Source organism: Ischnura elegans, chromosome 2 (genome assembly GCF_921293095.1).
Source record: "Ischnura elegans chromosome 2, ioIscEleg1.1, whole genome shotgun sequence".
Lineage (NCBI taxonomy): Eukaryota > Metazoa > Arthropoda > Insecta > Odonata > Coenagrionidae > Ischnura > Ischnura elegans.
Window position 1 is genome coordinate 13293602 of NC_060247.1, and position 144179 is coordinate 13437780.

Sequence of the window (144179 nt, forward strand, 5' to 3'; positions counted from 1 at the left end):
ACAATGAACACAGTAAAAGAAAAAGCTTTAACAAGACCTCAGAAAAAAATCACAACCATAATACACAGGCCCTCAGAAAAAGTTGAGCTTAAGATTAGAAACACTGGTTGGCCATCATTTCACCAGGTACATCATATTTTTCCACCCATTGCAGAGCATGCAACATGAAATATCCATTACCATATATTTATTTCATCATACTGCAAAATTTATCACACTGACAACAAATTGAAATAACTCCCTTGTTCTTTATCACTTGTGGCGTAAAACAGACACGTGAGACATGATAAAAGATTTTACATCTTTTTCTTATTTTAGATTCAGTTCACTGAAGTAAAATGTTTTTAAAACCTAGGTTTTCTTCAGCTCAGATAGTACTTTCATAGAAAACAAATATGCTCAAACAAATCTCCAGAATCATAGAGAATACAGCTCAAGTAAAATGATATAGGTGGCAAACACTTCACCAATTGATTAATGTGAAAATTAAGAAATTAGGAAATTCAGGAAAACAGTGGTGACGACCACATGCATATCCAAAAAGAATTCGAGAAAAATATGAAAGCACTCCAAATATTGTTTAAAAAGGAAATAATTAGCACCTTAAGAGTCAACAGCCATATTCCTTATCATAAGAAATTAAAAGAACATTGGCTCCTGAAGCTCTTATGCAAGAAAAACAAGACTGTAATAATATGAAATCATGATGAAAATAACCAAGTGGCATGTTAAGAGATGTGGTTAGGAAAGAGCAATAACAAAGAAAACATTGAAGGAAGGTAGGACCTCCTCATGTACCAACAAAAGAATCCTCAGGAACCTTGAACATATGCTCTGATAAAGCTGTGGAACCCTGAAAGCAGGCTTCTTCACCAAGCGCTCTAACAATGACTTGCACAATTCACACGGTAATAGATCACAAAAAATGAATGCATAACTGTGCTGAGATTAACAAAAAAATTCATATAATTTTCGAATTCTTTCCTTGACACTAATTCATATAACACTTAAAATAGGTAGTTGTTGTCTTAACGGTTCCACCAACCATAAAAAAAGTATTACAAAAACTAGTTTCATTCGCTATTCCTCATTTTTCTTTTGTACACCAAAACTGAACAGTTTTAAAAGTCACAATGCACATTCCTCACTAAGATTCCTCAACAATTTTCCTGATACTCTCAAGAAATGTTTGTTATGAGAAAGGCATCACAAAGTTTGCATTGGATATTATGACCATATGATCACAAACATAAAAAAAATATTCCGGCTACATCAAAATGCTCGAGAAATTTTTCATTTATAGGGTCTAAAACACTCGCTCTAAGGAAGGTGGTAGCTGAGTGGGTAGATCACTTGGCTGCTGACCTAAAGGTCCCTCATGAAATCCTGGGGCAGGCCTATGCACACACCCCAAAAAAAGTTTTCAAAGTGCGAGGTGGCCCAGGGATAGGAATTAGCCCCTCCTACCCTGAATGTGATAATCACATGTCTGTGGCTTAGTGTGGTGTGAGCTCTATCCTCAGATATCCAAACCAACCTTCGAGTTGAATCACTGAGAGAGAAGGAGAATGTAAGTGAAGAAATAGCAAAGGGCACACAAGTTACCTTCATAACTGTGCCCTAGCAATAATAGTAAATGGTGAGTTTCTATGATGCAGAGCCATGGCCATAATAAGCACACCATCAGATGTCCCTACTATGATGTCATGGGTGCATTCACGGACGGAACTAGTCACGTGGGATCATCGACCATGAGTTCAAGGTGAGGACAGGAAATTTCTCCTTCAATTGAAATCAAGTGCAGTCTATATTTTTATAGTTAAAAAATACTTCACTCAGGGAATTTAAAATGTGTACCAAATCTTACTGTTCCCACCTCTTCTGTATCTATGAGTTTAGCATCAGAAGATCATAAAAATTGCTAAGCTCTACAGCCAACCAAAATTCAACTTTCCTTACACTTAACGATTTTTCAGTACCTAGTTATCTGACACTTTCGCTTCATATTTTCTCTTGTGAGGAGTAAAAAAGTGTAAAATATGTGTAATACTTGATGCAATAAGTATACATTTCCAATAGTACTACTCAATATTCACATATATAACTGACCAAACATTTTTATAAAAATTTATCATGATCGCTGAAGATAGCATGCAGGCACAAAACTTTGTGAGAGCAAGATTATATGTACATAGTATGTAATCCTTTCCATGGGCATTCATTGTATTATTTTATACTTGTAAAAATACTAGTTGCCACAAAAATTCATTTCATTAACAATCAATAAAGCCATATGCTATGCAATTTAAATGCACTGTAGGCAATACCTTGATTCTGAAGATTAAAAATTTAACTTCAAACAAGATGTCTCTAAAATAACTGCAGTCTCATTAACCTTGAAAGTCCAAATAACAATTTTAATATTTTATACACGTTAAGTATCAACAGCTAAATCCAATAACCAATTCAACAGAGACATTCTTTGAACAAGTGGGTCAAAGATTTGTAAAAGTTAAATATTGAATCAGACCATTTTACATAAGGCTGCATAAAATGCACTAACAACAGTAACAACACATTAAATATACACAGAGAGCAATTCACAAACACAGTAGACTCTCGTTAATACGAACAACCTTAACAAAGTTCTCGTTATTATAAAGTGAATCGTTGGTCCTGGCGAAAAGGCCCATCCATTCGATTTACAAACTTTCAGAGATACGAGCATTTACAAAATTAAATTTCAAATTTGGGATCTTTCGAGTTGGCCGATGCAATGCGGTGTGACATAGAGGAACTTGCACTTTGGACATAATCTGAACTAATAATCAATTAATCCGGTGTGAAGTCAGGAATTGTTCAGCGTTTGCCCGTTTTTGCCTTCCCACAGACAGCGATTTTTATTGGTTCCAGCTCTTCGCACGCCCAGCTACAGTCAAGCCGCTGAGAGTTTTCCGATGACAGTTACGAGGGTCTAGTTTGGGGTAGGGTTGCCATGTAAGAAAGGGAAACGCCCACATCTTATGTAAACGAAAGACTTCCGTGAAGAAAGGAGCCAGACGGGACAACAAGCATTACGGACCCAAAGGAAGAACTATTTATTTTGGTGATTCGAAGAGAGGGCTTGTTTTGGTGGTTCAGGCTTATTTCAGTGCTTCATTTGCATGTGACAACATTGTATTACGAGGCGAGGGTGTGAGGTGCATTTGGGAGACAGCGATTGGTTGCATGCAAACTGTGCTGGCATCCGCCCCTCCTTTTGAACTGTCATTGGACAACTCTCGCTGGCCGGACTGTAGATCAGTTCATCACAATCGTGAGTTAACACAACATTGTAATACAGTGTTGCATCGTGCAGGATAACTACACTTTTCAATGTCTTGCATAGGTTTATCATCTTACATACAAGGTCTCAAAGAAAGCATCTAGTTCATATATCAAGGACTAATTGCATTCAGGAAGATATCAAACCTAGAGTGCATCATGCCACATTCTACTTTTGAGAAAATGAAATGAATGTGGTTGTCTTTATATATACTTGCACGTAATGTAATGGCATATATGATACACTTGATTCTGAAGCTATTTTGCAGTGTGGCTAAAAGTACAGGAGATTGAAGAGACAAGAAATTTTGACAAAACATGTTTTTTCCTTTTCGACGATTCCTAAAAGAAACGTTAATACGAACTTCGGTATTACGAGCCTCCAGTTTTTGGGTCCCGTGAACTTCATAATAACGAGAGTCAAATGTAGCACTTAAAATGTACCAGTCTTGCATATGTGACATGTCATGAGGAGACAGAATTTATTTACAGAAGGTGTGCAATACACTGATACCTAATGCATTAAGTAAGTTAACCTCATTGCTTATGCATATCGAGTAATTACCATGGCAATTAATCACCCTATTTTCTAGGACATCCATCCACCGTTGCATTTTAATTAACCTTTTCATAATTTACAGAAGGTTTTTCACAGAAAATCAGTCTTAACGTTACACCAATCCACATGACATCCAAAAAGATTTCAAAAGGGTCACCTAACTGGAACCTGGAACTATACCTCTTAGCACTTCGTCGAGAAGCGGTACAAAACATTGTGAGAGTAAGTTGCCCCTGGAGTCAGGACACTGTTTGGAAAATTTGGCTGAAAAACAGATACAACATGCCTGATTCAGCCAGCAGACTACTTACCCCAGTAGCAGACATTGATTCCAATGTAAAAAATACCATTAAACATAATACATAAGAGGCACATCTAACTTAAAATACCTTTTAACTTATTTTGACAAATTTAGTAGACATAATGTGCATGGATAACAGAGCAAGAATGAAGTTGTTTCCAAAATAAACTAAAAATTTCTTGCTCTTGGAAGTTACTATCAACATTCATACCACATCCACCTTACTGAATGATTTTACCTATCACAGAATTCTGTAACGACAAGGAAAACATACTCACCTAAAATATTTTTCCTTTCGCGCAAGGAGTAAGTGTGTACATTTTTATAAAGGAAAGATTATTCAAGTCACCCAGTTTATCACAGCCATAACTCATAACACAGAAGAAAGACATTTATGCAGATTTAAAATTTAAAAATTTCGATTGCATAGTTGGCAGCATGAGCACAGAGGAAAAGAGAAATGTGGGAGAAGAGAGGTCTTCTGAAAATCTTGAGAGTACAAATTAATTGGTCACATCATGAGACATGACAGTTTGATAAAGAGAATTATTAAATGACAAGGGGACAGGACGAACAGCAAATGAAAACCTAAAAATTTGTAGTAACAAGTTGTTATGCATGTAAAAGAGACAATATGCATTAATAGAAGAGGTTATCTGATCAAAAGATTGAGGGGGAAGCTATACAATGCTGACCGTTGACTATGATTGTTTTCTCACGACAAATAAATAAATGGAATGATTGAAATGTGATGCCATAAATACAAAAAGCAATGTCATGTAGACTTAGATTCTTTCAACTGAGCTGAAAATTTTTAATGGATATCCATTATGTAAAAATGATTTGGAACATGTTTCCATTACCGAAGCTGATAAATCCAATCTAACTCTAGGCTGTTAATATCAAAGAGTAATTCTTCTCCAACATTATATGAATCTTGGGATCTTCCACTCTAAATTACACATTTAGGCTGTTTGAATTATTCCTTTAAACTCCTCTAGACATAGTTTTTCAGCATTTGTTCCAGTTGGAAACACGATGTGATTTCTTTCGACAGATAGATAGCTTCACTGATGGAGACATGCTTTTGCACATGGTTTTTAAAACAAACTTACAGAATTGAAAAAAATAAAACCACCAAAAATCAAATCCTATTACCATGATAAGGAAAACTTGGCAGTGATGAAGAAAAAATACATAAATATTTCATGATGCATTTCAGAGTGGTCCGGGAAGTTTCACTCAATTCTTATTTAACCCACTACCGGCCGAGTAAAGAAATACTTGAAAATATGTTATTTTTTCTCTCCATTTTACCTAATAACATGCTAAATACGGTAAATCGAAAATGTGGGGCTTCAACAAAATTTGCTTATGGTAAAAAATAAATGTTGCGTTTTCGCAACTTTGGCTGAATCCTGGATCTATAGGCCGTTATGCAACCCGCATTACAATATATTGCCGTCTAATAGGAATATGCAGTTTTTACTGTCAGATATAAACCTATGCCTTTTTATGGCACGTACATATAAGACAAATATCATCATATTGGATGAATAAAATCCTTATATATTATGTTTCCAATGAGATGTTGCATTATTTGACCCAAATCCACTATAAAATAGACATGCTTTACGGTTTAAAAGAAATAAGTCAAAGTGAAAATTTTCCCAGAAGAGCATGTATTTCACATTTTTTCATTTACTATAATTTTATCATTACGGATTGAATTGCAACAATTGATGACTATTTATGAAATACTCAAGCATTTTGGGAGCAATGGAACACAAAATTTTGTACATTCATATATGGTTTAGCTTTTACACTGTCGTTTCAGCAACTATTTCTGGTCTGAATTTTTTTAACTCTATGGCCAAATTCGTCCTTTCATGCATCGCGAATCCGCAACGAATGACATGGCCTACCTTTTTCTATGTTTATGGATGTGAATTGCATAGGGGTACGTCATCTACCGACTGATTCACTTCACTTTTTAGATGCGTCCCTGCTAGATACGATTTGAAGTCTACCAGTGACATTTACTTCCTTTGCATAACCTGTACAATTTCCTGACATTAGTGCAAACGCTGTCCAGTAAGTTGATAAACTAGAAACTTTTTTCCTCTGAATTCTAGTGCGGTAATTTGCATTTGCATTATCAAGTAGGTCCACACCTCCCAAGTATTTATTATACTCCCCAATAACACGATGCTGTGGAATAATATTTTCTTTTTTCTGCTGAAACTTTTCCCTGCGCCCAATCGAAGTGCAGAACTTGTATTGCTGTCTACAGTGACAATCTCGTTATCATTCCATCGAACAATAATAAGACCTTCAGCTTCATCAAATGTATGTTTTCATGTCCCTCTCGGTTTTACGCCGATGGTTTTACCATATTCTATCAGGCACTCTTCCGTTATATTTTCACGGATGCCTTCACTGACAAAAAATACTTTTTCTTTCAAAACAATAAATAGTCTTCAAGATGAAAAGAAGTTATCGAAAAACATACGATAATTCGAGGTTTCAGGGATAACCTTGAGAAATTTTTGAATAACACTTGCTTCCAAGCCTAACTTTCGATCGAAGTACTTTCCTATCGCCTGGTTGAACCCTAAAACCGTCTGAATAACGTAAGCGCCACAGTTGAAAGCGAAATCTAAAAGGCCTTTTTTTAAAGAGCATTTGTGCACTGTAGTGACCAAAGTAAGGTACCATTTGCTCATCATTTGAAAAATGTTGCGCAAATATTTCGAATTGTAATAATAATGAATAAAATGAATAATTTTTAATTCAAGTCGTCAACTGGAGGTCATAATTTACAAATCTGTCAATTTTGTCCAGACAGGAATTGTCTGAAAAGTGTAGATTATTTTTTAATAATCTAAACATGTTTTGGTTCAATGATTTCCGAACCAAATCCACGCCTTATCGTCTTTTTTCGACCAATATCTTGTTGTGGAAGTCGGTGATATCACTGAATCGAGAAGTAAGGAAGGACTAATTCGGAATGAATGTACAAAGTTTTGTGTTCCATCGCACCTGAAATTATTTCATGTAATTCATATATAGTCATTACTTGTTGTAATTCAATCTGTTGTGATAAAAACTTCAATTAAAAACTGGAAAATACGTTGTCTTCTGTAAAAATATTCACTTTGACTCATTTCTTTCAAGCCGTATTGCATCTCTATCTTATATTGGAATTAGGTTAAATAATGCAGCATCTCATTGGAAACATAACATCTATGAATTTTAATTTTCGAATATGACAATATCTGTCAAATAAGCGGCATAAAAAGGCGTAGGATTATATTTTACAGTAACAACCGCATATTCCTACGAGACGGCAATATATGGTAATGCGGGTTGCATAACTGCCTATACATAGATACCGGATTCGGCCGAAGTTGCGAAAATGCAACATTATTTTCCTGATCCAATTTTCGCTCAATGTTGACTTCCTGACGAAATATAAGATTTAATATCTTTTAATTGAAATTTTGACGTCCATATGGACCAATAAAATAGGTACTTAATAAAGGGAATAGTTACTCTTAAGAACAATTATTTATCTTGCTTAACAGGTGACATGAAAATAGACACATTTTGAGTATTTTTATAAATATCGAAATACTTATGAAATGTAATTATAATCTCACTAAAAATCAGTTTAAACTTACTTTTATAGAAAAAATCGAATTTCATATGAATAAAATTCAATTGAAACATTTTTTTTTGCATTTCTCAATAATGTTGCGTATTCGCAACTTTGGCCGTAAATGGGTTAAACCGGACTAGTGTGTATCATGCTACACTACAAGGGCCTCAACATGATATAAACAAGGTAGTGTTGATTTCATATTGGAATACAAGCAAGTTATAAGCCTGGAGGTTCTCAATATAATTGATTCAACAACTTTTTTTTTTAATCAATCACACTGACTTTTCATACTTCTTCTTATTAAAAGTGGACCAAAAGACATAATGATGCACCTATGTCAGGGGAGGGTAAAAGAGTGGACATAAAAATCAGAGCACAGAAATCAATTTAATGTATAGCAAGTTTGACCCGTTTAAGAGTGATCACTCAATATACCTGAAAGGAAAACTATGTATCAACTACAAACCAAAATATGAAGGTACTACGTTTAAAAAAAGACAGGAGATCTCCACTAATGGGTCCACTTTGCCTTGCGACAGCTTTAGGATTTGATCTTAATACATTCTAGAAATTACTGATCTCTGTCATTAGTAACAATTTCACAGCAATGGTAAGCAACAAGTATTATGCAAGCATGAAAAGAATAATAAACTACTCAGTCACTAGAACCAAGAGAAGCTAGAAAAAATTAACCTGTCTCGGGGATTATGCCATGGAAGATGAAAAAATTCCTACTGGTAATTTTCCACATTATGTGTATGTACCTTTTTTCCCATTTCATGGCATTCCCACCGATGCTTCAAAGCACACATGGGTGCCTTTCACTCTCAGTCAATAACAGCAAAAAGCATGGGTGGGGAGATTCAATCTGCTTTAGAATTCTGTGGTATTTTAAATGCTCTATGGCGATACTGGTTGCATAAGTCATGTAGTGCATGCATGTAGAGGCCTGCAAGCAGTCATTAAAGCTGAGCCCACCTTCCTGAGAGAGATGATTGACAGAAAAATCTTAAATCTGATAAACAACTGCAATTCAGTAATGTTTCTGAAATGTTCTGACAGGCGTGACTTTCATGTGCTTAGTGCCAGCTAATCGATCACATGCCACCAAGCACACCCTTTAGATAAGACCTACAAAGGGGAACTTATACTCATAAGGCCCTCCACCCACTGTCACTGCCATGCACCACCTTCTTTTGGAAGTGGTTGGTCGAGGCAGAGAGCTGATCACTCCAGTATCTACTATGGGAACAGTCACAGGTGGACCCTGGATCAGGCACAGGTTGTCCTGTGTAAGGAGTAATCAGGTTTTGCATCTGCTTGCAGGCCCCCTTAATTCAAGCCTCCACATGTCCATTCATTCCTTATGTCAGGCAACACTGACTGGCTTCAAGGAGGGAGACAAAGGAGAAACCAAAGAGGGATGGTATGCAAAACTAAGAAAACTTCCAACATTTTGACTTATCTCAGTGCGCCATGGATGGCATGGCACAAAGACTTACAATAACCATTGGCCTATGAGGGTGCTTTCAGACACAATGAGTCAGCCATGATTCTCATGGCACACTCATTCCCATCTAGAACAGCACAGCACCATTCACCACATTAATGTATAGGTACTCCAAGCCATGCCAGCAATTGCTCACAGTGCACTGCTGAGCACACCACTCATCCCACATGTGCAGATGAGTGCACCATGCCCTTTAATGGCAAAAAGGCATATTGCCAGACTGAAATTAACCAAGCACCTAAGTTTCCAAGAATCACATATCCATGGCCGAGTTATGCACAGTGGCATGATTATGTACCAGTTGCCTTTACGAAAGCTCTAACAAGGGGAATACACGACCTTCGCATCGCCGATCGAGCTCAAATTTTGCGAATCGGTAGTTTATGGGTACAAATGTAATATGCCGAAGCGAGACGACGCACTTCTTGTAAAATTCCGAGAAAAAAGCAATTAAAAATCGTTAAAAATGTAAGTACGCTATATAAGCTGTTTTGAACGCCCATGTTAAACAATAGGGCGGCAGCCCAGTGGATACGGCGTCCGACTGTGGAGGTGAAGGTAGCGAGATCGATGCTCGCTCAGGGAACTTTTTTTTGTGTTAATTTTTAAGAATTTTATTGTTAAAATTTTTAAAGTACGTTTTCTTATCTTCGTTACTACTATGGAATATATTTTTAAAAGAGTTTTTTAACATATTTAAATCAGGAATGGATCAGCTTGGGATTAGGAACTGAGGATGAAGGGTGGATAGAAACCCGGCGTCGGCATTAGCCTGCTCTTAACGAAAGGCGCCAAGGGGACCACGGCCTAACGTCCCATCCGACGGACGGAGTACTGCACAACTAGTGTAATCCACATTACACGCAGGGATTGAATTTAGGAATGCCCCTTAATTCTTTACCGAGATTTGGATGTGGAAGGCCAGTACACTGCCTCACCACTCCAGTTAATCCTTTATTTGCAATTTTCAGGATGGAACTCATCATAAAGACTTGATCAGATTGAAGATGGCTTGAGGGCCCAATCACATCTGACAGAGTCGTTTCCGATATCAGTGTTTTTATGTGCAATTGCAAACCTCATCCCCAAGTCCACAATCACATCGCCATGCCGGGCAAGTCATTCAGTCACTGATGTGTGATTCTTAGATATCAGTACATACTTGAGGTCGAGAGAGGAACTAAACTCACTGGCTATTCGATCTTCTCTGTCATGCTGCCATGAGTAGGGAATCGAGGCATAATAATAGGAGAGAATAGCGAACAATCTATCAAAAGGAATTTTCATCAATGACAATCAATTTACACGGGGTAAGTCATGCATCACACGCTGAGACGAATGATAATAAGTACCTGGTTCACAGCATTTGGATAATTCTGTGTTTCCAGACAAAAAGCACCGTGCTTCCAGTACTTTGCCCCCCCCTTTCCAATGAGAGGTGGCTGAGCAGCAGTCGCATCCGGTAAACCATTGCTGGTGTAAAATTGGACTCCTGGAGCATCTGAAAATACTTCTAATATTCTCCCACTGCCAGGATGCTCCACCCTTTAGGAAATGGAACACAATCCATTGGATTTGATTAAAACTCTCAAAACCACAGGCATACATGGTCAATTCAATTCTATAAAATAGTACTTTTGATAAGATAATTCTGAAATCAATTCCATTTTTGCTGAAGCTGAGTACATGTATGAATACTGTTATTACCAACGTTACAGTTTTCGAATATGTACCACTGAATTGCAATTGAGAGTGTAATGACTGCCAACCACAATACAGATGTCTTATTACTTGGTTATTACAACATTCCTGATTTGCACGGTGATTCCCGTAACTCTAATCATGTTTGTCAATCGAAGTATCCCCAAGATACATTATTATTATTACAGTTAATTATATACATACATATACCGTATTTCTCCGAATATAGTCCCCCTCTGAATATTGCGTTTGAATATAGTCCCCCCCTCTACTTTTACCACAGGCATTTTTGGAAAAGAAAGGGGGGACTATATTCAGACATATACGGTATTCCAAGTCAATAATTCATACAATCCCATGCATAGGAGACTCGGCCTCAGTGATAAATCAGTTTTTTTTTTGTTTTCCACTTGTACCTGCAGATTTTTATCACCCAGCCCTACAGTCCGACCGCCGAGAGTTGTCCATTGAAAGCTAGAGGGGGTAGGGGGCAAGGTTGCCAGGTAAGAAAGGGAAATTCCCACATCACATGTAAACAAAAGGGTTCCGTGAAGAAAGCAACCAGAAGGGACGACAAGCGTGAAGGATCCTAAGAAAGAATCCTTTGTGTTGGCGATTTGCAGAAAGGCCTTGTTTCAGTGGTTCATATGCATGTGACGTTGCATGACTAGGCAAGGGGGTGAGGTGCATTTGGGGGACAGCGATTGGTTGCCAACCATGTTGGTGCAGGGTTCTCCGCCCCTCCTTTTAAAGTGCCATCGGACAACTCTCGCCGGCTGGACTGTAATTTTTTTCATTTCCCATAAAAATAAGTTTTCTCTCGCACTCAGTGATCACAGATCCACGTCCTGCAGCAGTTGCATTCTGGGCAACTTGTACAAGAGGAGACTACATGGCATGATGCCTGACAGTGTAGTTTCTGACGTCGCACGTTGGTTTTGAAGCATTCATGCAAACCACTTTTCAGAATCCGTGATCTCACAGCCGTAGGTGCGGAGTTTCTAGTAACTAGGTATTACTTGGAGCAATAGGAATGCAAGAACAATCACATTATCGCCGCTAAAAAGATTGAGGTGGAGAAAAGAGAGCTTGTAATATCCCGTAAAGCAATCAAATATGGAATACAAAGGGCATAAATAAAAATAGATTGTTTGATTTAGTAAATTATAAAAATTACAAGAAATTTAAGGGAAAGTTTGGATTTTCAGTGTTTTTCCATTTATTCGTGCTGCATCTCCCCATCATTAGCCCAGACAAACGGGAGTTTGCTGTATTACTGCCACCATCAATTCAGAGAAATAATTCAATATCCCATCCATAACAAGCCCCTAACGAACTTTTAGTTCATTTACATTGCGAGTTCAGAGAATACAACATTTCTAAGGCCATTTAGCGAGCCTAAGAAGTAGCTTGCAGATTACCATGCTTAAAAAATAAACATTAAACTCTCCTAAAAATAAGTATGTTTCAGTAGCAAACAAAAGTAAAAAATCAAAGGGATTGTTCTAAACTCACCGAGCGACAAATGCTTTGCTATCATCACTACTGGGATTCACACAGAAGTTGATATCATAGCCGCCTTCTTTCCTCAGACAGTGAAGCATGGGCCCCAATTTCTGTCCAGGACATTTCAATAAGTCATACGCAGTGCTCCTCACAGGAACAATAGCCCCTGGGAAAGCATAACAAATAGTGAGAAATATCACATACACATTCTACATGAAATATCTCATACACAGGCTACAACTAAACCTTAATATATTAGTTTGCATCTAAGTACATGGTATAGTAAACCAAAGTAAAACTAAAGACACAAATAATAGCCAATAATTGCCTAAGTTAAAAATATCATTGTATTCCACCTAGTGGTTTCCATGACATAGCACCTAAGGGGAATGCGTAGTACCCTGTCGCTGCACCCTCTCACACAAGCCAGCCCTCTAGGTCCCAAAGCACACATCTCTTTTGTCACATGTGATATTTATGATTCTTCTCCAAGAACAATTTTTAATTTAGGCTACTTTATTATAAATATCAGCTTGAAATTTCTTTATGCTTCATACAGCTGATGTTCAGAAGCAATTGATACCTTTAGAGAACGAACCAATAGATTGCATTCAAGGTCAGTGCCGCACAAGGTTGATGGCTAGCTACATGAAGACGACCACTGTTAGTGTTTTTCAAAGTTTTGGTGATCTTCCCCTCACTGATCTGGGTTCAGGTATTAAACTTGTCCAACAACTTTACATAAAAGGCTAATGATAATCAGAAGTGAGTAGCAACTTCATTATTTTAAATAACAAAGGTCAATTACAAAATGTACAAAAGTGCTTGAAATAAACTTTGCGAGGGTAGTTAGCCTGAAACATGGTGTAATGAAAGTTGTCACTTTGAGCCTAGCAGATGCCAAAAATGATAAGAAAATAGTCCTTAACCTGCTTATGTGATAAAACATAGGAACATGTAAGAGACTATTTAAGAAGCACAAAATAATAAGACACACTGGGACAGTTGTCTAAATTTAAAAACAAGAAGTGGGAAAAGAAATGACAATAGTCCAGTGGCATTCAGTAGATACAGGGTGGAGGATTTTAAAATGAAAGTTACTTTAAATCAACTGAAAAGAATAGTTTGAATTTTCAGGAGGTCCACCCTGCCAAAAACAAACAAAAAAATCAAAATATACATCCATTTCAAGAATGAGATAATAGTTCCACAGTCATACTCACCAGTAGGAATAAGACTTTTATCCACTGGAGTGTAATTGTCAGCATTAATTGTCACCAAATGTTCATAAATGCCATCACTACCAGCATCCTAGAATGTAAATTTAACAATTCTACCAATAACCACACTTCACATCACTTTAAGAAAATTGTAATGATATGCATGCTAATCTTCTCTCGGATATATAGAGCCAGCCACCTTTCCCTTGAAACTGTTCTCACCATTACTTTCACCAAATCTTTCCCCAGTACAGAGCTGTCACCCAGCTAGCAATGGTACTCAACCCCATAAGAGTGGCAAGCAACTAGAGGCATCACAGGTAGGGAGTGTGAGCAGGTCAATTATGTACGTGTCAAATGTGACAAATCTATAGCCGTAACAATGTGGTCATCAAATAAATTGTCAATTGCCTGTAGATAACGGACACCCCCTTAATGACGATTGAAACCCATGAAATCTACATAATTAACCCACAGTCCACATTCCCTTACAGGAATGAAAAAAGTTGTCTGAGGAAAAAAAAACCTAGGCTATGTATTGAACGGTAAAAGAACACCTGCATGAGTTCTTATTACATAAAAATCAAAAGATTTATTTCCCTTGAACTAAAAAATAAGGAAAACTTCCACTCCCATGCCTGCAAAAAGTTTATGACCATCGATGTTTCACTTAAAATATAATAAGTTATATCGATTCAAGGACATGGTTAGGCATATATGACAAGTCAGAAAACATATACAAGATTTAAATAAACACATTATATTAAGATAGTAAAAAATCATTCACAAAATAAAAGGTGAATGAATTTTTATTCAAAAAAATTATTATGAAACTTTCATCCCACATATGATCCCACATATGATGGTCCTTCGGCATACAAGGAAAGATATGACCCACAATTCTGAAGTAACCATGTACAAATTACTTCCAGTGTCTGGCTGTGCACATTATTCTTCATAGTCGGACCCAAGGATAAGTGCATACATAAATACATGGCAAATATAAACAAAGGGAAAAGTTAAAATTCCAAGATCTTTGTAAAACCATCTACAACAAGTAAATGTATATACACCAGAGAGTCAAAAGCATAGTCTTCATTAATCTAGTATCCTGAAAGACAGGAATTCCAACAGTGGGAGATCAATACAAACAAAATTTGGTTATTAAAACATCATTGAGATTAATGACTGTACTACAACAGAAGATATAATAGTACTGTTAGGTCATTTATACTCACATGACCAGCCAAATTGAAGTATGAATGGTTAGTGAGATTGATGGGCGTTGGCTTTGTCACAGTTGCTTGCAGCTGCAAGAGGAGTTCATTGTTTTCAGTAAGGCTGTAAGTGGCGTGAGTTAGAACCTCACCAGGATAACCTTCATCACCATCGCCACTCAAGAGGCTCAGGACCAATTTTCCTCCACCAACCACATGTGATTCCCAATTCATCTGCAAAAGAATTGCATTTAAATCGATTTACGAGGTTATAATTGAATACGTAAGATGATCACAAAAACAATATTTTTGTCATTAGGACAGGACAAGGGCACAAAAATATATTTCAATTCAGCTATCTTTGCCATGACTTCCATGCCTTGCCATGAGAAGAAGAAATTCTGTTTTCAGTTGACAAGAATTTCTTACAAACCAGTTACAAATCAAAAATCAAAAACATGTAATTCTATTCCAAATCTAAGTGAATAATGGATGATTTTTAGTGCATATATACCATATGAATATTTAAATGTTATGTAACATCACAACAACAATGATTGGACTCAAACTTAGTTATACTCAAACCTTAACAGTAGTTCAGCCTAATTTCAGACTTGTGGTTCCTTTCCAATATCTGTAAAGGTGTTTCACTTGCTAACTTTTCTGTTTTGACTGAATCTTGATGGCTATAAACTTCTTTCATTCTCTCTTCAATAATGCCTAGATCACTGGTGAAATTTTGCACTAGCTGTTTATGCTAATTCTTCAGATGGCATCCCTATTTTCTAAGAACACTTTGCAATCCCCTTGAGTTTTCTTTATTTCTTAATACTTCTTGCATATTTGAAAGAACTTCCTATTCTCATTCTTCGTGCATCATTCATTCACCTCTTGAACTTCTGAGGCCCACCTTCCATTCCAGCTGGTACATTTTTCCCACCATCAATTTCTATGAATGCTCTTTCAGCTTCATCAGCATGCCACAATTCCACTCTGGAACATTTTGCTACAACTATTTTCCCTTCCTGCTTTGCTTTCAAAAGTGCCTTCTCACCATTTAACAAGTACATAGTAATCACACTTTGGTTCACAGTTTTACACCCAATGACAAATCTTGCTTTTATCTTATCTTAAAAATTAGCCTTTGATACCTTTAATGTCTTGTTTAGATTAAAAAATAATACAAAGTATTTTTCCATGAGTTCACCATCTTACATAATAGAAATCAGTCCCTGAAGCAATAATGCTTGATTAATAGGTCCTCCAGCTTTAGCATAAAATTTTTCAAGTTTGTTCCAAATAAACTGAGCAACACTTACATCGCCAACAAAATCTATAGATTTCGAATTTTAAGTCAACAATATGAGGGGCACTACCCGATCATTTCACCTCTTCCCATGAGAATGTATCCATCTCATCCAGAGGTGCAGCAAGGAATAAAGGCTGGGGGAGCTTCAGGTGCAACTAATACTGGGGTGTGTGGGGGTACGGAATACCCAACAGGATAACAGGTAGGTGCTAGATTAATAAATTGCGGAATTTTAAGACAAATGGTTCAAAATGGTGAGTTTTATGGCTTTCTGAGGGATATTTTATTAATCCTTACACTATTCTATTAATAATATCAATCAAATTAAGTAATATGGATTAAACTCAAAAATTTCTCTGAGCCTTGGGGGGGGGGAGGGGGGGGGGTTGGTGTTTATCCCCCAAAACCCCCCCTCGCTGCGCCGATGATCTCATCAGCATTGCTTTCTTGTAGATAGCCCAGGGAGAAAGCTTCCCAACATCCTCTTTGACGTAGAATAGCTTTTACCATGAACAATAATTGGTATTGCCTAGCTTCACGCACTTTCTCACAGCTTCGTCTTCTGCCATCTAGATTTATCTACAAGGACGTCACTCATTTCACCTCATTAATATTTTACCATGGCACCATAACACCCAGCTTTATTTATTTTTCTTTCTTTACTTATCCTTCTGAGATTGTAATTCTCATAATCTGTTAGCTTTCCCTTTCTAACACAACACTCTCGACTCCAGTCAGAACAATTGAAAAATCAACAACAAAAGAAAAATACATACCGCCTGAATGTGAAACAACATTACTTGTGTGACCAATACATTAAATCAACAGGATTAAACTAACTCTTACTATATTTATTCTGATACCAGACTGACACCTGCACCCCAAACTTTAGCTACAGTCTCACAGAGAAAAAAATTCTGCTCATATCATATTGTTGATAGATAAATCACTATTTAAATTGTAATACATGCTTTATAAAAAGTCATTTTTGAAAAATGTTAATCCTTTGAGTTTTTCCTTTTAACTTACAAGTCAAAGTTGCTCTGTACATAAAGACTACCATACAACCTCGGCTAACCAGTTGGAAAATCATATTTGTACGTTTGATTCTAATTATTCATTATACATAGTCAGCCAAATGTTCCATACTTAAGAAAATATTATTTTTAAACACACAATGTCTTTTCATTCACTAATACATATAGTTTTAAAGCCTTAAAAACATATTTTATTTTCCTATGTTTAATAATAATAATTTTTTTTGTCTAACCATCATGTTTTTTAAATGTAACACTGATATAGGGCATGTCAGAATACAAAAATACAAGAATAAAAACAATGGACTCAAGAAATATGTTAGGAATCGTTAAAATACACAGCAATTGAGAAAATATTTTCAATTTCAAATATCTGAGTAGATTACTCTTAGATGAAGCCATATTTACGTAACTTCTAAGCTCAGGTGGGAGCTGGTTTCTAATCTGACGGCCCATAACAAGTGGTCCTGTTCCTGCACTCCTTGCTCGCACATAAGAAGCATGCAGCAGATCATTCTGCCTTGTTGAGTGTTTAGGAACATCATTGTTTTAAATGTATTCAGATAAGTTTCTTTTTGCATACATACAAGATCATGAAAAATGTATACAGATGGCACAGGCAATGTGTCCAATTTTTTAACAAGGGGACGACACGAGGAATTACAATTGGCAAAAGACATGAGGTAGATGGCTCTTTAATTTACACATGGCAAATAAAAGCATGTTATAATATTTACTTATTTCAGCCCAAGTGTAACATCGTACTGATGAGCTCGCCTAAATTTTAATTCCATAACTCCTTTACCAATTATGTACGTATTTATATAATGTCACTGGCCAAAGAGCAATTAAAACACATTCAGGATTAACTGAAACAATAACTCATACTTCATAATTGAATATCTTTCACCAAATCAACATTCACTTTCTAATGCCTTTCCCTGTCCTGGAAAAAAGTAAATCTTCCTAGTAGCCCACCCTAACCATAACTTTCCATTAAACTGTCACTATTAGTGGCTAAACTCTTATGTGGTGTTCATCCTTAAAAATAATGAATATTAATCGGGAGAGAGATCAGACTTTTCTCATGACATCATCACAAGAAGGGAAAAAAATACATACCTTATCAAAACCCTTAAAACCTCCATGTATATGGTTATTTCCTTCATTTCGGGAAAGATGGTATTCTTTTTCACCTATTTTAAAGGATGCATTGGCTATTCTATTTGCAACCCTGCCAACTATGGCTCCAAAGTAGGGATTGTCTTTACTAAGATATTCTGAAAAAAATGTTACGACAATGAAAAATATTTGCCATAAATATCTTCATCCAGATTATAAGAACTATAACTATCTGTCATGATTCCATCTCCATTCATTCATTCATTCATTTTATTTGCCAAGAGATCAATTACATCAATGAGCATTGATATAAGGCACGCCAAGAAAATTGCACATGTCCAATAATTACATAATATAAAAATACCTTAATTATATACATATGTATACAATGGGATAATACACTCATTTGACTCCCAAGTACTCATTTACGGAATAAAATAGGTTTTTAATTAAAAAATCCCTTACTTTTCTTCTAAAAACACCGATAGTTTGAATTTCCTTAATGAAAACACCAATAGTTTGAATTATATTTATTTCAAAATATTTCAGGCTGAAACAAACACTAGTGATAATCCACAGTGTGGAGCATTACAAGGGTCATTTCAGCATTACCTTCCAAAAAGTTACAAGAGAAACAACTTCCTATTTTCATAAATGTTTACAATAAAACTCCAATAGATTAAGCAGCAGTGCTACAGGTAAGCCTCTAGAGAAAGAGGGAGATCCATTGCCGAGACTCGAGGCTGGGAGGCTAAAGATAAAACTCATATCAGGGCAAGCATGGACACAAGGTTCCTCAACTCCACATTCCTTCCACTGAGGCCAAAGCCATTGCTGCTTCAATTCGGGTATTCTAGACCTATTGGGAGTCATCCTTATTGGCTGCCAACAATTTATTTATTTATTAAATTATTCAAACACAGCCAAAATGGCCTTTACATTGAATACAAAACATAAAATCTGCAGCTTTAGCAAATATAAAAAAAACTATATATAAAAAGGATATTAAAAAAAAGGGATTCAGTAGATGGCTTTTCGAAGCTGCCCCTTGAAAGTTTCTTCCAGCAAGAGATTGGATTCTTTTTCATAGTGACATAGAGGTTGATTAATTTGGAGTAATAATCAATGAGAAATCACTGAAGGAGGTTATAGAATTTCGGAAGCGTAGCAGCCTAAGTCCTGAAGAAAAGCAATGATCTGAAGTAGAAAAGGGCAAGCAAAGATAGCTTTCAACAAAAAAAACTACTTGTTTACCACCAATAATATCAGGTTGTGTACCAGGAAGAGACAGTTAATACTTGTAATAATTGTATGCATAAGGCTACAATATAAACAATGAAGATGAAGAAAAGGAAGCTTCCATGTGAACAATGGTACCTGGAGGATACTAAATATAGGTTGAATTTAGAAAAAATGGATAGGAACATCAGAAAATCAAACAAGTCATGATACTGAGATAAGTAATTAGAATGAATTGGGAGGACAGTAGCACTTGCTGGAGCAGGAGAATCTGACAAAGATTATGTTAGCAGGAATGGAAGAAAGAAAAAGATGAAGAGAAAGATTTTGACTTAATTATTCATAGCAGTTAATGGAATAAACAGGTAATTCTCATGTGAGAATTCGAATTTGAGCTGCAAAAAATATCAATAGTTGAAAAGAAAGAGCAGAAAAGAGAGCTGACAGAGAAACTGCTGCATATCAATCCAAGGATTTAGTACTTTAAGAAGAAGTTTACTCAACTGTGCACTGCAAACATTGGCTAAAATGTGTCAGCTAAGTCTCCCAAGCAAACTTCTTTATGTTTAGAATGCTTAGAATGTACCATGTTGGAAAAAATTAATGCAATCCCGACTGAATGCAGCCATCTCAGGAACTTCTTGAACTCTTCCAAAATTCCACCTTTATAATATTCTCAAATAACCAGGGATTTACACATTAAATACACCTTCTACCAGGGAAATTCACTCTTATGCATCACACTACAAAAATGCTTATAAGGCCCAACTACGAATTCTTCCTCCAATTTTCCAAATTATGCTTCGCCCATGTCTCACCTCAAATGGACATCTGTGAACACAGATATTTTGGGCAATGAAACTGATTCAGATCACAAACATTCTTGAGTGTAGTGGGTGAAGTATTACCCTACAGACCAGAGGTTCTACACACAAAACCTAATTGATGGATGATTGGGTGATGTTGGTGCAGTGCGGACATTTTTCTGATCTTATAAACTATGCAGAAACTAGTGTCATCCTCCGGCTGTACGAGACGGTCCGGAAGGTGCTGCCCCTCGGGGGGACGCCGAGGAACTCGGACGGACGAGCCAGTTGGGATAGTAACGCGCAGCCAGTCGCGCAGAATGTGTGTGGGTGACGGGAGTGTAGAGAGACGGTGCAGGTTTTGCTAGGGAAGAACCACACGAGTTGCTGTATCTAGCCGATATTAAAGTTCTAGTTGCATCTAAGTGAAAGTGTTTCCGTGTGTGCTTTGAAAATCCATGCTACCTCTCCTAATAACCCCTCGACCTCACAGTTCAGAAGTGGGATTGACCAGCGAGCTGCGGTGGAGTTGTTCGTGCACATCCAGCCATCAATAGATAGAACATCAAAAACCCCAGTGCGGACCGAGTAAGGTGAGAGCGTGCGGTTCTAGTTGTAGCAATGACCAGTCCGACGAATGCGTCGTGGGACGGCGAGTGTCGCGTAGGTAGCTTCAACGGGGTCCATTCTGCGGAAGGAAGGGACGCGACCGAATTGGCGGGAACATGTCGAGAGCAGGAGAGCGAGGCCGTCGTGGCCAGGGAGCGTAGTGAGATGCACCGAGAGGCTACCGCTAAGTGGGTTCTGCCTGCGTCAACGCCGTATGCCGCGAGAGACAAGGCTAAGGAGGATATACAGGCAAGAGGACCCGGTGAGCAACCACGCGAGGCTACTGTCGTGTGGCCTACGAAGGGCAGAGAACCGTCGTTGGGAAATTGGCGGAATCCTGTCGGAGAGAGTGGCGTCCTTAGAAGCGCAATGGAGAGGGAACAAGCGCTCTTGCAACACGAGAGAGAATTGTTAGAGAGAGAAAGGAAACTTCTAGAACGTGAACGAGAACTTTTAAATGGGCAATCGTTAGTTCTTGAGAAAAGTATGGTGGGTTATCGAGAAATAGCAGAGCAATTATTGCCGGAGTTCGAACCTTCGCTAACCCTGGGGTTCACGGCGGTACAGTGGGTCAGGCGAGTAGAGAGCATTGCATCAGCCTACGGATGGGACGAGTCGATGTTGTTAGCCCAATCCGTTAGTAAGTTACGCGGAGCGGCGAAACTATGGCTGAATAGCGTAGCCGAGGAAGTACACTCTTGGGAGGCGTTCAAAAAAGGACTATTATATTGTTTCCCATCAGTGGAGGACCAAGCCGACGTGCACTTGAGTCTTACAAAGAGAAGAATGCAGCGTGGCGAGACGCATGAGTCATATGTTTACGCGATGAAGACTATCGCTAGGCGTGGTGAAGTAAATGAAGCCTCCCTTATCAAGTACATTCTAAATGGCATGTGGGATAAGGAACTAGTGAAGCTGCTGACTATGTGTGACTTTGAAGATGTAGAAGGACTATTACGCAAGATAAGACGATACGAGAGTGTCACTGATAGGGCCAAATTGGGAGATAGGGCAAACTTTCACAATCGACCTCCTGTGACCATTGACAAGAGGGCTGAAGTCAAGGAAGTGAGGGGCGAAAGGACGCATACCCAGGGTGTTTGTTTCAATTGTGGAAAAGAGGGGCACCTCGCTAGGGAGTGCCGAGTAGCTGCCCGTGAGAGAATTTGTTACCGGTGCAAGGAGACGGGACATATGCAAAAAGATTGTTTGCAGGCAACACCAAGAACGACCCAGAATGAGAAAAAGTGGAACGTTAGGAAAATCACACGACCCAATTGCATCATAAAGGACGAGTACCACAAGTGGATAGAGATAAACGACGACAGTGTGGTTGGCTTCGTTGATTTAGGAAGCGATGTTGTCACCCTGAGAAGAGACGTTGCACAAGAACTAGGAGTCGAATATGAGGCGAGCCAAAAGCGTTTGGTTGGGTTTGGATCAGGGAGTTGTGAAGCTATTGGCACGAAACGAATGATCTTGAAAGTAGACGATGTGAATGTGGAAGTAGAGGTTTTAATTGTCCCAGAAAATTCTCAGGAGGATGCTATCATTGTAGGGCGGAGTGCCTTAGACCAACCAGGGATTCGGGTCGAAAAGGAGTTTGGGAGACTCACCATTTCCAGAGAAAACGCTGACCTGAGTAAAAGAAAGAATTCTCAAGTGCGGAAGGTGGAAGAGGAGTCACGGATCCAGAAAGACGAGATAGACATGAACGAGAACCTGACGACGCAAGACGAAGGGGCACTATGCGACCTCGTAAATAAATTCAGGGGATGTTTTGCTAAAAACTTAAGCGAGTTAGGCAAGGCGAACTTCACCAGCTTCAGCATTGACTTGAATGACGAAAAACCCGTGACGTCACGTCCGTATCGTCTGCCTTACGCAAAAAGAGAGAGCATGCAAAAAGCGGTGGAGGAGCTGATGAGGATTGGAATAGTCCAAGCTTCTACATCAGAATATGCTAGCCCGGCTCTGTTGGTGAAAAAGGCAAATGGAGAGGACAGATTATGCATCGACTACAGAGGGCTGAACCAGAAGACCCGGAAGGAGAAGTTTCCCATGCCGGCGATTGATGAGCAGTTGGATAGCCTCGCGGGAAACCGTTATTTTTCCACTTTAGACTTCGCGTCGGGTTACCATCAGATACCAGTGGCGCCTCAGTCAAGGCATCTTACAGCGTTTGTGACGCCCGGAGGGTTGTTCGAGTTCAACAGTATGCCCTTTGGTCTGGTAAACGCACCAGCCGTGTTTAATCGGGCGATGAGACAAGTTATCAGGAACACAAAACCAGGGGATGTGTTGATATATATGGATGATGTTCTGATACCGAGCAGAACCGTGAAGGAAGGACTTGAGAAGCTTGAAAGATTTCTAGAAGCACTCAAAGAGACAGGACTAACATTGAAGTTGGCGAAATGCGAATTCTTCAAGGAGCGCGTAGACTATTTGGGGTTCGAGATAAACGCAGATGGAATAAAACCAGGCGAACGAAAGATTCGAGCCGTGAGAGAGTTCAAGCGACCGGAAAATGTCCACGAAATCAGGCAATTCATTGGATTGGCCGGGTTCTTTAGAAGGTTTGTGCCAAGATTTGCTGCGATTAGCCAACCGTTGACAAAATTGACGAAGAATGGAGTGGAGTTCAAGTGGAATGAGGAACAAGAGGTGGCATTCCAAGAACTCAAGGCAAGACTGGTCGAAAGACCTATGCTGACGCTTTTTGATGTGAGTGCAAAGCATGAGGTTCACACAGACGCCAGCAAACATGGATTAGCAGGCATTCTTATGCAATCGCAAAATGAGGGACCATTGAGACCTGTGGCGTACTACAGCCGACAAACAACGGATGCAGAGAAATCCTATCACAGCTACGAACTCGAAGCCTTAGCGGTAGTAGAGTCAGTTGACAAATTCAGGATGTACTTGTTGGATCGAATGTTCAAGGTAGTAACGGATTGTAATGCATTAAAGACGGCGATGACGAAGAGGGAGCTGTTGCCAAGAATCGCCAGGTGGTGGTTGAGACTACAGGAGTACGACTTCGAAATCGAATACCGACCAGGCAGGAGCATGAGTCACGTAGACGCCCTCAGCAGAAACCCGGTGGGGAAGGCGGTAGAACCTGAGATGGTTGACTCAAAAATATTCACCACCAGAATTCAGCAGGAGGATTGGCTGTTGACCATGCAGCTGCAAGATCCGAGTCTCCAGAAAATACATGCGACATTGAAAAAGCCAGCACAGACAAACGAGGATAAGCAAGTGCACACTGATTATGTAGTAAGAGACCATCGAATATGTCGAAGAGTGGAGGGGGGAAGTCGTTGGGTGGTCCCAAGAGATGCGATTTGGAGAATAATAAAGGGGAGCCATGATGACATGGGACATTACGGAGAAGAAAAGACTCTGGAACACCTGAGAAGATATTTCTGGTTCCCGAGGATGAGACAAAGGATAAAGAGATATATCGCAGCCTGTATCGAATGCGCGTACCACAAGAGACCAGGCGGAAAAAGGGAAGGAATACTGTACCCAACTGAGCGCGAGGGTATGCCTTTTCATACCGTTAATATAGATCACCTAGGACCGTTCCCTCGTAGCAAAAGAGGCAGTGAATACGTCCTCGCGTACCAAGACAATTTTACGAAGTTCATAGTACTACGAGCTGTGAAAAACACGAGGTCAAAACCAGTCTGTGAGGCCTTGAGTGAGATAGTTAGCTTGTTTGGTTGTCCGGACCGTATCATCTCGGATAGAGGAACGGCATATACGTCGAGAGAATTTGAGGAATTTTGCGAGGGGCATCAGATAAAACACATCAAGAACGCCACTGCGACGCCTAGGGCAAATGGACAAGTAGAGAGATCAAACGCCATAATTACTCGAGCTATCACTACGATGAATTCAACGGAGGATGGAAGTGATTGGGATGGGCGCTTGAAAGACATTCAATTTGCCATGAACTCGATGAAGAACAAGACGGTGGGAGCCAGTCCACATGAACTGTTGTTCGCGTACCGCCCGCGGAATGCGTTAAGGAACCGAGTTGTAGTGACATTGCAGGAAGATGAACATGAAGTGAGCAAAGAAGTGATAGAGGAGGTTAGGAAGGAAGCTTTAGGCAGGATGGTAACATGTCAGGAGAGGCAGAAGAAAAGGTTTGACGAAGCTCACAAGGAGCCAAGAAAATACGTGCGGGGAGAGTTAGTGTTAGTCGAGCGAGAAGCCCAGGCGACGGGAACGTCTCGAAAGCTAGCACCCAAATTTAAGGGACCATACAGGGTGGAGAAGGTATTCCCCAGGGATAGATATTTGCTGACAGACATCCCAGGAGCAGCCAGAACCCAGAGGAGGTTTCATTCGGTCTTTTGTGCAGATCGAATGAAACCATGGTGCCAACCCCCACAAGACTACGACCCCGATGCTGTAGAAGAAGATGACAACCCACCCCCATGCAGCCTCGGAGACCAGGGAGCCCACGAGCAGATTCAAGAGGACCCCGATGCTGTAGAAGAAGATGACAACCCACCCCCATGCAGCCTCGGAGACCAGGGAGCCCACGAGCAGATTCAAGAGGACCCCGATGCTGTAGAAGAAGATGACAACCCACCCCCATGCAGCCTCGGAGACCAGGGAGCCAACGAGCAGATTCAAGAGGAATCCGATGCTGTAGAAGAAGAGGTCAGCCAACCGCAAGATCGGGCCGAGGACGGCCCTGAAATCAGGAAAGGCCGACTGTCATCCTCCGGCTGTACGAGACGGTCCGGAAGGTGCTGCCCCTCGGGGGGACGCCGAGGAACTCGGACGGACGAGCCAGTTGGGATAGTAACGCGCAGCCAGTCGCGCAGAATGTGTGTGGGTGACGGGAGTGTAGAGAGACGGTGCAGGTTTTGCTAGGGAAGAACCACACGAGTTGCTGTATCTAGCCGATATTAAAGTTCTAGTTGCATCTAAGTGAAAGTGTTTCCGTGTGTGCTTTGAAAATCCATGCTACCTCTCCTAATAACCCCTCGACCTCACACTAGTATGAGGTTATTTGGTTATTTGTCAAAATTCAACTCCTACTTTGCATTGGGCAATAACTACCAGCCACTTGGGCAGTCAACCGTACAATGAAATTTGACTACCTTTTCCGCATTGTTCAGCCCTGCTTCTGTGCCTTTAACCTTCAGCTGTACATTCGATATTTCAAAACATGTGCTTACTCCCCACTTAAAAGCCAAAATTCTCAAAGTTTGTCAAAGCAGAGTATATAGAAGTGAGTTTGAAAATTACTAGTTGTACGAGAACATTATGAGGAAAAAATTTTGCAAGACAAACAACTCCCTGTAGTTCCTGATCTGACCAAAATCAGACGCCAATGAAATAAGCGATAATTTTTTTTCATAATGAACTGTGACAAAATGTTTTGAAGGTAGGCTCCTTAAGAATAATTGCAGCAGAGGTGACTTGTGCAAAAAAGGAGAAATTTGTGCAATTATGAAAGAATAAATCTCAAATAAGATATGCCCCCTTGGGTGTGCAAATTTCCCTTTATTGTGAAGGAGGGAAGGAACTTTTTTGCTTGAGGGAGTGGGGCAACCCTCTGTCACCCCCACTTTTGGGGCCTTATATCCTATAAATGGAAAATAAATTTTTTTCCAGGATTCTGTACATCTTCTACATAAAATTTTGTGCAGCATTCAAAAGTGGAGTCGAGCGAGGGATGAAGAGGAAAATATTTTGCAAATTAGGAAGTGTCCATTGAAAAGTGAGCCACGATCTCAGATTTCCCCCACCCCCAATATGTGCTTGAAGGAGGTAATAATCTCCCTCCCAGTTGTTGCACCCCTGTGCACGATGGCCCCACTTTATAAGATTTTGGCAGAAACCAGATAGCATAAACTATCAACCCCAATTCTTAATCTGTACCCTCACCTCAACCCAAAATTCAGCTTCTATAGTCCATTCACTTTATGTCTGCGGGTGAGCTTTCGTGAAAGCCCGGACACTCTCGGATGGCTTCGCTGATAGGGGAGGGGTAGTGCCGAGGGAGAGAGAGAGGAGGAGTAAACATAACGTTGCCAAATTTACATAGTCGCCCAACTTTGTCACTGAAAACGTGTGAGTCATAGGTGGCCACAGGTATTTTGGCCCCGATGCCAAGACAATATACCTACTCATTTGGAAGGCAATGGGGATAATCCTTTCACAGAAGCCCATGACATTGTCAGCTACCGCATTGAATGAGGCATCGTTGGTGGAAGGCATACTTAGTCACATACTAGGAGAACCTGTGGTTTGGCAACACTGCTCTGTGAGCAGATTCACGATGTTCACTCAGCGGATGTCTGAGAGCGACCCACTGAGTCCACGCCTACTGTTTGCTGATTGGCAAAGGCAAAGTCACATGTTGAGAAACTTTCCCTCCCCTCATCTCCACTTGCTTTGGCCACACCAGCTCACCCGCAGAGATAAAATGAACTGAGTTTAGTCAGGTTTAATGTATGTATGTTCAAGAAATGGAAAACATACAGAGTAACCAACTTCATATTTCTTTTGCTTTTAAGAACCCTCTGTACCCTCTGATTCACAGGGGCTACTCCATATGTTATAAGCAAGGCCACAGCCAGAAAATATTTACTGCCTCTTTTTGGAGAAGCAGTACATTTCTGAGGGGTTCATTTGGAGGGGGCACACTTGAGACCAAATCTTCCACACCATTAGGGGGTGAGGGGGATTTTGAACACATAGACCTCCACACCCCACCCCTGTGACCTTTGATGATTGAAGATAATTGAAAGCAAGTACTAATAAAATGCAGGCGATCTCATAACATGAAACTCTTGTTTAACGAAGAAAATTGATATTAATAAAATTCATGAATACTATTACCGAATGACCTTAAATTTCCCGTTTAATATGCTCAATTTAGAATCAAACGGACAAGATTGCCATGGCTTGAGGCAGTGGCGTAGTCACAAGGGGGTTTCCCGGGTTACAAACCCCCCCCCCCCCCTATGAGCTTTTTAAAGAGGTGCTTTACACTTTATTTGAACAAATTTATAATGCTCGTACAAAATCACTGTTTTCAGCCCTAAAAATCACGTTTTCAACATCAAAAATCCCAAAATGTTCCCCAGACTCCTTTACCCGAGGGTGTTTTCCCTACATCCCGGAAAGGCTCCGAAATCTCCGGTAAATCCTCCCCCCATTTCAAAATTCTGGCAACGCTACTGGTTTGAGGAGCATGACTAGCGATACATCGCAAACATTTAGAGTGGTAGGCGTAACTTACGATTTGACCTTGAATCGGACAGCTGGGTAGGCGGTAAAATACACACCCACTTAGTGATGCTCGAGGAAATGCCCCCCTAAGACATCATCCTGAACCTAGGTTTCCACCAGTATCTCTTGACTAAACGTACAGGGAGGGACATTATTTCATTATGACAGGTTTGATGACAGCTAACGTAATTGAAGCCGTTTACAGCTTTCGCCTCGCATCGAGCGTACAGAAATGGGTGTCTATTGGAGCAGTAAGACAGTGCTTTCATTCCTTAGGCAGTGCCGTACCAACATTATCAACTTGGTTTTCAATGTACAATAGGACAAAATAATTGAATATGAACGAGTATATATCGCTTCTCAGGCAAGAAAGAGCTTTGGGCTAGAAACACTTCAGTTTTCGAAAGAAGCGGAAATTTTGCAATCCCTCGAGTACTGATGGACAGCGAGGGACAGATTGAAAAGTTAAATTGGCATTAGGCTTTAAGTCAAATCATTAGCCAAAAATACAATTAATTAACTTTATTTATCAGCCATGATACTCACCATCAAGTCGGTCAAAACCCAAAGCGACGTCGTCAACGTTTCCTCTTGCATCCGGCACTTTGATAGAAGTAATGATTCCACCGTAAGTTATTATCTGTACTGACATTCCCTTTTTATTAGACATAGTGAACCGGCGAACGATTTCAGATACACCAGTCGTTTCATTTCTAAGAAAACCAAAACCATCTTCTTCTAGTTCAACGTCACAATTTATGCCCTCCATGACAACTCGCAAAGGACACTTCGGTCAACTGCTTGCAGCGAACGACCACGAAAACAACTCCGCCGCTAGCGGGAAAAAAATCATGGACGACCCATGTGATTACCGTTGCACGAGATTCCGTTGTGGGACTCTCACTTTCACTTGTTTGGAGCGGGAAAAATTAAAGTACATCACCATGGGTACCGTGAATACAAACAAATATTTTGAAACGCTTTTCCGTCGCATATTTCATTAAATTTGGTCCTTCATGTAATAAATACATTTTTTCGTATTTCTCTCATATCCATCTGTATCAACTTACTCAACGATTGGTAAGGTATTAAAATTATTCATAAAATCCCCGAATAATCATTAACAAATGATAAGGATTGCATTTAATGCGTAAGATAGATGGGATCATAGTAAATACTCACTTCTCTGGCATCGACAGAGGTAATAACTAATCGGTTAAAAATATTTTATTTCGACAAAACTACAGAATAAAATAGGCAATGAAATGCACATAACTAAACTAATAATTAATGCGTACAATGCATGTAGACGTAATTAAAATGGACGATATGAATTGACCATGAATAGCAGCATAAGGAAATATTTCCATTTATCATCAGTGATTTTTAACTACTGATTCAAAAAACCATAAATTTTGGCTGGGAGATTAAAACTATTAACATGAATAAATGACAATTTTTTGTCAAATAGTTTCATCATTTACGAACCAATTGTACCTCATTGGTTTCCGTAAAAAAACATGAAGATTCCTTATACTGTTCCAAAATGTGCAATAAAAGCATATAAACCTTCAAAAGCGTGTCTGGCCCATGGATCTGAGCCTAATCGAATTCTCAAAGCAGAGCAAGGGGCATGGGATGAGTTACTCCCAAAAAGTCTATCAGAGCTGGCCATTGATGCCTTGATAAAAAATTATGCAGGTAAGAATGGGAAGCATGATAAGTAAGTAAAAAAACAATTTAAAATTTTACAATATGAAGAAGAACAAATTGATTGATATTTTGATTTAGAATGACATTGCAATCATGCATGCCATACATCCTCATTTTTCGCAATATCCTCATTTTATTCAACTGACTGCCCACAAACTATGGGCTATTGCAGTTACAAATAATGCCTAGATACCTCTTTCTAAGGTAATATACCATTATTACACTGCAATTTGGTATTATCATGTGATTCAAAAGAACCAAGTCCTAATTTTGAAGGAAGATGGTATGGTAATCCTACTTTCACTGAAAACATCATAATTATGAAGCCCCAAGGTCTACAACACACACTTTGCTTTGCTTCAAGAAAAACCTATATACAATGAAATCCTGCTGGAAGAAGACAAAAATGCTCTACTGGAAAACCTACCTTTGGATTTACCACTTAAGATTGTAATTCCCATAATACCAGATGGAATTTATTGGCAGAGAAGGGCTTTGGAAAGGTGGCCAACGCCAGTTGAAGGGGTAAGCTTTTCAATTCATAAATAATTGGTCTCAAATAAGACTTAAACTTCCAATTAGAGAACTATACAATTTTCTTCCAGAATTTCACACATCATTTTCCATTAAATTTCCTCACACCAAGCATAAATTAGAACATTCAGCCCAAATGGTTATTTAATGGTTGAATTGCCTCTCTCCAATTACATATTCTCATTAAGTCTAGTCATTATGACAAGATTCTCAATTTATTCTTGCATTTTAAAGTCATTGCAATTTTTAATCGTACTATTGCCTTCCCATTATTCTTCACAACTATCTCTGTAAATGACTAACGGAAGCAATATATAGCTCAGTCTTTTTCCCCAATTAGATTAAACACAATTATCATGGCTATTCCACTGCTTAGGGCATACATGGAGCAACCTCTAAACATCCAAACCTGTCCCCATTACCAAGTTCAACTTCTAGGTTCCCTTCGTCTACACTAAGTCCTCTTCCCTATTCTCTTCCTCCCCATCCCCTGAATGCATTGAAATTACTTTTTGAATATTTCAAATTAGTTTCCCTTTTTTAATTCAATATCCAGCATATTCATGCATCTAATTAGAAAATCACCCACCTGTGTTACCATGTAAATATGTATGTATGTAATAGGTGGCAATATTTGTTAGCCTCTCCCTAAGAGAGCCAGCAATGCCATAAGCCAATGACTAACTCTTTTGCTGAAACTTATCTCTTACCCACACAGACTTGCGACATTTTAAAGCACAATAATTCCTGGCGAGAACTTTACCTCGAGAGGGATATTCAGGAATGGATTGAGAACCTGGTGCCTGGAGATGAAATTGAGCTGGGTGTTATGGGTGCAGAGGGCTGGAGTGCATGGCAAAGGAACAAGTGGGTTGATGAGACTTACGTTGCAGACACTGAAATTGAAAGTGAGACCAGTGAAGATGCTGGCACTCATGTCGAAGAGGCACCAGTAGACAAGAACGACATGTTTGGCCCTGAGATGGATATAGAGGGGCAGAAGAGACCTTTTGAAAATGGTGCGCTCTACAAGGATATGTTTCCAGAGCCAGGGGAGGAGGACGACGATGACGAAGGCGAGGAGGAAGGAGAGGAGGAGGAAGAAGATTTTGATGAGGACAGCGATGCCACATCTTTGAAGAAAATTGCGTATGTACCTATTTTTATTATTGTTTATTTGTCCAAAGACCATGTGCAACAAAATACAGGATATAGGACATGTCAAGGTATATATAAAATACATGAATAAAGCCATAGAGTGATTTAGAAAGAAAGCCTCACTGTTCTCTGGAGTGCAAGAGTATTTTAGTTCATCATTATATTGGGCCAGTGGCGCAGCGAGGGGGGGGGGTTTGGGGGATAAAACCCCCCCCAGAGCTCAGAGAAATTTTTAAGTTTAATCCAGTTTACTTAATTGGATTGATATTACTAATACAATAGTGTAAGGATTAATAAAATATCCCTCAGAAAGCTGTAAAATTCACCATTTTGGACCATTTATCTTAAAATTCCGCAATTTATTAACCTCACACATACTGCTTATCCTGGAGGGTATTCCATACCCCCACACACCCCGGTATTAGTTGCATCTAACCCCCCCCCCCCCCCCCAACCTTAATTCCTAGCTGCGCCCCTGTATTGGGCAACCATAATTATGTGCCACCATGCCCAGGCAAATCCCTCACAGTCCTGCACATACCAGACTAAAGGGGAAAAAAATCATATTTTAATAATAAATAGATGCAAAGAATACAAAGGTCTCACAGCCAAAAAAGATTACAAAAAGGTGTAACCATAAAGTATCTGTAGACAAACAAGCTTTTCATCCTCCATTTGGAAATCACACTCACATTCACTAAAATTTCCATTTTCTGTACAGTAAGCTTTTAATTTGATCATGGCTACTTTGAAGTTCCACCTTTTCGTAATCATATTTTCAAAGGTTATTTCTTCACTTGAACCAACTGGAAAAATAATTTTTTAAGTGTGTACCTATTTCACAGCCTAAGTTGAAGTTCCTGAAAATTCTGAGCTCAAATAAATGATAAGCTCACTCATGCATAAAGAAGTCTAATAAACTAGTACAAACATACAAACTTATTTCTCCAAAGAGGTCAGGCGATTGGAAATCAGCAAGATATATCTAAGCCTCTGTACCCATTTCTCAGGCATTTCAAAGGAAAATAGTGGGCATGACATGAGTATATATGTACAGTAATTTTTGACAATTATTATTGCATACATCCACTCAGTATGCGCAATCAAAATAATGATTACCAAGGGATCAATCATGAGATGAGATGATACATGACACCAGTGGCAGATTCAAGACAGGGACAAGGGGGCAGGGGAGTAACCTTCCAGCATTAATGAGGGTCCGAAAAAAATTAGATACCCAAGAGGGGCTATAGCTCCCCTAGCCCTTCTCTAAAACCACCACTCCTTGACACTATACTTGCCACTAGTTCATTAATTCATTTGTGTAAATCCAGGGATGCCGACTTATAAAAAATATTGGGGGGGCCCAAACCGGAGATCTTGCCCCAGGAAATTTTATAAGTAGCGAGTTTTAAGTTTTTTTAAGCATTTTATAAGAGTCATATGATCAACATTAGAACCCTGATAACTCGAATCTTGATATCTGGACACTCCGGGGAAAATCGACAAGCCTGACAAATTTTTTCCTCACACCCATAACGAATTTTTGAGGGGGCTCCAGCACCCTCAAGCCCCATGGAGTCGGAGCCACTGAGTAAATCTATAATTACATATATGCCAAGATATTGCTTATTCTGAACAGTCTTTAGAGTGATTCATAAACTTTTGTTAACGCATAGACAAATACTGCTATCTGATTATTATTATTCCTTCAACTATTGTGATAACCTCTCCTTGGACATAAGGAACAATGAAAAGTATCCATATTTTAAGTTTCACTGACAGAAATAATATAAAATTATGTTTACTGAACTCATTATCTTCAACTTAGAAGTGTTGGGACACACTGGACTAACACTTTGTATGTACTACCCAGGGTGACTGTCTACCAGCATCTTTCCCATGATCTCATCCCTACCTGCCTGTAAATTCTTTTGCTAGCTTTGCCAAAACACATTTTCCCCACATGGCCTATAATTCAGGGAGAGCAAATACTTCCAACAATGATTCTCAATTTAGTAAACAAATCTGTATTCCCTATAATTGAAGTTATTCGATAAGTTTTGAACAAAAACAAAGTCACAAAAAAGATATTTTGAAAATATACCAGCCCACAATTTTTATAATTAACTGTAGTTAATTATGAAAAATTTAGGGCTTAAATGATTTCAAATCAACAAACTGAAGTAGCTTTTGTCTAATGTGTGCTATAATGAATGAAGTAGTGTATCGGCCATATTGGCTTATTTCACTTGGGCTCAGCGTGCCCCGAAACGCATGTTCCTGTCTCTTTCCTGCTATCGTGTGAGTGTGTATCTTTCCTTTCATCCTTGTGTCCTCGTCCATTCCTTCTGCTGGTGAGTGGTGAGCTGCCCCAGTGCCATCTATTGGTTACTCTTGTGGGCCAAAGCAAAGGAAGTTTTCTGTGTATAAACCCCCGCCGAAATCATGGTAAATCTAAGCGTCCTGGTAGCGCAACTGGTACAGCACCTGGCCGGCAACCAGGAGGTTCTGGGTTCGAGTCCCAGTCAGGCCGCATTTTTACCCTCTGATTTCTGGCTTTTTCCATCTACCACAGCACCGTTGTCCTTTTTCTATTCCATGTTCCTATCCCTTTCTTTCCTTACCTGTGAATTTATGTGCATATTTGCATACAAATAAATTCACAGGTAAGGAAAGAAAGGGATAGGAACATGGAATAGAAAAAGGACAAGGACAACGATATATATATAACTACATATACATAAATACTATATATATATACCACATATACAATTTGGTGTGAGATTTCTGACAAAGGTCTATTGTTGCAGAGTAATGCGCAGAGGGTGTGACCATGGAAATTCGTCACTGTAGGAGCAGAAGAAATTGCAACATATTTCCACATGAACTTATATTGTCACTGAGCATGGTTTTGTTACAGAGTAGCATTATCCATTTAATTATTCCAGAAAAATGAACAGTTTATAAACATACATAGTCAATTCAAGAGGTGGGGAGAGGAAGGGGGTTCAGAGGAAGGAGATAATAGGGTGGTTTTTCTATTATTTTTTTATAGCCTAAATGGAAAGATTATTACTCCTGGAGTACACATTTCACGCTCTTAGGTTTTTGAACTACAATATCTATTATTCACGATTAAACAAAAAGTGAAAATTTTCAAGTGCACGAAAATGCGACGGCTAAGTAGGATTGCTGGGAAAAGTCTGTGTGACGTATTTCTGGTTCCAGCTGTCGCTATGTGAGGTGACCTTGGGGCGAGGCTTTGAGCGCTGATACGACACAGGCTGGTAAGGTAACACGATACAGGCGACTTAGGTAATTTTAATGGGTGATTATTAAGAGATGTTTCCCTGAACTCTGTGCCTCGTACATGCATTGGTAATCTCAGACGATGTAAAACTCCTATCTACTCGTATAGAAACTAGGTCCCTGTGAGGTCACGTGGAGTGGAATCGCATGGGCGCCAATCTGGCCTTTTTCAAATGAGGTTAAAATTGACCATTCGTCTAAACTGGGATTTCTAAAACCAAATAATTTGTATTTTATGAATGCACTAATGCATTTCGTTTTCTTTAATGAAGGAAACTACCCTATTTTCAGGTGCTGAGGGGATGATTGAGCAGAGTGAGGGTTTAGGAAGCATAGTGCTTCAGTGCACGTCCCTCCGTGTGGATGGTCAGGGGCTAGGGTTGGATGGATAGGCACAGTAGATAATGAATAGAGGAGGAGGTGGGAGCAAGGGAGGCAGACATAATAGTTGGTTATTGATGAAATTTCTATCAGCATGGCTTAAGATTTCAAACTCTGTTACAAAACCATTGTCCTTGGCAATAAAACGTCACGTGGAAATAGCCAAGTTTCAATTTATTCAGCTCCTTCAATGAAAATAAGACCTGCATTCAGCACTTTCAAGCACACTAATGTCATCTGTATCACAATAGGGATAAAATAGAGGACCAACCAAAAACATTGGAAAAACTTTTGTGGGCAGCTGAGTACATCCACCATCTGAGACTAAGGCAATTACAAGTTGCACCGCCAGATACAGCGCCTCCAGACGATTCCCTGCATAACTGTACCACGGAACTACCATCCAATGATCACATTGACTTGGGACCCATTCTCTGCAAAACAGAAAATCTTTGGGTGGGTGAATCTTTTTGTGTTACATGTTTGTCCACATTTACAACGGTTCATTATTATTTACCTTGGTTTTTTTCAGGAGCTGAGTATTGTGTATGAAATGAGAAATCTAGGAATTGATTTTGCCTGGCACTACTTCTCTCTTTCAATGGCAGACACAATCAACTTAGCCAGAGGCCTAGGCTATTGCAGTCATCTCAAAATCTTAAGGTGACTCACTTTATCAATATATGTAGTATATTATCAGTTCATGTCTTGATTACATAATCGACTGCTGAAAGCTAAAATCCTTATTATGACACCTACATGAACGTATACACATACATATGTAATATGAATGGACCACAATTGGATATTATCTTAATTAGTAATTTATCCACACTAGGCTGCAACGGAGTGGCATAGATGATGCCAGATTAATAATCTTACTCCAAAGTATAATCAATGGAGTTAAGCAACTAGAAATATTAGATGTTGCACATAATCGCATATCTAATGATGGAGCACATGGTTTGGCAAATCTAATGACATGCCATCCAAACCTGAAGGAACTGTGGCTATGCAATAATTTGATAGGTCAGTATTGTACGTGAATTAGATGTACATATTCAAGTAATTTAAATGTAGATACAATGTACCTCAGTGAAACCCTTACATGAAAGAACCAGCTTCTTCTCAATAATAAAAGTTAAGTATGTATGTATATGAACAATATGACATATCAGTGAATGCTGAATAGGTTTTCTACAGGGAGAATAGCTCCATTGGTGAAAATTATGATGGCTAAGTCATATGTGGCCTTAGATGCTGAGAGGTATTGCATTCCTAAAAGATGCTGCATAAAGTAGTGAACCAACTACCAAAATAATGACCTTAATTTACCCATGTCTACTGCACACCTTTTTTGTATGCTATTTCAAACAAAAGTGCTTCCCATTGGCAAAGCTTAAGGGTAATCTGGGATATTTATGCTTATACTAGGCATCTTTTAATGCTTCTGAGAAATCAGGGCAAAAATAAATTTTACCTAAATTCTAACTCAGTGTTAAGTGTCCATTGAAGTATTTTAAAATACTTTGCTGCAACGCACTGTGAAGGAATTCAGGTAACATTTCTTGTTGCCCCGATTTCTCAGAAGCATAAAAGGATAACTATAAGCATATATATCCCGCATTACCCTAAAGCTTCACCACTGGTAAGCACTTTGAAATGATGTACTTTAAATAAAAAACCAATCAATAATCTCTACTTTCATTCTATCCAACCAGGACCATCAGGGATTCAGGGAATAAGCTTTGCATTGGCTAAATCCCCTCCTCTTGTTCACTTGGACCTTCGCCTCAACTCAAACATTGGAAATGAAGGAGGAATGTTTCTTTGTTCAGCACTCTCTCAGAATGATAAACTAGAGAAATTGATCCTGGCTGCATGTGGACTTGGAAGTGATGCAGGAAAACTTATGGGGGAAACGCTGAAAGTCAATCCTGCTCTATGTGAATTAGATTTGAGCAGTAATGACATAGGAGAGGTAATTATTAAATCAACTTTATCATTGTTATTCATACAGCTTAATTCATAGTCCATTTGGCCAGGGTTGGTTTGTGAGACACAGCCCACTGTCCCCACAAAATCACAAATATTTGACTAACTTAGGCACCCGTTCTCACAAACCCAGGCTAAACCTTTTGAGACCGACAAGTGGCATGGTTCATTGCACATACAACGGAGGTGGAGCACAGGGGCAGGAGATGATCCCTCCTTTTTCGGAGGGAACTAATGCTGCCATTTTGAATTTGTGGCATTTCTGTTAGATACCCACTCATTTTTTAAATTAGTCATTAAATTTTGAGAAGTACCCATCTCCAAATATTATCCCCTCAGATTGGGTTAAGGTGGTCAATAGAATGTGAACTGTCCTCATTCTTTACAAATTAGGGTGTGCTCACTCACACCTTCCCCATAAACTAAAAGTTAACTGCAATACCTTGGACAACAGAAAGGGATTACAGATTCTGCTGCCAGAGCTTACACATACAGAGAATTAATAAATATTAAGTTCATAAATCATAAGAAAAAAATTGCATCAAATATCTTTTCCAAATAGAAAGTCTACATCAATCAAAGCTGACCTATTAAAGATCCATAAAATGAACATATCGGTCTCAATATGACTCATCCATAAACATGTAGTTTTGAATCTTTCTGACACCAAATCTACCGAAAAGAAGTTCCAAAAAATACTCTCAAAAAGTCAGGAATTTAGATGCACAGAATCTTTAGTTGTTACAATAATTAAGTGATAAAATTGGTATTACCTGACATCATAGATTAACCTCAGGATAAGAAATTTTAGAATTTCTCACAAAACCTGCTGATATTTATTTAGCCAGTTAACCCGGGAAAAATATAAGTCCTGTAATACATGAATACATATAAAAATAATGGGCTCTCCATCAGAACCATGACCTGGGCAATGTACCAAAAAATTATGTTTTAATGTAATGGTAAACTATTATGTGGCTGTGAACATGGTGATACATTGGTGTCAGATAAATTTCCTGATATTTCATTCAATAGCATAAATACAATGTTATAGACAATAAAAATATCATGATAGGTCACCCAAAATATTATGATATATTAATGGGCGACAAGTTTTAATTGAGTGTTAATTAATGATATTTTAATTGGGCCCAGTAGGACAATATTTCTTACCATGTAAATCACCGCGAATACAAGGGGTTCTGATGAAGAGTTTCAAACAAAAGAAAAATTAAATATAAATTAAACAACATTTTAAGGATAGAATCATCCCAAACAACAGAATGTCGGCAGATATGATAAGAATAGTAACCTGCATGCTAGCAATTTCACTTTGAAAAAATGCATGTAAAATTATCCCTGTGAAAGTATTAGTTTTCATTGATGAAACTCATTCTTCCAGGATGCTGGGGAATCTCTAACGGAAGGATTAGCACAAAATATTAAAGTACAAAAACTAGACCTACGAATGACAAATGTGTCACAACAATGCGAGTTTACCATAAACGAACTAATAGTGAGAAACATAGAAAATAGCTGTAAAAACCAACCTACTGAAGCTGTAATAACTAACACTGAACCAGACACTGAATCTGAAGAAGAGAGTTCAGGATTTAAGTGTAAACATTCCATTGATTCCCAGATGTCTGTAACCTAAATGAAATTGTGATTTTTGGAGGCAAAATGTGTTGTGCTGGTGTTGTTACAATCAGGTTATAAAATCACTAATATTGATACAACTGCCATGGATAAAGTATGTTTTTTGGCAAACTTAGGATAAAAGAAAACGTTTGAGTCAAGAATCCCCAACTAAAAGGTAAAATCATAACAAGGTATGCTAGAATGTCCAAATTATTATTTTCAGATCAACCAAATGTTATACATACAACGCTGGACAAACAGCATCGTAACACATGGACAGTGGCACCGACTCCATGGGGCCCGAGCCCCCTCAAAAATTCATTATGGGTGTGAGGAAAAAATGTGTCAGGCTAGTCAATTTTCCTTGGGGTGTCCAGATATTGAGATTCGAGTTATCAGGGATCTAATGCTGATCATATGACTCTTCTAAAATGCTTAAAATACTTAAAACTCAATACCTTAACAATTTCCCGGGGTAAGATCTCCGGTTTGGGCCCCCCCAACATTTTTTGTAAGTCGGCATTCCTGCACATGGAATTAAAACCTTAAAACTTTCAAACACACAAAGAATAAAACATGATAAGGAAAGAAAGGTAAACACAGGATGGACCTTCTAGCAAGCCCAGCTGGCAGGCACTCAAAGAAAACTGGCAATCCAGTATGGACGGGTGCAGGGGCGCCGACTTATAAAAAATATTGGGGGGGCCCATATCCGAGGTCTTGCCCCGGGAAGAGGTTAAATTCAAAGTGTGTCGCAGCACCGAAACACTATCATGATTCACACCACCTGATTCAGTTAACCTGCTTAACCTTATAATTATTTGTTTTAACACATTGTTGAATTTATTTTAAAAGGTAACTATTTTCAAACATGGGAAATGAAAATTACCAATATATTTTTGTGATTTCACAAAGCATAATATAACTTAATTATTTTATTGAAACATTGAGGGGGCTCCGCCCCCCCAAACGAATCTTTGAGGGGGCTCGGGCCCCCTCAGGCCCATGGAGTCGGCGCCACTGGACGGGTGTGTTTTCAGCCAGCAATAACGGAACAAGGCATTTCTTACCCTTGACCTGAATTTAATTGCTCATTGCTACAGGCCTTCCGGATGTAATTTCAGCACTTCAATGAAGTTAATTCATTTTGGAGAAGGATGTTTGAAGAAACCAAACTTTAAGTGCAAAAACATAAATATTCCATTACAGAAACACCAGAAAAAATCCTTGAATTTTCTTCAGCGAATATTATGCCTAAAGAATTTTTAAAAAACATTTCAAGCTGTTGTGCCTAATTGGATGCTAGGCACAGACAATTACCCGTCCCCTTGCCCATTTTAACACTCCCAGTCTGATTAAGTCAAATGCAATAACTTACCCCAAGCACAATGAAAACATATGGTTGCATTATAAAATAAATTTATTTATATTTATTTTCAACTTCCCCATAAACAGCAAATAGAGGCCTTTACAATGGAGGCATTAACAAATCACAACACAAACATCCATGCCCTGGATAGTGACCACCTACCCAGGTGGGATTCGAACCCGCGACCTATAGTTTGGCAGGCGAGGACTTTACCCCGCCGGCACTGTAAATGATATAAATTGAGAGATATAGTATCATGACAATCTTCAGTGGCAGATGTGAAGGATTTAGGAGGCTATATCTCCACCCATTGGGTCGATACTTGCAATAGATATATCAACATTTTTGGAGTGTACCACCTTGCATGAGGAGGTAATCTGCCCCATTGGTTGAAACCAATATCCAAGCATTATTTTGTTAGAAATTAGACACATGACACTTAAATATGAATCATGGTATAATGTGCAGACCATACCCAAAAATGCCTTCCATATATTTCACTTGTTTACAGCAGCACAATGCCCATGCTGGTCAACATCTAAGATGCAGGTTCAAATCCCCCTTGAGTAATTCAACCACCACCCATGCCATAGATGGGTAAGCTTAATAGTTTGTGGCATGAATGTGTAAAATTGTTTAATTTAAGCAAGGATAGGTCTTTGAAATCCATCACTTTGGTGTTCCACTAGACCAACTGGGACTAAATATGTATGTATGCTTGAAATAAAAACCTTTTATGACAATAAAAGTGTGAGTGTAAATGACAATAAAAAATGAACCATCCACCTTACACTCAGTATTTCTCTGTGCAAATTCACACACAAAATATAAAATGGCAATTGAGAGTTCTAACATGCTTCCTCTGCGGCTCATTTTCTTATCAAGGTTTTCAATAACAACATGATGGATTTATTCCATGATATCAAGTACACTAGCTCCTATCAAGGGTAGGGTATGCTTCATCACTGGTAATTAGACTTTGAAATTCATTAAATCAGCCATTAACTAATCAGGGTTCCCACTCAATCTAAACTATAAAATTCACGTTTTTTTCCAGGTTTTCACGGTCTAAATTTCTTCAAATTTACGGTTTGTAGATAAACCATTTTAGGGAGAAATATTGATCACGTAACAATCATAGGCTCACGTTAACTAAAAATTTAACAAACGCGACAGACACCGTGACTGCAAACGTAGCAATCAAAGTGAATCTATCTCTTATGACGTCACCTATTGTTAGCAAAATTCAGGGGTGGCCAAGGGTTGCGAGTGGGAAAATGGAGGGAGCAGGGAAGTGAAGAAGTGTCTGAATTTTCGCCAGAGTTATGAACTCTTTGGTTTCCGGTCTTCCGGCTTCGGTACAGGCTTAAGGTCAATGTGTCATCATGGCACACGGTCCAATAATTGCGCTTGCTTCAAATATATGTGTGCAGATAAATCTGAGGCCATGTCTGCGCGCGACTGACCTTGAAATATGTTCGAAATATCAATTTTTTTTATTAATCTGACAGTTGTTGTTCTACGATCTTAAAATCAAGATTGAGATATTTTTAAGGTTTTATGACGAAATACACTGTTTATTCACAGTTATAAGGTTTTCAAGGTTGAGTGGGAGCCTTGCTAATTATGTATGTGCGTAGTGGGGAAAAATTCCCTTTTAACCCTTGCACGCCACAGCCGTGCCAAGGTTAATTCTCCCCCATACACAGACACCTCCGGAACATTTTTATTCTCTGCAGAGAGCTCTCTGAAGTAGAATCATGTGGGTATCTTCATTGGCCACCCTCAGGACCCAACTCAGCAGAATGGAAGGCCCGTCCCCCATCCACTGGCCTCGATCCTTCAACACATTAGCGTTCATTTTTGTGGAATGAATAGGTAGAACTGTACTGTATTAACAGTTTTATCTTAACAAAACTTTCTTATACCTACCATTGATATAAATGTGGTATCCTTGTTTTCTCTGCAACTGGAGGTAGGGAGTACGTATTAAACAAATTGGTCTATTCCAAATTATACTTTTTCTTTATGGAATAAGTATTTGTTCGTAAAAACATTGCCAATACTATTAGTTTATCAACAATTTATTGTGCAGAGGTTGAAGACAAATGAGTCAAAGGGTTTACTGCATACTGTCATTTCTTATCCCTCCCATCGGTTTTAGTTGGCGTTTACTTGTTCCCAAATCTGCATCGGCTACAGATCTAGCAGTGAAAGGGTTAACAGATAAACTTCAAACCCTGATTGAATAAAAAATCAACACATAGCGAATGCCACATTCATCTGCAGCTAGAATCATATAGTCACAAAATGTATAAATTTTAATATCACAAATGAAATGTCTACTTCTGAAATGCATAATCAACTCCTTAAACATCTATTTACATGTATGTACTAGGAAAATTCAATGGCATGGAAAACTAAGAGCTGACTAACAATTTTCCAATGGGTAAAACACTTGTAGCACAAGTATTCCTGCATTTTTCTACGACAATAACAAAAACAGAAGAAATGATTGCAATAAGATGAACCTGAAATTTTAAAATATTTTAATGAAAAATATTCATACACTTATAACAGAACGTGACAATAAATGCCCAATATTGCAAATGCAAAGTGCATTTGTGTTATCAACAAATGTTTACCAAAGGCAAGTCTAAAAGACATCATCAAAAAGTAACACAATAGCTGTGCTCTTCTAAATTCCTCTTAGGGTCTCTGAGAATGAACCTAACGAAATGTGTTTCATAACTGTTAGGATGTACACATCATGATGAGTGCTAAAGTATAAAGGACAGCGAAACATTTGAAAGTAGCAAGCTTTCAAGGCATTCTAAGGATTAAAAAAAAAACATAATTAACTTCCTGAAATCATATTTTCTTCACCTTGAAGCACCAATGCAAACAGAAACTCACTATTAAAATATAGTTTGTCAATAGCTCTCTCCTCGACCAGTGCAACCAAGACCCATTCCAATGTGTTAGTGATCAAAACATTGATGACTACACACACTAAGAGGTTTTAATTCAAAAAGGCAAATGCTACCAGCATAAGTTTTCAGAATATATGCTTACTTCAGCAACATTCTAGTACAAAGAAAAAATAAGTTGGACAGTAGAAATGAACATGTAAAGCAATTTCTTGTCATGAAGTTAAGAGAATTATTGGAAAATAAAGGCCACAAAAATTAAAATTTTGAAGTAAACTAATATAAACAGAATAGATACATTTAGCAATGTCTTTCACACATTTCATCTACTTTCTCACATATTTTCATTAATTTAAGCTTGTATTGACAGATAATAATACAAGGAAAGAATCACTGTCACCAAAGAACAAACTACAAATACATTCTACTGAAAAACTTTGATGATCTTAACCTTCTTCTTGACCACAGATACTTACTTCTAACATATGACAATTATCATTCACACCAAAACTTAATCTCCACTGATTCACAAGTCAAACAAAAAATTGCAATCCATCAAACTCCACACTTTTAAAATAGCTCTCACACGCATTCATCCTAAAAACACAACATCCACATTATTCGGGGTTGACTGGGTATCACGATCTAGGATGATCACACAGGCCTTGCAGCCTGTCTTCGAAGGAGGATATAGATTTTCTCCTTTATCCAATCCTTGTTGTATGGTGCATATGTATTCGTGCTTTTCTGGTAACTGAAAAAGAAATGCAATTTGTAACAGTAAAGGTGGATTCATTGATCCAGCAGAACCTAACTACTCATTTATGCACTGAGGCTTCACACACCACAATTATAATTCAACCCAACCCTCAAAACATTCAAATGTGTATATGTACGCAGTTTACGATCTTCCAAGGTTGATGGAGTAAGGATAACCAATTCCAAAAATGTTATGGAAGTAGAGATGCAGAATGGATAATGAAACAATAAAGAAACAAAACTTGTGTGTTAAGTGTTTCAACAAATACAGAATGGCTAAGACACAAATAAATGCAAAAGAGAAGTGTACGTGGGATATTACGGAACTGATCCAATTCCTTCTGAATTTGTTGAGTCTACTTTTTCTTTTGCAAAGATCAAAAAGACAATCGGGATCTGGGGATTTAAACTTTTGCTGACCCTCCTGTGGAGGAGGCAAACTAAAAAGTTGGGAGTCAGGTTCTTCAACTAACAAAACATGTTCATCTCTAACCTTTGACTCACATGTTACGTAAATTACACTATGGAAATAAATTTTTATAGAAGAGCAACATTTTTCTGAGGGACTAAAAATATAAAATAATTTTCTACGAGTCTGACTCATTTCAATTGCAAAAAAACGTCGAGAGCATGTTCCACTATGACACTCAATTTATACTCAATATCATCGCATAACAAATTTACAAAACACAATGAACTACAGTTGAGTTCCACTCCCCCCTCCTGGACATCCCAATTTTGCACCCGAAAAATCCCCATGACGCTAACCCGCACCACCTTCCCTAAGTACGCTTCCTTTCCCTTTCCTCTCCCTCCCCCCCTCCTACGCAAAGCGCAACAATGTAGTGCTCTACAGACATCTCCTCTCCACCCCTTTCCCCTCCCCAACCCTTCCACTCTTCCCCCTTTTTGGTATATAACCCACAACGATGCTACTTGTACTGCTAGTCCTATGAATATGATACAGTGTATCGAAACTAGTCAGGAAAATAAAGTTCCAAATTGTAGAAACAGCAAAGTTTTTCATTCACAAATCAGTCGGAACTACAGCTTACATTTTAATTGATAAAGCATTACATAAAGCAAGTAAATACTGTAAAAAGTATACAGCACACCCCTGATTATCCTAATGGCTAATGATGGGGAGAGACGGCACGAATAATCAGAAACCATGGATAAACCAAACTTTCACTTTAATGTCTTATAATGTTCATAATTTACGTAAAACAACCAATATATTATTATTTTTGCAGTTATTTTGCTCCATACAAGACCTGAATAGGAGTTTGCACCAGGGCTGGATTTACCCAAAGTTACGCCATTGGCACCTCTCCATTGAACGCACCTCCTCACCTGAGCCATCCTCCCCGATTTTTATTATAAGGCATAGCCACTCGCATGAGGTAAGGTTCGGTAAAGGGAATAAATAGATACAGTAAAACCTCTAAGTAGTGAACCTCTTTACATCATAAACCTCCACACTTCATACCAGCCCTATGGTGCCGTCAGATTTACATGTAAATTTATAGGCAAACCTCTATGTAGTGAACTTCTTTATCTCGCAAAACCTCCACTTATCATACCGAGGAGATACCCCCGTGACAGCCTAACTACCTCCGCAAATCGTACCGACACAACCAGAGACCATTAATGCAGCCGCTATTACGTACATGGAATGACATTTTCAGCAATATGTATATGTTTCACCCGTATTTTTTTTCTTTTACACCTTTATTATGTTGTAATTTTCACGTTAACCATTAGTTGTAGCCATTTTTTTCCATATGAGAGCATACCTAACACTAAATAAGAAAAAAGCTATTCAACTATCCTAATAATTTTAAGTGACTGTTGAATTAAGATAGATCACATCGCTTTCTCTCGAATCATGGTAAAAATCACGAGATAGCACTCGCTTTCTGTTATTAATAAATAAATGTTCACTAATGTATGCATGTATGCTTAAACAAATAAATATAACGGTTTAAAAGACAGTAGTGCCTCTCATTTGCAAAGGATATGAAAAAATGGTGCCTATCATTGAAACCTCTCCATAGTGAACCTCCATACATCAAATTGCCCAAATTTTGGTCCCCTCCATTACGCTGTAAAGAGGTTTTACTGTATATGGCTGACAGCATAAGTTTATTTTGAATTTTACGCAGGATAAATAAAAAATTTTACGCATAGACAATTCAATTAAAAAAAAACATCTTGGAGTAAAACTATATGAAACAGTTTAACTTTTATGCAACTGTACATTTCATGAATGCCCTTTCCAAAAATGAAGTCTAGCTGTAATTCATGCAACAAAATAGAAGAGTAACTTCAAAAATAAAACATTACATAACCCTGTAACTGAATGAACTGAGGTAGCACAAAATATAGTATAATTTAATTAATTTTAAAACGCATGAAGATCAGTGGTACAAACGACATTTTCAATTGAAAAAAGCCTCTAAAATACAAATACGGCCAACTGCATATCTTTCTGAAATAAAATCCTAGAGAAATAAAAGTGCAGATTAAAAACATGAATGAAGACATAACGGGGCCTGCCTCAAGCACAACGAGAACTACTTCAAAAGTTTCCTTCTTGTCTTCTTTTCGAAAAATTCATTAATTATGGCATCGAAGTTCAAGTTCTGCTATGATCCTAACTTAGCTCATTTAAAGCCCTAGCAAAGAGGAAACCTTCAGGCAGACGGAACCCATATAATAAGCCTGCTGACGGCGGTGCCCTTCTAGGTGCCTCTAGAATAGATCATTGCCAGTTGTCTAACAGAAGGCGCCCCTTGGACTGGGACTCCCCTACGCACATGCCTATTATGCCTCACGGTAAATCCGGCCCTAGTTTGCACTAATGCTACAAAACCACAGAGCGACATAGGAAACTACACTTTCTGCCACCACGCCATGTAGTCGTGTCTTGTACAAGTTGCATGGGTTGTAGCTGCTGCGGGATGTGTATCCATAATCACGGAGCACAGTTGAGCACTGCGAGGCTTGGCAACCATGAACACGGTGCTTCCGTGAATGCAAATAGCACACGATCACTTCCGTTTTACCAAGGGGATTCGAATGGAATTAATAAATTTGGTATATCCTTGAAGTAAAATGCAGTAATTCCGGTGATTTTGCATTCGGTTATACTTTTTTATCGAGGTCGTGGAAGGTATTGAGAGAGAGTGAATATTATGCACAGATAATCCTCAACACGGATACACCACAGCTGGATAATCAGGAGTCTGCTGTAGTTTAGAAATGCCAGTTTCTGATCGAACTCATCGCAATTTGGATTCGTATAGAGCATTGAATATTTCTGTTACTTTTACCAAACAAGTTTGATACATGTAGTTCGATAAATACCGTCAGCATGGCACCAATCAGTTCGATAAAACAACTAACATCAAACGAATAATAAACCCGACGTAGTGTGAGCATAGGAAAGATGTTCCACCCAGAAAAACAATGATCTGATTGAAAATCATAAAATTAGAAGTTCGATTTAGGTTTCCTCAAAATAAATACAAAAAAGCGGAGAAGAATTGTGCCTGCATAGGGCATTGAACACGGGCCCCTACACACAATACATGTAACAGAATCTGTCAACAAGGCCAATTAAAAACATGTTTATTATTACTTTTCACATTACTCAACCAAATTCTTGAAATATGAATAAGGTGTGACTGCAGTTTCCCTTCGTAAGCACGATAGAGGATGATACACACAATAAAATTATGTACTTAGGAACTGAATATCAATATCTAGAGCATATGCGCAAATTGGAGATCCTTAGCAAGAATTGAACCTAGTACGACAATTTTATCGAAAGATTATTAACCATGATCACAAATGATAACACTTCAGGAATACCTCTTTTTAAAGTTTTAATGAGTTGGGATACACAAATATCTTCTTACAGCTTTAATACCCAATATAATGCGCAATTAAATCATCTGGTGAGTAGCAGATGACTTACGATGAACAAGACATTATAAATATCATGATTTGGAAGATGTTTACAGCTAAATAACTTAGTCACTAAATGAAACATGGTTTTCATAAGACAAATAATTGAATAAAAAATATCTATAATTCCACTTATCCTCCATGTTCTTATATTCACTGCCTTTAATGCACCAGCTCACAGATAAAATTCATCACAAATGATGAATAAAAATCATTTTTAACTACCAATCTGTTAAGGAAGGTTTGTTTAGAATTCTTTCTATTGCAATTAGCAACAAGACAGGAACTACAATCAACAGCATGTATCTTCTTTTAAAAATTGGTATTATGTGCCCTTGTTAACTATGGAATTAATAACCACCACACTTTCGATTTTGATAACATGAAAATTTTATATACAGAATGTAATTTATCAAACATACGTAATAAGTAATATCTCACATTACCTTTCTTCTCTTCTTGTTTGAATACACTTTGATGCACACAAATTTTTGTTCATATGGAAAGAAGCTATTAAGAAATTGACCTTTCCAAAATTACATGGTAAATTTCCTACCTTATCTTAATCACCTTTTCGTTTTAATTCCTCTATCTTATTTTCCTCCTTTTGTTTGCACACACAAATATCGATGGCTAAGCTCTAAAAAAATAGCAACCTTTCTGGAGAGCAAAAAAACAATTAATTTTTTTACTTGTGCACTGAAATTAAATACCAAAAGTTCATAAAACTGAAAAAGCAGCATTCATTTGCAAACAAAGAGTTGTTCTTTACTAGTATTTTATTTTTTTGATGTTAGAACACCTTGTTTAAAATACATGTCTCAAACCGGCCAAATTTGAGATATGTGTTGCTAGAAGTTAGCCATCGATATGTTGCTATGATTTTTTGTTGGTATCTTCCTTCTAATGATCGCCACAACACCATTAGATTTTGTTGGCCTTTTTTTTAACTAAATCCCATACTCAATTATAAATGAATAGACTGACATATAATGGGAAATTTAGCGTTTTCATAATTTTTCCTGTGGTTTCAGACAATTTTAAAGGACGTCGTCATGAGACTTTTTGTTGTATCTCGTCACCTTCACCGCCGGTTTGAGACATTTGTATGAGTGAGTGAGTGGTCATTAGTGGGCTATATAGTACATAGATAAGTCCTCTTGCCTGTTTTCATCAGTTTAAGTATAAAGTCTTTCGTTAAATAAAAATGGAGCCCTTTGATGTCACAATTTGATTCCTTTCTTTTTGTTTCACTGTACACTGTACTCCCGATTACCCCAATGGGCTAATGATGGAGAGAGGCAGCACAAATAATCGGAAAACACGATCAATCCAAACTTTCACATGAATATCATTTAATTTTCATAATTCATACCAATCAAATATATACAGTCTTTTATTTTAGATTGCTTTCCGGAATCATTAAGAGATTTCTTTTCCCAATCGCGAATCTTTTAGTAGAGGTGAGGTTATTGTACTCTTACTCCTACTGCTCCGTGTACCACCTGGTTTCTGAAAACCATGCGACCATGGCTGTGAGATCACTGATTCATAAAAGGGGTTTGTACAAATGTTTCTAAACCATTGCACAACATTGGAAACTAAACTGTCAGGCACCACGCTGTGTAATTGTGTCTAGCACAAGTTGCCCAGCACGCAACTGCTGCGGGACAAAGATCTGTGATCACCGAGTTCGGTTGTGCACCACTATGTTTGGGAAAAATGAACACGGAACTACCGTGAAGGCAACAGACAAGCGATTACGCCATCACGCAGCATCAGTTATGGGAAACTAGGATTTAAGGCAACTTGTGTATGCAGGCGAGTGCCTGGCTATGAATCATGATATCTCAACTCCCCCTTCCCCCACTGTCTTCACTTTTAATATTCCTTTCCTCTCCAGTTTGACCTTGACTAGTCACGGCACAAAAAAGCCCGAGTACAGCGAAATCTCCGGTTCCTGTGGGCCGAATTCTACCGCATGCAAGGCCACAGCAATAATTGTGAATTTGCAATAAAATATGCAATTAAAGAATCTTTAAAAACTAATCAAGAGATTTTTTTCCTGCCACTGATCATCGTCAGCACTGCTAGAGCAGACGTCCCAGTAGACTCAAAATGTTCCTTGTCAGCAAGTAAATAAATTAATTCTATTTTAAGAAGGGAAATCTAATAGAAATGATAAGTCCGGAGTAGCCTAGCATTAAAATGCAAATATCCTGGAGCTTTTGCAAAATTTTTATTTTTTTTTTAAAGATCGCGGAAAATATCGAGGATGAGTAAAACTCATGCACAGATAAGCCACAACACGGATAAACTGCAGCCGGACAATCGGGAGTCTAACATCTTTTTCTGCCTACGTACATAATTCCGGTTCTCTACCTTGGATGTATCTTACGAAGTTATGATTTTTGCGCCAGCTAAAGTAGCACGGGCTGCGAAGTGCTGCTCAGAGCGACACAGCAGTTCTTGCATAAACTTCTACCACAGTTGGCAGCACATTTTACCCGCAGATCCAGGTTGACTTTAGCCTCTTATGAGACAATATCCGTTTCACAAAGAACGTAGTGATACAAAAAGGCTGATTTCTTGTCCGCTTAATTTTCACCGGATGAATTGATAAAGAAAATTTTTGATAGTTTTCCACCTAAGAGCGTAAGTAATATTGACTCAATGCTCTCCGACCATTCCTTTTTTATTCTTTCCTTAATTGACATTAAAAAGAAGAACTTTGTGCTTTCACATCAATATTTATTCACGACCATGGTTTCAACGTTAGACGTCATCATCAGGTGAACTCTACAGAGGTCCATCACATCCTTTTATACAAGGCTAGGAGGGGGATGGAGGAAGGTAACTAGGTTGAACGGATTGGTCAACAGAGAGGAGGGAGGGGGAAAGAACTTGGTCATATGGTATGAAAGAAGTTAGGGGGAGGAGGCTCCGTTAGGGAGGGCATGGCAGGTGGAGGGGGGATGGTTCAGGTGAGAGAGAGGCCGAAGAGTTCGTTATGTCATTAGCCCAGGAATTTAATAGTGGGAGGCTTAAAAGAGGAGAGTGGGAGTCATACAAAAATTCATTTACAATGTTGTCATTGGAACGTACGAGCTGCAAAATTTCCATTTGTTCCAAAGCATCTAATCTAGGTCCTTTAGGTTCATAATGAAGCACTTCAAAAACAAAATCACTTTGATGATTGTTATCTAACAAATGAATAGCAAATTGTGAAGTAGCTTATAGATCCGACTGCCAATTTCCAAATAGAGTGCAAAAGAGCCTTAAAATCAGTTTAAGCGCTACTTAAGTGGAATGAAGTGATTAGGTTACACCAAATGAATCCCTCAGCTCCACGTTTTTTTGGGCTTCCTAAAATTCACAAGAGTGATTGTGCAATTCGACCCATTGTTTCCAACGTCATGGCTCCAAGCTACCTCTTGGCGAAAAAACTCAACTGTGTGCTAAGACATCACTCAAAGTTTACCCCTAAGTATGGAGTTACTAATGCCATTGACTTCATCCAACACGTATCTAAAATCCCCAGTAAGTGCTTGTTAGTGTCTTTCGATGCGTGCAATCTCTTCGCCTGTGTCCCACCCAAAGAAGCCGTAGACATAGCAGAATCTATTCTCATCCAGAAATGTGTGCCAGCTCCCATTATACGTGACTCTTGTGATCTATTGAAGATTTGTGTGCCTCAAAATTATTTCAAATTTAACGGTGTATTTTATGAACAGCCCAATGGATTGGCCATGGGCTCTCCTTTGTCTCCTCTCCTGGCGGACATGTATATGGACTTATTCGAAAGGAACCTGTTTTCCCCCAATAATCCACAGACGAAAAATGTACTATCCTGGCATCGATATGTAGACAATGTGTTTTGTATTTGGACTGGCCCAAAAAGACAACTACAAACGTTCCTATCTTTTTTGAATTCTTTGGACCGCAATTTGAATTTCACTTACGAAATAGAAGATAATAACTCTCTCAACTTCCTAGATCTTAAAGTCACTAAGGTCAACAATCACCTCGAGTTTTCAGTCTTTCGGAAAAACTCCAATACGGACCAAGTGATCCACTCCAGTTCAAGACATTGTTTTTCTCAGAAGTTATCAGCCTTTCACAGCATGTTACATAGTTTGCTGTATATTCCAATGTCCCCTGCCAATTTCAATGATGAATTAAACACAATTAAACTAATTGCTAAAAATAACGGATACAACGAACAGCTAATTGATAGTTTATATCGGAAACAATTAAAAAAACAAGCAGTGGGAGAAATTTATGGATCCCGAATGCGACAAGAATCCACGGCCAAGTGGCGTAGAATCCTTTTTTTAAAGGACATCGGGCCGAAGATTTGCAAAAAGATGCCTAAGGATAAAATTAAAGTTGCGTTTTACAAGAAATCCAACCTCAGGAACACTCTTCCCCTCACAAAAGATCCCATCCCAAGAGAAGAAAGGAGTGGTGTGTATAGATTAAAATGTGATTGCAACGGTATGCAAATGTATGTTGGGCAAACGGGGCGAGAATTTCAAGAACGGGTGAAAGAACACCAAGCCTGCCTGAGAAATAAAAATACTATTTCACAATTTGCTATTCATTTGTTAGATAACAATCATCAAAGTGATTTTGTTTTTGAAGTGCTTCATTATGAACCTAAAGGACCTAGATTAGATGCTTTGGAACAGATGGAAATTTTGCAGCACGTACGTTCCAATGACAACATTGTAAATGAATTTTTGTATGACTCCCACTCTCCTCTTTTAAGCCTCCCACTATTAAATTCCTGGGCTAATGACATGACGAACTCTTCGGCCTCTCTCTCACCTGAACCATCCCCCCTCCACCTGCCATGCCCTCCCTAACGGAGCCTCCTCCCCCTAACTTCTTTCATACCATATGACCAAGTTCTTTCCCCCTCCCTCCTCTCTGTTGACCAATCCGTTCAACCTAGTTACCTTCCTCCCTACCCCTCCTAGCCTGGTATAAAAGGATGTGATGGACCTCTGTAGAGTTCACCTGATGATGACGTCTAACGTTGAAACCATGGTCGTGAATAAATATTGATGTGAAAGCACAAAGTTCTTCTTTTTAATGTTAATTATGAATCACTTTCACCAAGTTACGCCTCAAACAATCAACTTTCCTTATTTGTTGTGTTTCGGTAGGATTCGATCTAGCAGGGCTGCCATTATCTTTTGTGTTGTCTGCTGGTCTCTCAAAAATGCTTCTTCGTTAGGTGAAACTTTATGCTCCTCCTTGCAAATACACGCAAAAATATTGCATAATTTCAAAGGTTCATTGAAAAATGTTTGAGTTTTGATTTTCAATATAACCCTTCGTTTGCCCTAATGGCATTTTTCCACAGTTTTAGTAATTCCCATGGTAAAACAAAATCCATTTAGTCACAGACATGCAAAAAAATTTCATCACTTCTCTAAAAGTTGGTAACGTTAATTTGTTTAGCGCCAACGAGACACCAAAAAAGGGACAAGTTGCCACACTAAGCATTCTTTTTTTACCTTCTACCATCGGCTGATTTATACTGTCAAAGATGAGCACCCTCCTAGCAGCATAGAAAGGATACGATTACGCAGTATAAGCCCAGGGTGTGGAAGGGGGAAGAGGTGATCAGGGAGGGGACGCGAGTGGCCTGCCACTCTCTCATCCATCACGATGCTTGGGTGTTGGGATATTTTCTATATGGACGCACACTCAAATTTGGCATTTTGTGGCTAAACAGAGGCAGATACATTGAAATGCATGAAATTTTTGCCCTAACTCAGCAAACTCAATTGAGAATGACCATAAAATATTAAAATTTTCAATTTGTGACCCTTCCCCTGATAAATGGTACTTGAGCGAAGCCAGGGGTTCATATATACGTCTCAAATTTTTTAAGCCTTACATTATTATTCACTCCCACAACTTTTTTTGTTGGGCCAGATGGATTCGAAAAAAAAAAAATTGATTCTCCCGATCTGCCCTACTGTACCGGTTGCAACCCATACAATTCCCATAGTGATTACATTAATCAATGTAGCCGTGCGTTTCTCTGCTGCTAATTATCACAAACCAAAAGGAGTATTGCTTTAAATTTAATTGGGAAACCATGGAGAGACAAAAACTTGCTTTTTAATGCCCATTTATTTCAACAATTGGACATCCGAACAACTGAAAAGGCACTATATCCATGAAATAATTGCCAATTTGAAAAGGTAAGATAGTTTCATACAAGTGCTCACTCCTCCTTTCAATACATGGCTTGGCCCTTTCCCCAAATTAATAATTTCAGACCTCCTAGGATGAAAGGAAAACCAAATTATCTGAAAATTTTAAAGTTATAAGTTTTGAAACAGCCTAATCTTATATGAAACTTAGAATTTCATACCTTTTCAGATAGTTAAGTTTCGGTCCTGCTCAAATACCAGGTTAGGCATAGGTCTAATGAACCACGGGTCTAAAATGTTGAGTTAACAAACTGAAACAACAAAAAATCTAATGGATATAAAATCAGAAAAAATGAAAACTTACACAAGACAGGATAGGTCAGCAAGTTGATCAATGAAATCAAAGAGTTGACTGATATCATATGTGATGCTGGGAGTATTTGGGTTGCGGCGCTTGAGATGCTCTTCATAGATTTTACAAACCCCTGCAATGACAACACAGTTATAACCACATGGTTGCTTGGGAAGTGAAAATTACGTAATATGCTCATAGTAGTAGCTTCACTTACCTTCCATGCAATCGTTGACAGATTCATAATCAGAGTATGTTCGAGTTTCCGGCTTCATAGCCGGCTGGACAAGTAATATGGTGTGTGACTGAAATCAGAAAAAAGGAATAAAATATGGCTTCTGAATATGTAATCACAAAATATTAACAAAGAAGAATAGCAAGGGAATTGTTTGAGGACATCACTTAATACGAGAGATGAAAATACACCACTAAAAAAGATAATCCAGGAATATTTCTAAAACAAGAGGAACTTAAATAATATTTTATTTAAATATGTCTAATCTCCACCAATTGAAGCCATGTTGAACTTATTTATTGATCAGGAATGGAGATCCCTAAAAAGCTTTCAATATGCTTGAGACAGACCTAATTCTTTGTCTATGTACCACAGACAAAATTCTTGCTTTAAAAGCTGAATAACATGATGGAGGAAAAATTAATAAGTGAATGAGTTCCTAAAAGGTGAATCATAATTTCGATACGAGATTATGGAAAGGGGATCAACTATAATAGATATGAGCACAACTTTCAGGATTTTCGCTCAACTGGATAGTTTCCTTCACCTAAGAAAACATAATCATTGATTGTAGTACGTAGCCCAATAATAATGCAATCATAATGTTGAAATGACTGGAATACCACCTGGTTTTAGAGGATACTACGATTCCACAGAGAAAAAATCATTTGCCTTGACCAGGATTCAAACTCAGAACCCTCAATTTCCGGCAAAGTGCTATAGCCAATTAAGCTACTAAGGCGCCATTCCTTGTGTTTTTTCTCAGTGGAATTTTTGCATTTCGGGTGACTCTGACAACTTATCACTGTGGCTAGTCCTGGTATACTTAAATTAGGGCAGTAAGAGTTAAATTTTGCTCCAACTTGAGAAGCTGAGAACTCAGGCACTGCAGTGGTAACTGTACTTCTGATGACACACCTTTTTTACTTCTTCTACCATTCATTTAATTTACAATCTATTTCATATTCTATTCCTACCATTTACTATCTATTAAAGTCCTTGTTGGTTTAATTCAATTGGTGTATTTTCACAATCATTGCCCTGACCCTTATAACACCCTTACTGTTGTTTATGATACAGTAGGGTTTTTGGAGAGCATGCTCAACTACCATTGCATCTTCGTTTCATCAGAGGAGGTTCATTTTTTAGAAAGCAGGTCCACCTTTTTCTTCGTGGATTAATAAGCCATATACATATACCCTAAGAAAATTCTACTCAACATAATCTCTGAAGCATGCTGAATAACTTCACGCTAACACAACCCAAAATGACTTTTTTTAACCAACCCAAACCTAACCAGTCCAGCTCCATAGATATTAAGTTTGGTCCCTGGCTAAACATTAAAAGAAAACTCATAACTTTCGAAAATGAAGTTCTTAGATAGAAATAAGTACCAAGGCGAGGGGGAGGCAATTGGTGGATCAAGAAAAATATGGAACCAAGGGAAAGATATTAAGATCCTGATAATACATGAACTCTCTTCAAAAGAAATGCGAACACAATGTCCAAATGAAATACAGCAATAATTCGCTACTTTACGAACAGGTCCTTAATTTTGAGCAATAACTTCATAGTTAATTGACGTACATCATTAAAGCAAAAATGAAGTCAAAAGATATTAAGAGATTCTACATTCTATACCACTACTATCCACTGTGTAAAGAAATTAAGGTCCACAAAAACCGACGATAATATTTACTGAGAGTGCATAGCCAACATAAAATAGACAATGGTATAAATTTTCTAAGTGCCAACTGACATGCAACTAACATAGGGAATCATTAACTAAGTACACATTGACTTGACGATACCAGCGGTTTCCTACGCAAGATTATATACTAAAATACAACATATTCCTAACTTATACACTGAGAATCAGAGCTCAAGTCACATGTCTGGCATTGGACCCTTTCATCCACCTTTCTTGAATAAAAAGAACATCAGTGAGGAATGGCTTTCAAACTCAAAAAACGCTAGCATTTGGGTCCATCCTCACAAAATTTCTTAAACGTAAGCGAATAATCAATCGTATCAAACATTTACTAGGTGTGCAGTCGTCCATCCACCGAGTGCGTCGAAAGGCCGAACTTCATGCCGTAAAACTACATACAAACAAATATCATACTACACAATAAACTTACCATTGTGTTATACAATATTATCTTCAGAAAATTAGTTGAAAACAGGATAAATTCGATCCGAAAACCTGCAATTCCACCTTTGAGCCGACAATAACGTCCCACAAGTACAACAACCGCGTTCAAGAAACTAACATGCGATAACAATCGAAAGGCATTACGATACGACCCATACGACCATAGCCATCGAAGCGACGTCTATCGATCGTTTCTAGTTACTTCGATATTGGTAACAAAAATGATTTGGAATTGGGGTTGATATTTAAGTACTTCGTATCGTTATGAAATGCACTTATATTGAATTACCGCAGTAATATTTTCTAATAAATGTTCCGCTGATTTCATACCTCATTACAAAATTTTGCTGGTGCGACGGAATGCAAGGCATCTTCAAAATATGTCAACATGGCTACGTCGGCAGGCATTTAGCAGACAGACTTTGAGCAGGTTATAAGTGAAACATCTCTCGCCAACATGGAAGAAACTATGAAGCTTATTTTACTGGCAATTGTAATGCTGGTAGGAAGTTTTTTAATTGGCTCGATACCTCTGGTTATGTCTATGTCTGAGGTGAGTACTAGCGTATTTCAATGATGTCTCTGCACCGCAAAGATTCACAGCCTAACATATGGTAGTTTTGAATTGGTTTTGCTGAATTATCTGCTTGTTTCATTTTAAGTATGCGTGTCCATGTGTGTTAAATTTGTAATTATGGTTTGTTTCCATTTGTACAGGAGAAGTTAAAACTAATATCAGTTTTGGGAGCTGGGCTTCTTGTGGGCACTGCTCTGGCAGTCATAATACCTGAAGGAGTTCGTTCTCTTTTCTCTGTAGAGACGCATGGTAAGATTACCTGTTTATCCCTTGAGTTTATTTATGTTATGTGGTTTAATTAATCATTTCACTTGGTAATTTTCAGTGCATCTGGCAGAGGGTACTATTAAAGGAGAGCCAATTCACTCTGTAGACCTGCATTCATTGATTGGGATATCACTAGTTCTTGGATTTGTTTTCATGCTGTTAGTAGATCAATTTTCTACCTCCAGAAGCCGAGGTATGAGGTATTACTGTTGTTTATCTCTTGCAGTATTGCAGTGACATTAATAAGCATTAACATGAATGTAACGTTTTTATCTTTAGACATTGAAGGCGGGCTAAAACCCCAGAGAAATATTACTGCCACCATTGGATTGGTTGTACATGCAGCAGGTCAGTTTATTCTCCTAAATATAATGTTTTTGTAGTTTGATTTAGCTTTTAATTTAAACCCTCAATTATTGTTTTTATGTATATATCTTCCAGCTGATGGAATTGCTTTGGGAGCTGCTGCAACAACGGCTCATACCGATGTGGAAATGATAGTTTTTGTGGCCATTATGTTGCACAAGGTAATTTAGTTTTAATAAGCTCTCTTTCACTCAAACGTTGATATTTACATTCCTGACTTTTGTAATTGATCGTTAACACGGCTAGCCATGATTTTGTGTGTCACTCTTGCAATAGAATTCTATTTTCTGCTGAATATACAGCATTACTTCTGTAGTGATTTGGGCACCATTTGAAATTCCTTGCACAGATATGTTGCTTGAGGCCAGTCTGTGACTTTCCTTTCATGTGGGCTAATTTCACCATCAGTTTTCTCCCAATATTTGAAAAAGTCAGTGCATCATCAAAAATATATAATAGGCATGGAATACTCTAAATACCAAAGAATTGGTTCCAGAAACAGCCTCCTGAATTAGATTTTCCTGGTATTCAAACTAAGAGATGCGGAGTTAGAATTTGGATCGGGGAAATTATGTAGTAGTATGACATTTGATTGATCAGTCCTCTTATAAGGGGCCTTTATTCATCAGCGGGGTGAGCATTTGTAGTAACAGGGGTGGCACTCTTTTTCTTTGTCACATTGACGTCTACTTTGTTATTTTTCATCTTAGAGGAGTCAACTTTTTTTAGTGGCAGTAAACCTCATAGTTTTTTGTGGTGGATTATTTCCATTTTCACTGTGTCACACTTATAATTATCTATATTTGTGATTGTGAAAAATATGTTCTAGTAGAATTTCCTCTTTCACAGGCCCCAGCAGCCTTTGGACTTGTGACCTTCCTTCTCCATGAAGGCTTGGAGCGTAACAGGATTAGGAAGCACCTCCTTATTTTCTCACTTGCTGCGCCGACTTTGGCACTCCTGACGTACTTTGGGATTGGGCAGGTAAGAATTTTTAATCTCGTTCAAAGATGTTTGAATGATGCTGATGATCATTGGCTGTGATGTAAGCGAATTTGTGCCTTGAGTCAACCTTCCCCTTTCCTTCATTAAATTTGTTTTCAACAAGTTTCCCCCCCTCTCCTCTTTCTGACGTCAGATAGATATTTTTATTTCCTCCTCATTAACTGCTTCTTTTGTATGTTTCGGCCCTTCAAGTAAGCCATTTACCTAGTTCCTTACAGTTGGATTTGGTAATTGTTTTTAGTATTTTCATTTGGAAAGTTATATTAGCAGTAGTAATTACATGGACTTCTATAAAAATTTTATGTTTGTTAATGTTTCACAGGTAGATGTTAATTTGAACAATATGTAATCATATTAAATTACCTATAATATTTGTGTGTAGTGAGAACATTATGCTATGCTTTTGTTGCAGGAAGGGAAGGAGACTCTGTCATCGGTAAATGCTACGGGAATCGCTATGCTTTTCAGTGCAGGAACCTTCCTTTTTGTTGCCACTGTTCACGTGCTTCCAGAACTGACTGCTCGATCTCACGGCCATTCGCACCACTCTGGTTTGGTGGGAAGCTCTGATAGTGTGCAGTTAGTGTCTGGTGAGCAAAAGGGAATGCTGAGGACCACAGAGTTAGTTTTCCTGATAATTGGTGCTATTTTGCCTCTCTTCCTCACTCTGGGACACCACCATTGAAAGGTCTGTGAGCAGCTGGAGATCTTATTTCTTAAAGGAAGGTGGTTAAGAAATCAGAACGAAATGTGTATAAAGAACTTCTTTCTGTCAAGAACTCCAATCTTCCCTCTGTTCATTGTTTCACTTCATTAATGTAAATGGCATTTCATGGGAAATTAATAGGGTGTATGTGTTGCATTTTCAATGCCTTCCCTCATCTCATCTGTCTATCATGTTAGTCATTCCAGGTTTTAAGATATTTTTCATTTGGTCGCTTACATCATGTACGTTGGAATTTTATTTCTTAATATGGGTGGATTTTTTATTGTCATATACTGTACTAATGTATGAAAAATGTAATTTGTTTTCTAATTGTGGCTCTCCAATAAGTGCAATGCCAAAGAGTTTAAGACTTATAGCTATGCTAAAAAGAATGGCACAAGGATGAAGACTAAGAAATCATGGCCAGAGCGATTTGGTGCTTGTGTGTGTGGAATAGTGTGTGCTCTATGATCTAGGGCTTGGATTAAGTAACTGTCATCAAATTTCAGTGGAGACCAAGAGCTTTTCACTTTTCATGCCTAATCGGTATGTGAGTGATTAAACTGCAATTAATGTAGATACAACTTACATGTTCCTGTTTTAACATGGGATTACATACTGTGATTTGTTAAAGTTAATATTTCTTCCTGGAGTTGTGAAGAATGCTGATGTTGCGTTGATAGGGAATTTATTTGTGGCATGTTGTAGGATTCTGTGATTTTGCCCCACCCACAAAAGGTTAGATTCAATCATGGTTTTACATTCCATCATGTCAGTTCTTCCAATATGAAATGGCAGCAGCATATATCTCTTGTGGGGTTTCAGTTATGTACTTTGTATGAAGTTGTGCATTGTTATTGACAAGTTTTTTTAAAATCATGTGATCCATAAAAATGATACATAAATTTATTTGGTTCCTATATTATTAGACCCCTTTCCTAAAATCCAGACTTCGTTTGTTGTGTGACTTAAAACTTTACTCTTCATCCCAGTGGACATTATGAAACTGCTGAGGTGATTATGTATCATGAAACTTATAATCCATGATAATGCTAAAAGTGCATTAGCAATATCATTTTATCTAAATTATCTCCATTGCGTTTAATGATGAAACATCAATAAATGCATCTTCACAGATTTTGTACACAACATTTCTGAATATATTCTTTTTATAAGAAATTAGTTCATGGAAAACTTCCTCCAAAAGTTATAAGCTCCTACTCCAAGCCAGAAGAAATTTCCTTTTCAAGAACAAGTGAAATCATTGAACATCAGCATCTCTCTGAATTATTTTGGCAGATGAATGTAGGGGCGCCAACTTATAAAAAATATTGGGGGGGCCCATATCGGAGGTCTTGCCCCAGGAAGAGGTTAAATTGAAAGTGTGTCGCAGCACCGAAACACTACCATGATTCACACTACTTGATTCAGTTAACCTGCTACACTCATTGTTGAATTTATTTTAAAAGGTAACTATCGTCAAGCATGGGAAATAAAAATCACCAATATATTTTTGTGATTTCACAATGCATAATACAACTTAATTATTTTCTTGAATTATTGAGGGGGCTCCGCCCCCCCAAACGAATCTTTGAGGGGGCTCGGGCCCCCTCAGGCCCCATGGAGTCGGCGCCACTGGATGAATGTAAACCTAAATCCTGAGATAAGTCGCACTCACAGAGTATATTGTACACTGCTAAGTAAAAAGTAGGCCTGGAAACTATTTGTTATAAAAATGAACTATTTAATACGTGTTCATCCATCATAATTTCATTTGCTAGGTAGTCCTTAAAGCAGACTATTGAGTGAGGGCACAGCATTGACTTGGAGTAAATACATGGGCTTCCAGTAGATAATGCACTATCATTTTCAATAATACCTATGTAGACACCCATGCGTTCTGTTTTACTGATGGGGCTGGGTTGGTGAAAACTTAGGAGCTTGGCACATGAGGCAAGATGCAATCCATAGCTTTTGTGCCAGCAGGAGCCAATATAGGGCAGACGCAAACGTAATTGGGCTGTTGATATGTACTAAGTGCAGGAATTTTTATCATGGGAGATGTGACAACAATTTGCTGCAAGAAAATTAAGATAAAACCACTGGCACTTCCCCTGATTATTTCCTGTCAAGTCCAAATATGAATCTAAAGAATGGAAAAACCTTGCCATGGAGCCTGAAAGATCCAACGGCCCAACCTGTGTGTCGATGTGAGTGCATTCTATCCGCTGGAGATTTTGCTCCTGGAGTTTGACTCCTGTTTTGCTAGCCCAGTCGCATTCGCATCTGTCCTCGCCGGCTCTCAGGGCGTTGTTTGCCATTTTCCCAGTGTGTTGCTTGCCTCGAGTGCTAATCTTCCAAATTTCCACTGACTCAGCCCAATCAGTAAACTGGGACTGGTTGGTGAAATCTCCTTATGATAGAAAAAGATAGCACTACTACCACTCAAACACCTGAATTTAAAAAGGGTTTGGGTGCACCATCAACTGTACTGTAGCGACAAAAGAAATTTGGATATGAGGGTGTAATTAACACTATTGAAAAAGGCAGATTATATAACTGGCCAACAATGCTAAGATTGGTTTGATGCAGTTCTATTCAATCCTATCTTTTCACACTTGCATTTCTTCTCGTTCAGATCCTTATTTACCTGCCACTAATATTTTCTTCCAGGTCCTCCTCTTCCATTCTTACAGTCCCTTGATTACTGTCTTCATCAGGCTATCATGCCTCAACATATGGCCAAATAAGTTGTTCCACCCTCTTATCAAGGTTTATATGAGGCTTCTCTTCTACCCAACTCTCCTTAGGACCTCCTCATTGCTTTATCCATTTGATTTTCATCATTCTTCTGTAGCATAACATTTCAAATGCCTCCTCTTTCAATTTACCATTTACTGCTGTCATTTTCCATGCCTCACATATGTAGAGAAGCATTAATATGTACTGATCGTTTCCTTAATTCTCTGTATACTATATATTTTGGCTGTGAGTAGATCTCTCTTTTTTTCAAATTTCAAGATCTCTCTTCAGGCAGTCTAAAAATAAATACAGTAGATTCCGGTTAATGGGTCCACCGGTTACTTGGGGCAGCTGCTTAATTGGGGCAAATCTTGAAGAACCGAATCCAATTGAAGAATATCCCAGAGTTTTCTCCGCTTGATTGGGACAGCATGCCGCATTATTGGGCCATTAGTCGGCGACATTGACTCTATGCTCGCGACGAAATTAAAATTTTTTCGTATCAGAATACTGTTTTTTATATTTTCCTTCTTTAATTTAGTCGTATTCTTCTCAAGTGTACCTATTCTTGCCTTAATCTTAAAACTCTTGTTCTTATACCATCCATGTGAGGAATCGGATTCCGTTTCCCGACCATGAGGCCTCATTCAACGTAGTGATGTGTTCAAGAGGAGAGGACTCCTGTGGCAGGCTATAGATGATAGAATGAGCCCGGGATAGTTAGGAAGAACTGATGACACCCGTGGTGAGGGTGTAAGAGCGAGTACGGGCCAATTTCTACGAATTACAGGCTGATTTTGAGCAGAGGAGACAGTTCGAGGCGAACAATTTCGCTTACAAAGAGCTTTTTGCTTGCAGCATCTTGAACAAAATTCAACTTACTCATGAAATCTATCCTTTTAATTCCTTTTCCTCTATACAACTGAGTAGTCACTATTGGAAAATTACGTTTCTTCGTTCCTTTCTGTTTTTCCCATCACTCTCCCAGTAGTCTATGCATGCACAAAAGACATTTTTCTCTTCACCTGTACCTAGTCATCTGTGAACTAACAGTCTAAAACCAGTTTCAATGGTGCGCATATTTGGTGGGATTTATCTCGCGCTCTACGATCTAAGTGAACCTAGGATAAGTGATATTGTTTTAGTTCTGAGAGTTCAGTGACGCTCCATTTCTTGAATAATATGCCACGTTAAGACCTTTTACTCGCTGAAATTTGCTATACTCGACAAAAATAAAGATTATCCTCAATCCAGTCATCTCCGTTTGGCTGAGATTACCGGGGTGGCAAAATTGACGCTAGCTCAGTTATTGAAGCAACAGGATAAACTAAGAGAGGAATGGAGTCACAAAGGAAAGCAAGCATCGTCTATGAAACGCAAGCGTCAACGTAAGGATCCAGATGTTGAGGACGCTTAAATCAATGGTATTCCATTGTCAGCGATCGAGGGATTTGTGTAAGCGGTCCAATGTTAAATAAGAAGTCGGAGGAACTAGCTTTGAAACTTGGTCATGACCATTTTAAGGCAACAGATGGTTGGCATCTGGATGGAAGACCAGAAACGAAATAAAATTCAAGAGAGCTAACGGAGAAAAAAGTGCTGATGTTGTGAGTGCAGAGGAGTGGAAATTGAACAAACTGCCCAAGTTACTCCTGAATTTTTGCGCTGATGGCATTTACAATGCCAATGAAACAGGACTGTAATACCGAGCAACACCTAATGGCTCTTCTTATTACAGTCATGTAGGACCAACGGGCTTCAAAAAAATTGATGCATCGCACCACTGTTTAGTATTGTTTAAATGTTTCGGGAACTGATAAAAAAAAACTCTTCTGGCAATTCTGGAAAGTGCTAAGCCTCAATGCTTTGAAGGGTTAAGAATAAGCAGTTTACCATCAGAGTACCAAGCCAATAGCAAGGTAGCGATGACAGTGAGTCTCTTTACGCAATGATTGACCAGTGGGGATATAGAATTAGCATGGATATCAAGAAAGGTTCTTCTTGTACTTGGCAATTGTACGGCACATGCTAATAGGGTGGTTTCCTATTATTTTTTTATTGCCTTAATCGAAAGATTATTACTCCTGGAGTACGTATTTCACGCTTTTAGATTTTTAAATGATAATATCTATTTTTCGCGATTAAATGAAAAGTGAAAATTTTCAAGCGCGCGAAAGCGCGACGCGTTTGTAGGAATGATGGGAAATCTCTCCGTACGTCGTATTTCTGGTTCCCCCTCCGCCCGGTGAGGTGACCTTGAGGCGAGGCTTAGCGCTGATACGTCGCAGGCTGCCAGCGGGTAGCCTAGTGCCCTGCCGCCTGGTAGCGCTTGGCTTAAATAAGGATTATTAATACCTTATCAAACGAGGAAAACTTTCCGACCTTAGCCAGTTTTAATAAGTGATTATTAAGACATGTTTCCCTGAGCTCTGCGCCTCATGCATGCATTGGTAACCTCAGACGACGTATAACTCCTATCTTCTCCTATAGAAACTAGGTCCCTGTGACGTCACGTGGAGTGGCATCGCATGGGCGCCAATCTGGCCCTTTTCAAATGAGGATAAAAATGGACCATTGCCATTCGTCTACACCGGCATTTATAAAACGAAATAATTTGTATATTATGAATACACTAATGGTGGGTAACGAATCGCAATTATTGCCTTTTGTTTTCTTTGATGAAGGAAACTACCCTATTGCCAAAATGTGTGTTAAAAAATTATCAGTCGGAATTTCTGCTTAGAAACATAACGTCCTTGGAGCAACCAATGGATATGGGGATCATTAAAAATTTGAGAACACTTTACCATGGGAAATAAGTAGATAATATTCTAGAATCTATAGAAGATAACCTTCTGATATTATCATCCAACGCGCTAAGCTCAAAGGTGAACATTCAGCAAGCAATATTGTTTCTGGCTAAAAGCTGGCCCTATGTCAAATGTCAAAAAATTCAAAATTGTTTTTTCATTGCGATTTCTCAAGTTTCAGTGCAGTGTTCAACATTACGGCAAAATATGAAAATGTATTCAACTCCAAACTGTGCCAATTAACAAGCCATGAAGAGCTCGATAATATTCACTGCAATTTGGACCAATGAAAACTGTGAACTTGATATTGCTGAAACCATATTACACAGGCAACAGTGAAGCTTAAGGTGAGGATGGTGATGGAGATGAAATCGCACCTGCACGTAGCTAAGTGATAACTCTGGATGCAAGGAGGTTCATTGAGGGTTTACGACTCTTCTTCATGTAAAAGGCAATGAAGATAGCCCAAGGTCGTCATTGGATTTCTGTGCCGACTTGGGTCGTACGGCGAGGATGACGAGAATGCTGCAGAGAACATTAGACAAATTCCTTGGACGAGGAGATACGATTTGAAATGAAAGTACTTGCATGTTTAGGAATTTAAGGAATCACATATTATTAACTAATTAACCGTGAATTTTTATTCAATAGGAGTTAGTAAATGACATTCATCCAGCATCGCCTGAGACTGAAAAATATTTTCAACTAAGATTACTATCATTCTTAAAAATGTTAATAAATTAACTAATCTCCCTGATTTATTAAACAAATTAAGTTTAATAAACGTTGTTTGCATTATAACCATTATTTAGTCTTCTTTCTATCATTTCAAAGTTTGTTTATGTACCATGTATGGGATAGTTCGCCTAATTGGGGCAGCCGCTTAATTGGGGCAAAGTGTGCCTGTCCCGATGTGTCCCAATAAACCGGAATGTACTGTATATGCATAGGAGTATAAGCCTGTAAGAAACAAAAAATCTCCCAGAGTAAGAGGTATGCCATCACGGCTGGAGGCTTGCGATGCTTCTCAATATGGGGCTTAAGTATCATTTACCATGTGGACTATTTAGTTTGCAGAAATAGGGAGAGCTAAAATTTAGGCAGTGCATTAGAGGAAAACAGAACCACCAGCAAGGATGTTAGGAAGAAAATTGGAATAGCAGATGATGGTTATCTAAATAAGAAAGAACTGAGGAAAAGAAAAGCCTACAGTAAAGTCTGATATCAAGTGTAGTACGAAAGAGTACGGAAACTTGGATGCTGAGAAAAGAGAAAATACCGGAGGGATTCAATAAGCGGGTTTTGAGGGAAATGATAAGGTGAGATGGACGGATAAGAAAGCAGCAATACATTCCAGAACGTAAAGCAGAACCCTATACACTCATTACTATTTAATTGCACTGGAAGTTAGATAAGACTTAAGAAATGATGAAAAGAATCTACCAACACCATAATTTCTCGCTCAATTCTAAGTTTTTTCAGACTTAACTTTCATTTGAAAATCACATTTTAAGTTATTAATGCAGCCACAACAGTAACTACCCAACAATTTTTTAGGTAGCTAAAGTAAAGAATTGATTCAGGTCATTTAAAACTCGGAAAAAAATGTATTTTATCCAACCAAAGATAAGAATTTGTTGGATTCACTTTCAAAATAGAAATACCAATGTAAAATAAGTATAAATGTTTCAATTTTGTATCTTATAAGCAGAAAAATAGCTGTTTATCAAGTTAATAATAGGGAGAAAACCATAATTGGGGCATTATAGAGACTTGTCAATAGAAGCATTGTAGAGACTTATCCATAGGCAGATTTAGTGGAGGTAGTGAGGCATGTGCCCAGACACTTAAAAAATAGATAAGATTTTTAGCACGTTTATGATTACTTCCGTTTTATTTTGTGTATTACGGAGCCTCAATCAATTTAATATTAAAACTATCACATTAAAACAAAGAGAATAGTTTAGTAATATAGTAATAGAATTCTACAGTAATTGTTTTATTTTGTTTTTAATCTCAAATATGAGAAGAAGCCTGAAACTAGGAGTGAAAGGGCTACAGATGGAGTATCCTTACTCGAACTGAAGGAAAAGGGAAGCAATTTATATACATATATTAAGGATGGCCATTCAGAACCCAGGCTAACTAACCATAATACGAGAATATGCACCAAAATGAGTGAACAAACTTTCAAAAGAAGCAATCGAATGAAATCAGCATATGATAAATTTTAGAAAAAATCCCAGACAGACACGAGATGATATAATCAGGGGACCTGAACAGTAGGATAGGCAAACAGAAAAATAACACAATTGTGAATCCAAGTGGAGAAGATAGTCAACGGAAATTATGAAAATCTAATAGATTTAAGTACGGACTAAAAGTTGCAAATAATGAATATGTAATAATATTTATGAAAACGCAGAAAGTCCATCATCAATATTTTAAGAAAAAATTCTCATTAGAAAGGCCACGAGTTAAAACATGTTCAACATGTGACAGCGACCATCACCTTATTTATACAAGCTAAGTTACATTTCTTCTGTATGCAATAAAAGAGATTTTAAAAAAACATGAGTTTTTTTGAGAGGAGAAATTGTCTCCTTTCTAATGAGAATATCAACGTGAATTTTAAATTTACTTTATATTATTTCCATAATTTTATAACAGCAAGGCGTAGAAGGCTGACAAAAACTTCCTCGTATTAAGTATGAAACAGCAAAGCCTAAAATGATGCAAGAAGAGGCTAAAGCCAACATCTAAACAACGCTTAAAAATTTAATAAAAACAATCAACTATTCCAGGATGTGAATGTGTTACTAGGTCCTGTTTGCTAGGCAGATGCGTCAACCATTGTGCCAGATGACACCTGTTGAAGAATGAGGCCTGAAGCTGAGCGACCACTTCAAATGTTAACTGTCAAAACTGTGGCTCATACTGCCTATGAGAACATAGGAATAGTGTAAGAATGGATTGTCATCTGATTGTGACCTGTACTGAAAATTCCGAGCCAATCCAACAATTGGAAGTGGGTAAAAAATCAATTATATACAAGATTCCATCAATGGAACAGACAAACAGATGAAGCAATTTATTACAAAGCACATAGAAAAAGGCATAAACAAGAAAAAAGACTTCAAAGTGGAGTTTATTAGGAAAAAAATAGCCTGCAAAATGATTGCATATGAGATGAGACCAAAAATTGATGATTGGGAATCAGAGTACAGAAGAGGGATCTCAGCACATCAAGAACACGCAGTATTAACCTTTTCCCTACCGTACACGTATATATACGTGTAGACGTTTCCTGACCCGGGAGACCACGGACGTATATATACGTGTGAGAGCTTCCCGGTCAAGAAAACTAAACCCGTATATATACGTTTTCTAGCTCTCCCCCTTTCAGGACGGTCGTGGGTTTGGGTCGCCTTTGTCTCGGGACCCAACGCTTCGGGGTTTAGGATTAACCCTCCGAATCCTGGAGCAGGTACCCGGACCCTTCGTCTTTTATAACCCCTCTCAGCGGTAAGGGACAGCGGTCATACAATTGTTTATAGAGTCAATTTTCGAAATAAATATTTGTTCATTTCTCAAGAAATATAAACTAAGAATTGACTTGTTTGTCTTTTGAGCCACGTTTAGAATTTTTAAACGAAATTCTACGAAAAATATTAACTTATATCTCGAGTTATGTATAAACATCAACATGGAAATTGTTGCTGCGTTAAATGCTTTGATAATGTCCTTAGAACTTCGTTTAAAATTTGACAATGCTCAGATAAAAATGAGGAATTATATTCTATGTCTGTAATTTACGTGCAAGCAACAATTATTCATTTGCTAAATACATATAAGCAATACATAAGTTGACCGCGAACCAATGCCGCAGGTATGGTCGTAAACCCGGAAAGGAGGGAGCACAACTACTCTCGGAGTCCGAGATAATGCGGAGTCCCACCGTGGAGGGGTCGAAAAAGGTTCAGCGAGACCCTTCTTAACGAATGCCCTCCAAAAATGCTCCGTACCACGAGAAAGAAGAGTCTCTTGGGGCTCGGTACAGCAGTCAAGCTAAGACGAAAACTCCGCGGTCTCGAAAGGGTTAAAGAAGCTCTACAGCAGGTAACAGGTCTGTACCAAAGATAAAATAGGCCATTCTGGTGGGTTGCAGACATCAGACAAATAATACAAAGAAAATACTGTATTTTTAATACCTGCAAATGAAAGATAATAATAGTACAAAGCTATGTATACTACATGAATTGTGGGCAAGGTCTCACGTAAAAAAATGAAACGTCTAAAATATTACGTAGAACAATACACAGGAGGAGGTAGAAGCTCACAAGCCTGGTAAACAGTATGGGGTTTGGCAGATAATTCAAATGATAGGATATATATGGTGGAATGGAACAAGGACAAAGGACGGCCCCAAATGAGTTATAAAGGATCAGAAAGAGAGGAAATACATTGAACTGAAAAGGTAAACAGATAGGAGAGAGGAATGGAGAGCTGCATCAAACCAATCTTAGGATTGTTGATTAATGATGATGAAGATAAATATAATAAGTATAGCATGTAAAGAATGGATTAAAAATTTTAGTTTCTGGAAGAAAAAGACCATAATATTTGGAAAAAACAGAATACTACTCGAGAATAATAAAAGATGTGACTGAAGAAGAAATAGAATTGAAACAACCAGAGGAACAATCTGATTTTAGAGTAAGGTGGTCTACAATAGACAATATTTCAACCGTTACAAACTTAGTAGAGAAAAGGAGTGAAAGACAAATGGAGACTGATTTAGTGATGACACACCTTGAAAAAGCCTATTATGGTGTACCCATACAGAAGTTATGGGATGATTTCAAAATTGATTCTACCATAATTAAGGCAGAGATGCCCCTTTACGAAAACATTAACACAAGAATAAAAATCAGAGGCCAATAGGGTGTTTTCCTATTATTTTTTAACTGCCTAAATCGAAAGATTATTACTCCTGGAGTACGCATTTCACGCTTTTAGAATTTTAATTGTTGATATCTATTTTTGCGATTAAATGAAAAGTGAAAATTTTCAAGCGCGCGAATACGTGACGGCTAAGTATGGATGCTGGGAAAACCCCATGTGACGTCATTCTGGTTCCCGCTACTGCTGTGTAAGGTGACTTTGGGGTGAGGGTATATGCGCCGCTGAGATGCAGGCTTCTAGCAGGTAGCACTTGGCTTAAATAAGGATTATTAATACCTTATCAAGCAAAGGAAACTTTCCGACCTTAGCCAGTTTTAATAGGTGATTATTACGACATGTTTCCCTGAGCTCTGTGCCTCATGCATGCATTGGTAATCTCAAACGATGTAAAGCTGATATATACCTGTATAGAAACTAGGTCCCTGTGAAGTAATGTGGAGCGGCATCGCATGGGCGCCAATCTGTGCATTTTCAAATGCAGAAACTACCCTATTATCAGAAGGAATTAAAATGACATAAGGTTTAATACAGGGATATGGTTTTTCTCCCACACTTCACCAGATATATCTTGACAGATCCCTTCAGAGTGACAAAGAAAATTACTTATTTAGGACTAGGATTGAGAGAAAATATTGTACATTTTTCATATGATCAAATTCTGTTTTCAGGTGACACTACATAAGTTAGGATCTTTATGGAAGCATACGAACAATATGGGCTTTTTACTACCATTTAACAAGAAAGAATACTTGGTTATTGGAAGTAATTAAATACCAGTTCTAACTCTAGAAAAAGAGTGGGTAAAGGCAGCAACCACAGCAAAGTACTTAAGAATGATATTGGATGAAAGCAGCAGCAGTGACAAAGAGATCTACAACAGAATTATGAAGGAAGAACTATCATAAAAGTTCTAAGTTTTCTTTTATGGCACCAACATATTAGGGGAAAAACAAAAGTAAAAATATAATACAACAATGGTAGGAAGGGTGATGACATACACAGCAATTGTATGAAGCACTAAGGAAAGAAACGGAAATTGGTTACTGATGACTGATTCTGCATTCCGGGCAGATGCTCAGACCACCGAGCTATATCTCCAATGTTTTCCGCAGGGGTTTATGCGACCAATTCCCCCCAGATGTAGCCCAATGTGTTGGCCAAGAGATGGCTCTGGGCGTAGGTCTCACCACCAAGGAAGAAAACAACGCACACACAAGAAGAAATTGAATTAAAGATTGTACCACTCACACAAACAGTATGATACACATCGCACATGCGTTTCGGGGAACGCTGATCCAAGAAGAAGAAACTAACCATTGAGCACTGAATAGTAGAGGCCTTCACATTGTAGAAATCCATCTTACTGATTTGTGAATGAAAAAATGCACCCGAAAAATCCCCATGACGCTAACCCACGCCGCCTTCCCTAAGCACGCTTCCTTTCCCTTTCCTCTCCCCCCTCCTTCCTAGGGCTTTCCATATTACGCGAAGCGCAACAATGTAGCGCTCTACAGACATCTCCTCTACTCCACCCCTTTCCCCTCCCCACCCCTTCCACTCTTCCCCTCTTTGGTATATAACCCATAACGACGCTACTTGTACTGCTAGTCCTATGAATATGATACAGTGTATCGAAACTAGTCAGGAAAATAAAGTTCCAAATAGTGGAAACAGCAGAAGTTTCTCATTCACAAATCAGTAACCATTGAGGTCAAAAACATATCAAATTCACATTCACAGAATTCACCACAGGCTATACATATATATTAGGAGGATTATTTGAGAATATCATTCTCTGTTGTACACGGAAGGGCAATGGGAAGACCAAAAAATTAAGTATGTACTAATTTGTAAGGCACACATGTGCAAGGAAAGAAAATTTATTAGAATACTCGAGAAGGATTTCACACCTTCAGAGTTATGTGTCATATCACATATTTACACTGACGAGGGCACAACAGAATGCAGATAGAAAATATTTTTTCCATTGGGCTGCAAAGGGACGAAACACCAGAGTATTTACTTAGTCCATTTATGACAAACGTGACTTTGTGAGGATTGCTCATGTAAAATTCCAAATAAATAACTGCGAATAAGTAGAGAAACTTAAGTTTCACGTAAGGTCAGATGGCAGAAGGGAATGGGTTGGGGACAAACAGCTATGGCAACCATAACAAGAGCCACAACACTCAAGCCCTAGATCATCCTAGCGTGAATATCAACTGCGTTCAAATGATTCTCTTAACTTATATACTTAAATTAGTGAATTTATCATTCACTGGCTTACTTGGTGGAGTTGTCCCATAGTATGGGATTCATAATCGATACCTATACAGCACTCAACTCAACTCAAGCGCTCATTCTGGAGAAGCTAACCCTCTCACTCGGTAGCCCGGCAATATCAATGCACTCAACTGGCAATGAGAAAAGCAAAATGCTCATCTCTTAAACCATCCAACAAAGACACTTACCAGGGCCACCAGTTTTTGCACCCATTCAAGATACATATTCTCCACCAGAATTTCAGGAAATGCTGTACAAGGTTTGTGCCTTTTCAACATTCAAGTCTTTCACGTGATATTTTTGCTTTCCTCCATTCTTTGGGATAATATTGGCAAAATGATTTCAATTTCCAAAGTTCTCAGCATTTTCAAAGGTTCGCATGGTTAATACCGACGTGTTTGACATCAACTTCCAATACCATGTACGTACTGAACATTCATCAGAGGTGTACACAGACTAAAATGAAGTCTTAGTACCACCATACTCTCATGGGTATTCACAAGCATTCTTTTTTGTGGCTGTAATAACCCACTTATTTTACTCAAAAATCCATTCTGATCTAATCAACAAAATTTAGTAAAAAAAATATAGATTGTAATCAATAAATAATTAGTATTACTACCCACGTTGCTGAACCTAAGAAAAAATCTACCCCAAAGTCTTGATCCAGGGTTTGCATTCATATTCATTTGAGCTACCTGGCCAGACTGCTAATCACTACCCCCCTGCCCGCTTGCAGTCAAAAGAGCAATTTCACCATTACATTTACATGGTTATTCAGCTTCGTGTGGGATATGGAAAGCACTACTTCATACCTTAATTCTGGATGGAAGTGCCTCAAGAAGAAGCATATCTTGAGAGGTGAAATGTTAGCGCAGGCAGTACTTATTCCCTTCCCTGCCCTACTTGCTCCATATGGTACTTCCACCCAAGTAAGCGAGTTCATTGGATAGTTTCAGATATGAGCAGGTTTGCATAGCCGGTCGGCAGCTGAGGGCATTTATGTCGCTAGGTGAGTGAGTGCGCTACAATGGACCATCTATAAGTGCTTATGCTTTGGAGGTATAGTAATATTCCACATAGTTTTTATTCTCCTATATCTGTATCAATGCCATAGCATAATTTTCGAGATTAAAAATCTTCTAAATACAATAAGTAAGTACATACACAGCTCTAATTATTCTATCAATTGGCAGTGCTTATTTGAATTTTTACACAAGAAATTTCATGGTAATCATTCTCACACATTGCAAAACCATAAAATTCATTAGATAAGTCTCCTAAATATTATTATGCTTATTGCAGACAATGGCTATGCTGCAGTGATTTCTTTTTGAGAAGTATTTATCTCCAACTTCAGCCCGAATTTTAACAAAATGTTAAACTTAAGGACTCAAGTGACAGTGGTTAATACTGGTTATTTTGAGAAAAATTGTGGATCTGATACCCAATTATAAGCAGAAAACTTTCCTGCTTATGGCAAATTTAATCTTGTAAAACGTCATTTTATGGCCCACCCGCATATTGTACCACATTGATTGAACCAGACAAACATTGAGATCTGGAGTTGGAATGCTTAAGTGAATTTGGGGAATAGAACAATAGTTTTATACCAAAACTTAAATAAATATTACTTGGAATGTAGATCACTCTCAATTGGACAACTCATTCTTACTGACCAACATATCAAATTGACATACAAGATATCTCCAATGTCAAACAAAGTCAATGTAGTATGAAGATATTTTATTAGTTTGCCAGAGAGAAACATACAGGATGCGTGATATCAACACAGCATACACCTCCCCTATTCCACTCCATTAGTGACACAGGCAAAATCTATTAAATATACCCTCACTCATTTGTGTTCACTTTGAATATGAGAATTTCAATAGCAAGTGATAACATGAAAATTACTGGATAATTTCCACTGATCTTTCACATTACACAACACACTGTATGTACTCACAACAAAAGAGTATCATATCCTCTAGCTTCACCTAGCACTTATTTCCTTGCAAAAGGTTTGCATTTTCTGTGATACCTGTCATGAAATAATAAACATACTCAGTATTCTAAAATGAATACCACGGAACATTATGATCTTCGGGGAAATATATATTTACAAAGGTATATTTTATGTCATAGGATTATCTATCCCCGATGTTTTACACCTATCAGAAGGCTAATTGGTGACTTCCTAGCAAAACACCACCACCTGCATCAAAAAGTTACTTCAAGCATATTCAATGCACATATAGTCCCATGGGGACTTTTAACTTGCTCATAACCACTGACAAACAAGTCACTACAATGACAGTCACTGTAATGTGAATAAATTCACAAAATGCAAATGAAGTGGCATAGAAGTAAAAACAACACAAGTATGGGATTTACTTACAATTAATAAGGAATTTCACTAATTCCAAACACTGGCAAAGTAACAAAATTTTCACAGCAATAATTCACTCTCTTCCTTCAGGGTGGACTATTCACATTGTTAAAGAATATCTATTAACCTTGCCAGTGAAATCACCTCAGTTTTGTATATAAATAACACTTTAAAAAATCAGAATTTCATTTCAAAGTCCGCGGATTAAAGCATCATTGTGTTGTAATTTTCACAATTCCCTATTAAATTACCACGTTTTGCTGCCCTGGGAACTGCTTCACATGAAAACTGCTGTGTGCTACGCAGTTAAAGTAGACACAGTCCAGCGTATTTGGAAAATATATACACATTTTCAAACTGGGCATTTCTGCTCCACTTACATTGTCTGTTTGGCAAATCACTTTCAATCCAATGTTGGTCAATTACAGTGGCGTGATTCAACAAATAAACTCTTTAAAAAGGCATGAAGATGACTGGAAAATCAAGGAGTATTTCAAACAAGAGTTCCGAATAACTTTGAGCATACTCAAATTAAAATTGAAAACATAATGTCATTTGAGCATGAAAATTAGATGCAAGTTTTCCATCAAACCAAAGTATACTCACTGCAAAATAATTCACTTGTATTGGAAACATTCCTGCTCAAGAGATTTGTACTCAATTCCTCTGAAGTGGGTCATTATCACTTCCAAAAACTTCTAACTCCCACAGGCAGAGCAGCTCATTCAACTCTTTCGTACTTCCACTACTGTAACATCTTCAAGATTCCTTATCCTCAATTGGCTCATTTATTTGACTGATATGCACCATCACAGAGCATACAGTTTAAATCTTCCATTAAGAACCCTGATAAGGTCCACAAACGAGGATAAGTTAAGGCCGCGAGAAATACCCAGAATGTCCCGTTGCCATGGCACCAACTTGTCCATCAGAAGTCTCTTTATCATACAACTTAATCAGTGTAAACGATGAACTGTTGGTCTTCTGGATTTGCAACCTCAACTTGTACGTACTGAGGCTGCTGCAACTGTTGAGCCTGAAGTCCCTGAACAGGACGACTCATACTATTTCTTGACCTGCAAAAGAAGCATCAATTAGGAAAATATATGCATATCCATGCACAATCAAAAACAAAATTAGAAAGGCTAAGCAAACACCATTCAATTCCTATCGATAAATAGCAAATAAACACCAAGGGCAATTTAAAATTATAGCTACATATATGATTGTCATTAAGAATATTATCAAATATTAAGTATATTATGCAGCAACACAGTGGAAGCCCGGTTTGCGAGTACGGCTTTTTACGAGAATCCCGTTTTTGCAAATGATAGTCTTTGTATCGCCAAATGGCCTATGTTTTACACGTAAAAAAAAATATGATTTTGCGAGGTCAAAAAGGTCCTTCCGCTGGGTACGCTTGGTTTGACAGATATTTCTTGTGGGCGATGCACCGCTGAGCAAGCATTAACTACTATGGTTTGTAGTATCTGTTTACTAAACAGAAAATACAAGATGTTCGTCAGATCTACAACACATAAAGCCTGTTATGTCCATGCATTTACGTGATTTACGGCCTTGAGTACGCTCTGCAGACTCCTATTTTACGTTCCTCTTTTCTTAAGTTCCTTTATCAGTGGGAAAGGAATAGGAGGAAGATGACAGTGGGAGAGGGAGATGTGTTAATGTTTGAATATATTTGTCATTGTATAAAATGAAACAAAGCCTTATGCTGCTTTAATAATTAAAATTCATCCTTTTCACCATGTTTTTGTTTTCTTTGGTGATTCCTAATTTCACAGGTAATTATCGCCATTCATATCGCCCAGGCCTTGGAGATGGCAGTACTTTAGCATAGCACGAAAAATGCTGTGTGCCCAGTGTCATGGTGCCCAGGGTGCCTTCACAGTTCGGTGTTGCGTTGACACCATAGCTAGTGAGCCAATCAGAGCCCGGCTTTGACAACAAGGTTGTTCACCAATTTTTTTTACTGCCTTAAATGAAAGTACACTCTTAGGGGATAATGGCAGCAGTTTCAGTTCTTTTCTCAAATGCCCCAAAAGCACACAATGGTTGCTAAAGGCATGCTGACGTCACACACAGCAAACTTCTCTCAAAACCTGTCAACCCCATCAACAAACCTATGATCCTGCATCAGCAAAGAAACAAAGAGGGTGAAAATGGAGCAAATAAGGAAGAAAGCGTAAATACATTACTTTGTACCACTTTAAGAATCGACCACAATAAGAAATCCCGGAAAACTTTTTATTGCGGCGTCCCGTATTTCTCGTGCTCGAAGGAAATGGTTTACTGCAGCAAGGCGAGATGACCAAATAATCGACGGGATGACATCGTATTATTGCTGTGAAGATCATTTTAATGTTAGTGTTAAATGTATACTAAATGCCATTGTTACATATAAGAATAACAACGTCAGTTAACGTGATTTACTGTTTTATTTGCGGTCTTCCAAAATAAGTCGAACGGGCGAAAACAATTTTAATTTAAGTTATTTGAAGGGAAATCATTTAAAAAAGATTAAGAATTATGTTCATGCTACTCAATTCAATTCATGCTATTCAATGATCACCGAAGTTAATTGATGCTAACTTAGTCTTAGATTTAGCACACCAGTACAGTCTCAGCCGTTAGTTTTCGAGTTGGTGAAAACAATAATATAATTGACTTAATAACTTATAACCCAATTTACTTCATTGCCCTCTGGAATATTTAAGATTGCTACCAGAGACATTTTCATCACCATCATCAAAATTAAATTAAATGACAGCTTGGAGAGATTAGGAGACCAATTCCAAATCAGTAAGACAAGAGTTTCTTGTACTATCAACACACTTTGCCTCTTATTTCACATTGCTTTAAAAATTTAATATTTTTTCTGCAGCATAACAAATTTGATCTACCTCTGTCTTTCAAAGCCAATTACAGCAATGTACAGTATAAAATTGAATGTTTTGAAATTAAAATTCAAATCCCTATCATCCAATAAAGCAAGCTTTGACATGGAGTGTGTATAAAAAATGTAATGCCATCAAGTATTTAGTATCTTGTGAACCTAATGAATTTGTAAACTTTGTTTCCTCAGGGAATGGGGGAAGAATAGGTGACAAAAATTTTTTTCCTGTGGTTTCTTCTAATCCTGTGCTCAGGACAAACTCTTCCTTTCAAAGTGTATATATTATTATCTTTTAAGTTGAATATAACAAACTGCTGAATCGCCGTATAGTTCTCTGGCAGCAATGAAATAGTTACCCTTCGACCCATAGCACGCACCCATTTTAGACAGCCGTCCACATTCCAATAATGAACAATGGGAGGGCATGGGAGATTGCACACTGACCGACCACACACCGGCACCGATAAAAAGTTGGTTAGCTGCCAGCCATTGCCACTGCTGATCACCAGCGCCGGCTCAACAACCAAACCACTTATCTTTCGACCTGTAACAATCCGGCGTGTGTGCAAGCAATTCACCAGTAAAATATCGGCCGGTATTTTACCGGTGAAGCCATCTGTCCACCACCGGTTTACCAGCCATCCAAAATCGGTGCATGTGCAATACAGTACCTCTATTTATTAATGATCAAAAATGAGCATCAGCGCACTCATTTTAGGATGGACAGTACATATTAGAATTAGCCCTCACAAAACCACAATCCAAAGCCATTTCTCACCACGGCATCCACAAATACAAGCACGGCTCGGATAACGGCGTTCACTGAAAGCGTACTGTCAGCGAAGTAGCTGTGCATGACGTCAGAGCCATTCAAGCCTGACTTCCCACCGAAACTGGCCATTTCAAAAGTGTGCAAGTTTCATCGAAGCACAAAAGAAAATGTAATGCAACTATTGTAGAAATTTTTTCACCAATGTGAATTTTTAGCCAAAACTCACTATTAGCATCTACTTAACCTGTCATCACCCAAAGTTTATTTTTAAATCACACATAGTTCATTTTTATAAAATATGGTACACATCAACACAATGAACATAATTCAAACTGGCTGAATAATGGAGGAAACCTTCTACTAAGTACAGTGGAACCTCGTTAAAGCGAGTACGGGCTATAGCGACACCCCCGCTATAACGAGAGATAGCCGATGCACCGTCAATGGACCCTATAATAAGCGTGTTAAAAATTCGTTTTTACGAGACCCTTTCGGCGTTGGCTCTCGCCATAGCGAGGGTTTCACCGCCGGAAGACTTTCATCAAGACTCCTTAACCTCTGTAATTGCTAGCGATCTGTTATAAATGAAGTTAATGGAGTGCTCAGTCTTAAATTTATGTGGTAAACTGTCGTTCGATAAATATAATGATTGACGAAACAATGCTTTGCACGATTTTTATTCAGTGCGGTGCTTATAAATTGTTTGAATAGTCAGTCGTTATTTGAGTAAGGAAATTTAGTGATGCAAAAAAACATCGCCTTTCGTCTGGATTTATGCTTACGTTTATCGGATAGATTTTTATCTGTCGCCGCACCACTCCTGTTCCTGTATATCTGTTTGCAACAGGTATATTGGCTATTATTTGCTCCACCTCCGGTAAAGCGACAATTCGCTATAGCGAGTGTTTATTAGTGTACCGTGGGGTGTCGTTATATCGAGGTTGCACTGTATGTGCACCGAAATGTACGCTAAAATTCACATATTATATGCATTGCTTAAGTATTGGCTCAGCATTGCACTGGGTGCCATATGGCACCCATGGGCGTTGACGGGTTAAATGGGACATTTCGTTTGAGGTTAACACCCCTATTGATATTGTCTACATCTACATAATACCCCGCGAGCCGCCTAAAAGGCGTGTGGCAGGGGGTGTTAGGACACCAGCCGTTTACAACTAAAAAAAATGAAGTGCTCTAACGAGGCTGGGACTAGCGTTTATTAAAGTCCTTTATGGTTCGGGGGAAAAAACGAATTCCCATATCTATCCGTTCGGCAAAACATCTCTCTTAATTTATCGCTTCTATCGGACCTGGAAATGTAGTGTGGCTCTAATATTATGTTCTCTGTGTCGCTCTTAAAGATATCCATTCTCAATTGTTCAAGCAATCTAAGCCTAGCGCGCAGCCTCCGAGTGGCTCCCAGCTCAATTCGCTTAACATCTGGGTAACACTGTCAGTATGCCCGTAGCAGTTTTTGACGAAACGCGCAGCCTTCCTTCGTATTTTATTCAGTTCGCGGATTAAGTCTTTCTGCACCGAATCCCATACGCTCGCTGCATATTCAAGGTGCGGTCGGACGAGAGCGAAATAGCACCTTTCTTTTACTTTCTCATCCGAAAATCTTCCCACAATACGCTTGACAAATCCTAATTTCTTCATGGCTATGCCGCAAATATTCTTTATTTGTGTTCCCCACGTGAGATTCGAGGTTATCGCAACTCCCAGGTACTTCACTTCGTCTGTTGCCTTTATGTTAATACCATCCACTGCATAAACATGGTTAGAGTTGAACCAATTCCGCAAGAGATGTACCACCATGCATTTGCTCAGATTAAGTTCAAGTCCCCACTCTTGGCTCCACAAATGAACGTTGTTTAAGTCAGATGATAGAATTTCATAGTCAGAGTGATCACTAAATTCACGATAAATGACAGCGTCATCAGCAAATAAACGTATTTTACTGCTAATGCGGGAGCAGAGATCATTAATGTATATAATGAACAACAGGGGGCCGATTGTGCTTCCTTGAAGAACACCTGATGTAACTTTTACAACATCAGAGCTAATTCCGTCACGAACGAACTTTTTGTTTACGATCTCTGAGAAAGTCGCGTATCCAGTTTACAACTGTTTCGTTTAATCTGCATGACTGTATTGTATAAAAGTTTGTTGTGAGGTACAGTGTCGAAAGCTTTCTTAAAATCTAGAAATAGTGCATCAACTTGTCTTTTCGATTCACCGGATTTTATAACGTCATGAAGAAATAGCGCGAGCTGTGTTTCGCATGATCTACCTTTTCGGAATCCGTGCTGACAATCATGGAGGAAATTACGTCTGTCCAAGAAAGTCATGATATTGCTAACGATGATATGCTCAAGTATCTTGCCTATAATCGATGTTAATGAAATCGGATGGTAGTTGCCTGGGTCATGTCTGTTTCCCTTTTTGAATATGGGTGTAACGCTTGCAATTTTCCAGTCTAGCTGCAACTTCCCTTCGGAAAGAGACTTCTTGAATATGATCTCTAAGTAAGGTGCGATGCCATGTCGCCCGCTCGCTGGAGTGGCTCTAACGGGAGTAACGAATGCTATTAATTTCCATTATTCACAATTATTTTGAAGTTTTAAGCACAGATACTTGGTATATTTCTGAAACATAAGACAAACGTTAACCCTAGATTAGGTTACAATCACTGACGTGCATAGATTAGCATAACACATACCTGTCAATGGTATCACGAGCTAAATACAGCATGAGAGTTCCTTGCTGGTTACTAGGGTCATTTAAATTCCTATTTATATTTCATAATTTTGCCCTCATGATGTGCTCAGCTGAAGCTATATAGATAACATGGCTGGGAGAATCTGTTTGAACAACAGTTATCATACATAAATGTTCCTGATAACTTTTTACACAGCTCATGTTCACTGAGCGTATTTCATTTGATATTTTTCGTACATTCCGAGATAGGAAATAAAACTTAAAAGGTCATAATAATGCATAGGCACCGGCCATCACTACATACATGATTAGCAACTTTATGGTTGCCATATTAACTTCCAAAGCTATTAATAGTTAAGAAGAATATTTTAAGAAATGAAATTGCGTGAAAATGCACAAAAAATATGTATTGTGCGTTGGGTTCGAAATCATAAGATGATATGCTCCAAGGCTGATTTTTAGGAGCCAACACTTTTCGCCTTTTGTTTGTTCTCGCAACACAGAGCTGTGAAGGGCAAAATTTGTTAGGGGGGCGGTAGCGCTCATGGCGTTGACGCAACGCAGAGCTCAGAAGGCATCCCCAATTGACTGAGGCATTTACTAGTGTAAATAATTACTCAACGGCACTACTTTGCGGGAGGTTATTGAATTTGAAGAATAGGAACTGCTAGGAATAGGTGCCTTTAAAGGAAATATCTTCGACCACTGCATCATGCTGTATTTCAGTGAATGTTTCAGCCAATTTTCCCAACTGACAGAATTACTGGTTAAAATTCGAAAACTGGACAAAACTAATATTATAGTCTTAACATATTCCCAAAATTACCCAAACACTTCCACCGCATACCAAATATATTGCTTACGACTAGTTACGCTGTTTTAACAGATTTATTCGGCAATCAAAAAATATAAGAACGGAAATAAAATCTCCGAAAATGGTGGAATTAATATTGTATATGATTGAAAATCCCCTATCTCTTTCTTTATATATGTTGATACTCCACCACAATGTGCCTGATAATGACTCCTTTCCTGTTTAACTTCATTAAATATCACAGAAACAAAAGAAAAACTGAAAATACGAACAATTCTGGGACTTCAGTGGGTTGATTCAACACCTTCGGATGCAACGAGCGTTCGTTTTTACGAGTGATTTCCAAGGGATTATTAGCACTCATAAAACCGGGCTTCTACGGTACATGCGAGTCAACTCTTCCCAATTTTTACGACACACTCAAGGCCATCACCGGGAAATGCTAGGGAAGGGGAGAAATGCTAGTGGAGGGGGGGTTTGGGATGCGTAAGTTGGGTGTCAGGAAGATCAGCAAAAGGCCCTAGGAGAGAGTAAACTAAGGTTTTGGAAAGATAGATCTCTCGGAATGGGGGAACAGGTAGCAGTGCTAAAGTTGGAAGAGCCTCTCTATTTCGAGTAGCCTGCAAAATAATTATGAGGTAAATAGAGCCCAATATTTAAGTCATTCCTCCTCATTTTCATCATCTTTGTGACAGCTGTCATGTTTAATCCCAGCCACTGCTTCTACTCTGCTTGCTGCTTTGACACTCGCTATGCACCAGCTGAAGCCTCTCGCACATTCTCTCATGAATTTAGTTCAAGCCCATACCTTACGAGTCAGCGCATCCAGGACGAAGGACGGCCAGACACTGCCTCCCTCGTGGATAGACAGCAAGTTAATTTTGTGAAAGCTTAATGCACAGAATCGTCGAAATCCTGTTACATTTGGCAATAGAGGAGCCATTTCGTCCTCAATATCGGCTCTAATGCAAAGTATTATATCATCCGTGATATCCTTACCACACCTCCCAACCTAGTCTTTGACAACCTCAGTATTTCCGCAACCTTACCCCCTCCGAAATGTACCGTCGTCTCTATGATGAAACTTTAACCTCTTCCCTGCGCAGGGCGTGATTTCACGGCCTGAATTTTCTGATACTAAAGAAGGAAGGCCGGATTTTCACGGCTTGAATTTTTCTAAGCAAAAGGCCAAAGGCCGTGTTTTCACGGTTTCGCGGTCAAGCATGCCAAGTGGGTCCCAACCGCCATTAGGGTCCCTCGGCACGAGAGGTCCGACCCTTTCCTATTGTCCGTGTGGGGACTACCTCGGCCCATTCCGGCTCTGTGTCCCACTCAAGGAAGGTGCTCATGGTCACTTATTTGTTTATAAGTTAAAATAACTAAAAACGTTCATGTTGCATTTATTGAAAATCAATGCGAGGAATTACATTCTGTATGTTCTGCTGATTGGTTCCATATTTTAAACGGAATTCTAGCTTTCATATTAACGGAGTTGATCATCACCTAGAACAATTTTTGGAGACGCTAAGGTTAGATGTTTAATTTTTATTTTTATAACTTACTAGCAAGTTTATAGGAGCGATATTGTAATGATTTACATCTAAAAATGTACGTTACTCTGTTAGCTACATTCTAAGTGTACATTTGCGGTGAAATTCGATAGAATATCCTATTTAACTTCTATGAAAAAAAGCCCTCATAATGTAATAAAATATGATTCTCTCAGTTCTTTGTCGTGAGCCAAAATTACAGCGACTATTTTTAATAACCTCTTACCAACCTTCGAATACACAGGTATTATAAACAAATTTCGCTATAAATACTGATTAATGCATATCCTAAAAATTTGTAAATTTAATGTACCAATAGGGAATGTTTTACTTACAAGGGGAATACACGACCTTCGCATCGCAGATCGAGCTCAAATTTTGCGAATCGGTAGTTTATGGGTACAAATGTAATATGCCGAAGCGAGACGACGCACTTCTCGTAAAATTCATAGAAAAAAGCAATTAAAAATCGTTAAAAATGAAGGTACGCTATATAATCTGTTTTGAACGCCCATGTTAAACAATAGGGCGACAGCCCAGTGGATACGGTGTCCGACTGTGGAAGTGAAGGTAACGAGATCGATGCTCGCTCAGGGAACTATTTTTTGTAGAGATGTGCGAATAGTATCCGCGAATACTCGAATACCTCGAATATTAGAAAGTATTCGATATTCGAGGTTTCGAATAGTTATGCGAAAAGTACCGCCTCGAATACCTCGAATACTTTGAATTTCGCGTCATACACTGTCGCACGCACGTCGTTGGTAGTTTACTCGGAAAAATGTAGAGAACTGTAGTCATTTAGTGCTCGCAGCGCCGTTTTACGCAAGTTGACGAATTACTTCAAATTCGTGGATTTTAGCGGTGAAAAAGAGTTCGACGAGGGGAACCGAAAATGGTCGGGTGAAAAAATCCGAAAATCCCCGATTCCCCCCACCAGGAGAACCTCAGTGCCGTGGGATAGCAACCTTAGGGCATTTCCCACGATCCGCTATCCCCCTCCATTCAGCACTCGCCTCACCCACTCTGACGCTTTCCTCTTCTCCGAAATCAAACAAAAGGTCCCAGCTCGCGCAGGGATCGCATTACGAAGACCACTGCTTCGAAAAAAATATCGAGTTACGAGAACAATAAAAGCGTGTTTCACGCCCTCCCCCCTTTTCTCACCCACTGACCTTTTTCTGGCTACCTGCTTCGAAGTTCCCCATTTCTGGAGGTCAACTGCTGTGTGAGTACCGTGGGATACTTACATTAACGTATTTCCCAAGATCCGGCATCCCTCTCCATTCACCACTAGCCCCCCCTCTGAGGCTTTCCTCTTCTTCGAAATAAAAAAAAAGGTCACAGCTTGCGCAGGGATCATATTACGAAGACCTTAGCTTCGAAAAAATACCAAGTTACACGAGAACAATAGAAACGTGTTTCCGGCCTTCCCTTTTCTCCCCCACTGACCTTTTTTTTCCTACCAGCTTCGAAGTTCCCCATTTCTGTGGAGGTCAACCGCTGCATGAGTCATCTATTAGCACAAAAGGTGTCTAAGAATGACTTTCGTCAATTGATGTTACACCTTTAATGAATTGAAATATTAGTAATGTGCGCGTAATTTCAAAAAGAATAAGACCAAACACGACGTATTTCTGAGTTTATTTAAGCATTTTACGCAAAGAAATAAATGTCAAAATACGACAGAGACTTAGCATTCTGGCGTAACTCGATATGAGCAGCAGAGCTTCTCGGAAGTTGATGCGGTATTTTTTTCCGAAAGCATATATTAAGTTACAATTAATGAGTGGTGCTATAAATCTTTATTGTTACAGTCCCAGACAAAGGGATATTTTCTCAGAATATTTGGTTTCTCCCTGATAGCAATTCCAATTCATCTTCTTATCTCGTGAGAAATCCCAAAGATGGACTGAAAATAATTGAAGAAAATCTGGTGGAAAAGAGCTTGTATTTTGCAGAATGCCTCAGATTGTCAGCTAGCACTTGGCAGCAGAAGTGGGGGTAAAGCGATGTTAATTGAATTAATTATATGCCCAATTGTTTCTATAAAATTAAAATATTCATTAATCAGCTAAATTCCTGTTCGAATCATTTAAAGGAAATCAAAATTATTCCCCAAAATCTTGTGTTGCCTGCTGCATAGGCAACCGAGTCAAAAATTCCAGCATTCATCATTTAGTATTCGAGGTATTCGAAATTCGAGGTATTCGAATATTCGAGCAATGATTTAATATTCGAATTCGATATTCGAATTCGAGAAATCTGCTATTCGACCCATCTCTAATTTTTTGTGTTAATTTTTAAGAATTTTATTGTTTAAATTTTTAAAGTTCGTTTTCTTATCTTCGTTACTACTATGGAATATATTTTTAAAAGAGTTTCTTAAAATATTTAAATCAGGAATGGATCAGCTTGGGATTAGGAACTGGGGATGAAGCATGGATAGAAACCCGGCGTCGGCATTAGCCTGCTCTTAACGAAAGGCGCCAAGGGGACCACGGCTTAACGTCCCATCCGACGGGCGGTGTACTGCAAAACTAGTGTAATCCACATTACACGCAGGGATTGAATTTAGGAATGCCCCTTAATTCTTTACCGAGATTTGGATGTGGAAAGCCAGTACACTGCCTCACCACTCCAATTAATCCTTTATTTGCAATTTTCAGGATGGAACTCATCATAAAGACATGCAGAGCAAAGTGATTGCGGCACCACGAACAAGCAGAAAAGGCTGATCTATCGGAATGTTGAACGCGTGGTTCGCAGCTAATATAATTTTTATCGATGAGCAGCTCCCAGCAATAGTGCCTCGCACACGTTAACTCATCCGTAGGAATATCCAAGGATAGAGTCTCTATGTTCAAAAGAAGTGTGTACCCCTAACGTATCAAAGCGATTAAACCAAAGGAAAATATCACTTGACACACTGTATCTTATGTACATTCACTCCAAGATGGCTCTCTGCCTAACAATCTACTATTTATCTCTCCTCACCATAGTATCAAATCAGCAAAAAAAAAATCAAAACAAAAACAAACATGCTCACAGACAAATAAAACACAAGAAATAAACTCAAAAACAGAAAACAAACCAAACACATACAAAAGTGATTCCGGTCATAAATACACATACATCACCCCTTTCCGCTCATGGCCGTCGGCCGCAAAAAAGGGAAAAAATTTGCAAAACTTCCCCCAATTATTCGATTCTTCTATTACAGATTAATCAAGTACCCACATAACATTATATGTTTCCGGGAAAATTATTGAACATGCATGTTTGCTTCGAAGCTCGCTGGCACGAGACAATTTTTCGTAAATGTAAATGACGTGTGTTTTCCTTCAAAAATTATGGACAGTCGTTGCAGTTGTGGAAAAAACGCCTTTTCTACTTGTTCGTGGTGCCGCAAATCACTTTGCTTTACATGTCTTTATGATGAGTACCATCCTGAAAATTGCAAATAAAGGATTAACTGGAGTGGTGAGGCAGTGTACTGGCTTTCCACATCCAAATCTCGGTAAAGAATTAAGGGGCATTCCTAAATTCAATCCCTGCGTGTAATGTGGATTACACTAGTTTTGCAGTACACCGCCCGTCGGATGGGACGTTAAGCCGTGGTCCCCTTGGCGCCTTTCGTTAAGAGCAGGCTAATGCCGACGCCGGGTTTCTATCCATGCTTCATCCCCAGTTCCTAATCCCAAGCTGATCCATTCCTGATTTAAATATTTTAAAAAACTCTTTTAAAAATATATTCCATAGTAGTAACGAAGATAAGAAAACGAACTTTAAAAATTTAAACAATAAAATTCTTAAAAATTAACACAAAAAATAGTTCCCTGAGCGAGCATCGATCTCGTTACCTTCACCTCCACAGTCGGACACCGTATCCACTGGGCTGTCGCCCTATTGTTTAACATGGGCGTTCAAAACAGATTATATAGCATACCTTCATTTTTAACGATTTTTAATTGCTTTTTCCTATGAATTTTACGAGAAGTGTGTCGTCTCGCTTCGGCATATTACATTTGTACCCATAAACTACCGATTCGCAAAATTTGAGCTTGATCGGCGATGCGAAGGTCGTGTATTCCCCTTGTTAGACACATATTGTGAGAAGCATTCCATACCATTGCAGGAATAAGAACTGCTCTACCCAGGTAATTACTCTCATAGCTTGGTTCTCTGGTCAGGATCCATTAAGGTGGTCTGCCCTGTGCACCTCATGGGCTTATTTCGGGACACATTAGCTCATTAATGTTTTCTTGGAAAAACTTATTATCCTCCAACTGGCACACCTAAGAGTATATTGGTGTAAGTATTCTCCTACTGAAATATGTACGTGGAAGATGATAACCTCATTCTTCTCGGAATAGCTTTTTCTTTTCAAAATTTTCTTGGCGTGTATTCAAATTTAACCGTAAATGTTCTGTACGCATTCCCTTTCCTACTCCTGCAAGGATTATCTTTCAAATGATGTTTCGGTGGAAATACATTTTTTCTTGGAATTATACAGCCAGGATTTTTTTCCTGAAGTGCCTTTCGTTTCGCTTTTGTTAGTTTTGCTTACGTTCTCGACATGTTCAGAGTCGTAAATAAATCGTAAATACCTAGAAGTAGGCTAGGAACATTGAAAGATTTCATTCCCTTTAAAGTATTTGTTGGTCTATGATATAGTGCCGTTTTGCTGAAAACCCTAAAAATAACCGTAGAACTTCGTTTAAAAGTTCTACAGGCATTGCAAAATGAAACGAATACATTCATGAACTGACATTTAATGCAAAAGTAACAATTAAAAAAATTAAAATTGCACTGGTAACAATAAACTGACCGCAAAAGTATGCCGGGATGGGCTGCCTTCGGGGAAAAGGGTCGAGGATTATATTTGCCCAGTTGCCGAGGAAAGGGTCCGGGACCCCACTAGGAAAGGTCACTAAGGGGAGGAAGCGACTACCTGGACAGTCCCAAGCCGAGAAAAAACTCCGTACGGGGCGAAAAAGAAATTCTCAAACCCTTCGTAGAGACAAAAGCAACTTCCCGTGAAGGAGCTCGGCACCAAAAGGTTAAAATGAAAAATATTTTTTCTGTCATTGAGTGGCTTCATTCTCTTCCTTCCTCATGTTTCCAAACTGTTGATTTGAAAAGTAGTGTCACAAGGTCCCGTATTTACCAGCAAGAACGTTGAAATCTGAGCAATTTTATGGAATTGCAGTATTTTCGAAGTATGATTCACTTATGAAGGGTTTAATTGGGAGTGTAACAAATATCCCACGCAACCTCCCTCACATGTTAAACTATGAAGTATTGTCGACGCGAGTTGTAGGAGTATGCACGTAAATAGGGAAATTGTGTCACTTCTCCTCGATTCCTAACGTAAGGCAAACCCTATCCCTCCAACGTTGCACTATCATTTAAACATTCACCCTTTGATGCACCACAGACAGCACCGATTTTTTTGCTGCTTTCGCTAGAATAATTAGTAGTAACATTTATCTCCGTAGTTCATATAAACGAATGCCATTTGCTCAAGCAGAACCGAGCCCGAAGTTGGTAATTTCAAAAACATTTCGTAGTATCAAAACTTACAAAAATTACTTACTGTGATAAGTCACAGAACTTACCCAGAGGTTCATAAATCAGTAAATAACTTATCTATGCAAAGCCTAAACCCTTTACCTAGACCAAACAGATTTGTAATTGTGTATTCTATCATAGAATGTAATTGGACACATTCAGTTTAAAAAATTTTAAAACAGGAATTTTTCGTTCAGAAAAAAATTAAACTGTACAGCATGGCCCTGTGAGGAAATTACACTGTTAGGATACAGAGGGTTTTCAGGAGATTTTGTCAGCCATCCCCAGAATTTGGACATCAGTGCCTATGCTCATTCAATATTTAACTGCGGCAATAGAGGCAGACAAGAAACTTGTGTTAATTAAAAGGAAAAAGGCATGTCTTTGATACAAGTTTACACAGAAGTTTGGTGTCACCACAATAACACATGAAATAGTATTTGCTAATGCCCTTCCTGATCGATCCCATAACTAAAATGAACTCATTCATGGCGATGTAAACAGAACAAGAAACTATGCATAATTTTCAAGATTACTGTCAAAGGCAAAAGATGAAACAACTGATTGAAGAATAGACAATCAAAGGCGTTTAAAAATGAGAACACGTGACTTTCAATATGGTCAAATGATTTAAACCAGGTATCTGAGATAAAAATAAATTATTCTTTAAAGAATGAAAAGGCATGAAAATGCTAATTTTGTTAGATATACTTACTTTGCTTTCGCGTGGGTGAGAATATGAGACTTCAAGTTGGTAGACTGAGCAAATTTCTTGTTACAGCCATCAAAGGGACACACATAAGGACGATCTCCTGTGTGTATCCTAACATGCGTCCTTAGGTTAAAGTCTAATGAAAAACGTTTCCCGCAGCCCTCAAAGGTGCACTGTAAGAAAAAGAGACACATATAAGAGGTCACACAATGTTGCAAAATTTAAGAACTTCACATGCACAGACTACCTCCTCCTCGATTGTGGCAATCAATATTTATTTTAGAATGGGTGTCTGGGAAAAAGGAGCAACGTATCCCTAAAAAACTTAGAATACGTAATTAGAAGTCATAGATGCAATCAGGAAATTCCTGACTGCACCTCGCAGTTCCAACGATTTGATCTTTGAATTTTACTTATTTATAGTAAAATCTTCCGAAATCGTAGGCACATTAAAGTATGGTTTCGCTAGTAGTGGGCCCTGGTCGCTTTTATAGCAGCGAGGCTATTACCCTATCCCACCCTTCCATTCCTATCCCTACCCTGGAGGCGGCGATGGGCTTCTATCACGCCGGCACCTCCATCCTTTTCTCTCTGAAGGATGGTATAGAAACGAGAGGCTACAGCTCAGAGTGCAAAACGCTACAGTCAGGTGATATTGTCACATTCAGGGTTGGGGGATCAGTCCAAGACCCTTCGACACCTCATACTTCAAGGTCTTTGGTTTGGGAATGTTCGAAGGCTTCACCAGGGATTTGAACCCAGTTGATTGCAGTGACCAGCTGCCAAGTGCTCTACCAAATAAGCCACCCAGCTCCCCTGCTTGCACTTCTTTAAATTTGTGATGGATCCGGTTACTATTTTTTTCGGTTCTGATTCACTTCTTTGCTTCATTTCCCACTGTCTATACTTAGCACTTTCATACACTAAATAAACAAATGCTAAAGACAATTTGCTTGCCTGCATGTCATTCTTGCCTACAGTTTTGGTTCTTGGTTCCAAATATGCAATTATAAGCTAAAGAGAGTTCTCAGATCCTCTTCCTTTCTTAGATCTTACACTACATAAATTGTCAGATATATAAGAATTTATACAGTGTAAAATACATATGACAATTTATACGCCTTTATGCTAATCTTGCCTAAAATAACATCAATTTCATTCAAGTGATAATATAATTAGCACAAAAATTATTCCTAAGGCACCAGTTCCAGGCAACAGTTCTCAGTTTGTGTTTCATATTAAGCACTTAAATATGTTAAATAAACAATAGTTAAAGACAATTTGCAGGCCTTAACGTTATTCTTTCCTACAAAAAAATATAGTCAATTCATTTCGTCACCTAACTGGCTGAAATACATTCCAAAGATAGTGGCTCTCGGTTCCTTAACTTTTTTGGCACAATAATATCCTAAAAAGGAGATAGGTTGCCCCATCTTTTTTTCAACTTGGCTCTAGAAAAGGCTTGGAAATCAACTGAAGCTATATCAAGAGGAGCTGAAGAGGATCGAAGGAAAAATAAATATATAAGGATTTGCTGACCATGTAGCCTTAATAGCAGATAGTAATAGTGAACTGGAAAAACTAGCACAAGTATTCTTAGATGAATCAATAAAAGTAGGATTACAGGTAAATGAAGATAAAACTAAACATGAAAATTGGAGGAGTGGCAGAGCTCAATAATTCAACACTGGACGTTATGGGATACAGCTTTACAATGACTGAAGAATTAAAGTATTTGGGAGTTAGCATCAAATGTCAAAATAAAATAAAGGAAAAATGCGATGGTGGTTGGCGTAACATGGTGAAACTCCTTCATGATGCACAAAGGTTAAGAAAAGACTTAGCTGTTTCACAAAATAAAATATATTTGTGACCGGTTTCGATACAGCGTATCATCATCTGTCGCAAATATATTTTATTTTGTGAAACAGCTAAGTCTTTTCTTAACCTTTGTGCAAAATAAAGGAAGACATACCAGCGAGGTGAAATGCAGCTAATAGATGCTACTGAAGAACATCAGAATCATTAAAGAGAAATCCCAAGTACAAAAAATAGAATAATAAATTCAGTTCTACTGTACAGGCCAATCAAAACAGAACCAAAAGAAGTTAATAACATTTGATAATGAAATATTGATTAGGACAGACATTTTAAGAAGGGGAATGGAGAATACTGAAAAACAGAAAGCTAAGAAACCAGAACAGAAGACCAGATGTTGTCGCTGTGATAAGAAGTAGGAGAATTAGGTGGCTTGGTCACAAACGAGGTCAACCTGAAGAAAGGCTCTCACACGGAAGACCAAGATGAAGATGGCATGGCCACATTTTGAAGACTTGGGGAGAAGATGACAAGGCGGAAGACAGGAGTCTGGAAACAACTTGTTGGCAAGGCCAAAAATCAACTTGATTTGAGCGGCCACAGTAGTAAAAGTAAGTATGTAATACCCTAAATAAACACCAGTAGAATAAGCATAGACCTAGACGAGAAATTTATCAAAGTGATCAATTGTTGTGAAAATGGAGAGCATCAGAGTGATATTGCGGGTTTATATGTTTAAACTAGAGATGGGTCGAATAGCAGATTTCTCGAACTTGAATATTAAATCATAGCTCGAATATTGGAATATCTCGAATTTGGAATACCTCGAATACTAGAATTGTGCAAAGCATACTAAGCGCTAATTTTCGGATTTTTACCCCGATCACTTTCGGTTCCCCACGTCGAACAATATCTATTCACCACCCTTTTCCGCGAAATTGATGTAGTTCTTCAATTTGCCAAAAATGGTGCTGCATGCACTAAACGACTAGAGTCCTCTATGTTGTTTCCGAGTCAGCTACCAATGACGTGCGTGCGACAGTGTATGGTGCGAAATTCAAAGTATTCGAGATCGTACTTTTAGCTAAATTATTCTAGATCTCGTATATCGATTACTCTCTAGTATTCAAGTAAACGCGGATACTATTCGCTCATCTTTAGTCCTTACAGTTTATTAAGGGATGACTTAGCTCTATTAGATGGAGTCTGATACAAAACGTGTCCTGTAATTGGATCAATAGGGGAGCGAAATATTATCCTTGCAAATTAAAGATCCCAGTGCTGCATTTGCGGAGGGATGCAGATGAAGAAGCATTCCCCAGACGTTTCTGATGAGCAGAGATTAAAAAATTTGGATAATCATTTGCATGGGCCATCATGAAGGAATGTTAAAGCCAGAAAAAAATTTTGTGCTGGAAAAATATTTAAGACCATAAATGATGAAAAACACAGAATGCGGAAATGCTATTAAATAAGGATAATTTTTAATATTGTTCTAATATTCAATGAATCAGGACCCCAAAAATAATCGCTAAATGCAGAAAAATGCTAAATACGAACACGTTAAATCCGGATCTGACGGTATGTTTTCAACAAAATACCATAATAACTAATCTAATACTACAAGGGGTTATAAATACCAAACCCGAATAACTAAATATTTATTTTTAAAATAAATCTCATGCTTTCCAAGGTATGTTTTCAGTCAAGGCCATAAAGATTTTTCAGTGGCTTAGTTACCTCTATAAAACTGTCCACCACTATTAAAAATGGCTAAAATAATGGTTTTGAATTGGAGTTGGATGTCTCAATTCACTAAAATTCCCAGGATCCTATCCCAGACTTCAAGTATGCACAACAAAAAAAATAAAAAAATTTGAAGGCCAAGCCAAAATTTTGCCGTGACATCAGCTGATGGCATCAATGCTTGGAAGCCTCTGTTTGAGCACAGCAATCCACTTCAGTTCATGAAAAAATGGTAGAGTTATGGGTGTGTTCCATTAACAATTCTAGAAATCACCCAGATAAACACAACTACTTAGATAACTGGGCTAAATGGTTTCTAATTATACTACATTAATCAAAACCGTCACTACAAATACTAGTTGTAGGATTCTTGCCTATGTTCCCATTCAATGATGGAGGGACAGCACTTTTATGGTTTAGCGAAATAGGCCAAAAAAATGTAAAAAAAGAGAAATCAACAGTGGGCTATCTGTACAAAACATCAAATTACACAGTTTTGCATGATCTCGAGAAAACAGCCTAAAGAAAGACCATAGATGGCAGGAATATTGGTAATTTTTTATAAGGGCAGCTCATAAATATGATGTACAGAAAAATTCATACACGACTGCACTACAGATAAGGCTGTTTTATAAAAATAAATTTCTGACATCTTAACCACTACATAGGAAAAGTGACACAAGTTTGGGAGGTGATGAACATTTAGCATGCCTTAATATAGATTTATCAAAATCTGATTACATATATATTACCGTACAAACTTCCCTCGGCTACCTACATTTTGTTTGACATAGTAGATAGTAGCAGACTAGCACCCTCCAGGCTGTTTGACCAATCTTACAAGCTACACAACAGCTACACTAAAAGAGAAAAGACCACTAACTGAAACACACACACAGTCCCCTCACCTGAAATGGTTTCTCCCCAGTGTGCACTAACTGATGCCTCTTAAGTTTCGAACTCTCCACAAAGGCTTTTCCACACTCAGCACACACATGAACTCGAGGGCCGTGGGTGTGTAGATGCTTTCTCATGGCAGAATTGTCTCTAAACATTTTGGTGCATCCCTGAAACAGTATCAACACAGATTGAATATCATTGCTCACAATAATTAATCACCCTAGCAACAAACAAGAATCACTTTGATGAAAAATTTCTAGTGTTTCCCACCGGGTGTGGTATTGGGTTAATTCTCCCAAAAGCACACCCGGTGGGAAACCCGAGAAATATCTCATCAATCTCTACGCCGGGAAAACCTACAATTTTACAAGAATCACTTTGCTTCAGAGGAGAAAGGTATAGATTATGAATGTTTTGAATAGACTGCAAACATATTGGTTAAGAATAAATTGGAGCAGTATGTTTAATTACCGATAATATTATCACAATATATCATTAAATAAATTCAAAATTGTACCCAGGCATACCATGAATTAAGATACATTGTTTTAGACACATAAAACACTAGAGAGCCCACGAATGCTTTCCCTAGTTCAAACCGAGGTATTGCAAAATAGCTTGATAATATCGATTGATTAATGCTAATTTTGCTCGCTTACCTTGTGCGGGCAAGCAATGGTCCTGTCAACACTGTCGCTCTGTTGTTTCTTTGGCTTCACTCTATGTCCGGGACTGCAATGAAAATTAGAGTACTTTACATATAAAGCTGTGAATGTAAGAAATTGCGAAAGGTGACAAGCAGAGGGTGAGGCACCACACAGCAACATTGATAAATTATGCGATGAGATCCTGACACATACTCCCATCCACTAATCGAAAGATATCCATCACAGTTCGACTCGATTGTGCAAATTGTAAGGTATTTAAGTAAAAAATCAAAAGGCTTGAGAAAACTATGTATTCATCATGATGTCGGAGCAGGAAAACTTGATTACGAAAATAAAACTCACCGTGCAAACTCGGCCAGTTGCTTCGGGTCACTGAGATCCAAGCCAGGAATCCCACCCGGTGGTATCTTCTTGCCGGTCATATATTCCGTATAGTCAGGATCTGGTTCAGGATTACTTCCTTCGTCTACACAAAGAGAATTGGGGTTAAGTTTCTACAAGATTATAAAAACGAAAACAAAATTTACTTAGTCATTAGATCGAGCTTACTACGACAGCCAAGGTATTTTACGCGGCATTTCCGCCAGACTCAATTCTTGGGATAAATACATATTCAAGATATTTTTAAAATCACATTTCCTAAAGGAGAACATTTCAAAATAAAAATTTCTGCCCAGAACACTCAGTTTTAGCTAACGCAAACAATACAACCGATTGCCCTGAGTACGACCAGGATGAGAACTCAATCGATTACTTCTCGGCACCTAAGCTTTCACTGAGCCATTCAAGGACAAACACACCAATAGTTCATTTCAATATGATTTCACTGGATGGGGCAAATGATGCACAGAAATTATTGAACAAAGCATAATAATCTTTCAAAACTCTGATTTTAAGGGTAATAACAGCTTAAGGGCAGCAACACACGATGCGGACACGTCGAGAGCTTAACCGAAACGCAAATGAAAATGGCTACCCTCCGCCATCATATTTAGGAAGCCATTTTCAAAATATGGCTGCGCCCATGTATCCTACATGGCCGGCGAAGTATCAAAACAAAACAAACCAGTTGTTAACACGCCCCAAAAACATAATTACATCAGTTACCACAGTATTCTACACCAAGAGAATCCATCACCCCGTATCGATCAATGCTCGTGACGCAGGTACCATGGCTATCACCAACGGAGACAGAGGCATAATGACATTCAAAGATACTAGTGCTGTCTAATTATAAAATTGAACTAACAACACATCAGAGGAAGTAACGACTCTTACCATCGTCTGTACCGGAGGCCCACATCGTGACGGAGAATTCTCCATCCAACGTCTTGATTTGGACTTGTTTCTGCTCCCATTTTCGAGTTTTTGTCTCGGAACCCACATCACTCGAAATATGTTCACTTGCACGTAACCTCCCACCACGTCTAGATTTTTTTGATCCTCTCCTAGAAGGTCCAGGGCTCGATTCAATGTATATTTCGCTTTCTGAGGGAACGGGGATTTGATCGTAGACCGATAAAGGGTCAACACCACCAACTACTTCCTCTTGAGTTTGAAGAATTATTTCCTCGCGTTCGGGCAATGGCTGAAGTGCAATCATAGGAGGCCCTTCCACATCACCAATAGTAGTTTCAACAGTCTCAACAGGTATTTCCACAGGAATTTCTTCAATTTCAACCTCTTGAATTTCGGACTGTATTTCCACTTCACTCATAACATCTGACGACGCCATGTTGAAATTCAAAATGGTTGATCATAGCTTGGATGAAGCAGCCAATGAAAAAAGCTGCAACTTCTTGTCACGTGACAAAACCCATCCACCAATACTGTAGCAATATGACGCGCTCTTTACAAAAAGGCGTCCATTTGATTTTTCATTGTAGCAAATAGAATAAATGATTGGCATAGAAATTGATGATTTTTAACGTAAAAAATATGTTTATTATTCATTAAAATTTGTATTAGTTAATTCATATTTATTGGAGACCTCATTGTGGTTAAAGGACTTCTATTTTTTCGTAATTTCTTGCTGTAAGGTAATACGGCTTTGGAAATTGAGGACTCCGTTTGTCGCTCAACTCCCGCAGAAAAAAATAAAACTTTTGTGCGAAGGACAATTTTTTAACATTTATATCACATTTCCTATTATGAAAATACTTTCTTCCTCATGAACAAAATAATTATACACCTCAATAAAAATAACTAAGATGTCTTTTCACAGCACCTTTCTCAGGTTGGCGCTTGACTTTCTTAATACACATGGTATTGAGTTTGGCAGAGAGCTTTCTGAACGTCTTTCTCTTTAGAAATGACTAAGCCATGCTTCGCTATTCTTCTGTCCATTGCCTCTACTGAAGTTGTTCCTATAGTTGTTAGATTTTCAACTGCTCTACGTTCCTCTCCTATGCTAGAGACCTCATTAGTGCTAATGAGCATGTCACCCCATGGGTAAAAGTCCACTTCAAATTTTAGTGGATATCCACTAAATATTGTGGATATCCACTACTATTTGAGGATATCCACATGGCTTATAGTGCATGTCCACAATACAAATGTGGATCCACTTGAAGTGAATGTGGATGTCTGCTATACATTTGTGGATCCACTTGAAGTGAATGTGGATGTCCACCATACATTTGTGGATCCACTTACACAGAATGTGGATGTTGACCTTTGTAAGTGGATGATTAGACACATCCTCTAACTCAAGCAGTAGATATTAACATTTTTAGTGGATGATTGGCTTATGAACCAGCGAAAAACAATGGATAACCACATTTTAGTGATTATCCACAACAAGATTGTGGATATCCACATTTTTTTGTTGGAGGTCCACTACCAAGAGAGGAATGTGGAGATCTACTATCAAAAATGCAGATATCTGCATTGAATAATTATTAACTTTAAGGAAAACAGCATTTTAAATTCAATAAAAAGGCAACAGAAGTAAGAGGAAAAATTGGTCAATAAGAGATTTAATGGTCTAAATGGAATGTTCTATGTTGTGTGAATGGCACAATCAGTTAGTATCAAACACTAATCATTCTCATAAACGTTAGGAACATCACACACATAGGTGCCTTTTTCCAAATTTATAATAACACATTTTTTACAAATAGAATCAAAAGGCAATACAATCAGTGGGTCATACATGTTTGCAGCGCAAGTTTTTATATGGGGAGCCAAATGTCCACTTAGAGAAATTCTTAAAGGTCGCACAAGAGCACAAAGAGTATCTGCTCCATGTATTACTAATTTCTCAATTAATCCATAGCCATTATTTCTCAACGAAACACATGTGTCATTGAATTTCTTTGGCTTTTTATATGCTTTGCTGTAATAAACAACATTTTTATGTACAACTCGATTAAAATAAGTTATTTTGCCATTGTTTAGAGGCATCAGAGCATTTATGAAAGCCTTCTCTTCCTCAGTTGTAGCATTTCCAATAACCTCATTACCAAGAGCTGTAATATCACCGAACTTCTTGCTCATTTTCAGAGGAGCAAATTCAAAGGTATCATTGCAGAACTTGAGGATTCTCTCACTCACTGAGTGCTGGGTAATTAAAGTGGATGCAAATTTAAAGGTAGCGTATTTTTGACATATCTGTGTGGTAACACCCCTGGTTCCCTTCACAAGTTTCAGAAGATGGCCATTAGAAGATTCGAAAGGAAATGCTGAATACACCCAAAGCGGTCCCCACTGGGACACCATATGCGTTAGATGAGAGCATAAATGAATGTTGTATGTCATGTTTTCATCCCCATATAGTTTATTGAATCCCAGAATGAAGGCACTAAGCAAAGATTCAGCATTGGAAAGCTCTTCCTGTGAAATAGTATCTTTGAGAAGAATGTGAATGCCAGCAACAAGCAACTTAAGATTATTAAAATATTTTTGGGCCAGAAGACCATCCAAACAGGGCAAGCAGTAATAAAGAAGGAAACTCCTCCACTCTTTGCATTTCCAGTGAGTCCGCTGCTCCACTGACTGTGGTCGTCTCGAAATACACCGAGGAGGAGTAATTGCCATGAGGCGAGAGTCAAACGATGAACTATCCTTAATGTAATATTCTTTACCATGCGAAGAAGAATTGAAAAATATATCTGTGATCTTGGATATAACTCCTGCCAATATAGCGTGCATATAATCAATTACAAACCCATCCACTATTTGAAATGCTGGAACACTGAGTAGAGGACTTATGCCTTTCAAACCATGAGTTAAATCAAATGATTTATTTGGACCCACATTAGATGTCTTTTCCTGCATTTCATGGGCTTTCAACATATCCTCCAACATACTCTCATGGGTGCGGTAGGGATAGGTTTTAAATGCTGTGTACCTCCCTTTGCCGGCAGAGTCTTTGGTTGGATTATTAGGATGTAGACAGTACCCACAACCAAAACGTCCGTTAAACTGCTTGATGGATTGCAGCTTAGGTTTGGCTACAGAGTCAACTGAGCAATTTATAGCAAATATTGGACATTCTACAATATTCCCATTGGGGTTCTTTCGTCTTATGCCTCTCACTGCCAGATCCTGCAGTTCCTTTATGAAAGGACTCAAAAAAAGTGACATTGGAGGAGCTGATTTACCAAACCAGAGACCGGCTAGCAAAATATTTTTAAGCTTAAACCTTTCATCCGGAACAATTTCATTAACATAATACTGAAGGGGCCAAATAGCACCTCTACCAGAATTCCACATCGGGGCACCATCAACATTGAATGTTATAGATAAACTGTTCTCATCCTCCATAGGATTTCCTTTTCGGCATAGCCACTGATACAAATTGCCATCAGCGATATCCATAATTTTATCAGAAACCTTATTCTTTCTAGGCACTAAATTAATGTCATCAGTGCCAAAAAGTTCCTCAAGTTGTTGCCTAATAGGAATGGTAACAAAAAAATTCCCTAGTTCTAAATTAATATCATAAACTTTTTCACATTCGTCACACTTCACTTGCTCACCAACACACATACTTCTTTCACCTAAGTACTCATTACATAACGGACAATAAAAATGAAATACCAAATGAGCACGAGGAGAAAACAACTTGTTGAAGTAGTATTTGGATGTTGGTATGACATTCTCCCCAAGGAGAGTGTTTATAAACTTGAGTAAGTCCTCAACTAAAGGGCCTGTCATACCATGACGCATAACAATGTGTAACACCATTAAAAAAGCCTCAAATTTAGTCGTTTTCAAAGATGGTAGCAAAGGTTCATCCCAGATATCAAAACCTGTTTCTTTTATATTGCCAGATAACCTGTCAGCTGGCACAGATTTATCTTGCGGGAGACATGTGCCAGCATTTGGTGATGCATTTTCATTCAAACTACATTTAGAGCAAATGCATAGTCCAAAGCATGACGAATCATTGTCATTCATGGAGGAGCACTGCTCATTATTTTCTAATGATGCTATTGGTGGAACTTCTTCAACAGCATTTATGCTCCCTTCAACTCTCCGATTTTGACATGGACCTGGAGGTAAACCACAGTAATCAATGAACATACGTATATTTTTTACACCAAAGCTAATAGTGTGGCAGCTACTCAATCTCAATTTTTCTTTCACTTAAATGAAAATGCAAGAGATAACTTGGTCACCTATTTAGACCTCTGTTAAACATTTAAATTCCTCCTCAGGTCCTCTTTATTTCCCTACCCTCAGTTCACTCCCGCCTCCCATGATGAAGTGAGTAAGTGGCCATATTATTTGCTTTGATAAAATAACAGAAATATATGTTCCAACCTAAAGATTTTACTTCTACAAATGATAACATTAAAAAGAAATTTATTTACGCTTACTCACTTATTTGAACAGTAGAGCTACAATTCTGCTGTAGTTGTGACTGCTTCGTCTGCCGCGGAATTTTATATGGTTGACTTGGCTCTAAATAAGCCCCATATCGACCCCTTTTCTTTCCTTTCTTCTTCGGGAGCAATTGATACTCGTCCTCCATCACTAATGCTACAGTGATCGGCGGCGATTATTTTTCGACGACGACGACGAATCTCGATGGATATTTTTCCAATAATTGGAGTTTGGTAATTATTCACCAAGTTTTAATCGTATTGTATTGTATCCAACTATCAAATTCGCGATGGCGCGCGTAAATGTGTATATCACGTGACGTACGACTGCAACGGCCGCCTGGATGCAAAGGTAACCAATGAACTATAAGCCTCGGCACAAAGACCAATCACATTTAACAGAATTCTGGCGGTACAAATAAAACGTTGATCCAGTGGTCATGACAACGGGTAGCATCGAGTACTTGTTTGTGAACGTTTAATCTAGTGCAATGGCGTCCTTCGCTTATATTACCTTTCGCAAAGATAACAAGAAATCCATAGTGCCTATTTCTTTCATTAAAGATTTCGACCTTGGAAAATGGAGTACCAAAACAATGTATAGAGTTTTTCGAAGCAACATCGAAGAAGATACCCCAGAGAGAATGCTGGAACGAGAATCGAAAATTCCGGAGTACGACAACGATTGCGCCTTGCAATGCGCGAGTGCTCCAGGTTATTTCTACGCGACTGTTGCCGTCGTTGAAGGTAAATTTTCTATTTGCTAGCTCTTTACCTATCATGTAATTTAAATTGATTAAATGCCGAGTTCTGCTTGTAACGTTTATACGGAAAGTAAGATAAAAACGAGTTTTTTTCTGAGTCTTCATGCTATGCGTATTTATTGCGACAGACTCTATTTCGGCTGTGAAGAAGTCCGTGGAGGAAAAAAGAATCAAGAAACCGACAGTTAAGGTAATTGAAGTAGCCTCAGACAAGAAAAAAAATAAGGTTCGTATGCCATCGGCTCATATTAAAATAATGTCAGCATTGACACAGCTCTATTCATACTACAATAATATTGAATTTAATTATTCCATATTAAATTTGTGTCTAACTTTCGTTAATAACTTATGTATATGGAACAACAGCAGGCACCTATAGTGGAACCAAAAGGAAACTCTGGTCCAACAAAAAAAGGTTTCAGCAGAAAATTAAAAGATGAGACCATAAGAGACTTAAAAAAAAACATATTTAATAAAGGTGCCAAAAGGGCCCTACCATCCAGCTCAGAAACGGATGCATGCTCGGATGATGAGGACGGCTATGTCTGTATACTAAAATACAGAATTCTTCAGCGGAAGTTGAGAGAGAGGGAGAGAGAGTTGGAGCAGTGCAGAAGGCTCAATTTCCATCTCCAAGAGAAATTAATTGAAGCTGAAAGTCGTAAGCAGAACCAAGCATATGAGATACCAACAACTTCGTCCATGAAAATCTCCACTACAAGCAGTGAGTGATATCCATGGAATGGATAGATTTCATAAGCTCTTGAAAAATACTTTATCAATTCTGAAAACTAGGTATATTATTTATTTTTGCACTGAATACCCACCATTGATAGAAATAAAGATGATCATGCCTCATGATTGATCACTAAAGTTTCAGTTAATTTCCCAATTCTTTATAGGGAAATGAGATTTAAATCTGCATTATTTTGATGTAGATGACCAAAGTCTTACCTTGAAATTAGATGGGGAGGTTGTATGGGGGGTCTACGTTTTCCTTTAATATTCACGAGTTCCTAACCACAAAAGAGATCTGCCTCTTGGGGTACGCCCTTGGGATTGGGCAATGTTTACTGAGAAAGAGTTTGAACAACGTGCAATGTTTGTGAAGTTCAATTAGCATTCTACACAATGCTGTTGTATTAGTTGTTCAATGGTGAAACTGTGATCACCACCAAACAACCAATGCAAAGGTACCCCATAACATTCTCACTGAGCTCAAAGATCATTTGCTCAAATCCGATGGTAGCAATAAATATTTGCTATGATTTCAGATTCTGCCACCACACCTAAAAAAATAGAGCCGGTGCCGAGTACAAGCAATAGCCCTCCATTATCCCATGTAATGGAAGTTGAGGTAACATGCCCATTTTTTTCATAATATGTGTAGAAGTATTTACGACATTGCATCATAATGTACTGAGGCCTAAATTTGTTCCATTGTAGGAAGAGCTCGAAAACATGCCTCCTAAAGAAAATTCACAAGAAATGCAACCATCCATGAATACAGATAACAATAATGAGGTGAGTTACAATTTCCATTTTCTGAAATTACTAGACATATGAATCTATAATGCAACAATGTTTATTGCAAAAATAGTTGGGGAAAACTAAAAGTGCATAGTGTCATGCATTTAGGTTTTCCTCAAAACTTACCAATCGAGCCCTTTGACTCAAAGAGATGAAACATCTTTCTAAAAACAAGCCATTTCCATTTATTTAGGGCTACTGTTTCTATGAAGGCAGAATACTATCTGCAGATGTTATGAGAGACTTGCAGGAAATGAGGAAGGGCCCACAAGGGGACTCCTTGTTTGTCAAAAAAGTTGCAGTTCTAGCCTGGGGGTCTGAGTATCTAATGAGACACTCAGTAAGTGGAAGGGCAGACCCTAAAAGAGGAAATAAGGCAATGTCGGAAAAGAGACCTAGCCTAGATAAATCCAGGTTGGAGGCAGTTAGAAGTGAGTACCTCCTTCCATTTACATCGTTATTGCTCAAACATTTTAGTCGTGTAGGCAAACATTCTCACTAAATTGTTTCTCCCCTTTCAGATATTTTCATAGAAAGACTTAGGAAAGAGGGAATAACATCGCCAGAGGAGAATGAAAGGGCAAGATATTCCAAAATAAATCGTTACATCGGGGAAAAAATTAAAACATTGAGAGTGAATACTAATGGCAAATAAAGTTAAGCAATGGATATTTTAAATCTTTAATTCGACTACTTCCTTTTAAGAAAGTATCTGTCTTACCCTTTATATGGCTACGTTCGTTGGAATGCGGATGAACAATTTAGTTTACAATAATGAAATCACGATGCACAGACGACGAATTGACTTAAATGTCTCTATGGCAAGGTAAGTACTGAAATTAACAACAAATACCTATTACCTACGCAATTACTGCATGCGAAAAAATTATCCGCACATTTGTTATTTCGTAGTCACGTAAAAAGTGCCTACAAAATGGCAGTTATAAAGATAAAGCATTATTGCAGTCTATTTACCGCTGAATTTGGCACTTAAGCGATTACTTTCACTTTTACCAAATACCTGTTAGAATGGCCAGAGCTATTGGGCAAAAGAAAAACAAACCGAAAAAGGTCTTCAATTGCAACGAATCAACTTAGGCTAATTAGGATATAGCCATATAGCGATCTAAACAGCCATTTCACAAGCAACGCATATGGAATGAGTGTAGGTTGTTCGAGAAACAAGTTCTCAAGTAATCCAGTACAATTTCCGACGACAAAACACACAGAGGTCGTATCTTTTTCAAGAAGCTATTGATATTATTCACTAAGGTTATTGTGAAGATTGAGAACGTAGTCCGTAGCCGAATGCGCAACTGTGAGGCCTGTATTCACGGCTGTGGTGGGTCTGTCGCTTTGAGCTACTGTTACCAACTCCACCAATTTGTTACCCGTCGCAGAATTTTATTTATGACGAGGATTTTAATTATTCAATGTTTTTCCTGTACAGATCTGCGAATCAGCGACGGAATATTCACGCAAATGAAAAGATATTTTTTTAACCTGACTAATATTGGCCGTACTAATAGTAGTTCTAGCAATGCTAGATCATGCTAGATGATTACCAGACAATTGGCCATTGTGAAAAAACTGAGATCTGCATTGTGCATAATTGAACGCATCAGCAACCTTATTGAAAACATCGGAGAATTACCATTACCCGTTGGTTATAATAGTCTCCGTTTTGCTCCGAATCGCCCAATATTAGAGCAAGTACGGCGCATCCATATTATTATTGAAAGTTTCTCTCAAATTAATATTACTAGCATGCTCATTAGGCACGTCTTGGTGTTTCCTGTTGCATACGCATCAACAGGTGGTTCCGCGCCATCCACAATAATTTCATTGATTCCCTAAAAATACATGGATCCACAAGTATTTTAGTGGATCCACTAAAAAAAGATCTAGAAGCGAATATATATGTGGATCCACATATTTTAGTGGATCCACTAAAATATGTGGATCTAGAAGCGACAATGTGGATCCACAAAATTATTAGTGGATGCCGAAATCGCCACTATTTGTGGATCCACTAATTGCGGATCCACATAATTCAAGTGGATCCACTAAACTTTAAGTGGATGCCGAAATCGCCACTATTTGTGGATCCACTTATTGTGGATATTTACACATGGGACCTTTCACTTATTTAATAGTATAAAAATTTATAGGTGGTGGGTGTTGACATATGGTTCTCTGAACATCTTTCTTTCTAGAATTCACTATTTACTTTCCATTGTCTCTATTGAATTTGTTGTATGCTTTTTAATTTCCTAGACTCTCAGAATCAAGTATCCTGCAATAAAGAGAATCGTCCGAGAGACCTAGAAAATGAAAAAACACCCACCACCTATACATTTTGATGCTATTAAATAAGTGAAAGGTGACATGCTCATTAGCACTAATGAGGTCTCTAGCATTGGAGAGGAACGTAGAGCAGTTGAAAATCTTGACACGGGTTGCCCCAGATGCAATAAGTATTGAAAAAATAATTACAGGAAAATTTTAGAAATGTATTATGATCACACCACTTGTGCAGCGGAATGCATTGAAAACATTCATTTTTTTTTATTTTCACATCCAAGTCAGGCAAATAGCAATAATATGAATTGTGCACATTATTAAATGAATATCAAATGAGTGATATGAGACCGAGATTCAAAGATTGGAGATTTAACAAGTCACTACACTATGGGCTAATTTCATTGCATAAATAAAATATATGAAGCATAAGATCACTTTTTATTACTTCATAAAAATCACAGTCTTGACAGTATTAATAACTGTATCATATTATATCTGAATATGAGTGTAATATATACAGATTTCTTTTTAAAAAATAAGAACAATCTATCCAACCATGCCCATCTCATGAAATTATATGGTTGTAGTTACAAATATGTACCTCATTTTTCCTAGTTTAAGGAAGAGGTTAGGCTACAAAGTAGTCAACCATCAACAACCCAACAGTGGGAATTACATCAATGAAGTTTTAAAAGCAGCACCACACAATGACAAAAATCTGTATGGAATCAGTCAGTTTTATGAAGAAGAGGCACAAGAAGTAGAAACAGGATGGTATCAGTATTGCATAAACTACATGCACATGAACCCATAAACTTAACAAACAATATCACCCCATTCAGTGCATGTACTTATACACCATGTTACATAATTTAACAGTGTTAGCAAAAGAAATACCACAGTTTACAGGATATGACAAAATAACATCTAAAAGAGAAAATTGTTGCATTGAAGTACAGTAAAAATAAAAATTTTCAAATTAAGCACTCATGATCATTCCAGCAAGACACAAATGCTTCTGAAAATGGCATTTGGGCAATAGCATCCTTTACACTGCCAAACTCCCACAACTTCACTTTGAAACCAAACGTTAGCAGTTACAGGTTTCTTTAAAAAAAGGTTACTATCAAGGATGATTAACACCTTTAATATCATTTATCTTTGGTTTTTCTCAAACTAAAGCCCAATTAGTAACTGCCAAAATATATCATTCAAAATTGGAGAAATAAATAATGCTAGCAAATTTTATTTACTTCATGATTGTGAAGGGTAAAAAACATTTGGAATTGTGGTATCAGCAACATTTCAACCATTGTAATGGCTTTCAATTCGATGCATCTATAAGTATACCATTTTAAAAATTAAACTAATTGATTTTGCAATTATAATTTTCATTCGTTTGATAACAACTTACATAACAAGAAATAGAACTAAACCGAAGTTGTTCGGCAACAAAATTCAATGTTACATTTGCAATTGAAAACTTTGAGCAAATGACATATGCAACACCTATGAGCTGATGAAGCGAACATAAAGCTTAAAATACTGATTCCTTAAAAGTGTCCTGTAAAATCAGAAAATTTCACGAGTTCAATGATCAAGGATTTTTGGAGTCAATTTAAAAACAGCCTCAGATACTGTGGGTACAAACACACAAAATAAATAATCCAATTTCAACGGCACTAAACACTCAATCGCCAACTTAAATAAAATTTGCGAACTACAAGGCTCCAATAAACCATTCTAAAATAAGATTACCTCTTACAAAACAATAAAACCCTTACAGAGGCCACAGGAATGAGGAATGTAGCTATTGAGGTTCCAAGTAATTTTGATAATAATTTATCACACACTTCAGCAAAAAACTCAGAAGAAATAGTTTTAAAGAGGGATAAGAAAATATAAGTAGGGAAAACAAAAAGATTATTCCAGAATACATACCATTGACTGGCACTTAGTCACAGAATGCATTTAAGTGCATGTTTACTTTCATGTTCTACCTTCCAAAGAAATAATTATTAACTTGATAAATCACCATCCGCAGTAAAGAAAAATTATAGGAATGTAGAAAATACAAATAAATAGAAATTGTAGATTTGACTAGAAATAACTGAAAATTCATTCTCACTTGAACACAACATGAATTAAAACCCCAACACAAATCCGTAATCTTCCCTTAAATAAATCTATTAACATATGCACAAGAGCACTCAATATTTCACTTAAAAACTACCATAAAAATGTTGCTCAAAATGTAACACTAAATAAGACACTGTCGTATTTAAGGTAGATGGAATGTGTTGAAAAATGGATGAAGCATGAACAGCAATGATTAATTTCAATGGAATGGATAAAAATATTAGCTAGGGAAGTTTGAATCACTTATTTTACCCCACAACACTGATTGGCTTTCAAATATTAGCATACAAAAGTTAATTTTGGTGACTGAACAGAAATCTGCAACTATACGATAAAAACTAATAGAAAATGAAAATTGGAGTACTGCAATAAATACACGCAAGTCCACAAGTATCTACACAAGAGGACTACCGTTATAATAGCAATTAACTGAGAAAAATAAGCCCTGAAAAAGTTCCAGAGTTTTAAAAGTAAAGGTTAAGAATCCACCAATCATGTGATGGGTGAGCACTATTCTGAATTAAAAGCAATTGATATTTTCATTTCCTCAATAATAGAAATATGTTCCATCAACTAGACAGAAGTCTGGAAATAAAATATTCCAAGGTAATTAAATCTGAGACAGTTGCAGGATCTGGACAGAAAAAAAACAGTTAAGTTTCCCATGAAATGATAACAACAAAGAAGATGATGTGCTTTGAATTAAGGTTTCCTTTAACTTGTAAATTTAAATAAAATAATCACTTTTATACACCATCTCACTCTCTTGGTGCCCTAATAATTCATTGTGCAAAGTAATGAAAATGACTTCAAAGACACATGGACAATGACTTTGAATGGCTATTTCTCCATTTTCAGTCAGAGGAAGCACAATTTGTCCATTAAAAGAAGGCCAGTGAGGATTCCCAGGGGAAAGTACTGAATCATCAAACATCCAATGAGGGGCAAACTGTACACATCCGAGTTACAAGTCAGCTATCAACACAAACTCAGTTTCAGCTCTACAAACATACTTCGAGCAGCTGGACAACCATAACTCTTGACATCTGAATCAATTCATTCCATATGACACAACTCAAAGATAATTCTAGTATACTGATTTTATAGCAACCAGTAAAATGCCCAGGGCAGCATTTTTCAAAGCTTGGTCATGACGTAGATTAAAAATTCCTCATGAAGGATTTTTTTATCAAGCTGTGCTTTGTTGTATTCATTTTGATGAGACTTTTGAGGCAAGTGAGGGAATTCAAAGGATGAAGAATCTCACTCATTGACTCATACAAGAGATCAGTTCTTGACAGAGAAGGCTGTACTGGAGGTGGTCACCAGATATCCGCCGAACACGCAGTCCTTTCGCATCCCCTAAACCAGTGAAGTCAATATCCTCTTGAGGGTCCTGCCCACCAAAAACCATCACTTCTGCCTGCACTCCCTCAGGTGAACGTAAAGCCAGCCCCGCACCTGACGCCACTGGCCTACATTCAAATCCTGGAGGGGCACGAGACTCCACAACCTGTTGCACTAGAGCCAAAATATCTCCCGTGTCCAGCCTCGAAGCTCCTGCCGATAAGGCTACTTCGATTGAACCACTGGACGTCTTCCTAAGACGACACATGCCACTTCCTCCTACACCCACTCCAGGAACCACCTCCTGACTCTGCCTCCCTATACCCTGAACAATGGAAGGACGGCTGGGATCGACAGACTGGAGGGGTATGGTCGGAACGGAAATGTCCCCAATCCAGAGTCCCCTGGGCTCCACATCCGGCACACTGTCCACTTCCTGATCGTCACTCGATGACGAGGAGGTTGATAAGGAGGGAGACGACGGGAGATGCACCTCATCGCCAGTTTCATCCGTTATTGAGATCTGCGGATTGGAGAAGGGGATTGTCTGAAAGGTGGACAGAGATTGGGGAATGGTGAGAAGTTCTTCCCTGGGCACGTTGGGTGGCGTAGTGGCTGGGGGGGTCACAGAAATGTTTGGAGAGTACATGGAGGGATCACAGTGCCTCTGAATACCACTCGTCCCTCTCGTGATAGAACCAGCACCTGGCAACGTGCCCGTCGCCCGTGTCGTCACGGGAGAAGGGTGCCGCAAGTGAAGACGCCTGAGGTGGTGGGAGAGTGATGGTTCCGTGGAATGGTGCACTGGCGAGCTGGGGATGGACGAGGGAGTGGCTGGTGGCGACAACACAGGAGACGAGGGCGGGAGGGGCGAAGCAGGCGTCGAGGCTGGACAGTGCCTCATCCGGCGGATGTGCATTGAATGCAGGAATTGCATCTCAGCTTGTGTGCGTGCATCTGGGGTGATACCCATTCTCTGGAAAAATACAAGATGCCTTCCATCAGTTCCCCATCACTCTTAATTTCAACCTCATGACATATAATACATACCTCTTGTATCTACACCACATGATAGCTCAAACATGAAACATATACACTGATTAAGGAATAAAGCTTGTAGTACTGTACTGTACAAGATAATAACAATAAATAATCAGTGAGTATCTCCTCGGGGTATCTCAATGTAATTTTCCTGTCACAGACAGCACTCTGGTAACACAGAGGATAATACAGAATGAATTAGTGACTGAAAACCAAGAATTTTGCTTCAAGAAATTAGAAGTGGAAAACAAAATTAATTTTCGAGTCATCAGATGATTTAGTGAGCATCACATCCAAGATTTGAATGTAATGCTATGGTAATCATGCTGAGGAGTGGACTTGGTTTCAGAGGTGGAGCATAGACTAATTGTCAATAGTAGTGTAATGCTCAGACTATTCATAGTGTAGATGCTTCACATCTCGCATACGAACTTATAGTTATCAAAGAATAGTGCTCAAAAACTCATTAGTTTGTGGTGAGATCTTTGCCCAGCTCCATCATAGCATTCATTGGCCAGCCCTTCACATCGATCAGTTCGGCACATGGCCTCAGTGAGCTTTTGACACAGCACTTAATAGACAACAAGCAGCCTGGCGGTCAGATTGCATCTCCTTCCTACACAAAGCTACACTGGCCTCAATGTACCAGATCTTTAGTACAGATTTTGTGCCCACAAGCCAGGTAGTCATTCAGTTGACTTGTGTATAGCAATTTAAAAGGTATGATTACATGAATTTTATTTGTGGTGTTAAGAAATATAGTGGCAGGCAAAATAAACATCATTCACAAATTTTCAGAGCTATTATTTCTGCCATCACTATTATAAAGGTTGAACCTTTTTACTATAAAGTTAGCTAGTTTTCCACTGCTCTGATGAGATATGCCTATAAATACCGAGTGCATACTATGGCACGGACTTCTTGGCTTCACACTATCCATATTTATTACATGTTAATTATAACTTGATGGTACCCTCCTATTCACTCATCACAACATGATTTTCACCATGCCATGAACAGTAAAACCAGCTTCCATTGAAGTTCTTAACTCTACCTTTTTATTACATTTCAATTCACGCTCTATTATTACCAAATACCTGGTGTTAAAAACTTGCATTAGAGCTCTCTGTATCTCTACACAAACAAACAACAGAGAACAAAAATGTTTTTTCATAGTTATGGAAAATGGTTATGGAGAGGTTTAGGTAACTGTAAAGCATAATATGTAAGAAGTTTAGTTTAAAGACCTATTCAATACTTTTGACATTACCTGCAACCTTTGACATTCTTGCTGAAGTGCCTTTACTTCTGAACCGGGCGAGGCAGAGGAACTAGAAGAGGGAGTTGAGACTCTGTCTGACTGGCAACGATATTGTCCGAGGGATGTGCAGCCTTCACTTGCCCGTCTCACAGGGCTAAAACGCTCCAATGGAAGGTGTAATGTGTTGGATTCTTTGTAGGTTTCACGACCTAGACAGGAGGCAAAAATTTACCAAAAGTAAGTATAGTTTGAAAACCCTCAAGAACTAAATGCTCTCAAAATTTAATGAATTCAAACCGATTATCAAGTTAATGAAAAATATTTCCATACCTAAAATTCATACCTCAATGATTTCTTTACACAAACATAATAATGAGTCATGCTGGTGCAAAATAAAACAGGCACGATTCAAACTTAAAGGAGAAAATCACATTTTAAAATGATTTGTAATGTAAACACTTGACCGTCCAATGCAAAAACTACTAAACAGCATGGCTTAACAGATAAAAAGAGCTATGGTTTCAGGCGGTTTATTTTACGTGATTCTAAGTTTATTTATCCTTAAAGTGAAAGTGTTAATTACCAGCAAAAGTACAACAGATAAAGATTTATCAAAAAATGAAAGCTAAACAAACACTTGACAGAATTTTCCACAAGTTGGGCTTAAAAGATGATTCATACATTTCTCATGCAAAATAAGTTCAGAAAAAAATAAAATAGCATAAAATTTCAGATCCAAAGTCATAGGAAATTACATATATTGAGCAAAATTCAATCGCATAAATTAATATGTACATATTTATAGAATCCACAACATTAAAAAAATGCTGTAAAGAGTATTTGCTCTCCTGGCACTAATGAACCCCATTTAGATAGAACTGAAGAAAAAATAATTCCTAGGTTGGAAAAATGGCTATCTGCTGCATTTTTCATTGAAATAATTGGAAATTCAATTAAATACCATAGTCATACACTGCTGAGCTGTCGCAACCAACTACTGTACCTCCAGTAGGATAGGTTGGCCCTATTGCCCCGACACTTGTATCCATGGGAGAGGGCAAAGATGCATTAGAACCTCCCTCTCGCACAGTCGGCAGCCCCGACCACTTGGTACGTGCCACTCCCCCCCCAGGATGATGAAGAGGCGTGGGCGCTTGCAGGGGTGGCAAGCAGGGGGGGGCGTACTGGCGATTCATTCGCGCCTCCACCTCCATCACCAACTCGGGACTTATCACTACACGACATTATGGATTGGGAATTTTGGGGAGAGTTTGCCATGGTAGTTGACGAGGATGTAATTTGGTCGTTAAATTTAGGATTTGAGGAAGGTATAGATGAATTACGTTGAATACACCCCGTGTAAAACGGGATGGGTTTTGAGCGACAGGAAAGGAAAAGAAATTGGAATAAAATAAAGGAAGGATAAGACATTGGAGGTGAAGAAAGGGGAAAAAAACAAAACAAATTCAAACATAAGAAAAAATACTACAAAAACAAAAACACACAAAGAAAAGTCTAACTGTTGAATGACTGCTATTATGCAATCATTCAACAAAACAAAAAATAATAAACAAAAATTAACTAGAAGTAAGAACAAAATGATAAGTACTCTAATGAATACTAAGAAATAAGCTAATCACTGAAGCCTACGTAGGAATGAACATATCAAGCTACAATATTTTAAGTGAAGCATCACTGCTTTAAAGTGGAAAGTCAAGCCAGATTTCTTTTCGGAATTATTAGTGAGCGAAGAATTTTTTTCCGAATAATTACAGTGACTTCCCAACTAAATCCATTATTAGCCCAGATAAAGATGGGATTAATATCTTCCACAGAGGTTTGTTGAAAAATATCAATTATGAGACAGTATGATGACAAATCTATAATCTGGAAAATATAACATACTTTCATTCTCATGTTTTATTAAGTTATTTCTTTAAATACATCAGCTAATTTACTTAACATCAAGACAAAGGTACCAGTCAAATTTTAATGCCCTAAATATGTATTAAACATGTATTAGAAGCAAATGTTTAAAGAATGATGTTAAAACATAAAACATAATTAAAATTTTTAATAAAAGGAAAATAATTTGAGGCAAAGACGTAACACTGAAAATCGAGAGCACAGCCAATGGATTTATAATGGATATTATGTTATACCACCGCAGCCTACAAACCTAGAGAGGAGTTATTTAAACCCATTTAGAGTTTTCAGCATAGTTTGGCAACAATTTTCACATTTCAATCATAAATAATACATGTATACATCGCTCCAAAATATAATACTTGTTAACTGAAGGAAAAATGATATTTATGTCTAAATGACTTCTTCAATTGCAGGATTTTCTGATGACAGATAGCTTAGACAACTATACAAAAATAAAATGCCTTGAGTTTACCGAGAAGTGATTTTAGAATATGGTTCTTCAGGAATATGTTCAATCATAATTTTTACATCAATAGATGCATGGAGGGAATTAGGTATGCTGCCAAAGTTTTTCTTTTTAAATAAAGCTGCCACAGTAAAAGAGGTAGAAATTTAAAAATTATCCTTTTTTTCACCGTTATAGTGATTACAAGGGGAATTTTCAAGCCAGTAACAAGACATATTCAGCTTACAAAAAATAAACATGGGAATTATGTAAATTTCATCAATGGATTCTTAAACCTTATTTATGGCAAGTGTAATCTGAAGATTCATAAATCCTCCCCCCCATCTATGGCACTGATCATAGCACACAATTTCAAGCAGCTTGACAGAAATAAAAACACATGTGCTATGGTGAGACAAAATTATTTTGAAATCAAGTTTTATTATTCCTGGAAATTGCAGAAACGAAGATAATCACACCCATGCTAACAAATAAAAATAAAATATAAGTTCAAAGTATTCCGGGACTAGCCGCGGTGATAACTTTTTACGGGAGTCACCCGCAATCCCTAAATAAACAATCAGCATTCCTATTCAGCCGGGTGCATTATTACCCATGCAGCTAAATTACTTTTGCAATAAAAGAACATGCTACTTCAATTTCAAATTACAAAATCATAATGTACGACTTCCAAATCCCATTCAAAGTACATTCAATTTGCAGGCCAAAGCCATAAAAAAATAAATGGATAATTAGAATTTCAGGAATTTGAAAAGTGAGCAATCATACAAAAACTTAAATAACTACTACAAGCTAAGTTACAAAATAATACACGATTGACATACGCAATTCACAAAATTAGGACCACAAACATCTACCCAAAAGAGAACAAAATATCACCAAGCATAAAACCATTAAAAAAGAATAAGGAATAGATGAGGAAAAATTACAAAGGGAGGAAAATATAACACTAAGCTGGGTTTTTGGCAATCAAAAGAATGTTTTTTTTCTTTCCTCTGTGAATGTAAATGCTGTGGGTGGAGTATGGCAAGAATATCATTTTACATGTTCAACTGCCACAATTCTTTCTAAAAATTTTAAATTATCCATGGGATAGATTAAGATAGCTATCTTTTCCCTATGAGTTCATATTTATCAATATACATAGATGACCAAAAAGCAAATTAAAAGAGGACATAAAATCAACTAAATAGATTTTTGGGATGAGAATTTGGTGCTACCCTGACCAGGCGCACAGCTTGGAATTGAGGATAGGGGGGTTTTAGGCGCAATTAATGCTAGGGTGTATGGAATAGGGGGTATGGAATACTAGGGGGTGTGGGTGCCCTACACCCAGAAAATATTTAAGATAAGTAGTTCAAAATGGTGAGTTTTATGGCTTTCGTAGTGATATTTTATTAATCCTCACTCTATTCTATAAGTAATGTTTATCCAATTATGTAAAATGAAATAAATTTTAAAATTTCTCAGAGTTCTGGGGGGGTTTAACCCCCAAAATCCCCCCTCGCTGCACCACTGACCCTGACAAGAGCCAGGTTTTGAACGAGGAGCAGGATTAAATTACAATGTTACTTGTGATGCTTCATTACCCAGGAGATGATTACTCTCAGCAAGACTGAGATGTTAGCAACCCCCAACCCTCCAATCCATTTTAGGACACAGACCCTATGGTATGACAAGGCATCACCACTGAAGAGGGTGGGTTTAATATTAATCCTTATCTATTATCCTGTAATCCTCTGAGAAACATTCATCTAATCCAAGGTTTAGGAAAGATTTATTCATATTTGCGATAACATTAGAGGTGTCACTTACAGTCCGTCTGCCGAGAATTGTCCAATGACAGACAGGAGGGTCTAGTTCCAGGATAAGGGGCAAGGTTGCCAGGTCAGAAAGGGAAACGCCCAGGTTACATGTAAGCAAAAGGCTTCCATGAAGAAAGGAGCCATAAGGGACAACGAGCATGAAGGGTCGATGGAAGAATCACTCGTTTAGGTGATTCGAAGAAAGGGCTTGTTTTCGTGCTTCATATGCATTTGGCAATGTTGTATGCCTAAGCAAGGGTGTGAGGTGTGTTTGGGGGACAGCGATTGGCTGCAAACCGTACTGTCGCAGGGTTCTCCACCCCTCCATTTGAGCTGTCATCGGATAACACTCGGCCGCCGGACTGTAATTCATACATTTCCTCCAACTTTCATAGAAATCTTACATCAACAAATAGGATAAATGAACACAAGTTTACCTGGAGGCCTTTCTACGACAGTAAGCAATCCTGTTCGCCTCGTCCTCGCTTGACCCCCGGCCACAGGACCTCGACTGACTCCAGGGCTACTGCTCCCTTCCCCATCCACCAGCATCATCTTCCTCTGCTCTTCTTGCATTTCTTCCGCACTTCCAAGGGCCAGGGTGTGTCGCTTCCCATTGCCACGTGTCTGCAAGTACCTGTCACAAAAGAAGAAACTTGGTTACCCATGACAACATCACCAGGCAACACTACTCGGTCACCACAAAATGTTAACAGCAAACGTTTCTTATGGTCTGTCTACAAATGAAAATAATCAAAGAGAAAAACCAATGAATAAAGCAACATTCTGGGCTATACTTTTAAGCAAAGATATTCCTCTTAGCCTTATATGTATATTTTTGCTACATCTCATTGCTGTAAAGGGAGGAAAACCCAAACAGGAACTGAGAACAACCAGAAAACTGGTGGGTAGAGCAGAGAATCCAAACATTGTCTCCTACATGCCTCATTGGTGTTTGGCATTGCCAATTACTGGTGTCAGGACAGTTACAGATCTCCAAGCTGTGCACTAACACAACCAACATAAAAGCAGCTACCCAATTCCTTCCAAGTCTTTCTTCTCCATTTTCTGCTTTAGTGTGTGTTCTACAACTATGGACACAGCTCCCTCAAGTCCTATCAGTCACTTGTGGACTCTACTTTAAATATAATCTAGGTTATGCTTTTCAGTGTAATTTTTATTGTGACAAAATAAATCCATAAAGAGCCAATAATCATAAGATAGAGATTACTTATAACATGGAGTTTGTCCAACAGTCACTAGCATAGAAAATAAGGAGTGTACCGAGTTAAAAAAATCAAGATTATACTACCTTGCTACAGCAAAGGGATCAGGTTGCTCCTCTTCAGAAACCATTTCACTGCTTTCTGCTTGCCTTATACAACTGACGTCATCCTCAGGTTGAACAGATACAGAAGTACCAGGAACAGAACAGTCAGACATAACAGTTATCGGCTGCGACCTCTGAGTTGGATTTTGATTTGTAGGCTGAAAATTTAAGATGATAAAGTTAGATCAAAGCCGTAGGGCATAAAAAGCTCAAGCCTTATAAATGTGATGCAAAAATTCAAAGTGATAATGGAGCTCAGCAAGTTTCCATTGGCTCCTCACCAATTGCAACTGTTCTCTGCTTCCAGGCTGACTCCATATCCCTTCAAGTTGTCGCTGGAAGTACATCTGGAGGTTGGCTCCACCGTCAGAAGCTCGTCTACCAAATCCACCAGCTGGGTGACAATGAAAAACAGAGTAAAACAGAAATAATTATAAAATACAATTAGACCAGAAGTTTTGAGAAAAAACTTTAAAACAAGAAGTCTGAAATAGAAGCCCATATGACTTCGATAAAATTTCAGTTTGAATGAAAATAAATTCAGGTCTTCAGCATAGAAAACATTGAGAAAACCTAATTGTCTATCATACATCAAAAGAGCAGTGGGATGGACTGACGTGCGCTATCAGACTAAATATCTGGCAGTTACAATTACAGTACACTCCCGATTATCCTAATGGCTAATGATGGGGAGAGACGGCACGAATAATCAGAAAACATGGATAATCCAAACTTTCACTTAAATGTCTTGCAATGTTCAGTGTTTCAGTGTTTCAATTCTGTTATTTTAGAGTGCTTCCCGGACTCAATGAGAGCTTTCTTTGCCAGTTCCTGATCTTTTTAGTGGAGCGTCGTCGTGCACTGCGAGGCTTGGAAAATAGGAACACGGTGCTCCCGTGAATGCAGCTAGTGTGCGATTCGCTTCCATTTTACAAAGGGGATTCTAATGGAAATATGTAATTAGCCCAGTTTATCGTAGCATTAATGCAGTAATTCCAATGATTTTGTGTTCGAGTTTTTTTTAAAATAAAGATCGCGGAAAAAATTGAGCGAGATTAAAAATCATGCACGGTGCATAATCTGCTTCCCGGATAAACCGCAGCCGGATAATCGGGAGTCTGCTGTATCAACAAACCGAAATGAAAAGATTCAACTTTTCAGAAAGGGCTGTGTTCAGACAAATATGTACGTGATTCTCTTACCAACTCCCATCACTGGTGGTGGTTTTAGCAAGTGGTGATCCTTGATGCAAAAGTTTTGTGGAGGCTGGTTCTGCAGCAGAGGAAGATTCTGGGGCAGGTTGGTGTCAGGCAGCATGCTAGGGTGCAAAACAGATGGATCCAACCCCCTCCACGCTCCATCCCAACCACCATCTCGGAGATGAAGGGCTCCCGTTCTGAGTGGGGGGCGCCTCTCGGGGGAACAGGGGGGCCAAATCGAGCACCCCACCGAAGGATCTGGGGGCCCATGCCCCCAGCCAGCCCAGCCATGGTGACGATGGGTTGTTTGGTGTACTGGAAGAACTGGGTGGAAGGCAGTGCGTCGATCCCACGAGTCATTGCGCTCAAAGAATGGAGAAAGAGGGGAGCCATCAGGATTAGGAATCGGTGACGTGAGCTGGTGAGTGTGGGCTCCAAGCACCTGCAAAGTTAGAAATTCAGTTAACAGGACTCATGGAAAATGACGGGCAGTTTTGACTGCAGCAGTTACCAAATGGTGGAGTCGGGATGCTGAGGAAGCAGAGCACACGGTCCACGACCCAATTTCAAGATAACGAGCAGCAAATGTTGTATGATACATTGTTTTATATTAGCATTCAAGCATTACAACAAAATGCATACTATTCAGCAATTAAAATTTAAAACCCATAATATAGTTAATTATTGCAGTATAAAGTTCATACTTTTTCAGTTTCTTAAAGTTTTGCTGAAAATAGGTAATAACGGAATATTGAGGTATGCAATAATAAGGAAATGATGAGGTATGGTAGAATGAAATGAAAGAAATGTGACGATTCTACCAAGATGGAGTGAAATTTGTCCATTTTAAAATAATAAGGACCAATTTTCCAATAAAAAAAAAACATTTTTTTGACCAAGGTTTCAAATGCCACAAACCTGGGTGGAGTGAAAATATATTTTTGTGAAAAATTGCACCTTATTATTACAATACGGCAGAACCCAAGACGATGATGTTTGAATTTGAGAACCACCGATTTACATTATGTACTCTCATCTTTTAACCAACCCTGAGGATTACAGTATTCACTTCTGGAACAAACGGTTTCAAACAAGACCATGGAAATGAAAAAAAAACTGATAAAAAATAATTCAATAAAGGAATTTAAAACTAAATAATGAATGAAAACCTGTCTCAAGTTGACATTTCTGAGATGCTAATACAGCGGTTGTACACAGAGGTTGCAGCTTAAGGAGACGAAATAAACACTGCTTAAAGGGAAATACCTAAGAATGGTTACCCAAATAATGGCCAGTACTGAAGGTAAGTGAGGGGGCTGTTAAAGCAGGTTTCACTGGGCATGAAAACTGTAAGATGAAATCTAACTTGATCAAGAATCCAAACATATGGCTGGTTAGGCAATTGTACCGACTATGAAACTATACCAGAAATCAGAGAGGAATTATCATATATTTAATAGAACTGCATGTTCTGATAACAGATGATTATATGTGACTAAAGAGGAGATTAAAAAAGGTCCAAACAGCAGGATTGAAATGCACAATTAACTGTAACATGAAAATTTATTTCAGAAAAATTTGTAATCTTACTTTAAGATTATAAAAAATGAACCACAGATGTCAATAAGTAATACCACTAAAACTGATGAGAAACCACTAACATCCAGTGAAAGGAGAATAAGATATAAAGATGTGTAATAATCATATTTACCTGCTCATGGGCTGTATCACCAGGGCCAACAGTGTGTCGTCTGGTCATAGTATGACGATCGTTGGCTGAAATACCCCAACCTGGAGCACCACTGCTTTTCACATTCTGGTCTTCCGGATGCAATTCAACATCACCAAACTAAAATTATGCAGAAGGAAATTATGGAGACATTAGAAACCTTCCAGCATACCTTCATTCAATATAACATAGAGAGAGAAAAAATTGTACGGAGGAACATAATGATAGATTCTCCTTTGAAAAAATGTTGATTCATAATTTTAAAATATGTCTTCACCATTGTACATTTGGAAACATAAATCCCTAACTATCAGTTTTAATTTCCTGGGATAGAATCTGACAAGTAGATAGTTTGAAAAATATCACTTATTCATAAATAAAATAACTTTGAGGCATGGAAAATATCCTGCTATTAGCTAGGTAGAAATATTGCCACTAAGAAAAACAACCAAAAATGTTGAAAAAATTATAAAAAAGTACATTCATTGAACAGAAAGGCCAATAAATAAGAATCCAAAAATAAAAGACTACATTGATAAAACCTGCAGCAACCCAAAGGGTCTAGTATATGCATTTCATATTATACACATCACATAATATTAGGTCAATTGTAAATATCACATAATCATTAGGGGGTGGTAAAACTCTTGTGGTTAATACTGGGAATCTTTTTGATTTAACATCATTAGCACAAAATATTTGACTCTTTTTACACGTTCGTAATTGATCTGCAGACACGACTCACTCATGATAAAAAAGAGAGTAATACGAGTTTCAATTGTAAGGAAATCATAAATGGGATTGTCAGGCTCAACTTGATAAACCAAGGTACACCAAGAGTAGGTGAACCACCCCATACCATGTAAAAAAAAGAGTACATAATAATCAATTATGAAAATCAGTTCTCATCAGAATACTAAATCTGAGCGATTGAAAGAAAATGCAAATAAGCAATATCAAAAGAATATAGTTTACTGATACGACAAGTAAGATAAGAGCTTCTCAAGAACAAAAGCATACATGCATTATTGAGCATCATTCTCACCTTTTCTAGGAACTGTGAGTCATCGAGAATGCAGACCACTGGCATCGCTGCAGAAGGAGACGATGACCCACCCCCTGTGCTGAGTTCAGACTCCACAGGACTGCGGTCCACAACACCTTTTAATGAAATAAAATTGAGCTGTATTTTACAAAATCTCAAGAGTCTCACCTCTATTGAATTTTTACATGTTTACATATTGAAAGTGGGAGGCTTATTTCCATTTGGTATACATGCGGAAACAGTCACAATATAGGAAAAAGAGGCCACCCACTCGGGTTGGGAAATCAGAAAAATTACACGAATTAACCAAAGTTACTCGTAAAAGTGTATTTTATTATTGAGGCAAAGCACACTGCGCAGGCGAGAGTGAACAGGACAAGTGCCAAGATATTCCTTGGGAGTGGGGTAGCACACGTAACGTACCTGTGGTGATACTGGCCCTGCGCTGGGACATGGGGAGCGTTGGGGGAGGCAGACATGGGGGAGAGGGCGTAGCACGAGGAGGGGACGAAGATGGCGTTGGCGGAGATACCCCTCTCCTCCTTTTCCCCTCCACCCCCTTCTTTTCCAGTTTGTCCAAAATGAGGTGGTATATTGCACTAATATTGTCAAAGCCATTCTGGTAAACAGCCTGAAACAAAAATCACATTCACAATTCTCAAAACTCCCACGGCTGGAAAATGAAGATACATTCTAGGTAATCTATCACCATTAAAGAAAAGCAAAATAAAGAAGGATTGGACAGGGAATTTTTTGGAATGTGCTAAACAAAAGAAAATTCTTGAGTATGCAGGAATCGCAGGATGTACAGAAAATGGATGGCTATCCAGGCCTCAAAAATCACAGTTGGACGGTTAAATAAAGTGCATGACAAAAATATATCACATGAATTTTCAGCATGTCAATTTTTTCACCACACATTGGCCGGGTTCAATCTAAGATATTAAAGTAACAGCAGTTTTAAACATGATTAAAACCCAGATTAAAGGAGCATTTTACAAAATAAACTACTGCTCCAAAAAAAATAAGCATGCATTCATACATGATCTCGATTAAAGGAGAGAGAAAATTCTCCCGTATATGAGACAACTCTTTAATAAGGGAAATTTAAGTGCTTACTTTACAGATGACACTTTCTTCGAGTCCAGGAAGCTGGAGCATGTACGCAAGGACTCTGGAATCAAGAGGGGGTGGGTTGATGCTCTCGTCACTTTCCTCCGGCTTGGTCGCACCTTCCACTCCCTCCATGTCCACTTTCTCCACTGTCATCTCGCCCCCACCGGGTCCTTTCCCTTTGGGAACAGGGCACTCACCAACTGGGGGCATCATCCATCTATGGTCCAAAACCTGCTGAATGCTTAGTCTTCTTTCAGGATCCACAACAAGCATATGCCTGATTAAATGCTCACAGTCTGGAAAAGTATTTTTTTTAAGTCAACATAGGACAGCCAAAAAAATGATGCAGCATCACATACAAAGTTCGAGCTGTTCAGCAGAAAACAAGAAAAATTTCATTGTTACTACAAATAACTAACATTATTCCCAAAAACTACAACAAAATTTAAGGTCCTATAATAAAATGGTTCAATTTTTTAAATTAAAATATAGTCCGTTCTGAAAACCACACACTATTTTAAGCTATAGCATAAGGTGCTTAACCTATCTTCTTACCTCTTTTGTTCGATACTGTCATCAACAAGATATACTGAGATCACTAAATTGCATTAAACGTACTAACAGAAACCAGAACTCAACAGTGACACCAGTTAAAAAAGAAAATATAAGAATCACATTGGTGCTAAATTATACATACATAGTTTTCCCTGACTAGGTCGTACAAAAACAAAAATATAATTCCTAAACATACAGAGTTCACAATTGGGAGTATTAAAAATTTCACTACCTTGCCAGCCTTGTTTATTGACATAATTATCCTGCTGTGTAGTAGGTAACTACGTGATAAAAAAATCTCAACACCGGACATTTTTCTTTGGTGACATTTCATTTAGAAACTTTTTTCATGTAAGTGAAAAATTATTTATAAAATATTACGAGATGCGAGTCTCAATATTATATTTTCCCAATTTTAAAGAATAAGACACAAAAATTATTACCCTATATGTACCAATTTCCATACCTCCACTGCAAAAATGCTCAACTATCACCCACGTGGGCGATTGTTGAGCGATTGTTGAGCGATTTTGCAGTGGAGGTATCGATGTATTTATTTTTCACATGTAGCTAAAGGGAATAAAAGGATTCAGGAACACAAATGAATTCTTCCGATTAAAATGGTTATATTGCAATGAAAATTGAGTAGAGATGAATTTAGCAGTTTGTTTCCACATGCTGTATTTTATTTGCCAAAAATATCATAAATTTTCCAAAAATGAATTACCAGGTTCTAATGTTTTGTCCAAGAGAAACCACTTAAAAGTCAAACATTACAGATAATCCTTATTATATCATATCTTTTTCAGATATGTACACAATTTATTTATTTACAATAACATGGAGGCAGGAATACGATACAAGCACATTTAAAGAATATCTCCAGCCAAAATTAATTATTACTCATTCAATAAATATATGTTTTATGTACAACCAAATGTCTTGATTTCATTTTCAGAGAGCAAAAAATTTTTTTGAATTAAATCTGTTTTTATTTAGATTTCAAATTTAAAAAAAAATCTTTCATGAGCCCTGGGCCAGAATAGGAGAGGAGATGCATTTTAATAGGCCCACATTTAATAAGCAATAAATCAATCAAATAATCAGTACATTTGGCCGATTGTGTACGACACTAATTGTACAGACACAAAACAAAGGAGAGCTACGTGAATAATTGTACAAGACACTCACCAGCAGACATGAAGAACGGTATGCGGAACATGCCTGTAATCACACGGGCTCTCAGTGACTGCAGAGTGTCACCATCAAAAGGTAAGACTCCACAGACTAAAACATACAGGACCACACCCATGCTCTAAAATAAAATATTAATCTTATTTTACTCCAAGCAAGTAGCACTCAATATTTCAAACTCCTTCTCACAGCAGTTAACTGACATCAAAACGAAAAAGTTAAAAATGATTTATTACCCATATGTCTGCTTTAGGACCATCATATTTTCGGCCTTCAAATAGTTCGGGTGCAGCATAAGGCGGGCTTCCACACCAAGTGGACAGTTTCTGCCCTGGAAGGAAGTGGTTGCTGAACCCAAAATCTGAAAGAGAAGACCACATACACTTCTGTTAACTAGGAGTCATAAAAGAGGAATATTCAACCCACTAAAAATAAAGAGACATAGTATTCCCCTGGTATTCATGGGACAATTTCAACGGGACACATAATAGTAGCTGAGTACATATTTTTATTTCATGATGCATAGCTGAAAATCTCTGACAATGTCAACCTCAAGGAGCTGGATTAATATAACTAACAGTTTTCCTTCAAAGTCAATACTTCACGTCAGCCATTTAACTATTGTAAATTAAATAAGCTCCCAATTTTTTATGAAAGTATTGTTAAAAAAATTATAAACATATAAATTCCATTAAAAAAACATCAGATTACAATCGTTGAAAGAATTTCGTTCCCAAATACAAAGTTTTCAGAAGGAGTCAAAAAAAGTATTGTGCTCAAACAGGTATGATAAGCACCAAGGGGAAATTTGTCCTATTCCTGTATTTTCAACAATTTTGGGCAGTTTATAGTATTTATTTACCACCCAAAATCATAGCAATCATCATAGTACTAATCATAGTAATCATTATTTTAATTCAAGTGCAGCTGGGGATACTACACCACAAGATATTAGAGAGACACCAGAAGACCAGAAATATGTTACATATTTAATAAAAAGAAAAATACCACTTTAAGAAACAATTCTTGCTATACTATATTAAAACACATAGTGAAATAAGAAGAATAAACCATAATGAATTATAGAATTTGGCCCACATGATACTGTGTTATACTGACCGGCTAACTTAATGTCCATATTAGCATCAAGAAGTAGGTTTTCGGCTTTCAAGTCCCTGTGGACAACATTCATCGAATGGCAGTAATTAACAGCACTAACTATTTGACGGAACACGCTGCGTGCCTCTTCTTCACTCATGCGCCCCTTCTCCACAATATAGTCTGCAAAAATAAAAGAAATACTATTGTCAAACAGACCACTCTGGAGACAAATTAAGGAGCAGGATCAGGTAGTATTTTCATCTTTAAGTTTGGCATGGGAAGAAGAGCAGAGAATAAGCAGAGCTGGAAAAGCATAGAAAAAGCAAACTGTGAAAACAGAGAGAGGCTATCATGCATGATGAAGGGCTGGCCTGTGAGATGACGTGAGGAGAGGTTGAAGAAGGCTCTGCAAAGGTGCCTTCAATGGCAAAGGAAGAGATGGAGAGGCATACATTGAGGAAGTTATTGGATGTTCAGTAGGGGGGGGGGCGACGACGACATAGAGGAAGACCAAAGGATAAAAGGTCAGGGCAGTAGCCAGAAAATCTATTCAGGAGGTTTTTTTTGGTAGAGGAATGTATTTCAATAGAGTTCACTCTTGTAGGGGGTACACCTTACACTCCCAAACATAACAAGGGGGGGTCAACACCCCTCATCCCCCCCTCTCTCGCAATGGCCTTGGTGGAAGAAATACATAGATATGCCAAGATATGCAGGAAAAAATACAAAGAAATTAGATACAGGGAACAGGAATACAAAGACTAAAATTCGCATGCAACACAGAGACCTGAGGTTTTTATAAAAAGGGAAAAGCTGAAGATTAATAGTTCTAAACAACAGTTTTAAATAATTTTAAGGAAAACAGGTTTAAAAATATGAGAAATTGGTAAAAAATTTGAATGTGAACAGCAATCTAAATAATATCTTTTAAAATACCCAAATTACATTAGGTCCTTTTCCAAAAATGAAAAATACACAGTGGCACCAACCATCAAATCAAAGTGAACTTGACTGTATCACAGGAAAGATATCGTGAATATTCACGAGCACAAATGAATTTCTATCTGCATTCACCATTCAGTCATTACCACCAAAGAACTTTAATGCACAAAAAAACTTAAGCAAATATATGCTTTGAATACTTTAACCTAAACTGGTAAGAACAATAGTCCATCAGTAAAAAGATCCCATCACAATGAGAGAAATTTGGGATATTTACAATTTAGTTACGATCAAAGAAAGTGCACAGATGCTACATGGTTATAATGATTGATTTATAAAATTTATACAAATGAATAACCAGAAGCTAAAATATCATTAGAATATAAGACAGCAAGAGAGAAAAGATAAGAGGAAAGAAAACTTACCAAATATTTCACCATTACTGGCAAATTCTGTGACTAGGTATATCATTTTCTCTGTTTCCATAACCTGGGGGAAAAATACCATAACTTAAGCCAGCTGATTAGGTGAAGAATGAGATGAGAATGATAAAAATACTTAACTATTTGAAATAATCTTGTAGGTTCATAGAAAAAATACATGAATTCAATATAATTGTTTTTAAATGAAAAACCAAAAAGTATTTACCTGGTATAACCGGATTATATGTGGATGCCTTAGCTTCTTCATTATTTGTATTTCCCTAAATATCTTTTTCAAATTTTCTTCATCTAATTTAGTTTTGTCTATAATTTTAACAGCCACCTATGAAAGAAAAGAAAGAAAAATAAAAACAAAACATTCCCATAGAGCCCATAGTAATTTTCAGGTTTGTTCGGGGGATAGACATCAAACTATTTACTCTTGCTTGAAGCAAAATATAAGGCTTTTGGAAAGTATTAAATCACAGGAGCATAAAAAAAGGGCAGAGCATAAATTATTCCCACAATAACCGGTTTGACTGTGTCAGATTCAAGTGAAGAAAGCAACCAAAATATTTCAGCTCATAACAATTTCATTGCTTGCAAGACATCATGATACACATTAGTGCAGAATCTATTGAGGCAACTCATGAATCTGTGATGCATTCCATTAGCATAAACATAGAAATAATATGGTAATTTAAGGTGATGGAGGCTTACAGACTAGCATATGAATAAGGATGGACAAATATGAATGAGAGGACACCCAAGATGGAAATAAAACGTTGATATGAGCAACCTTTGATAAGCTGTTTTCACACACCTTACCCTCTAAATGAACTTGCATTGGATTGGAAAAATAAACAACTATACATGATGTATAGTGAGCATATACGGGCAACATGGTGAAACTAGTTATGTCCTCCAAAAAATTTGTGAGCACATGCAAGGTAATTTTATCCTAATATTAACTTGCACCACCACTTTTTTTCCAAAGGATAAACTAAAGGCTATGAAAATAACTTTAGCCAAAATAGCTTTTGCCCTAAAATTCTATCGAGCGAGATGTTTTGACCAAAAAAATAATAACATGAACATTTTGAGAGGACAATAATAAGTCAGGAGGTGAAGTCTTCCAGAGCTAATGATATTTTTTTGTTTAACCTCTAAAAACACCATAACTTCACAATTAAAAATACTATTGGCTTTTAAATCAATCAAATTGATTCAGGTCAGGCTAAACTTTGAGGGACATGCTTAACATTTAAAATTAATGGAATTGAAAACTTAGTGAAAAATAATATTTCAACGAAGGAACAAAGTTTTCTCTTACCTTTATTTAAAATTTATAATACATGCCAACCAGATGTAGCATATAAGCTACTATGAAAAAAAGAAGGCACCAAGGCTTCATAATTTAGCCTATCCCATTTCTACATTAGTATGAATAAAAATAATACTTAGATCTCCACTGTCTACTTAGTCCAATCATGCATTAAATGACATGCAGGTTTTACTCAAAAGGATTTATGATATGGAAAAAGTAATCATCCTTTGCACACTACAGTGCATCTCACATTTCACCAACTTTTGTGTCCTCTTTCAATCCTTAGTGAGCCTCATAAATCACTTGAGAAGACTACAGGTGGGGTGGGGATTGAAAATTAATTTTAAATATATTTTGGCTAAACTCCCTCTCCACAGAACACACCAAACAATCCACCAAAAAAGAATCATATCCTCTTTCTGGAATTATTTCCAAAACAGTGTAGAATAGGGTCACCAATTTAATATATTCCCAAATTTTCATACAGATACTGCTTTTTGGATAGCTGGATTCCAAGCGAATCCTAAGCAAATAAAACAATAGCCAAAACTAAATTTTAATTTAATTCACCACGTTTTTGGTTTACTTAATTCAAATCACCACATTTCTGCTGAACTCAAGGAATGTCTGTGACATGAGCATCAGTCTGTTTATTCGAGGTATTTAGTACACGGATATTTAACATTAAAAAAAACGCCAAAACCCGCAATACTTTTAACTTTTGCCGTCATTAGGGGCGCCAACGTTTGAAGATATAGATTTGCTTCGTGTGGCACATTTTTACCCTCGTGGCGGGACCCTTCTGGGAACCGGCACGCCCGAGGTCACACTATTAAATAGCATGTCATCAAGACAGCCCTGCTCTCGGAGGCTCACATTCGGCATGATGTCACGTTCGCCAGCTAGGGATTGTGATGTGCCGCTATTGCCCGAGACACCGGTTGCAGGGAGGTGGAAGGGGGGGAGGGGAGCAGGGAAAGGGGGGGGGAGAGGGGAAAGGAATGAAATACGCGAGGCGTGATTTATGAACGGAGGGACAGATTATCCTCTGAATGGAGCACGAACGTCCACGGAGCGCGAAAAATGGATTCGAATGCGTACAAGTACAGCGCGACGTCATTTCCTCAATCACAAAATTTTATAAGGCTCAGCTGAAAGGTGTACGGGATATGCATCGCATCTTTGTTTCGCCGGGATTGCAGCGGGCTTCTTATGGTCGATATAATGCAGGGTGGTTCTGTTCAAAAATGTTTATACCCCAAATAATAAAAATAACATAAAACATGGACACATAAACAAAGTAACAAAAATATATTCGCGGAGTTGCTTCGACTAGCGCCTCTTCAGCATTAGGAATAGACAGTCTGTTAAGGCCGTTTTACACGGTACACGGAATGGCGCAGTCTGACGTACGTGTGAAGGCGCAATCAAAATTGCGTCGTGTAAAGCGGTGAATTGCTAGAACACATGCGAGAATGCGTGGATGCGAGACGGCAAAATAGCCCTTTCTAATTTCGTTCACGCATTCGCGCAATTCCACGCCATTTTAGAAATTAATGCAGCTCTAACCTGCGCAATTCCGTGTACCGTGTAAAACGGCCTTAAAGGCCGTTTTACACGGTACACGGAATTTTTTTTACACGGCCTTAAAGGCCGTTTTAGACGGGGCACGTTATTGCGCAGGTTCGCACTGAAAACATGTTGAAATTGCGAGAATGTGAGCTTGGATTTAGAGCAGGGGCTACTTTGCTGTCTCGCATCCACGCATTCTCGCATGTGTTCTAGCAAGTCACCGCTTTACACGACGCAACTTTTACTGCGCCTTCGATCACACGTTAGATTGCGCCCTGAAGTGCCTCGTGTTAAACGGCCATTATGCAAATCCATCGGAAATAGGCATCTTCACATTGGTACATAAGTAAAGCAGGCAGGACACTTATCATCGGTACGTCTTCCATGGCTTCCTCCTTTTTCTTATTCTCCCAAATTGGTTTGCGCACTATTTTACAAGAGATGGATAGCTGGTCTTCCCTGTTGAAGGCGTTCGTAGATTTAATAATTTTGGCTTGCATATCCCTTCAGATGGCTTGCATACCCCGTAAATCTCACAGCTGAATATTCACCACAGCGCGAAAACCTGCACAATAATGTCATATAATACGGATCTGTGTAATATATGCATATTCAATATTTTCCATCCAATTTGAATTAGCGCCATTTGCAGTTAAAAAACTTAAACATCTAAGGATCGAGTGAGCAAGTAAGAAAAGTGACCTAGAAAATTAACGAGTTATGGAAGAATACCTGTACACAGCCTGTGTACATAGCCTGGAAGAACAACCTGTACATTTGTGTAAGCTTTCCCACACAATATGTTTTATTTTCAGGACGAGTTTCACTGCCTTCAACGAATCGTCCAAAAACCCTCACCGCGTGCTGATACTACAGGATGGAGAAATTCATTACGGAAAAAATATTTTACAGAGAAGTACCCGCTTTAACGTCTATGATTCAATGAATAACTTCTGCGAAACGAAACCTGAACGTAAGAATCTAATACACTAATCCGTCATAAAAAAAAGCACAACATCTGCTTTACGAAATGAGGAGTGATGCAGAATTTGTAAGAGTTATAGAGAAATTGATAAGAGTAGTTATATACGTGGAAGAATTAGGGGATGCATGACAGAAGGTTAAGCTACACATTATCTCAGATTTAAAATGGCAAGAGGAGAAGAAAAAACAAAAAAGATGAATTTCTCGCACCCTTTTGAGAGATTTCAAAAAGAAATTTCGTTGGGAGGTGAAATATGTACTGCTGGGTATCCTTCTTGTCATCAGACAATTTGCGACAGGAGACTGAACTATATGTTGAGTTTCAGAGATGAGACGCTAGTCAAAGAATACGGGTTGCCAGAGAACAAGCTAAATTAATGAAAGGATTATGGGGAAAGACTGATTATCCCAAGATCCTTGCACGATACGGATCAGGAAGGCAATGAAGGAACGACGAAAAAGATGATGGTGTTTGAAGAGCAAAAAGCTAACCTTTCCGTTGGAGAATAATCTGAAGAGGAGGACGTGATCCAGCGTGGGAAGGGAAATCAAAAGACACCGAACGAATGACAGACGCCAGAACAAGGAGTCGGTTGACAAAGCACCCCAGGTGAATTTCAAGTACAATTACGAGAGTGAAACTAGGCATGGAAACAAAATTAAATATACCAACACAATTAAAGGAGTATCTTATTGGAGTCATCTTGAAAAGATTGAAATCGTATTTTTGCAAATGTTTCGGTGTATTTTTAAACCTTCGACAGGCCTTGAAATGAAAACGGATATATAATTTTGTTACATATGCAAAATAAAAAGGCTATAACAATGTTTTTTTTAAAGAATAACTGATAGTATAGCCAAAAAAGAAAAAAAAAAGTTGTAAATTAACAAAAAAGAATTTCACTAAGGGACACACTTTATGCTGGAACACTGGATATTGCATCACAATACCCCTTATAGGTCTTGGGCTCCGTGCTAAACAAGATATATTACATTTAAAATAACGTGGATGCTGCAGAGGGCAGCTGGATACGCTCCCGAAATAATAATGCGATTCGCTCGGGGGCATTTTTACAGCCGTGCGCGATGTCTACGCCGACGGCCTCCACGGAACCAATAGCTCATAAACGTTAAAAAAATTGAGGTGCAAACCTAAATTAGATAAAATGACGAGTATGCATCCTAGTACCGATTGTGAGTATATTATTGGACGTAAACGATCTTCCTATGTGTAGAGAAAAGGGCATGGAAAAGTCTTAGGTTTTGGCGGCGCCCACCTACATCGCTTGATAGATGTGAGGAAAATGCCAGAAAAGGATCGTATTAATTGATATGTGTCGGTTTTATCACCCGGAACTGCAGCCTGATAGCTTTGGGGACCGGTGAAGTATTGTAGTAGTAGTATTTGGATTTAGGGTGCGTCGACGGCAAGGTCATTTTGCACCACTACTGTGCTATTTAATTACAAAAGTTATGTATAAAGTATTCTACTGCATCTGATGTCTTCGTTGAAAGTGTACATAATTAGACTTTATTAAAAATGTTTATTTCTCTGAGAAACCGAAATGTACAGATTAAGTTGGTAGGGTGGTCTCCTAAAAGGGTTTTTAGGTCTCCCCCTAGATTATTTCGTCTTCGCGCTTCGCGGTACTTAACACAATCTAGCATGATGTGTCTAATACTTAATGGACATTTACAATCCCCACATTGGGGCCGGTGAAGTATTTATGGACCGTCAAGGTACGGTGCGAAGATATGAATTTGCACAAATAGGCAGGTAATCGAAGTTTCGTAACCATTAAAGTTGCAGCCAATGCTTATATCATTTCTCATTCATCAAGTGAAGAGAGTATGTAGAAAAAAATCTTCTTCAACTATGCATTTCCAATTCATTAAATATACTTCCTCATTTATTTCGGTATTTCGCCGTCTAACAAACAGACTTCAATTTCATTGACTCGACCCATGGTTCAAGCTACGAGCCTTGAACCCTTTACAAATTTTTCAGTCATTATCAATGCAGTATTTAAGTACCTTCCCATCCCTCATTCGCTTCCAAAGCAATAACCTACGTTCCAGTCAAGCCCTGGATTATTCCATTGTGTGTGCATTCTGTTCGAGGTAAATCTCCGAGGAATTTCCGCGCTTACAATTTGTGAATACTTGCGGATGACTCCAGTAATCCTAACCATTGGCTATCTAGCGAATGTAAAAAAAACTCGTTATCAACCCCTAAAAAGGATAGTACATCAAAGGAAAGTATTTTCAGTATGGAGCGAGGGGACCATTTCGCTCGAGCATCAACTCGATCTCGAGATTTTTGACTGGGTCTGAAATATTCTGAAGCATTCGGTGATTTTTCTAGCTATCAATTTTCACTCATTAAGGGCATTAGGATATGGGTAAAATCATTTCTATTTCCAAAGGTGTTGCCGTTCTGTGAGGACCCAGGGATGAAACTGGGATATATTCTTGACTAGCACTTGGAATAAAAGATACAGTGCCCCGCGTGATACGGTGGGAATCTCTGATATTCAGCTTAGTAAAATCACTTGTCTGTTTCCACACACTTTTATTTAAACCGACCATGATTTCGGCAACTCGTGCCATTATCAAGGTACATAGCCTTGAGTGACAGCCTTTTTATAGTGGTGGAGTTTTTCAGGAGGGGGGGAGGATTACTGGGGTGTATTCATTCCAGGGTTAATGATGACGTCAATGGGCGATGGGAGGGAGATAGGGTAATGTTCAGGAGGGGTTAGTGGAATGGGAACATATGGTCGTTACATAATTTAAAATTAGCGGGGCAATTAACAATTTCAAACTGTTCTAAGAAATCCAGATTCCGCTCCTTGTCATGTACGTGTAAAATTTTTGCATCAAAATTGCAACAGTGGTGTTCGTCATTCAAATGTCTTGCAATTCCTGATGAGTCGTCGTTATTTAAAAAACATCGTCTATGTTCTACCAAACTGGGATATATTCCCCAAAATATAAAAGAACACATTTTTTCACTGAGTTCAAACTTAGAAACTGAGCTCCACCAAGGAAACAAGGTGGCTCATGCCACCGGACTCGCAATGCCGCGAGGCAGCATGCTCGTACATGAGTGGGCTCCACCCTTACACCCACTCCCAATGTTGTAGGTCAAAGCCGTACTTTGAACGCTAAGATGTCAAACGAAAGCAAGCTGTAGGGAATAAGAGTGTACTGACAAGGGGTAAATCTTCGGAGTTACAAGGAAGTGTGCACGAGGTCCAAAAATCCTATAATGTGGATAATTTGCCTTGAACTGGATTCAAACCAGGATCCGCCTACATGCTCAGGGCTCTAGCCACCATCTGGGTGTTACTTTTCAATGAGTATCGAAAATCTTGCATTTAGATTCAATTTTTTAACGTTGAACGTAGATTAAATAACATGGAAATGCGAATTTTTTAATTTCAAAATTCCCATCCTCAAGTGTCTTGCAAACTATTTTTCCAACAGAAAAATGATAAGGGCCTTTTTTTTAAGAAAATTAATCAATTTCGATTTCGGGATTACTTCGAAAGAGATCACGGTTTTCGAATAATAAAAAAAACGTAAAATGAGGCTAATAGCATAGAGTGAGTATATTCCCCCCGAAGAAGAGTATATGGCCAACTTCATCCACTCACCATTAGCCCTAAGGATGGAACACGACTCGAGTTCCGAAACGTCGGTAGAATGGAGAGAGAGAGAGCACCCGGCTGGAAGCCCGAATAGCCTTCTTTGACTACATCCGCCGGGAAAGCATCAGATCTTACTTCACGGACCCTTGAGTCGCGTCACCGGCGCACAGTGGATATCGAAAAAAGCTGGCCAAAATCAAGCTATCGACTTTTTCATTTCACACCGGGACTGGTATATCGTCGTTTTGGAATGTCCAGTGCATCAAAAACTAAAGTTAATTTTTTCCAAAGTGATTTGTTTAATTTTTATAGCTCGCCAAAAATCTACGAAATCTTGAGTGCGCGATTTTTACGATAGGTCAATGTTTGTTCTCCAGGAATGACATACTATTAATAATTCGGACTTTTTTAAGGACATTGATTGATAGAACTATTTTTTTAATAAATTAAGAGCGAAATATTGTTAGAGTCCATTGCTTTTGATTATCTTTAAGATTTGTTTAAAATATCACCGTATTTCGTTGATTGTTTACCTAATGCTAGGATGGAAGTAGTTACCGCCGCTTGCTGCTCCTGAGATATTTACACCAAGAGTTAGACTGAAGACTATACCACTAGATAAAAAAAAATTTTGCACCAACTCGCACCCCTCCGATTTTTTCGTGGTAAAGCAAAATGATGTCGTGCGGTTGACGTGCCCCTTGACCCGCAATACCCGGGGTAGGCACTCGGGAAGTTAACGTTACATGCGTAGCAGTCCGTTTGAGAGACTGGATTTTCCCTGAATATTGAGTGCATTGAACTGAATTACTTATTAATTGCGGTGTCTTTAAAGTATTTACCCTCTTCTGGCGGTTTTACCCTTGGATCTTCGTTCGGAAGCTGCGTGCGGACGGCAATAAACTTAATGGTTCCTTTGCCCACCCCTTATTGCGCACAGATTTGCTATTTTACTATGAATAGTGCAAATGTTTCCATCCCAAAAATCTGGTTTTCCCCAAACATGCCGTCTATGCGATGCATTCGCTCATTTCTAGCTGAGTGCTCAACATCAGACACCCTTCAATGCCTTGTTGAAGTTTGTGCCGAAGGACGTTCACAGTGTAGTTGCTCAGAAATGCATACAACGAAACTGACTCGCTATCAGCTGACATTCCAGGAAAATTCTAACAGTTCCTTCAGTGATATGATAAGAGATATGAAAAGCATTTTATTCCCGGAAGTATTATTATGTAGGCAATTGAAAGTAGAAATTGAAAAATGGTCTAAAGTTAATAACAATTGTATACGTCTCTAAAATATAGTGGGAGTGGTAATAGTATTTTTACTTCAGGGAAACAACTTTGTCAACTAATTACGTTCCTCTTCGAGGAATTTCTGAAGACCTAATTACTCGCTTCTCAGTAATTTTGAGAGCTGTATCGACTTGACTTCGTGTAAATGATACGGTTTTCTCAGCTTACTGCCTAAAAACAGCTAAAATTTACGTAACCCTTTATCCATGGTATCATATGCCAACAACTATTCACTAAGTTTTTCAGTACATGGAACGGGAGTTGTGAAACATGCTATTGGACAGTTGGACAGCTTTCCGATGAGGCATTGGAATCCCGACACAAGTATATAAGAGGAAAACACATCAGAAAAGTTTCTAGGACTGTCACAAACCATGACCTTTTCCGGAGGATTCAGCTAACATCTGATCCTTTTATTACTTGCGGGTTCCCCGTAAAGACAAAAATTACCAGAGTATGAGGAAAAATTCTGGTGAATATCGAAAATATTTTAGACACGAGAAGTCTTTATCCTCTGTCTCAGAGCAGGATTTTAAGTGGCACGACTTCGTTTTCGAACAATTAGCAATAAAAATATTTGTTAATGACATCATTATTTATTATTACACTTCAATGACCAAAATTTCAAGTTTTAAGGGCTAAGTAGTAATTTTCAATCATCACTCACGTCATGGAAAGCTAATAGATGGATTTGACGTAGTTCAAAATCGAAGAAACTGTATCTATTCCTTGATATTACCATATAAAATTTTCGACATGCCCCTGGCAGCTATACTTCAAGCGTCACTTTTTATTATTTTTAATTTTGATCGCTCTCAAAAATATTGTGAACTACATCACTCTAAATAAGTTTTATTGTATCCTTACAATACACAATTCGCCAGCTTTTTTCGATTTCAGCCCACTGTGCAGCGGCAGATGGGCCTTGGGCCATAGAGACGAAGAGGAGGAAAGAGTGTTCGCCAATGGGAGGGGAGCAAGAAGACCGGAAGTGGGAAAGGTGGAAAACCAACATCTATCTCTCTCCCGCCTTGGGCTGACCGCTCGACGAAGCTAACGCACTAGCCCGCACGCTGTCCACGCTACAAGGTGAATAACTAGTAACTACGCACATTTTTATAATTATTATCATCCGTAATACCGGTATTCCGAAACATCGGTTGACCGAAAGAAAATATCTCATATTTAAGAATGCTCATAGGAAGAAATTGGGGAATGATTGGGCTTCGTCAGGTGACATAGCAATCAAACCTTTCTTGGTCCACTGAGCCAAACCCATGTTTATCCTGCCAACTAATAAGGTGGTTTCCTATTATTTTTTAATTGCCTAAATCGAAAGATTATTACTCCTGGAATACGTATTTCACGCTTTTAGATTTTTAAATGACGAAATCTATTTTTCGCGATTAAATGAACAGTGAAAATTTTCAAGCGCGCGAAAACGCGACGGCTAAGTATGAATGCTGGGAAAAGCCCGTGTGACGTCGTTCTGGGTCCCGCTGTCTCCGTGTGAGGTGACCTTGGGGCGAGGATGTGTGCGCCGCTGCGAAGCAGGCTGCTAGCAGGTAGCAGAGTACCCCGCCAGCAGGTAGCGCTTGGCTTAAATAAGGATTATTAATACCTTATCAAACGAAGGAAACTTTCCGACCTTAGGCCGTTTTAATAGGTGAGTATTTAGACATGTTCCCCTGAGGTCTGTGCCTCATGCATGTATTGGTAATCTCAGACGATGTGAAACTCCTATCTACTCGTATAGAAACTAGGTCCCTGTGACGTCACGTGGAGAGGCATCGCATGGGCGCCAATCTGGCCATTTTTAAATGCGGTTAAAATTGACCATTGCCATTCGTCTAAACTGGGATTTCTAAAACTAAATAATTTGTATATTATTAATCCACTAAAGTTGGTAACGAATCGCAATCAATGCCTTTCGTTTTCTTTGATGAAGGAAACTACCTTATTTTCACTACAATGCACCATATGGGGGAAACGGATATCGCTAGAGAAATAAAATCCTTGCCGTATGTCCTAGTGAGGTATTTAGCCGAAGGGTTACATGATACACCGAAATGGAAGACAATATTATCCCTCTGTTAAACACGGGCTTTTCACATCATGATGCACCAGAAAGGTATATTCTTAGCTGATCGGTATAAAAATTTACTATCCCTCTCACGCTACAACCAAGAAGTAAATCCAATCAACAGCGTGAATCTAATCCGGGTTCAGATGACGTCAGAATTTCGAGCAAGTAACAATGATTTTAAGAGCCCGAGAAAAAAATAAAACTAATTCTAGAATTCACGGTCCGTCGTAAAATATAGACGTGTCTTAAGAAAATACAAATAAAAATGGGGCGAACAGAAATCGGCAAAGCATAAATGCAAAAAATCAAGGTGAAATAATCAGGCACGGAGTCAACAGATGATATTAAGGTGGCTATGAAAATGCATTATAAACGGCAAAAACCTAGCAAACAGCGTTAGGTGAGCATATATGTTAAAGAATCAAGAGTGCAGGTGACTCTAACACTCCATTGCCAGCCACAAGAGCAGCTTGAAAAAGTCGCCGGAGGGTTTCATAAATATTATTATACAAGTAATGTTTTTCTACAATAATTTCTGCGCTTCAATCGGGGCCTATTTACAAAATTATTTCCCAGAGATAATTTCCTACGTGTATTTCTATCTTTTAGGAGCAACTAAGGTTTTGGAGGTACCTATTTTGATATTACCAACATTTTGGTGGGATAAATAGCCAAATTCCCAACTTCCAAACTTCGCACGACAGGCATCGTTTCCATCTATCTTTTTACTAATGTCCGCAGCTGCACTTTGATACACCGGCAAACTGACTATTTCATTAAGCTCTAGTCACGAGCCTGCCGGTGCAGTGTCAGCAAAACCGACGCGTGCATTAGCGTGAATATGGCACGCGACGCCCAGAGATGCTGAGGGTGAGAAGGGGGCAAGTAGGGAGACAGGAAGTGCGACCTCACGCGGGAAAAGCCCGAATTATGCATGGAGAGAAAGCCAATATATAATGTGCCGAACTCCTTCGGCAGAACGAGCGCATGGGAGGACCACTACGCTGGCAGGGTGATCACGAGTTGAAGATTGGCAGCCTGGGAAAACAATTATAGTGACATACTCATTTTAGGGACAGTGGCAGTATGGAGAAGTGGCGCAGCGATGGTGGTTTTTGGGGATGGGGGTTTCGGGAGAAATTTTTAAGTTTAATCCATTTTACTTAATTGGATTAATATTACTAATAGAATAGTGTAAGTATTAATAAAATATACCTCACAAAGTCGTAAAACTCAACATTTTGAACCATTTATCTTAAAATTCCGCAAGTTATTAACCTCGCATCTACCGTTTATCCTGGTGGGTATTCCATACCCCCACACACGCCGGTATTAGTTGCACCTAAACCCCCGCCCCCCAGCCTTAATTCCTAGCTGCGCCCCTGGTATGGAGGCCAGTTTTGGCCAAAATATTCATTCCTAATGCTGAGAACGTCGTCAGGAGACTGACGACTTTTTCTCCACTTGAACCAGGAAACACTTCGCTCGGAAGCTCGTTGGATGGTAGACAATGGCCGTTAAAAAAAAAAAACAAATAAAAATCAAGTCATTCGAAATTATAGAAATCCAAAAAGTGAAAGTTTCCTATAATACCCACGATTTTGGATAGATTATTACCGTCATTACTTAATTGATGAACATCGCTCCTACTACACTTTGAAGGACGTTTTGCTATTTGGAATGCCGGTCGAATCAGTCGTGGATAATTAGAAGCTATTCTAACTATTGCAACGGCTTCATTTCGAAAGACTGATGCCCTCCTAGTCATCGTGAAAACTTGAAGCAAAAATATGAGCCACAGTTTCGCCCGACAAGTTCTACACACGACGAAAAGAAGGGACTTAAGGGACGATGCAGCAACTACAACCAACACGTAAAAGACGCTGGAAATGGATGGCCACAATGATCGAGACTCGAAGACACGGTAAATACCGCAGGGAAGTCCAAGGACTATAGACGCAATTAACAATGCGGAGCAGATTGCTAAGGGGTCGTGCATGAACTACGTTTGGGGGCGTCAAATTGTGACGTGAGGTGATTTTGGCGATTTTTGAACACAAGTCCCCTTAGCGAGATATCGTGAGATTTGGCTCGACCCCTTCGCTCTAATCTCAGGTGACATTGTTCAAAATACGTATTTTCAGTGCAGATATGTTAATAAATGCATCATTGCGTTGGATATATCAAGAGTGTGTTTAATGAAACAATTTGTTTAATTTTTACGCAACATGTCCACTAATGCTATTCTCTCCTCCCCCTTCATCCCTAATCTCACCACCCATAGGCTCACAGCTGATTTAAAACTTATTTATAAGATTCTCAATTCCACCATCAACTGCCCTGCACTGCTCTCTTTTATCTATTTTAAAGTTCCACCCCGCCCTACCCGTTCTCATCCCCTAATCAACATGGCCATTCCTAGAATTTCACTTACTAAACGTTCGTTTTTCGATCGCATTGCTTCTGTGTTGAACTCACTCCCTACACACATCGACCACTTTGCACTTCCATTGAAATCCTTCATAAGCCTTCCTCTATCCTATCTGTCACCGAAGAAGGCTGTACCGGGAGATTCTCTTTGTCCTTTTGTTTTTGTATATTTAATTATTGTTTTCTACTTGTTATACTGCTTCTTCGTCCTCTATATTTATGTATTGTTACCTGGACACTATAAGAGGGCAACGGTATGCTGTATGTGGTTCTCTTTTTTTAAATAAAAAATTATTTTTACAATCACATTGTACACATTTTCTTGTGAAAAAAATTACGTGATACTCGCCAGGACCCTCCTCTCCTCCACGTGGGATTCGGCTTGACCCCCTCCCCTCGAAACGCCTCTCGTAATCAATGGATTCCCTCTTACCAACAAAGGGAGAAGGAATTCGCCTAAAACTCTACGCTAAGTATCGACGGGGGTGGTGGATCAATGAAAATTACGTGCCACTTGGAATTTGCCTGTTTTTATTGCTTACATTAAATTAAGATTACTTTTTCTATTTGCTATTAGGAAGTTTCGCCATATCTAGTTCTGCTACGAGGGCATTCTACGATTAGGTAACAGACAGAAATACCAACTTGAATTTTTAAAATTTATTTTCTCACCATTATAAAAACTTCATTTAATTGTCAATGCCAGGATTAATTATACTTAGCGCAATACAAATTTTCAAAGGCAGTGATTTCATCTTTTTGTACGCATTGCATAAAACTAAGGTCGTAACGTTGAAGACACATGATGTCAACCACTAGATGGTTCATTCCATTAGATAACGCATAACGCGTCATTTCACCTGTGAGGACTTTCTGAAGCAGATAAAAATTCATATATTAAATACTATGGTCAATTGCCATTGCTAATGATTCTTAGCTCAATTTCAGAGCTCTTAAATCGATATCCGCGGAATCCCTTTAAAATTAGCATTATTTCAACATATCTCAAAATTAACCTTATTGTTGAAAAATATTTTGACGATTTTTTACAATGTACCAAGTAGAAAAATAGAACGGTTGTCAAGGAAAGAAGGGAAAATATCCACGAAAACGGTACCTTACCTTCGAGCACGAATCGAAATATTAAACATCTTCACAGAAATACGAGTAGGTCACCTGTCATCGATATTCCATGAAACTTGCCTCTATCAACCAGACCGAGAGAATATATAACTCAATAAAAAGTGGATTCTCATTACGGCAATTCAGTACACAGGCTTCAATGTTTTCAGGTTCAAATGACAGCAAATGACGATCGAGCAACCATGGATACCTATACGATAAATGGGTGATAACATCTAATGCGATACTTACTAAGGAGCTGAGAGAAAATTGCATGCAATATTATCAGAAACGAACTTCATTTTTCTTAATTAATTTTCCCAATTTGTGATTCTATCAATACTCAATGGTAGATAACAAAAATAGGTGTTATCATTTTCTATGAAAAGCAAGACGTGATGAAATATGACATTAAAAATGCCAAGACGGCCGAAAAGTTCAACTCGTCCATTGAAATACTAGAGGATTTCTAAATTTAAAAAAATACAATGCCCTAGAATGCTAAATTTCATAAGCACTCAGATATTTTCACGGTACCACATGCCTTTATTTTTCTAACCATGAACGCCATAGATGGGCGCAGGCACTTAGGAGGGAAACATTTTCCCGCAGTTTGTTTGGGGACGCGCATGCGCAGTGAGACGCCAGTGGCCGTCATTCCATGAAAAAGTTTTGAAAACAAAATTGACGCTAGCAATGCATCTACCCTTTCCACGATCGAAGATGCGCACCGACCCATTTGCGTGTGCATTTCTGGGTACCAACCACACACGGCCATTGCGTGTGACGCCGCACGCCTCTGCAAAGCCGATTTCAATGAATTATTACTCTCTGCGGTGCGGAAGCTGAGCCCCCAATCACAATTAATCCAATTTGCCGGCATTGCCCTCCTGGCGCAACTTCCCCCGACCAAGAAATGCATTTCGTTGGCGCGACAAATCGAGCGCGAGCACATTCCTTCTCACGAGAGCAGATTCGCAGGATGTGAAGTAGAGCGATGCCTTTTCCTCACACCCTCATTAGCACTTCATATCCGCCGCCTCTTGTCAGACGGCCCTACATTCCGATTCACTTCCACTATTCTCACGCGCTTCGCTCACATCAGCGTCCATCCTCAACAGACCGACAGCGTAGACTCTCAACCAAACATATCGACATTACTTCGGCGGTGATCGACCAATCTCTCTTTTCAATGAATCGATTGCTAATACATACTTTCCAAGTACTAAGGAAAAATACTTTAGTTGAAATGTAAGTATAATTTGGCGATGCGAGTGCTCGTATTATTTTACCTTGAATAAATATCAGGAGTGGTCCGAGTTATTATTATTGGTATTCTACCGATTAAGGTAGGTTTTCATGGAGTATTCAAGAAGTGAGCTGGGAGCGTCCCGCTGATAGTTTTTTTCAAAGCTTTAAGAAGCCCTTTTCTCATAGAAAGAAATATTTCCTCATTTCCATTTATTGCCTATTCCAATTAATACGGGAATATTTTCGATTAACCGAACAATCAAAAAATAATACGATAAAATCATCAATTTTCCATCCCTACCAAGAATACCTAAGCCCAGAATCAAGATATTGCGAGTCCATTTCTTTTCACGCCGAGCACAAACTGTATATACTGAGATATATGAGAAATAATCGGTAATCAAGTCAATTGTGTACTGGTCGAACCACAACCATCATTTCATGCCTAAGAATATTAGTTTTATCTCGTAAGGACAATTTTTCGCGAATCTATGCCAAAAACAGTTCATTCTTAAATGATGAAATGTGGATAGAACTGATAAACAAGGATCACACTTACAATGATGACCACTTTTTTTAAGTAAATTTGAAAAAGATGCGGTGAATTGTAAGAAGGCGTGGTATCCATCGCCTCTGTTGAAAGTATCCGTCCAGGCTATCTCAGTCGCTTCTCTGATAAGCCGAGTCTACATATAAGGAGGACGAGAATCGTGGACCGGAGTCTTAGACCTGAAGACGCTGGCAGCAGCGATTCTGTTGTCTATTGCTATACAGCAACCGAGGCGATAGTGACCGAAATATCGATGGCTAAGATCTAACAACAGGTATCTCAAAATTTGGCCGGTCTCAGTTCATACTGCTAATGTACTGTCAATAAAAAATAAAATTCAAGCAAAAAACAACTCTTTGTTTACAAATGTATGTTTCTTTTTCAGTTTTATGCATTTTTTGTTCGCAATTTCAATTAAAATTATATAAAATTAAAAAAATAAATAGTTTTTTTTGCTCTCCTGAAAAGTTGCTTTTTTGAGATACGTGTTGTTAAAAATTATCCATCGATATAGAGAATTTGAAAGAAAATGGGATTTTATTAACCATATCTATAATGGTTAACTTACATATGAAGAAACTTGTGGCTTTAGCTCTTAACATCTTGCGGGTTTCCGTTTGTCTAGTTTCTTTCGATGAGGCCGTTATCCGCTGAATACATCCGCGTTATTAACGGTGCGAGGCATCCGGGATGTATAAAGCGTCTTGGTGCATATAATTTCACAAATTACTTCGAAGAAGTTCTGGAGACACTTTGGCCCATAAACGGCGTATCAGTTGTACATCGGCTTTGGCGTCTTAAAGCTTTCGCCCATCCGGGGGGTAACGGACACGATTCACGTGTCTTACTCGCTCACTCTCTTTATCAGCACGCTGAACACATACATAAAACTGAAAAAGGAACATGCATTTATAAAGCACACTGTTCCTCTTTTTACTATCAGGATTCTCAGAAAGCACTAAGCAAACGGTAGGATGGAGTCCCTAATGAACCTGGCCATATTCCCCGAAAAGAAAACAGTCGTGTTTCTGGCCACCGATCCGAAAAAAATAATAATGCCATAACGATTTACCATCGTCATTCTGTTAACTACGGCAGAGAAATTAACTGCATTGGAAATATTTAAAACATTGCATTTTTATAAAATTCTAATTTTACGCACTCCACAAACCATACCTCATTAGAATATTAGGAAACTTAATGGAATTGCCATACTGAAAGCCGGAATCATATGATCATTTTTTTTCGTCCCTCAGAGTGACAGCTCCACTGTCAGGTTTTCAGGGACAAAACTAAAGCGAAAGCTGAACCCATAAATTTCTGAATCGCACTGTCATTCCCACCGTCCCTTTTTCCGTTCCTTATTCCGTCAGCTTCTGTATTTATAACTGTCATCCATTAAATTAAAATGCACGCGTGGCGCTGCCATCGCTGTCGGCGGTCATGCGTTCTGATTGGTCGAAAGGCGAGAGTTTAACTCGTTTC

General features: G+C 38.3%; 7 protein-coding genes across 11 annotated transcripts in view; 3 read left to right on the forward strand and 4 right to left on the reverse strand.

Annotated features, from left to right (window-relative positions):
- Window positions 1-3226: 3226 nt before the first annotated feature.
- LOC124153407 (galactose mutarotase) lies at window positions 3227-29254 on the reverse strand. Its single transcript, XM_046526538.1, has 7 exons — window positions 28940-29254; window positions 18471-18628; window positions 15024-15236; window positions 13789-13876; window positions 12575-12731; window positions 10711-10903; window positions 3227-4147 (listed from the first exon to the last, which is right to left on the reverse strand). Exons 1-7 carry the CDS (start codon window positions 29160-29162, stop codon window positions 4067-4069), a joined length of 1113 nt encoding a protein of 370 aa, XP_046382494.1. The 5' UTR covers window positions 29163-29254; the 3' UTR covers window positions 3227-4066.
- A 105-nt stretch (window positions 29255-29359) lies between these two features.
- LOC124153406 (dynein regulatory complex subunit 5) lies at window positions 29360-45631 on the forward strand. 3 transcript variants are annotated; one of them, XM_046526537.1, is made up of 9 exons: window positions 29360-29478; window positions 29865-30094; window positions 30471-30631; window positions 31359-31789; window positions 35743-35947; window positions 36024-36154; window positions 36330-36520; window positions 37213-37472; window positions 45439-45631. In XM_046526537.1, the coding sequence occupies exons 2-9, from the start codon at window positions 29914-29916 to the stop codon at window positions 45613-45615; spliced, it is 1737 nt and encodes a 578-aa protein (XP_046382493.1). In that variant the 5' UTR covers window positions 29360-29478; window positions 29865-29913; the 3' UTR covers window positions 45616-45631. The 3 variants fall into 3 exon arrangements, with proteins under 3 accessions (XP_046382493.1, XP_046382491.1, XP_046382492.1); XM_046526535.1 differs by lacking the exon at window positions 45439-45631 and adding an exon at window positions 38889-39225; XM_046526536.1 differs by lacking the exon at window positions 45439-45631 and adding an exon at window positions 38889-39225 and having other exon boundaries at window positions 29360-29473.
- LOC124153409 (enhancer of rudimentary homolog) lies at window positions 43031-57207 on the reverse strand. The gene is made up of 4 exons (XM_046526541.1): window positions 57059-57207; window positions 54900-54987; window positions 54695-54815; window positions 43031-44180 (listed from the first exon to the last, which is right to left on the reverse strand). Exons 1-4 carry the CDS (start codon window positions 57059-57061, stop codon window positions 44081-44083), a joined length of 312 nt encoding a protein of 103 aa, XP_046382497.1. The 5' UTR covers window positions 57062-57207; the 3' UTR covers window positions 43031-44080.
- Window positions 57208-57295: 88 nt separating this feature from the next.
- On the forward strand, window positions 57296-60902 carry LOC124153408 (zinc transporter ZIP9). The gene is made up of 7 exons (XM_046526540.1): window positions 57296-57625; window positions 57790-57898; window positions 57975-58109; window positions 58196-58264; window positions 58358-58443; window positions 59132-59266; window positions 59700-60902. The coding sequence occupies exons 1-7, from the start codon at window positions 57530-57532 to the stop codon at window positions 59970-59972; spliced, it is 903 nt and encodes a 300-aa protein (XP_046382496.1). The 5' UTR covers window positions 57296-57529; the 3' UTR covers window positions 59973-60902.
- A 13622-nt stretch (window positions 60903-74524) lies between these two features.
- LOC124153410 (transcriptional repressor protein YY1-like) lies at window positions 74525-97135 on the reverse strand. The gene is made up of 6 exons (XM_046526542.1): window positions 96653-97135; window positions 95717-95840; window positions 95366-95438; window positions 94715-94873; window positions 90246-90415; window positions 74525-76261 (listed from the first exon to the last, which is right to left on the reverse strand). Exons 1-6 carry the CDS (start codon window positions 97107-97109, stop codon window positions 76138-76140), a joined length of 1107 nt encoding a protein of 368 aa, XP_046382498.1. The 5' UTR covers window positions 97110-97135; the 3' UTR covers window positions 74525-76137.
- A 5182-nt stretch (window positions 97136-102317) lies between these two features.
- LOC124153411 lies at window positions 102318-105615 on the forward strand. Its single transcript, XM_046526543.1, has 5 exons — window positions 102318-102693; window positions 103244-103326; window positions 103416-103493; window positions 103693-103930; window positions 104021-105615. The coding sequence occupies exons 1-5, from the start codon at window positions 102318-102320 to the stop codon at window positions 104152-104154; spliced, it is 909 nt and encodes a 302-aa protein (XP_046382499.1). The 3' UTR covers window positions 104155-105615.
- A 607-nt stretch (window positions 105616-106222) lies between these two features.
- The window catches only part of LOC124153412 (serine/threonine-protein kinase SIK3 homolog), an 83845-nt gene continuing 45888 nt past the window's right edge, over window positions 106223-144179 (reverse strand). The window contains exons 2-17 of one of the 3 annotated variants that reach the window (XM_046526544.1): window positions 126651-126767; window positions 126428-126491; window positions 125079-125240; window positions 124196-124320; window positions 123957-124080; window positions 122214-122506; window positions 121518-121725; window positions 121095-121210; window positions 120032-120169; window positions 118324-118762; window positions 117403-117515; window positions 117104-117279; window positions 116229-116428; window positions 112553-112825; window positions 111601-111800; window positions 106223-110265 (exon numbers count right to left, since the gene is read on the reverse strand). In XM_046526544.1, the coding sequence (XP_046382500.1) occupies window positions 109210-110265; window positions 111601-111800; window positions 112553-112825; window positions 116229-116428; window positions 117104-117279; window positions 117403-117515; window positions 118324-118762; window positions 120032-120169; window positions 121095-121210; window positions 121518-121725; window positions 122214-122506; window positions 123957-124080; window positions 124196-124320; window positions 125079-125240; window positions 126428-126491; window positions 126651-126767 (3804 nt within the window). In that variant the 3' untranslated portion in view covers window positions 106223-109209. The remainder of the gene's footprint in view (window positions 110266-111600; window positions 111801-112552; window positions 112826-116228; window positions 116429-117103; window positions 117280-117402; window positions 117516-118323; window positions 118763-120031; window positions 120170-121094; window positions 121211-121517; window positions 121726-122213; window positions 122507-123956; window positions 124081-124195; window positions 124321-125078; window positions 125241-126427; window positions 126492-126650; window positions 126768-144179) is intronic. The other 2 variants (XM_046526545.1, XM_046526546.1) reach the window with 2 other exon arrangements.

Excerpts from the sequence above, each read along its gene's own strand:
- LOC124153406 (XM_046526535.1), top strand. The coding sequence starts at position 29,914 with ATGAAGATTCCTTATACTGTTCCAAAATGTGCAATAAAAGCATATAAA. Across the intron at positions 30,095-30,470 it reads CTTGATAAAAAATTATGCAG|AAAAACCTATATACAATGAA; the intron begins GTAAGAATGGGA and ends CTTTGCTTCAAG. Across the intron at positions 37,473-38,888 it reads GCAGTAATGACATAGGAGAG|GATGCTGGGGAATCTCTAAC; the intron begins GTAATTATTAAA and ends TCATTCTTCCAG.
- LOC124153408 (XM_046526540.1), top strand. The coding sequence starts at position 57,530 with ATGGAAGAAACTATGAAGCTTATTTTACTGGCAATTGTAATGCTGGTA. Across the intron at positions 57,899-57,974 it reads TTTCTCTGTAGAGACGCATG|TGCATCTGGCAGAGGGTACT; the intron begins GTAAGATTACCT and ends GGTAATTTTCAG. Across the intron at positions 59,267-59,699 it reads CGTACTTTGGGATTGGGCAG|GAAGGGAAGGAGACTCTGTC; the intron begins GTAAGAATTTTT and ends CTTTTGTTGCAG.
- LOC124153411 (XM_046526543.1), top strand. The coding sequence starts at position 102,318 with ATGTATATGGAACAACAGCAGGCACCTATAGTGGAACCAAAAGGAAAC. Across the intron at positions 103,327-103,415 it reads CCCATGTAATGGAAGTTGAG|GAAGAGCTCGAAAACATGCC; the intron begins GTAACATGCCCA and ends GTTCCATTGTAG. Across the intron at positions 103,494-103,692 it reads ATACAGATAACAATAATGAG|GGCTACTGTTTCTATGAAGG; the intron begins GTGAGTTACAAT and ends CCATTTATTTAG.
- LOC124153407 (XM_046526538.1), bottom strand. The coding sequence starts at position 29,162 with ATGGAGGGCATAAATTGTGACGTTGAACTAGAAGAAGATGGTTTTGGT. Across the intron at positions 12,732-13,788 it reads TAAAAGTCTTATTCCTACTG|GGGCTATTGTTCCTGTGAGG; the intron begins GTGAGTATGACT and ends ATGCTTTCCCAG. Across the intron at positions 4,148-10,710 it reads ATCCAAATGCTGTGAACCAG|CCAAATTTTCCAAACAGTGT; the intron begins GTACTTATTATC and ends TCTGTTTTTCAG.
- LOC124153409 (XM_046526541.1), bottom strand. Across the intron at positions 54,816-54,899 it reads TGTCAACGATTGCATGGAAG|GGGTTTGTAAAATCTATGAA; the intron begins GTAAGTGAAGCT and ends TTGTCATTGCAG. Across the intron at positions 44,181-54,694 it reads GCTGACCTATCCTGTCTTGT|TTACCAGAAAAGCACGAATA; the intron begins GTAAGTTTTCAT and ends TTTCTTTTTCAG.
- LOC124153410 (XM_046526542.1), bottom strand. The coding sequence starts at position 97,109 with ATGGCGTCGTCAGATGTTATGAGTGAAGTGGAAATACAGTCCGAAATT. Across the intron at positions 95,841-96,652 it reads GGCCTCCGGTACAGACGATG|ACGAAGGAAGTAATCCTGAA; the intron begins GTAAGAGTCGTT and ends CTCTTTGTGTAG. Across the intron at positions 94,874-95,365 it reads CCATTGCTTGCCCGCACAAG|GGATGCACCAAAATGTTTAG; the intron begins GTAAGCGAGCAA and ends ATACTGTTTCAG.